Source organism: Rhinolophus sinicus, chromosome X, assembly GCF_036562045.2.
Source record: "Rhinolophus sinicus isolate RSC01 chromosome X, ASM3656204v1, whole genome shotgun sequence".
Taxonomy (NCBI): Eukaryota; Metazoa; Chordata; class Mammalia; order Chiroptera; family Rhinolophidae; genus Rhinolophus; species Rhinolophus sinicus.
In genome coordinates, this window is record NC_133768.1 from 106,016,626 (window position 1) to 106,160,804 (window position 144,179).

The 144,179-nt window shown below is 40.1% G+C and overlaps 1 pseudogene; it reads right to left on the bottom strand.

The window, feature by feature from the left end:
• Positions 1-67,704: 67,704 nt before the first annotated feature.
• Positions 67,705-69,708, bottom strand: LOC109461238 (endosome-associated-trafficking regulator 1; annotated as a pseudogene).
• Positions 69,709-144,179: the final 74,471 nt, after the last annotated feature.

The following is a 144,179-nucleotide window of genomic DNA, read 5'->3' on the forward strand; positions in this document are numbered from 1 at the left end:
TCCTTTAAAATTATACACAATTGTGAACATCTTTGTAAATATAACGGTGATTCCCCTTACAAATTTATTCTGAATTAAAAAGTCAATATATACCAAGTGCTAACACATTTCAAGAGTAGTGTAACCACTCTAAGAATTAGTCTAACAGATATTCATAAAGGAAAGTTTGAAGGTGTGGTGGGTAAAATGTGCCCCTAACCCCCCAAAGATGTCCACATCCTAACCCCTAAATTTTGTAAACATGTTATGTTGCCTGGTGTTATGGGTTGAATTGTGTCCCCCAAAAAGAGGAATGTTGAAGTCTTAACCCCCAGTTCCTCAGAATATGACCTTACTTGGAAATAGGGTTTTTACTGAGGTAACCAACTTAAAATGAGGTGTAGGCCCTAATGCATGACTAGTAACCCTATAAAAAGGGGAAATTTGGACAGACCCAGAAAAAAGATGAGGTGAAGACAACCATGTGACTAAAGTGAGGCAACTTCTACGAGCACAGACCACACAGGAACTGCTTTCAGCCAACAAACTAAATGAACTTGGAAGCAATTCATCCCTGGAGTCTCCAGAAAGGAGCGTAGCCCTGCTGACACCTTGATTTTGGCCTTTTGAGAGTCTAATCAGAAGACTCAGTAGAGCCATGCTGTAGTCTGACTTCTGACTTTCAGCAGAACTGCAAGGTGATAAATGTACACAGGATTTACCATTTTAACCATTTTTAAGTGTACAGTTCAGTGGCATTAAGTATATTCACATTGTTGTTCAACTCTCGCCTCTATTCATCTCCAGAACTTTTTCATTAAACAATAACTCCCCATTCTCGCCTCCCCTGACTCCTAGTATCTTTTCTTCTACTTTCTGTCTGTGTATTTGACTATTCTAGGCACCATATCTGTTCTTTTGTATCTGGTTTGTTTCACTTAGCGTACATAATGTCTTCAAGGTTAAATGGGTGTTTTTTTAAGCCACCCAAACAACTCAAGGTATTATTAGGAATTTGTTACAGCAGTCTTATTTCTCAAACAAAAGAGTCTCCTGTTTTCACTTGAAGCAGTAAACATCTCTAAGAGTATTGTTACTTTTAATTTATTTGCAAAATGCAATTGACTCTCTCTGCATCATTATCTTGCAACCTCTTTGTCTCACACCCTGTAAGCCTACCTTTTACTTTAACCTTCCTGTGAAAAGTGTCTTTTCAGCCACCTTTTTGTATCTCTGGCTCTAAGCCCCAGGGCTTTTAGATGTTATCAGTGCAGGGGGCATCGGTGGAAACCTGCTTGGCACTTGCACACACAGCATTTCTACGAAGTTAGCACCATATAAGGTGACCAGTGACCAATGGAGCAGTGGGAGCTGGTGGATAAATGCTCCCTTCATCCATGCTTCTAGAAGATAACTGCAATGCATTCTAAATGCTTCCTAAGTGGGCCCACAGGCACTCAGTCTCTGGTGAACACAGTGGTACCTCCTTCCTTGTTGCATTCTTCCCGTGTTCCCATCCTATTTTGAGACCACCTACCAAAAGACTTTATGTGAGCCCTTGGGTCAGGCTCTGAATTCTGGGGGAAACCCAGATGAAGAGAATTATAAAAACAATACTTGCTCATTGTGAACAATTTAGGAAAGACAGAAAAGTGAAAGAAACAAAACAATCCACAATGCCACCACCCAGAAACAATCAGTATTCAAATCTGAGTCCTTGGGCTTCTAGACTGTTTGATGAGTACTTAACAGATTTGCACAGTAACCTACCTATTTGGAGGCCCAGACCAGGTTGGTTGTCTTGCTGATTAACAGGAAATGCCAAGCTTGATTTCAAGATAGCCAAACATAAAGTGTAATTAGCACCCTTGGGCCAAAAGGACCTGGAAGGGATGATTTCACATTTAGAATTCAGGAAACGTTACAATCTTTTATCAAAAAGGTATAGAATCAGTTGGTCTTTCAGGAGAGAAGTTTCCACTTGCTATTATATTTCTTCCATACTTAGGTTTTAAGAATTTAGTCAGATGGTAAAAGACTTTTTCTGAAACACTGAACATGGTGTTCTGATAGCAATTTTCAGTATTTTCCTCTGATACACACACACACACACACACACACACACACGGTGCCAAAAAACATGTACACACATTTTAAGAAAGAAAACACTGTATTAAAATTGTAATACTCAATTTATACCAATAATAAAAAATGAATGCAAGTCATGTTTGATTTCTGCAATGACAAGAGGTGCTCAAAGTGGTTCCCATCAGTGTAATTTTAACAATTTTTTCCTTTCTTAAAATGTGTATACTTTTTTTGGCACCTTCTCTCTCTCTCTCTCTGTGTGTGTGTGTGTGTATGTGTGTGTGTGTGTGTGAAGCCCTAAAGGAACATTTGCCAAACACTGTACTCAAAAATGCACATGTAACTCCCATGATTGCATTGACGTGAGCATAATTTGAAAGAGTACATCCCTCAGGATAGTGTGAAATTAAACTCTCAACCATGATGCTGGCATAATCCTTTCGTTAAAGAACAGACAAGCTGGAATCATTAAGAAAAAAAGATGGAAAACATGGGGGCCAGCAAAGCATTTTTGAGGGCATAAAACAGCCAAACTTTACACATTTTGCCTTTCTGGAAATCTTCCAGGTTCTACAAAAAGATATTTTCAGAAGGAGATTTTCCCCGGAGGTGCTCACACAGCAATGCCAGGGAATACAAAAGCTGGAAGGTTCTGGCTATAAATGAGGATCCGCTGGAAAGTCAGTATTTCAACTCCCCAAATGCCCAGCCCCATTTCATTGAGTGCAGGAGTTTGCTGAACTTCTGTTGAAAAGGAAGTGGGAGAAATTCACAGTCCCCTTTGTGAGAAATCATGGCAGGAAAATGGAGCACCCTCCTGGGGGCAAGAGGGGAAAAATGGAGCTGCTGCCAGGAGACCATAGTTGCTTTCTCTTTCACACCAAAGCCACTCTCCCTTAAGTGAAAAATATGTCCATGATGTTGACATATAGCTAATAAATTGTATCATTAATAATTCAAAATAAAATAAAATAAAACTCATTCTAGAGTGAAAAACTGTCCACTTCATAGGATTTGTGCAAGAGAAATAGTAATGCTATGAAAGACCAGAACAAATGGACAATAATTTATTCATAAGGCACCTCTGTGCACTTTTTTTTTACCCTTTTAGTAGAAGTATTTTGTGTTGTGTATTTTACAATAAAGTTGCTATCAGAATAAAGGATACTTAGGTTTATTGGTTGTTATGCTTTCTGAAAGTTTTCAAAGGTTTTCCTTACATATTTTGTGTCCCCAAAGTAGTTTTGTTGTCTGTTATATTAATACACCATTTTCTAGTAAGAACAATTTCTGCCTTGGTTGTTTTTTTTTTCCACTTGTTATGTGGTCCATAAAAGCTGATGGTATCAGAGAAAGACAAATACCACACAATTTCACGTATTTGTGGAATCTAAAAATCAAAAGAAATGAAGAAACAAAACAGAAAGAGACTCATAAACACAGAAAGCAAACTGATGGTTGCCAGATGGAAGGGAGTTGGGGGTGGGGTGTTTGTTGAAAAAGGTAAAGGGATTAAGAAGTACAAATTGGCGGTTACAAAAGAGTCACTGGGATATCAAATACAGTATGGGGAATATAGCCAATAATATTGTAAAAGCTATGTATAATGTCAGGTGGGTAATAAACTTATCGGGGGGATCACTTCAAGGGTTGTTTTATAAAGTTAGCCACGTTTCCAACTAAAGACAGCTGCTTTAAAAATCTTAGGGGTGACTTTCCCTTGACCTCTGTAAATTGGCCTACTTCTTCCTTATATAACTGTCTATATAATTTTGTAACCAGATGCCCTAAAAAAAGGATGCATTTCTCTTCCATGCTATTCACACTAGCAGTTATTTTATTAACACAAAATTGGGTAGCCACCTGAATTTTACATGATTTATCAGCTTTCCTCAAATGGTGGTCTAGGCTCCCAGTTCCAAGTAAGTAAGTAAATAAATGCCACCATTAATTAATTAATTAAAAACAAGACATGACAAAAACCAAAAAGTAAATGTGAGCAAGAAAGATTTCCCAATTTCCCATCCCATCCCTCCTTCTGAATCAGCCTGGGCCTTGGACCCTAAACTCATTTCCTGGCTCCTGAACTAAACTCTGGCAAAAAGGCACTCTGTCTTTGGCAGCGATGACTTGGTTACATGGGCAAAGCAGCATGTGCCTTATAAAACCATCTACCACTGTATTTTTCCCTGACAAATTAGCACTAACTCACTCCACTGCATCCTCAGAAAGGATCAGTATATGTAGCAAGATGTGTGTTGAAGCCTCAGCTGTTAGCTGAGGGAACGCACAGTAACAAGAAACAGCTTTTCGTGGTAGAGACCTTTCAGTTGAGTCTTAAAAGGTAAGTGTTCAGCAGATGGAGCAGAATCGGAGTCTAGTTTCAGGAGGACATGAGGGGGCGTTTATTCTAGGTCACTGGACTCATGGCAGAGATGAGAACTAAGATGGTGTGTTCCAAAAGCAAGCAGAGCTGGAAAAGAACGTGCAAGGGAGGTGGGGAAAGGGTGGAGAGAGAGGCAGAGAGACATGGAGATGAAAGTGAAGGAGACTAGAGGAGAAGCGGTAAGATCATTCAGGAAGCTACTACAAAGATCCAGAGAAGCTGATGAAGGCCGAACTTAGGGCAGTGGCATTAAGAACGGACAGGGACTAATGGCTTAGTGATATCAAGTGCATAGTATGGACGTGACTTAGTGATGGAGAGGATGCCGAGAGGGAAGAGTCTAGTCTCTAGTATGCCTTTCAGATTTCTGGCTTGGGTGCCTGGCGGGACGGAAGAGCACTCACTGTTTTGTTCCTCACTCAGCAACAAGAAACTGGCAAAATGAACAGTTTAGGGTCAGGCTGCCAGATAAAATACAGGACCCTGAGTTCAACTTGAATTTTAGACAAGCAACATATAGATTTTTAGTATGCAATATGTGGGGTATACTTGAGTGAAAAGAAAGGATAGAGTAGAGGTGGCTTGTCATTAATAAGATACAAAAGGAGATAGAAAGGCAGGACTCGCCTTGAGCTGAGAGATTATTTTTCACAGGAACCGGAAACAGTGAACAGCCAACAAAAATCTTGCTCTTGAGCACTAACAGTGATATCTTTGCTTACTGTACCACGTACATGTTAAAATTTTTCCATTTCAATCTGATGCTGGGTAATTTACTTCACGTTGCCATAGTGAAATATTCAACTTGGGCTTAAGAAACAGTACCGTGGAAATGAGGAAAAAATAGAATCGTACTGACAGCACATTTATGTACCAATTTGTTTTTCGAGATATTCTGGTCATATTTAGACCTAGGAAACCATGATTTCCTAAAAATGTACTCAACTGGATTGATGTTCTTTACTACCCATCTAATTTTGAAAATGTTAATGCTCATATGGTTCATTTGATTTCCTTCACATTCAAGTGGCATTTGTCTTCTTAGCAGTTCTGATTTAAGTATGGACTGGGGAAATGAATTTTTATAGAAGCCGGAGGAAGTTGCTAGGCTGACAAGAAAAGAATGTTTTTTTTGTCACGATGTGCTCTGTTTTTCTAGAAAAATACTACCTGGTGATTATCACTAAAATATGTCCAAGTGAAAATAGACAGTTTTCTTCCATTTGTTTAGAGCAGTGACAGTAGACAGGATCATAGATTTTTTAAAATCAAGTTAAAACACATAGATATAAAGGAGAACAGGAGACTTTACCAACAAAAACTATTGACTGGCGTCTGTGAGGTTACTAGAAGCCATATGTGGTGAGAATGGTCCTCAGAATTGATCAATTATTGTATGCGGGTAGCTTAGAACAGGCATGCAGAAGTGAGATTCTGGAGTTAGATCTTAGGGAATGAGTACAATTTAGATATATATAGAGAAAGAAGGGCATTCTGAGAGGGAAAGCAGCTTAGGCAGATGCACAGAGGCAGGACCACCCCACAGTGTCTGTAGGGTACATTCAGATTACTAACCTACCTGAACAAGGAGACCGTGTTGGGGAATCAATTTCAATAAAGCTGTGATAACAAAGGGTCTTGAAAATCATACAGAGGAGTTCTGGCAAAAAAGGAATCAACAAAAGTAGTATTTTCCTGAGATTATTCTGGCAGTGTGATATGGATGAAGGATTGGAGGCAGGAAATAGGGGAGAGAAAAGGGGACTAGCTAGATGAAAGAGCTGTGTGGCTCCATTACGATGCCTTTCTGGAACAGTTACTGAATGATGGCAGTCTGCTCTTTCTACAGGGCAGGGCTTGGCAAACCGCATCTATAAACGGCCAGAGAGTAAACAGGTTAGGCTTTGTGAGCCATAAGGCCATCTTCGTTCCAATTACTCAACCCTGCCATTGTAGCAAGACAGCAGCCATAGATAATGCCATGAACAAATGGGTGTTTGGTCTTCCAATAACATTTTCTTTACAAAACCAGGCAATGGCGTAGATGTGGCCTGTGGTCCGTAGTGTGCCTACCCCTGCTCTAGGGCATTAGGTAACTCCAAGTTTATGAAGCTCACGAACAATTTGGATGGAAAGCACAACTATGTCATTTTCAAGTTGCCTATTTTCCTTCCTCTTCAGTTAAGCTCCTTAGACTATAAATAACATGTGGGAAGGGAATATTCGTTCTTGGATTGCTCTTCTCTGGAGTGGAATTAGTGCCATTATTATTGCTAATATACTGTTCCCTAGTCATTTGCCTCATTATTTTTATGACTCATGTCCCTGTGATGAAGGCAATAAATGGATGAATGATCTTCATTGAATGTGAGCATAATGGGGGGGGGGCAACTTGGCATGTGTGATGGAAATTATCCAAGTCTATCTTGAAATGTTAGGGCAATAAAAAATAGGACCACATATATTGTTGTGGTATCAGGCAAATATCTAAAGGTATATCTACCTGTCAAAGACATGGATGTTTTGATGAAGGGTCAGTATTTCCATTTTAGCAACTCCTAATCCAGGGAAAAAGCAAGTGGAGAATGCAGAGGTGGGTTAGGAGATAAGGATTAGGTAGAGAAGAAACAAAAAAGGAAGAGAGAGAATAAGGAAGATAAAGTGGATAAAAGGTAGAGAGATAGTGGGAGAGAGAGAAGGGGGGGCTCTAGTCTCTCAGGCTTTGCTCAAGGCTGTAATAGATCCATGTGTACGTAAGGAGGGCTCATAAAAGAAAGCTTGCAGAGGGATTGATTTGAATATGTATGATGCTAGGACTTTTCTTTCACTCATCTCAGTCTAACAGGTACTTGTCCGAGGCTCTATGCTAGGTCCTGGGTATGCAAAGATGGCTGCTATTATCTACCACCTTACAGTCCAGTATAAGGAGGTAAGCCAAGCTCCAAGCCGTTATGATATACAGTAAGGATTTGAGACCCATCAATTGTACTTCTTAGTTTCTAACCTAGAAGAATTCTAGCACACCTGCATACACCTGCATGATAGAAATATACAGCACCTGTATATTAGCTAAAAATTGTCAGTAACTTAAATATTCACCAAATAGAGGAATGGATAAATATACATATACCCCCCCAGATGAACAAAATGAAAAAACAGGTTCTAGAACATATAATGAATATAATACCATTTATGTGAAAATAATACACACAAAATAATACATTTTCTGAGAATCTCAGTGCACAAGAAAAGTTCTAGAAAGATTAACTTTAAACCTGTGACAATGATTACTTCTTTGGAAGGGGATTGAGAGTGGTGGTTTTATATATGTTTATTTCATAAGGAGAATTACTTATACAATTTAAAAAATAATTGAAAATAAGTGGAAAGAGCTCCAGGAGGGATACAGATCAATGAGAGGAGAGTTCTTCAAAAAAAGGCTTTAACCAGAGAGGCCAGTGCTGCCACCAAAAGTGCATAGAGTGTTGGTCAGACAGACCTGGTTTCAGAGGCTGACACCTCTTAAATATAACCCATGAATATTTAACTTTTCTGAGTCTCAGTTTCTTCATTTGTGGAAAATGAATACTAGTATCTACCCTTTGCATCCCATTTCATGTCATCTTATTTTATTTATAACATTTATTGTTATCGAAAATAAACTTGTTCATTTATTTGTGCTCTTGTTAATTTGCCTACTGTCCAATCTTCACATCACACCTTTTGAGAGTAGAGACCCGGCCTGCCATCTTTATCACAATGTCCACAGGTCCTAGAACAGTATTTAGCACAGAGAAGTTACCTGACCACTTCCAGCTTGTTTCAGCCTCAGGGTCTTTGCACACATTCGTCCCTTTGTCTGAAAAATACTTCCCTTTCTTCTCCTCAAGTCTGGTTCTTTCTTGTCACTCAAGTCTCAGTTATAAAGCCACCTCCACAAAGATATCTTCCCTGACAACCCAATCTAGCATTACTTTCTCATACCATCACTTTCAAACACATGCCACTGCTTCATTTTCATAGCACTTATAATTGGAAATTATTTCTTTTATTTACTTAATAATGTATTACTACTTCCTTTTATTTTGCATCTCTACCTACAAAAATGGAGGCTGCCATTAGCGCAAAGGCTCTATATGTCCTCTTTGACAAGTGTTGCCCCAATACTTAAAATGCTTGGGACAGAGTACGTGCTCAATAAATATGAACGATTGAATGAGTGAATGAATGAATGCCTACAAGCAAGCCAATACAGCAGTAAGAGAGATAACAAAGGAAAGTATAATAGAAGATGAGATACAAAAGATTTAGGACATGTGGGGCTTCGCAGATCATGTTAAATAGTATTTTTCTTTGATTTTGCTGGAAGCTCTATGTTCATCAACATATATATTTTACAGTCATCAGAATGGAGTAGTTATTCACTACCACTCACCTTCTACAAATCACCATCGTATCTGTTAGTTGGACTAATGCACTAGCCTTAAGATCACGGTTTGCTATTTTTTCTCTTTTTTACTAACTATCTAGCATGTGTCATGCCTTAAAATAGATACTAAGGATATAAAGAAAAACCGTATTATCATGCTTGCCCTCGAGGGTCTCATAACAATGGTGAAAGACAATGTGCCTATGGCAAACACAATTGTAAGCTATAAGGTCCAATAACAGAAATACCACATGAGAAGTATAAACAAAGTGGTATAAAAATGCGAAGGTTTTTTGAGTGAGGAGTCTGGGGAAGGCTTCATGAGGAAGGAAGTACTAAGGCTGGACCTTAAGGATTTACAGCTTTTGACAGAGATGATAAGGGTGACTAATGCAGGCTGAGGGAAGAGCAAGAGGGAAAGTGTGGAGATGGGAAAGCAGAGGGATAGTTTCAGAATTGGTGAACAGCAGTCTGATTGAAGCAAAAGTATAATAAGACAATTGTGAGATATGTGATTGTAAAAGTAGGTTAGGAGGCTTGAAAAGAGTGGAGGCGTAGAAGGGAAAGTGTGGTAGAACAGAGGGGGAGTCAACAAATAAAGACACAAAAGATAGTTCAGCTGGATGTTAGGCAATTGAGTCAATTGTGAAGTCAGTGTGGGGGTCTGTGTGTCAGGATAGAATCTCTCTGGGGTGAACTACAGAGGAAAACGTTGTAGCTAGAATTACAGGTCAAAGAGGCAAGGGATCCTGGAATGGCCTATTCAGGGGTCCAGGCTCCTTTAGGTGCCAAATGAAATCTCAACTAAGTGAAGGTCTGAGAGAACAGGAAAAGGACTAGATATCACTGGGAGTCCAAGGCCTTGTGGCTGTTCAGCAGGGGACCTGAGGAAACAGAAGGTTTGGATTTCAGAGTTTGAGAACTTGAAGATGGAGCAATTCCAAGTCATACTGAGATTTAGGGTGTGGGATTGCTTCTGCATTACTGAAATGTGATAGAAATCAAGCTTCTTAAAGTTGAAGATGCTGTAAATGTGACTTGGTTGAATAAATTTTAAAAGATAAGAGTGTTGCATAAATCATCAATTAAGCAAAAAAAAGAGTTAATGTAACTTCCCAAAGGGCAAATTCTTAGTAATTTGTGCAGGAGTGAACCTTGACTTAATTAATTTTATTCCTATTTTTGGGATCTATCAGATATAGAACTTTCAAAGACATAATTGTCAGCTCTGTCTTACTTTTGCAAAACGTAGCTCAGAATATTCTTTTAAAGTATAATAGAATGTAAATGACAGATTGCACATTAACTACCACTTTCTTAGAATTTCTAATCTAATTGATTTGGAGAGGGGTTAATCTGCTCCCAATGAACTAAAGAGTTTAATGAGATCATTTAATAAACGTCATCACTGAACCATCAAAGTCACTCACAATCATCAGGGAATTATTATTCATTTGCTTTGGTATTTGATGAGAGTAACATGTTATTTGCTATATATAAGAATAGCAAACATTTTAATTGATAATATTCTATTCCACCTATATAGAGTACAGGTATTTTTTATCCTGTAATAATCCCCAAATGACTAAAATGATTGAAGGACATTTTCTCAAATGATTGACAATTCTGGTGAGTTGTTTATCATTTGACATTACCAGGAGTTAAAAAAAAAAACACCTCTCAGTCTAACTTTTATAATTACATTAATTGAACATGACTCAATAGCATGGATTACTCACACTGTCATTACCCCAAAGTAAAGTTTCTGGTAGTATCCAAAAGATTGAGGCAAATGTGGACAAATAGCTCAAGTTTTAAAAGATTCCATGAAGTCATCAAATATCTACTGCAGGTTTCTCAGATATAGTGGTGTGACTTACAATAAATTGAAATAATTAAGGTCTCTTTGACCTTGGCAGCTTTTTAGTGGTGGTCTTTGCAAAAATACCAATTGTGTTTTAACAGTTTTCCTTTCCCATAGCGAAAAAGAAGTCTTTTTTTCACAAAATGTATCCATTTTTAGGGACTTCTAAGGTAGCTGAACCAAGGTCACTACATCTCTTATCTCCCCATGTTCCCCGCAAAATAAAAAAAGAACAAGAAGGAAAAAACAAGCCTACACAAAAACCGAGCAAAGAGAAAAGAGAGGAAATAACAACAGGGCCGAAGGTAGATCTAAAACCACTGTGAGAAAACATAAATCCATTCTGTCTGAAATTACTGAAAAAAAACAACAACAAAAAAACACCCCAACAAACAATTGTCTGAACATAGATGATAGGGGGAAGACTTTTTTTTATATATAAAAAGTGCATGTACCTTGAAGGAGCAGTCTTCAAAACTCATAGCTTCTATGGGAGAAAAATGATGAAAGGAAGAGAAAAGCATCCATTGGTAATCGGTTGTTGAAGTGTAAAAAAAGAGAAAATTTTAGGGTCACACAAGACAAGAGACACATAAAATCAGAGGAACTACAACCTCTCTCCACCAACCAAAACTAATAAACAAATCTACTACAGTGTGTGGACTTTGCAATACAGACAGAAGAGTGTGTCATTAAACTAGGAACACTGTAAAACAGGCAATACTAAAAACAATAATAATAATTTAAAAAATGAACAGGAAGATTAGCGAGACCATATAGTTTTGCAAAATATTAGAAAACTAAATTTAATACATATAGTTAAGGTAACCCCAACCCCAGAATAATAATCATGACATAAAAAAATTAACGTAAGATAATATTCCAAATGCAATTAAGTAGACATAAATAAACATTTAGTACTATTTTAAAAATCACCTTGAATCAGATATTCAAAACCTAAAAACAGACATGGACAAAACACAGGAAGAAATGAAGAGGTGACTGAATTTAAAAAATGAAAGAAAAAGGTTATTTTAGGAATAAAAAATAAATTACAAGGTGCCCAAGTGAGAACAGACCTTACTAAAATTTAATAGGGAGCACTGACGAATACGAAGGGGCAGCAGAATGAGAATGAGATTAGGAAAGTAAAAAGGGTAACAGAAAATAATGGAAATAAAAGACAAGAAAAGAAGGAACAACATATTATTGCAGTCCTTGTGAAAAGATAAAATGATTACTTAAAATTATAATCCAAGAAAACTTTCCGGAAATAAAAAAGACCTATGTCTACCTATACATTGAAAATATAAATAAACTCCAAGATACAATCTATTTCAACTACCAAATTTCCAAAGATATAGATAAAATCTTCAAAGCCTCCAGGCAAAAATATCAAATAACATATAATGGCAAAAGAATTGAATTGGTATCAAATATGCTAAAACAGTACATGAAGCAAGGCACAAATGGAACACCTTTTAAAAAATGGTCAATGAAAGAAAATATGAACCAACGATTTTATGTCTAACAAAACTGCCTTCAAGTATCAAGACTATTAAAAACTCACACACCCAGTTTTCAACATACAAAAGCATAAGGAATTCTGTACCCATGAACCTTTTCTAAGGAATCTTCTAGAACAAATGCTGGCAAACTACACCAACAGACCACATCCAGCCTGTCTCATTTTTGTATGGGGACTAAGCTAAGAATGGTTTTTGCATTTTTAAATAGTTGGAAAAAATTCAAAAGAATAACAATATTTTGTGACCTGTGAAAATTACGTGCAATTCAAATTTCAGTGTCTGCAGATAAAGTTTTATGGGACTACAGTTACACTCATTTGTTTATTGTCTATAGTTGCTATGGTGCTACAACAGCAGAGTAATTGTGTAATTGTGACAGATACTGCACAGCCTGCAAAGCCTAAAATATTTACTACCGGGCCTATCAGAAAAAAAGTTAGTCAACTTCTATACTAGAAGATAAGCTTCTTCCAACCAAGAGCTATCTGAAAAACTTCAGTGAAAGGATTAATTGTAAAGCGCTTTGGTAGGTAGGTAGGTAAGTGGATGGATGGATGATAATGTAGATGTAAAGAACAAAACAAATTTGGGAGGAATGAGAGTAAAAGACATGTATAAATGTTATACATTTTGACAAAGTAAAAGCAGTGCAACCAATAAATGGGAAAAGGGAAAGCAGAAGAGGAAAATAGAATAGGCAATAGGTGGAAGTTATGACACTAATATAAAATGATAAAGCAGACATCAATATGTTAAATAAGAAAACAAAAGACTACGTATTTATGCAGAGAGCCTACATAAGTTTTATGCAGGTTTTCGACTGGTGGGGGCCCGGCGCCCCTAATCCCCTCACTGTTCAAGGGTCTACTGTATGTGTATTTAAAAATATACAAATATAAAGTTAATCATTACAACAAAAATGCAAACTTTCCTAAATACCCAAAATGTTTGTGTGTGTGTGTGTGTGTGTGTGTGTGTGTGTGTATGTTAAGTTAAAGAGCAAAGGATACCCATAAACATAGCGAATATAATAAAATACACATAACTATAAAAGAATGTGACAAAATTGAGAATAAACATATAATTCATAAAATTAAATGGAAATGGGCTTTACCTGATTAGTAAAAGAAAACAATTTTCAATTTCACTCACAGGGCAAAACCCAACTCTCTTGTATACAAGAGACACACCTCAGTGATGCAAAAAGCTAAGCTAAATATAAAGGAGAAACACAGGCATACCAGACAAATGGAAACAGAAGAGTGGAAATAAAAAATAAAAAAAAGAATCAGAAAAAATGCAGGATATTCTGGTATCAGCAAAGTCAAATCCAAGTCCCAAAGCAAAAAGACATGACAAAAGGACAATTTTTAATATTAAAGGCCACAATGCAGAATGGTATAGCATTTAAGAATATTTATTACCAAATAATAAGCAAGAACCTTTATGAAGTAAAAATTACAGAAGTTGCAAGGAGGCAGAAACAGAAACACAGTAACAATAGGAGACTAATACTCCACCTTCAATACAAGGAAGAACAAGTGGACAAAAAAACAAGTAAGGAGAAAGTCCTAAACAATATAATCGATAAGGTAGAACCCATAAATATATGTCAAATTCTAAAGTCTGATCATAGAGAACATGCCTCTTTTTCAATAACCCCTGGAATATTTACAAAAATTGATCATATATTAAGTTACAAGAAAACATCAATAATTTGCACAAAGGAGAAATATTACAAACAACCCTCTCTGACCCCAAAGCAGATAAAACTAGTAATAACTAATAAAAACAAACTGCATTCTTTTATGCAGCAAAGAAAACTGGCATTTGTATTCCTTCAACCATTAGCCAAAATAATAATAATAATAATAATAATAATGATAAAATCAGAGGTACCTACCATGTGCCAGTCAGGCTTAAACATTCAGAGATAATCAGCCATGGTCCTTGCACTCAGGAGAAATAAAGCTAGCAGAAATAAACAATTACCATACAATACAACAAGGCTTGCAATAGCAGGTGTTAACTGCTGTGGCTTCTTGCTGTTCACTACGCCATGGTACTATGTAGATATCACCTCTATATGAATATCTCTATTTTTAGGAAATACACACTTCGTATTTAGCAGAAATGGGCCAGGATGCACATGACTGATTCTCAAGTAGCTCAGAAGGATTAAGAGTAGATGGTGAAGTAAACAGAGTAAAAGGTAAAACACAAAACTGAAATCTGGGTAATGGGTATATGGTTTTGCTCGTACTGTTCTTGCAACATTTTTAAAGTCTGAAATTGTTTCTAAAGAAAAAGCTTAGAAATGAAAGACGAAATGAGCTCAATAGTAAGGCACTGCTTCCTTTAAAATGGTATCTGTGATATTAAAGAAAGAAAAATACCTCAAGATTTTCAGTTTTTCAATTTTTTATACAGTTCACGTTAATTGCATCTTCCCTATGTTCATTTTTCCTTACAAGGTCGCATAAATTGCTAAAATACCTGCTTTTAGACCTTGTCTAAATAATTTCTTTCCATCACTTTCATATTCTCTATTGAACTTTTGTTACTGAAGCTAATATTCCACGATATGAAAACACATTTTAAAATGATGTATTTTGGGGAAAATCTTTGAAATTTATAAATTACATGGTTCACTCTCCTAACCAGGTAATGAGTTGTAGAAGGTTGTAGAGCTCTCATTTGAAGGACAAGCAGTCGAGGGAAGAAAAAAGGTAAAGAGGAAAGAAACAGCATTCGCTTGTAAAACAGTGGGCTTATAAAGAAAACAACTTTCCTCCTCATTTGTTGGACTTACCGGAGAGAAACTTCTTCCCATTCATGGCCGGAGCTGTTAGACCAGTGGTCTCCCCAGGAAGGTCAACGGTCTTCTTGAGAGGAGCAATGGAGGACCAACTGTTACTCGGCTTCTCTTCCTCCTGGGTTCACAGGAAGCAGAAACTATACCCGCCCTCTTCTGACCGCAGATGGGGTCACGTGACTGTGCCCTGGCCAATGAAATGTGGAGGCGTATGAACCTCTTTCACGGGAAGCTTCCCTCTTCCCCGTGTTTACAATCTAGGTTGGCTTACTATGTTTCAAAGTTAGGAACATGATGCACCCATTGTTTTGCCTTGCAGGCTTTTGCATTGAGGGCTTCTAAAATTCATGAGTTACTGTTTAAAGTTTTCTCTTCCCTCACTTGCAATCCAGATGCAAAGAATGCAGATTCTCTGGGCCCAAGAAGCTTGCAGAACTACGTGATGGAAGAGACTTGTCTCTGATGGACTTCATTGAACTGTGAAATGTGTGATAAATCAATCATTAGTTGTTAAACCTCTCCCCTCCACCCCACTAAACACTCTGCACCTTAGAGAAGTTTTGAAGATTAAGTAAGAACAGTGTCTGGTACACATTGTTACAGCAGTGGTTACTATTGTTCTTTGTTTTGAAGAGATAGGTTTTCAGCTACAAAAACATGTACTAGCTGTATAACCCAAGGACAGTTCTATTACTTCTTCAAGCTTCTTCCCTTATCTGAAAATGGAGAAACCCCATGTAACAAATGTCCCCCGATACATATGAAATACTTATATATTTGGACAGAAATATACCCTAATACATACCAGAGAGCCAGAAGACAGAAAATTGAAGAAGATCCATAAGGTCCCTGCTTTCATGGTGCCTGCATTCTAGTAAGGAGTGAGGTTATAAACATAAAAACAATCATGGAGAATCAAATAATACAAATGGTTATGAAGAATATGAACAAGGTGACTTGATAGTGAGAAACTGGGTATCGGGGCTCATTTAGATTAGGTGACTTGAAAAGTTACTACTGAGCAGGTGGCATTTGAGCTAAAACCTGAACAGCAAACATAATGGAGTCAGTTGTGGGTGCAAAGTTTAAGGAGAAGAATGCCCCAGGTATAGGAAACAACCAGGACACAGGCTCTGAGGAGGAAATAAGCTTAACGTGTTCACAAACAGGCCACTATGGCTAGCATGGCTGTTTTACAGAGTTGTTAAAGTAAGAGATGGGGGGGGGGAGAGAGAGAGAGAGAGAGAGCCTGTAGTGCACAATCATTAGATATGGCTTGGGTCCAGACAAGTATGTAAATGCTGCTTCTGGAAAGGTACGAGGTCCCTGTAGCAGGACACCGGTCATTGAGATCTGTTGTTCTAATGTGGAGGGTGCCCAAGTCTTTGGTCCAGTGGAGCTAAACCCAGGCAACAGCTAACGTAGGACTTCAGGGGAGAATATGGCCATCCTGTATTGCCTGGGAGCCTGGGTGTTCTGGAATTCCAGAGCAAATGAGTTTCCTCTGCTTCAAAGTGTTAAGCATTCAGAGATTTTATTTCCCAGGGGCCTTCTGGATCTGCTAAGACTGGGAGACATAGCAGCCCCACCTAATCATAGCAACAAACATAGGGAGGCAGCCAAAATGAGGAGACAAAGAAACACGTCTCAAACGAAAGAACAGAACAAAACTCTTGGAAAAGAACTAAACAAAATGGAAATAAGCCATCTACCAGAAGCAGAGTTCAAATACTGGTTGTAAGGATGCTCAATGATCTCAGGAAGAACTTGATCAAAGAGATAAGAAACATAAAAATGGAGACAGAAAACAAAAAAAAAGAACCAGTCAGAAATGAAGTATACAATAACTAAAATAAAGAATAGGTTAGAGGGAATCAACAGTAGATTAGATGAAGCAGAGGTTTGAATCAGGGATTTGGAAGATAAGGTAGCAGAAAACACCCAATCAGAACAGCAAAAAGAAAAAATATCCAAAAAGCTAAGAATAGCTTAAGGGGCCTCTGAGAAAATATCAAGTCTACCAACTTTTGTATCATTGGGGTACCAGAAGGAGAAGACAGACAGCAAGGAATTGAAAATCTATTTGAAGAAAAAATGACAGAAAACTTCCTTAAACCTGGTGAAGGAAACAGGAAGCACAGAGAGTCCCAAACAAGATGAAACCAAAGACTCCCACACCAACACACTTTATAATTAAAATGCCAAAGGTGAAAGACAATGAGAGAATCCTAAAAGCAGCAAGAGAAAAGCAGTTAGTTACCTACAGGGGAGCTCCCATATGACTGTCAGCTGATTTCTCCACAGAAACTTTGCAGGCCAGAAGGGATTGGCACAAAATATTAAAAGTGATGAAAAGCAAGGACCTACAACCATGATTACTCTACACAGCAAGGCTATCATGTAGAATTGAAGGAGAAATAAAGAGATTCCCAGACAAGAAAAAACTAAAGTTGTTCATCGCCACCAAAGCAGTATTACAGGAAATGTTAAGAGACTTCTGGAAGAAGAATAAGAAGAGGAAAAGGAGGAGGAGGAGGAGAAGAAGAAGAAAAAGAAAAGATCAAAATGTAAATAATAAAATGGCAGTAACTACATATCTATCAACAATTACTTTCAATGCAAATGGATTAAGTGTTCCAATCAAAAGACATAGGGTGGCTGAATGGATAAGAAAAGAAAACCTTACATATGCTGCCTACAAGAGACTCACTTCAGACTGAAAGACACACACAGACTGAAAGTAAAGGGATGGAAAAAGAAATTTCATGAAAATGGAAACAAAACGAAACAAAAAGCTGGGGTAGCAATACTTACACCAGACAAAATAGACTTTAAAACAAAAGCTAAAACAAGAGATAAAGAAGGACCCAGCAATTCTACTTCTGGGTGTCTATCAGAAGATACCCAAAACATTAATTCGAAAAGACATATGCGTCCATATGTTTATTACAGCATATTTGCAATAGCCAAGTTATGGAAACAACTTAAGTGTCCATCCATAGATGAATGGATTAAAAAAAAGTGGTACATACATAAAATGGAACATTAGGGCCGTAAAAAAGAATGAAATCTTGTCATCTGCAACAACATGGATAGACCTAGAAGGTATTGTGCTGAGTGGGGTAAGTTAGACAGAGAAAGATAAATACCATATGATTTTACTTATATATGGAATCTAAAAACAAAATAAACGAGCAAACAAAACAGAAATAAGCTCATAGACACAGAAAACAAACTGATGGTTGCCACGTGGGAGAGGGGTTGGGGCATGTGTGAAATACCTGAAGGGATTAAGAAGTGCAAATTGGTTGTTACAAAACAGTCACGGGATGTAAAGTACAGCATAGAGAATATAGTCAATAATATGGTAATAACTATGTATGGTGTCAGATTGGTACTAGATTTGTATGTTTAATAAATGTCTAATCACTGCGGTATACACTGAAACTAATATAATATTGTATGTCAACTGTAATTTTAAAGTATTTTTTAAAAGGGAGAGTATACTGGGTTGTCCTGACCTAATCAGGTGAGCCCTTTAAAAAGGGGTCTAAACCTTCCCTACAGTGAGAGCCTGGAAACAGCAGAGATGCTCTCTCACTAGCCTTGAAAAAACCCACCAGCAGGTGGTGAACTGCCTATGGAGAGGGGAAAACAGTAGGAGACAAAGTCCTCTCTCCTGTCACAGCAAGGAACTGAATTCTGTGAACAACTTAAATGAGTTTGGAAGAGAACCCCGAGTTCCAGATTCACACATAGCCTACCTGACACACGTGATTGCAGCCTTCTGAGACACTCAGCAGAAGATGCAGCTCAGACCGTTTCCCATGGAAACTGAGGTGATAAAAATGAGTTGTTTTAAGCTGCTAAGTATATACTAGTTTGTTATATCAGAATAGAAAACAAATATAGACAGGGTATTTTTCTTGTTTGCGGCACTCTAACATACAAAACATCACTCCACCTGCCCAAGTGCCTCACAGTTGTTGGTATTCTGGGTGGCTGTGTAAAGGAGGTGATGTCTAAACTGAGATATTAGATGAGAAGCAATGATCTAGGCCAACAGGAATATAAATGTGTCAGGAAGAGAGAAGCCTCATCCTCATTTGAAACATGACAAAATGCTTTTCAGAAATGCTTACACTTACCATATTTGCAAAGAAGGAAAAGAAAATCCCTCCTGCCATTACAGCTTCTTTGGCAGAACATCTGACTGAGAGTGTCCCAGAGTACATTTCGTTGACCCCACCAGCTTTTAGGCTTTTCGCAGAAGGCAGTGAAATAATTCATCATCACCGGAAGTTTGAAACAGTCCATTCAGTGGGGAGAGAAAAAAATTTCTGTCAACTGGCTTAGAGACCAAACAATTAGATGATTGAATTCCTTTCCTTAGGAAGGGACCAGTTGACACTTTGAGAGAAGCAGCATTTGCTCTTATCCCTAGAGAAGAAAAGTTTCATTTTTCCAGTTTATATATTCCCTCTGAATGGGGAGGCAATTCATCATTTCATTTCATGTTGTGATTTAATTTCATTTCTCTTAAACTGATTAAATACTGTCTCTCTTCTGCCACTCGCCTCAGTGGGGAGTGAGGGGAGATTCTAGCTTGGCCTCTGATGCTTGCGGTCACAGGACTAGAATCCAGAAGTGAGCTCTGTAGCTTCTTTGTCACATATTTAATTTATTATTGAGGAATAGCTCACATAACATTACATTTACCATTTCAACATGTACAGCACAGTGGTTTTCAGTATATTAACTATGTTGAGTAACCATCCCCAGAATCTAATTCTAGAACTTTTCCGTCACTACTTCCCCCCCAAACCCGTATCTATTAGCAGTCAATCCAAGTTCTAATCCCCCACTTTCTCCATCACCTGGCAACCATTAAACAGCTTTCTGTCTGTATGGATTTGCACATGCTGGACATTCCATAAAAGTGGAATCATACAAGATCTGGCTTTTTGTGTTTGACTTCTTTCACTTGGCATAATGTTTTCCAGGTTCATTCATGTTGTAGCATGTATCGGTAGTTCACTCTTTTTTGTGGCTGAATGATAGTCCATTATATAAAGATACCACTTTTTGTTTATCCATTCATCTATTGATGGACAGACACTTGTGGTGTTCCCACTTTTGTTGTCTATCATGGATAATGCTGCTATGAACACTTGTGAACATATTTTTGCGTGAAAATATGTTTTCAAATATTTGGGGTATATATCGAGGAGTCCCTTTGCTAGATCATATGGTAATTCTGTTTAACGTTTTTAGGAGCTCCCAAACTATTTTCCACAGAGGCTGCACCACTTTACATCCTCACCTGCAATGTACAAGGTTTCCAGTTTCTCTTCATCTTTGCCAACACTTATTTTTCAGTTTATTTTTTATTATAACTGTCCTAGTGGTGTGATGTGGTATCTCATTGTAGTTTTGACTTGCAACTCCCTAATAACTAATGCTGCTGAGCATGTTTTCATTGTTTTATTGGAAATTTGCATATCTTCTTTGGAGCAATGTCTATTCAAGTTCTTTGCTCATGTTTTTAATGGGGTTGCTTGTCTTTTTGTTGTTGAGTTATAGGAGTTCTTTATATATTCTGGCTATTAAACCCTTATCAGATACATGATTTGCAAATATTTCGCCCATTTCTGGGTTATCTTTTTACACTCTTGACAGTGTCCTTTGACGCACAAATGTTTTAAATTTTATCAGATCTAATGTATCTAGTTTTTTGTTGTTGTTGCCTATGATTTTGGTGTCATATTTAAGAAACCATTGCCAAATGCAACGTCATGCTTGTTTGACTTTATGTTTACTTCTAAGAGTTTTATAGTTTTAGCTCTTACATTTAGGTCTTTGTTGATTATGATGTGAAGGAAGGGTCCAAATTCATTCTCTCCCATATGGATATTCAATTGTTCCAATGTCATTTCTTGAAAAGACTATTCCTTCCCTGTCAGATAATCTTAGCACACATGTCAAAACTTAATCACACACAGATATATGGATTTATTTGTGTACTATTCCATTAGTCTATATATCTATCCTTATAAGCTATTACTACTTCCTTGATTGCTGTAGCTTTTTAAAAAAAGTAATAATTACATGTACATTAATTTTTTTCTTTTTATTGGGGAACAGTGTGTTTCTCCAGGGCCCATCAGTTCCAGGTCGTTGTCCTTCAATCTAGTAGTGGAGGGCGCAGCTCAGCTCCAAGTTCAGTCGCCGTTTTCAATCTTTAGTTGCAGGGAGCGCAGCCCACCATCCCATGTGGGCATTGAACTGGCAACCTTGTTGTTGAGAGCTCAAGGTCTAACCAACTGAGCCATCCAGCCACCCGATTACTGTAGCTATGTAGCAAGTTTTGAAATTGTGAAGTTTGAGTCTTCCAACTTTGTTCTTCTTTGGCTCTTCTGGGTCCCTTGCATTTCCATATGAATTTTAGGATCAACCTAACTGTAGCTTCTTGAAGTGAGCTGAGCTTACAGTCACAGCTCCAGCCCATTGTTAGTTAGAAGGTCTTTTCATTTTTGAAGGGATGAAAGTGAGGGATGGGGCAGGTGACGGGCTGCAAGTCCAGGGCTTTCTGGACTGTAGTGAGTCTGGGCAGCAGGGTTCACAAAGGGAGCAGCAAGGCTCTGAAGCAGTACTCCCCAAGCTTGAATGACTCCTGCACTGATCTGGCTGCAAAGCAGAATAGGTGAGGCCTGAAACTTTATTTCTAACAAGCTCTTAGGTGATGCTGATGCTGCAGGTTCTTGAAGCACACTTTGGGAAGCAAGGCATAATTGCCATTAGTATCTTTCCAGTAGTCCAAAATAGGAAGCTGGGACAGCACTTAAAATCATGCAGACTGCTCCTTATTAAAGGAAGGAAGGAAGGAAGGAAGGAAGGAAGGAAGGAAGGAAGGAAGGAAGGAAGGAAGGAAGGGAAGAGGAAGGACTTGGCAAAGTCCACAGGACTAGGTAGAGGCAGAGTCTAGAAATTCTGGTTTTGGACTCTTAGTTATTTCTCTAACCTGTGGTTGCCTCCTATATCAATCACCTTTCAGTCTGTCCGAAAGCATCTACCCTTACCACCATCTCCAGTCAACTTCTCCCTCTTTTGCAGCTTATTTTTAGCAGATTTCCTTAAAAGATAAACATCAGAATTAAAAGGGGCATTTGAGTGTGATGGGCATTCACAGAAGTTGCTATCTGTTTTTCCTTAGGACTATCTCTGGGCACAGAATGAGGGGACAAACTATATCTATATATGCAAAGTGGTTAAATTCCATATTTTCCAAAACGTACAACATTACACATGCTACGTGTGGTAGGCAGAACTCTAAGGTGGTCCCCAAGGCTCCCCGAACCCTGGTGTATACTTCCTGTATAACCCAGAGAGATTTAATTCCCATGATTTGATTATGTTATATGGCACAGTTAATTTTCAGAAAAGTAGATTCCCTGGGTGGTCCTGACCTAATCAAACAGCCATTCAAATCTAAGGTTATAGACAGAGAAGTTAGGTATTTGAAGCACAAGGCAGATTGATATACCACTGCTGGCTTAAAGATGGAGGAAGCCAAGTAGCATGGAAATTGTGACCTCAGTCCAACAACCACAAGGAACTAAATTCTTCCAGAAAAAGAGAATGAAATTGGCAGCAGACTTTTATTGAGACTCCAGATGAAAAGTCAATCCTGGCTGAAACTTCATTTCAGTCTATGATACACTGAACAAAGTACCCCACTGGACTTCTGACTACAGAACTGTGAGCTACTAAATGGGTGGTCTTTTAAACCACTGGATTTGTGGTAACTTGATATACAGTGATGGAAATTCTGCGTCTTCTTGATGACTGACTGAACTATGTTTCTGTCTTGCCTTCACTGTCCCAGTCAAATCTAAGGCAGAAATATTAAAAGTTGTAGAGGTCTTTACAGTCCGTACATCTATTTTCAATGTTTTTTCTGTTAGTCATGGCTTCCTGCATTTTGTGTATTTTGCCTAATTTTTCTATTCTTAATTATGTTTTAACATTCTATTCTTAATTATGTTTTAACATTCAATTTTATGTAATCTTTTTTGAGTCTCCTTATAAAAGCAATATGTGCTTATTGTGGAAAATGTGGAAAATTTTAGTTACGCACAAGAAGAAAAATTTAAGCATTAGAATTCTATCACTTCATTTGGAGAAAACAACTGTTAATGTTTTGGTGTATTCTTTCCAGTCTTTTTCCCTATGCCCGTATGCATATTTTTATACAATGAGATCATGCTATATTATTATTCATATCCTTGTCATAAGCTACCTCTAAACATTTGAGGAAAAAAACAAGATAACAATTAACACGTATTCAGTGGTTTGGAGGTATTTTTCTTTAAGCAGCTTATTGTTTAAGTTAGCAGATCTCATCTTTTTGTTTGTTTGTTTCCTTCTGTTGCTCTCGTGACACTTGGTGTTCACCTACGTAGAGGGTCCCCAAGACTGCTCCCAGATTCAATGATTTGGTAGGATTATTCACAGGACACAGCACAGAGTCTTGTTCACAGCTATGATTCATTACAGTAAAAGATACAAAGCAAAATGAGCAAAGGGAAAAGTAACATGGGGACCAAATCTGGAGGAAACCTGGCACAAATTTTCAAGAGTTCTAGCTCAGTGGAGTCACAGAGAATGCCCTTAATTCCTCCAGCATGAAATTGTGACACCTGTGACGTGTGGTCTACTAGGGAAGCTCTTTGCCTAGTATGTACCAGAATTTCAGACTGTCAGAAGGAAAGCGGGAGCTTGGCATAAGCCATATTGTTATACAAACAATTTAGGTACAGTGAGGCACTCTTTTCAATCAGGGATTGGTGGGGACCTCCCTCAAAATCCAAGTTCTAAGACTCTAACCAAACGCCAACATTGCAAGCAAGCTTGTCTAACGATAGTAGTCTCAGGCTTCCTGTGCTACGTCTTTCCTTTACATCACTTAAGTACAACATTCCCATGGCCCTAGTACAGTTATATGTAATCCTCAACACCCTAGTTAGACATTCCCTCTCACATAGAGTATATTAGAATATGGATAGTTTAGGTCCAGATGCTATAACGAACTACCGTAGAATGAGTGGCTTAAACAACAGACATTTATTTCTGATTTATCTGGAGGCTGGGAATTCCAAGATCAAGGTGCCCGCAGATTTAGTGTGTGGCAAAGGCCTGCTGCCTGGTTTGCAGATGGCCATTTTTTTGTTGTGTCCTCCAAGGGTGTAGAACAGAGAGTTCAGGAAGCAAGCTCTCTTATAAGGATTAAAGGATTAGTGAATCCTGTTGCAAAGGCTCTACCCTCAAGACCTAATTACTGCCCCAAAGCTCCACCTCTTAGCATTATCACGTTGGGAGTTAGGACTTAAATGTGAAATTTGGAGGGATACCAACACGAAGTCCATACCAATGGATGAGAATTACCTCTATATATTGTTAAAGTCCATCACAAGCAAATGTCTGTTAAAGCTATTGGTAGGACAGATAAGAGCTAATCATGAAAGACCAATACCATGCTGAAAACGGATACTTTGTTGTCCCTGCTAGAGAGCTGCATCTAGAATGCTGCCTTTATTTCCCCAAGGTTTCTTTCTGTCTTTCCCCACCCCACCAGAACCAGGACTCCTAAGCAAAGGGCAGGCCCAGAGTCTCATGATGTACTATTTGGGGAGGACCAAGAGCTGTCTCACAGAGCCTTCACAAAGAGGGGCAGGCCATCATCTCAGAGGACCTATCCCCTTTGATCTAGGCCCATGTTGAGTAGCTCCTTATGGAATGACCGGAAGCCAAAGACTGCCTTTGTTTCTGTAATTGGGTTTTCTATGCTTTTGCTGGCTCCAAAAACAAGTCACTTACATTATAAGTTTTATTTTCAGAACACCTGATAGTAATGGACTACACACAGGTGTTTCGTTTGTTTGCTCATTTGTTTTTCCCTGGACAGCAGTTGCTTTTACTCTGAGCTTAAGGCGTGGCTTTGAAAGAAGAGGGGAGCCATTAGTCAATAGGTGGGTGCCTTTTCAAGGGTGCCTTGAATCAGTAAAAATCACACCTCATGGGCTTATGCAGCCCGAGGGGCACAGGACTTGGTGAGTGTACCATGCCCTTGGGCAGATTGGCAGGAAAATGCTTCCTCTGCGAGGAAGTAGCTCCACGCCATTGTGCCAGGCTTGGTGAGCAGAACTATGGCTGTATTTCGGTCCTCACTCATTCCCTCTGCTGGGCACCTTTTATGCTAACACAATTGAGTACAACAGATATATGGGAAGGTTGGCGATTGTGCGGCATTGGCTTCCGTTATCCTCTTCTTTAAGAACTGTAACAGCTATATACGATGTCAGAGGGGTAGTAGATTGGGGGAAGAGGGTTATCACTTTGTGAGGGGGGTAAATGTCTAACTATTACATTGTTTTGTACACCTGAAACTAATAATAAAAAAAAGGTTCATAAAGCCCGTATCCTATTAACTTACCCTCTGAATCAGGTCAACAGGCTCTTTCATCCAAATAGAATATTTGGAGTTAACCCTCTCTCACGTCTGGAGTAACACAGAAGGGGTTGCTTGATGCAAGAGAATAGCATGGATCCTCGTTAGTGGATTTCATCATGGAATATACATAGCTCGTTATGGAATCATTATGCTCAAGGGTTCTCATAGTTTCCTTTGAAATATGATGATAAATTAGTTTGAAAGTTGAGACATGGAAACTAACATTTTTGTATGGAAAAGCTGTTTTTGTCTTATGATTGTTGATATAATTTCCTCATCTGTAAAATGGGAGAGTGGATGAAAGTAATATCTAGCTGCAGGATTATTCTGCCGGCTAACTGAGAAGTCATACAAGCCAACACATGTCAGTTCCCTCTTCAACCCTTCTCTCTTTTCCCTCATAATTCCTCACATTTACATGGGCATTGAGATTACAAAGCACTTTCATTTCCAAGGCCTCATCTGCTCCTCAAAACTGCCCTATAGGGCAAGCAGAATGAGGATGAATCAAAGGCCTCAGCTTGCAGCAGGACTGGATACACTTTCACATGCCTGAATATGACTTTCAGACCCACTCTCAAAGTCTCTTCTCTCCCCATTGTCCATATTACAAATAGGACACAGTGAGAGCCTGTTGGAGAAACTGAGCACCTATGACAATCTATGACAACTAGGTCTCATGTTTTTATGGGCAAACAACATGAGAAAAAAGACCCTTTAACTGGTTGAATCTAGCAGGTTCTGTTGAGTTTTATACACAAAGGAATCTTTAATATATGACTGATTCTTACGTGCCTCAATCTCTCCTTACCTATAATTGTTAAAATCAGCAATCCTGTAATAGAGGATCTAAAAATAGGGCATATAGTGCAGATAGAGAAACATTAAATCATCTTACCCCAAGCATTTTTCTTATTCTTTAATATTTTTACTATTCTGTGAAATAATTTTATTGTCTGCCAAATGTCACAACGTTAGAATGCACTGCTGCGAATGAAACAAAAGCTTCACTCAGCAACATGCTGGTACACTGAAAACTTATCCTCCTGAAAAATAATTGCCCAGATTCTTTTTTTATGTTTCAAGTAAGATTCTTTTGCTTGCAACTAACTGAAATTTCCACTTTAAAGTACCACAAGCCAAACCCCAGGAATTTTATTGGTAAGATACTGAGGCATCTCATGGAGTCCAAGGGTAGAGGACAGCTGAGCATGACAAACAGAAAGCAGGCCCTGGAAAGCACTCAGGAGACCCAGGCTTCAATTAGCTACTGTCGCTTCAATTCTACTTCACTCTAGGCATTTTTGACTCACTGCCTTGGCATCCACACGGCTGAAGGTGGGTCACATGACAGATCCTGGTCCAATCAGCTTTGGATAGGTGGATTGGGGTTGGAAATAGACCCAAACTGAGCCAATCAGATTCTCCTGCAGATCTACTACAAGTTACTTCTATGGATTGCTTGAACTGAGAGGATTTAAAGGTGAGCGAAAACTTGTCAACGCCCATTTAAACAGGCTGTCTTTCTCCTTTTCTTTTGCTTGCTCACCCCATCTCTTTCTTTATCTGTGTTTCTGTTTGTACATCATTTCATTCGTTCTCATTCTCTATGTGTCTCTGCCATTCTCAACCGGGCTTCACTGTGCACGTACCCTCACGTGGCTGATTCATACCTCTTGCACTTCCGTGTCTTCAGTCCAGGCCACTGACAGAGAATGCTTAGTGTCTCTCAATTCCAATTTCAACTTCTAGGGAAAGAGAGAATGGGTAGTTGTGAGGATCAAATGGGTTAATGTAGTCTAATGCCTGGCACATAAGAAGTACTCTAGGGGCTGGCCTGGTGGCTCAGGCGGTTAGAGCTCCATGCTCCTAACTCCGAAGGCTGCCGGTTCGATTCCCACATGGGCCAGTGGGCTCTCAACCACAAGGTTGCCGGTTCAACTCCTCGAGTCCCGCAAGGGATGGTGGGCTCTGCCCCCTGCAACTAAGATTGAACACGGCACCTTGAGCTGAGCTGCCGCTGAGCTCCCAGATGGCTCAGCTGGTGGGCGCGAGGGCTCTCAACCACAAGGTTGCCGGTTCGATGGTGGGCTGCGCCCCCTGCAACTAGCAATGGGAACTGGACCTGGAGCTGAGCTGCGCCCTCCACAACTAAGTTTGAAAGGACAACAACTTGACTTGGAAAAAAGTCCTGGAAGTACACACTGTTCCGCAATAAAGTCCTGTTCCCCTTCCCCAATAAAATCTTTTTTTTTTTTAAAGAAGTACTCTGTATATATTAGCTATTCTTTTTCTTCAAAACCTTACTTGGGTGTTCTCTGCACAGTCCATATGCCATTATCCTTGCTCGCTTGATCCCAGTTAGAATAAATCACTTCTTCCCCATCCCTTCTACGTATATGCTTCTGTTTCCATTGGCTCTGTTCCATATTACCTTGCATTTATTTACTGGCATGCCTGTTTCTTATGCTAGACTGTAAGCTCCTTGCGGGCATGGGCCGTGTCCTTCTCTCTTTGAACCCACTAGTGGAAAGGGGGTGTTGGGCAGTTCCTAATGCACGGTAAGTGCTCTGGAAGTGCTTGCTGAACTGCACAGAAGGCGTGTAACCGGAATGGGAAGTCAACATTATCTTCAGGGTCAAATTTCTCTGACTACCAGAAACTTGAGTCTAAGCTATTTTTCTTTGACCCCACTGCCATGCCTTGTTTACTTCCAACTAGCAAATTAAAAAGCAGATTTCCAAATCACAGCTTATCTTTGAGCAGTTTGATAATGTGGGTCAAATGTCTCCTGGGTCATTTTTGTGGTTCACCAGTGCATGAGGATTTTAATCAAGACGGACCTCATACAAAACAAGTGTCAATCTGAATTAAGCCTATTCTGGCCCTGAAAGATGACTTTGGAGTGACAATGCTGGGTGCCAATGCCTACGCTGCACACCTAGTGGCATCCATAGTATCGTCTCCACTGCTGATGTACAAAGAGCTCGCATTCTCAGCCCCAATCCTTGTTCCTGGCTTCTTTTCCTTACACTCTCTATCCCCTTTGCATGCCTCTGCCTCAGCCCTTATAATCCAGTCTCCTTTCCTTGCCATCTAGTCACCATTCCACGTACCCTCTCAGAAGCCTGTTTGGTATTGGGGTTTGTTTGTTGCTGGTGCATGTGTATCTAATTTCAGTGTTTTCAGTCCTGTGATGTATAGATCTTCAAGGTACACTGACACCTTTTTTCTGAGATTGATGTTGACACAAGTCTCCTTAAATTAATGTTCTCATCTCAACTAATTTACCTGAAGGGAGTAAATTCATATGCAAATGTGAAGAAACAAGGGGGTAGTGGGAACAGAAAGAAAGGGGAGCTAAGGAATAACGTTTACCATTTAACCTGCAAACAACCCAGGAATAAATATAAGGAGGGCAGTTTTGATTGTCACTTCCAGTGAAGAAATGAAAAAAGGAGGCTCAGAGAAGTCATTTGCTAATAAGGAGCACAGCTATGGTTGGAAACAGGCTCATCCCCCCTCCAAAGCTCTTCCTATCCCACCAGGCTTCTTTTTGAATATGTTGCCTTTAAAACAACATAAGATCATCGCTTCCATACCGTGCGACAACCAGGTCTTAAGTAATTTATTTTTTTCAGTGTTCATTTCATTTTTTTATTTTTATTTTTTTGATATTTAATATTATTTTATATTAATTTCAACTGTACAATATAGTGTTTAGATTTTATATAATTTAAGGAGTGATCCCCTTGTCTAGTCTAGAACCCACCTGGCACTACACATAGTTATTACCGTATCATTGACTATATATTCTCTATGCTTTATATTACATCCCCATGACCATTTTGTAACTACCAATTCATACTTTTTAATGCCTTCACCCTTTTCATCTTGCCCCCAACTCCTGCCATCTGTCACCCTGATAAATCTAGTACCCATCTGACACCATACATAGTTATTACAATATTACTGACTATATTCCTTATGCTATACACAACATCCCCATGACTACTTTGTAACAACCAATTTGTACTTCTTAATCCCTTCCCATTTTTTTCACCCACGCCCCCAACCCCGCTCACATCTGGTAACCATCCAAATGTTTTCTGTATCTATGAGTTTGTTTGTTAATTTTCTTCTTAGATTCCACATACAAGCGAAATCATATTGCATCTGTCTTTCTCTGATATACCCCACTCAGCAGTACACCCTCCAGGTCCATCCATGCCACTGCAGATGGCAAGAACCCATTCCCTTCCATGGCTGAGCAATATTCTATCGTATATATGTAACACCTCCTCTTTATCCATTCATCCATTGATGGACACCTAGGCTGCCTCCACATCTTGGCCATTGTAAAGAATGCTGCAATGAACATATAAATGCACACGTCCCCTTGAAGCATTGTTTTGGGTTTCTTCAGATAAATACCCTGAAGAGGGATTACTGTGTCCTTCTTTGTCTCTTGTTATAGCCTTTGTTTTAAAGTCTATTTTCTGTATTATAAGTATAACTATCCCAGCTTTTTTTTTAATTTCCATTTTCATGAAATTTCTTTTTCCATCCCTTTACTTTCTGTCTGTGTGTGTCTTTCAATCTGAAGTGAGTCTCTTGTAGGCAGCATATGTAAGGGTTTTGTTTTCTTATCCATTCATCCCTCCTATGTCTTTTGATTGGAGCATTTAATCCATTTACATTGAAAGTAATTGTTGATAGATATGTAATTATTGCCATTTTATTATTCATAATTTTTATCTTTTTTTTTTCATCTTAAAAAAGTCCCTCTAACATTCCTTGTAATAGTGGTTTGGTGGTGATGAACTCCTTTAGCTTTTTCTTGTCTGGGAAGCTCTTTATCTGTCCTTCTATTTTAAATGATAGCTTTGTTGGGTAGAGTAATCTTGTTTGTAGGTCCTTGCTTTTCATCACTTTGAATATTTCCTGCTAATCCCTTTGGCCTGCAAAGTTTCTGTGGAGAAATCAGCTGACAATTTTATGGAAGCTCCCCTATAAGTTACTAGTTGCCTGTCTCTTGCTGCTTTTAGGATTCTCCCTTTGTCTTTAACCTTTGCCATTTTAATTATGATGTGTCTTGGTGTGGGCCTGTTTGGGTTCATCTTGTTTGGGACTCTCTGTGCTTCCTGGACTTGTAGGTCTATTTCCTTCGCCAGGTTAGGAAAGTTTTCAGTCATTTTTCTTCAAATAGGTTCTCAATCCCTTGCTTTCTCTCTTCTCCTTCTGGCTCCCCTATGATGTGAATGTTGTTATGCTTGGTGTTGTCCTAGAGGTCTCTTAAACTATGTTCATTTTCTTTAATTCTTTTTTCTTTTGCTGTTCCTACTGGGTATTTTCTGCTACTTTGTCTTCCAAATCACTGATTTGATCCTCTGCTTCATGTAATCTATTGGTGATTCCTTCTAGTGCATTCTTCATTTCAGTTATTGGATTCTTCACTTCTCACTTCTAACTGGTTCTTTTTTATGGTTTCTATGTCCTTTCTTATGCCTGCTATCTCTTCGTCGAAGTTCTCACTAACTTCCTTGAGCATCCTTATAAGCATTGTTTTGAACTCTGTCTTAGGTTGCTCTCCATTTTGTTTAGTTCTTTTTCTGGATTTTTCTCCTGTTCTTTCACTTGGGAGGCATTTCTTTGTTTCCTCATTTTGGCTGCCTCTCTGTGTTTGTGTCTATGTATTAGGTAAATCTGCTATGTCTCCCAATCTTGGCCAGGTGGCCTCATGCAGTAGGTGCCCTGTGGGGTCCTGGCACAGTCTCCCTGGTCATCTGTGCTGGGTATTCCAGGAGTGTCTCTTGTGTGGGTTGTCTGTTTACTCCTGTTATAGTTGAGCCTTGATTACTATTGGCATGTCAGTAGGTAAGACTGACCCTCAGGCTGACTGGCTGTGGGATTGGCCATGTCCACATCTTATGGGCTGCTGTGTTGGAGGCTTACCCCATTGTGTGGTATTTGCCTGAGCGGGCTCTGCTGCCTGTTGAGACCACCCTTTGTGTGTGCCACTTGTGGGGGTGATTGGGCAGTGCTCTGCTGTGGTCCAAAGCCAACCTCCAGGCATGACGGTTTTGGGGCCTCTTGGGAGGGGCTCTGGTGCATGCCCAGGTCAGCCACTGCCTGTGGTCAGCCAAGGACTACCGGGTAGGAGCTATAAAGCAATCTACAGTTATGTGCTGAACCTGGAAGTGCATGGAAGAGGCCTCACTGTGAAGCGAGGATGGCTGATACTAGTACCAGACCTGGAGTAGCTCCACAATAAAGCCAGGACACCTGGAGGCCTGCTGCCACTTACCGGCTCCCTTAAGGTTCAGCCATAGATAAAGCCTGTGGTATGCAAGTTGGGTGAAACAAGGTCTCAACGAGTTACTAGAGTGGGAGGAATTGTGTTCACTAGGTTAATGTAAATTCTGGCTTGCTGCAAGTATTGAGCCTGGAGTGACTCAGCAAAAGTCTCAGAGCACAACGAGGCCAGTTGCTGCTCACCTGGGGCCTGCCAGAGTCCAGACTCTGATAGTTTTCCAAGAAAGCGTGCAATATGGGCGGGAATGGCTGCTCACGAGAAAGTGCCTCCAGCAGTGTGTGAGTTGGGTGGGGTGGGATCCCTTCTGAGTCAGCTGGGCAGAGCAGTGGAGCTCACCAGGCCAATCAGATTCAGATTTGGCCATGGGGTGCGGGCTCGACACACGAAAGATGGCGCCCACCTGCTGGCTACATGGAAGGAGGACACCTCACTGGGAAAATGCCAACTATCCTCCAGTCCTCCCCTGAAACCACACACCTCAGTCTGCCCCCCACCCCTGTCCAAGGACCCCTGAGTCACTGTTCCTCTGCTGGAGCCCAAGGTGAGTGCCTGAGAGCGAGTGAGTCTGTGCGCAGGCTGTTTAAGAGGATGTCTGGGTTTTCTGCAGCCTTCTGTCCCACCTGAATGGTTGGAATCCCCACTGTTTTTCACAGCCAGATGTTGTGGGGACTCCTCTTCCTGGCACCGGTACTCTGGGCTGGGGAGCCTTGTTTGGGGGCCTGGGGTCCCTCACTACTCTGGGGGGAACCTCCATGGCCAAAATATCCCTCTTGATTCTCACCTCCCACACAGAAGTTTGGGGACTGTTCTGCATCTCCGCCCTTCCTACCAGTTTTGTCATGGCTTCTTTTTACATTTTTAGTTATAGGACTTCTGTTTGACTAGACTTCAGATGGTTCTCCAGGTTGATTATTCTATAATTTGGTTGTAATTTTAATGTGTTCATGGAAGGATGCAGGCACAGTGTTTATCTACTCTGCCATCTTTTCAAGGTCTCCAGCCAGGTCTTAATTTAGAACAGGGGTCAGCAAACCATGGCCTAATGCAAACTGCCATCTTTCTGTGTCACCAGCCAGCTAAGAATGTTTTTAGTTTTTTTGTTTTGTTTGTTTTTTACATTTTTTAATTATTAAAAAATTCTAAAGAATAATTGTGGGAACAGAGCCAGGAGTGCAGTTTCCAGGCTCTCGGCCTCACATAGACAGGTTCTGGCTCAGGTAGTAAATGGCCATCAACTGTGATTGGATGGCTGTCAGCTGCGGCTAGTTGGCCATCAGTTGTAACCAGTGAGCCATTGGCCATTAATATAACTGCCATGGCTACGCTAGCAGAAAATGGGGGGCTAGCAAGAAGATGGTGGCTGAGCTAGCAAGCGGTGGAGTGTGGATTGCGGATTGCGGATTACAGAGAGGCGGATTGCAGTTAGCAAGTGAGGTTGGTTGGCAGAGAGAAGTGGACGGCAGGTTGCGGATAGTGTGGTTCCTGATTCCTGTGTCTCCAACCCAGCCGCCAGCGAGACTATAGTGGTATGACTGCCCTATCTGTGGCTCCGTGGATGTTCCTTTTTGGCCTCACCATGTCCTGTGTTTTTGTGCAGGGAGTGGGACCAGAGACCCCGCAGGCCGCCCCACACGACACATGGCGCAGGGTACGGTGCCGGCCAAAGCTCTCCGAAGGGCGGTAGAGCAGATTGTGTGTATAAACACTCAGTCTCAGGAAGACCAGGAGGAGCAGCTGCCGGAGAGCTGGACCCCCGTGGAAGGGTGGGAAGATGTGGACGGTTCCCCAACCAGCACAGGCCGGAGAAAGCAAAGGACATTGCAGCCCTGTGGGCTGGGAAGTTCTTGCTGAGATAGCCCGGATGTGGGACTTGTCCCAGGGGGAAAGCCTTGCTGAGTCCTCCGTGGGAGATGCAGGTAAGGTCAAGGTCATCCCTTACCCCCAGGTCAGCCCTGGCGAATGACTATGGACTATGGGGAATTGCCTTCCATCCCTAATTTAATGGACCGCTTGACTGTTTGCTTGGGAACGTACCACCATGTAGTGGAACTGGCAGATGTTTGTTTTTGTGTCTTGACCGGCCGCCATCAAGAATATGTAAGCACCTTGACTGTGAGCTGCTGTTGTTCCAGCACGGTACTCTGAGAGGCCCAGAGAGAGAGAGAGTGGCAGTACCCTGAGAGCCCTGGCTGAGTCCAGGAAATCTGGCTGTGCCCAGAGAGAGTGGCAGTGCCCTGAGAAGCCCTGGCTGTGTCCAGGAAATCTGGCTGTGTCGAGAGAGAGTAGCAGTGCCCTGAGAGCCCTGGCTGAGTCCAGGAAGTCTGGCTGTGCCCAGAGAGAGTGGCAGTGCCCTGAAAAACCCTGGCTGTGCCCGGGGAGACTGGTAGTACCCTAAGAAGCCCAGGAAGTCTCGCTATGCCCTGAAGAACTGGTGGTGCCCTGAGAAACCCTGGCTGTGCCCAGAGAGCCTGGCTGTGTCCAGGATATTGCATTCACCCCCAGGCTCCTCGCACAGGGACCCTCGCAGAAAACGCTTGTCGTGTAAATTGTGAGGTGAGACCCTGTAGGGGTGGAGTGTGGGGACAGTGTCCCAGAGAGCAGTTTCCAGGCTCTCGGCCTCACGTGGAAAGGTGCTGGTTCAGGTAGTAAATGACCATCAACTGTGATTGGATGGCCATCAGCTGTGGCTAGTTGGCCGTCAGCTGTAACCAGTGAGCCATTGGCCACTAATATAACTGCCGTGGCTACGCTAGCAGAAAATGGGGGGCTAGCAAGAAGATGGTGGTTGAGCTAGCAAGTGGTGGAGTGTGGATTGCAGATTGCAGAGAGGTGGATTGCAGTTAGCAAGTGATGTTGTTTGGAGGAGACAAGTGGATAGCGGGTTGTGGATCGTGTGGCTCCTGCTTCCTGTGTCTCCAACCCAGCCGCCAGCGAGAACATAGTGGTATGCACCCCCTATCTATGGCTCCGTGGGTGTTCCTTTTTGGCCTCACCATATCCTGCGTTCTTATGTGGGAAGAGGGAGCAGAAACCCCGCCTGCCGCCCTGCATGATGGGAAGAAGCCTTCAGAATAGATAGGTATGAATTTAAAATTCTGTTTACACTGCTGAGTGGCTTCAGCTTCCTCACCTATAAAATGAGAATAAGTGTGTGCTCCTCAGAAATTTGCTTTGCATTGGACGGAGTATTAGTTTCCTAGGGCTGCCCTAACAAATCACCACAAACTTGATGGCTTAAAAACAGAAATGTATTCTCTCACAGATCTGGAGGCCAGAAGTCCAAAGTCAAGGTGTCAGCAGGGCACGCTCCCTCTGAAGGCTCTAGGGGAGGATCCTTCCTTGCCATTTCCAGTTTCTGGTGGTCCCAGGTGTTCCTTGGCTTGTAGCCACATAACTTTAATTTCTGTCTTCATCTTCACATGGCCTCTGTGTGTCCTTTTGTAACTGTAGAACCAGCTCAGTATGGTCCTCTCCTGTTTAACAAGACAGTGAGTTACTTTTCAGAGACAACAGACCAACACTGCAAGTCATGCAGCCAAAGCATGTGCAGAGGAGAGAACTTTGACCTCCAGCTACATCCGAAACCAAAGTATCCACTGTCCACCCCCTCCATGGAACCAAAGGATTGGGACATGACTAGAACTTGAGTGCCAGAAGTCTTTCAGAAGTGAAGGGTCCGCTGTCCAGAAAGATCCAGTGCTGGCGTCCCTTACCATAAATGGCCAAATTCCAAGGTCCTCCAATTAAAATTTGCCCCACCAGTGCTTCCATATACCTGTTCCCATTAACCCCTTAAAGATCCTTAACGTAGTCCAATGAACAAGATGGATTTGAGGCATTGCTAAGTTTCCCATCTTCTCAGTTGGCTAATTCTTGATCAATAACCTCTTGTTACACCAAACTCAGATGTTTTGAGTTTTGGATTCTGAAAGCATCAAGCACACGCACCAAAGTTCAGAAGCACTCTCTTGTTCTTATAAGTACAGCACTCATTGAATCAAGGGATCACCCTAATTTTAGTATCATATCTCAAGACCCTTAACTGATTGCATCTGCAAAGACCTTATTTTGAAATCAGGTCACATTCTGAAGTTCAGGATGCACGTGAATTTGAGGTGGACAATTCAACCCACCACAGATTACATCGATATAGGTCCAATGCCTGGCACATGTGAGCATTTAACACGTTTCCTCTAACCTATTTCCCCCTTTTGTTCAAATGATTCAAGGGCCCAGAACAGACTGGAGAATCTCAAAGTGAATCTTCTTCATTTTGACAAAGGGGCATCTTCTTTAGTAGGACACACAGGAGATACTTTCATGACATACATCCTGGAGCTAAACCAGTTCATTTTTCCTCTCTACATTTTGGAGCAAAAGTTCCTTTCAAATGAAGAAACAGATAAATGAAAAAAGTAAGCCACAGATGAAAAGAAGCACACAGCGCAGTAGTTATACTTGAGGCTCTTATTCTCTCCTCTCCACTACTGTTGTGCCTGCCTCCAGAAGGGATTAATATTCTCAGCAAAATTCCTGTAGGCTCTGGCTTTCTGTTGTACCCCTGAAGAAGAGCGTCTCCTTTCCTGTGAAACCCATGTGTATCTCAAGAGAAAGTGAGACAGGTACCAAATTTCAGCTTTCTCATGAGCAAATCTTGCCAGATGTTGGCTTTGGGGTGAATCAAATTCAGGGTCTCCTAGCTGACGCCATTGTTGGCAATTTTCAGACTGACCAGGTAGTGTGACAAGCTATTCCACCAATTATACAACCCCGTTTCCCAATGCTTTTGTATGTATAATCAGCAATGTCTTCTTTCTGAAGTTCTGGTTCACACTGTATTCTTGTCTACTTCGGTTGTATAAGCCCAGTCTATTCCGTGTTCATTACCCATTTCACAACCAGTGGTGTGCATTACTGCTTTGTGTATTTCATGTCCACAGTCTCCCTGATAAGAGATATATGGAAATCTCTGTAGTACACAATAACCCAGTGCTGTAATTCTCAGCATAGCACCTGTCTTGGAGCTGAAACAAATCAATAGCTAAATGTGACTGCAGCTAGATTACTAACTCAATCTTCTATTCTCCAAGGGGGAAAGAGGTGCAACCTTTAATACTGAGGAGCCTGCTGAACGAGAGGGGGAGATTTATTACTTGTAAGATGAAATCTCCCAAGTGGGGGAGATCCTAGTCTTGGAGAGGGTTTTAATTTTTACATCTTCAAAGTTGTTTTATAAAAGAGTTGTTTGGTACTTATTTCCTGATCCTGCTTTAGAAATTGATAAAGGGTATTGAATCATACCCAACAAAACTCCTTTCTCTGCATGTAGCATCTTAAAGAGAATATACTTTTTTTCCTACAGATGAATTTGGAGGAGCAAGGTATATTGCCCCCAAAATAGAAAATTGAGGTTGCCTTTGAAGAATTAAACTTTGAACTCAACATATATTGGATGAAAGTCCCCTTAAAGCGCTGGTTCTCAGCCTTGGCTGCATATTAGAATTATCTGGGGAACTTTTAAGGAATACTGACGCCCCAGCCCAGACACAAGAGATTCTTATTTAATTGTGTCAGGGTGGGGGCCCAGGTGTTTTATTAAAAGCTCCCCTAGTGATTCTACAGTGCTGTCAGGGTTGAAAACCACTGCCTTAAAGAGACTGTAGCTTTGACGGCTTCAGGGTTTCACTCACATCACTGAATGCTACTAAAGAAAGAATGTGTCACTCTGAAGAGGGGGGGGCATGTGGTCAGCTACGGAAACTTTGGGAAAAGGCTTGTCTTTGAGCCCTTCTCCAATCACTGGTTTAAAACTCACTCCCCCCCCCCTCCAGTCACTGTCTCCTTTCCTTGTTTTAATGGTTTCCCTTTATGTTATTGTCTACCTAAAATATAAGTTCCATGAGAATAGTGTTTGTTTTATTTTTGGTCTGTTTTGTTCATACCTGAATTCCTAAGGCCTACTAGGGAAAGCCTAGCACATGGTAGACACTTATATATGGTCAGTGAATGAATGAGTAAATGAATGAATGAGTGGGTAAATAAATGAATGAATAAATGAAAGGGATGACAGAAGCAAGTTTTCTTTGGCAAGCAATCACTACCACAAAAATCATACAGAAGGTTATCTTTAGTTGAGTCCATAAAATATCACAAAGTAATCATTTGATCAAGGTTTGGATTGAGACATGTGGTTGCCAAAGGAGAGAAAGACTATGTTGTCCTTCAAATCATCTAGGTCCTGTGACAGTAGTGAGTCTCCCTATATATTAACAAATTGACATTCAGATTATACTTTGAACTATAGGTAGAAATACCTATAGGGAGAAAATGACCTAGTTGTACCAACTGTTTGATTCCTGTGACAGATTTCCCATTGTACATTAATAATTAGCATTTGAGTTTTATACACTGTTCTTGTGACTTTGATTAACATAAGTGTACTCTTGAGCAGTGAGTGGATTCACCTCTAGCCTCCATTTGTGACTCATTCAGGTTTCTGACTTTTCAGTGCTAAGTGTTAGATCTTGGACCAGAGAAAATTCACCAAGGTCATGAGGACAACCCTGTGAAGCCATTTCCACCTTTAGCTGAAAGAAACTTTCCACATTTTTGAATCCATACCACGTTTTAATAACAATCTCATAACGTTCTTGATTGTGATATAAAATTTCTAAACACCTTGGTGAAGGGCACTTCATAGTTTTCTTTCTCAGACTGCACAAACTGCCCCCTTATCCATCCTAATGCTCACCCCTGATGATTCTGGTTTGTCCACTTGGTTGAAAATCATTGCTCCCACAGAGCCCTCTACTAGCACACTTGTACAGTTGACAGTTCCTCTGGCTTTCAGCTGTGATGGGCAGGGCCTCCTTGTAGTAGGCCAACATCTGCTTCCTTATACTGTCTACACATTAGTCTTAGCCTCTGGAACAAGGAAGCTTTTTCAGAGTAGAATTACTTGAAGATGTCTCTCATTGCCTCCTTAGTCTTCCAATGTTTTGAACCCAGAATAAACAAAACAGATACAACAAAACAAAACAAACCAGGAGGCATTTCCATGAATTTAGTCTACAGAGTGATTGCTATTTATAGGGCTAGAAAAAGAGAAGGGAGTTTGAACCTGAGATGGAAGCCACTCCAACACCAAGAAACAGCTCCCTGGTCTGCCTTCAGCCCCTACATATGAGGTCTAACAATCAAGTTCGTGAACTTGCTGCAACGATGTTGCTAACCTTTTTTGGTGTCAGGGGAATTATTCATTATGAATTTGTACCAACTGGACAAACAGTGAACCGAGTTTGTTATTTGGAAGTGCTGAAAAGGCTGTGTGAAAAAGTTAGACGACCTGAACTTTTCGCCAACAATTCATGGCTCTTGCATCACGACAATGCACCAGCTCACACGGCACTGTCTGTGAGGGCGTTTTTAGCCAGGAAACAAATAACTGTATTGGAACACCCTCCCTACTCACCTGATCTGGCCCCCAATGACTTCTTTCTTTACCCAAAGAGAAAGGAAATATTGAAAGGAAGACATTTTGATGACATTCAGGACATCAAGGGTAATACGACGACAGCTCTGATGGCCATTCCAGAAAAAGAGTTCCAAAATTGCTTTGAAGGATGGACTAGGCGCTGGCATCAGTGCATAGCTTCCCAAGGGGAGTACTTCAAAGGTGACTGTAGTGATATTCAGCAATGAGGTATGTAGCACTTTGTCTAGGATGAGTTCGCGAACATAATTTTCCCACCTCGTATGCAGTTTCCCAGCTTGGGCATGTCTAGCATGGCCCATCTTTTTTTTTTGCCAGTCTTTCATTTTGTGCAGCTGTCTTCAGATCATAACAATGCCAGTAGCTTTAATATTAATAGCAATAATAACAGCAACAAGAACCCCAAATTTAGAGGACTCTGCCTTTCTGCTCGTCATTGGCCTGGATGCTGCCTTCAATTAGTGTTCCGTACAAGTTTCTGGGGCCTGCACACAAGAGGTGCCCAGGGAAGGGTGGTTTGGCAGCTAGTGGAGTCTCTGTCATGTGAGGGACTTTTCTGTATTTTACTCCCCTTAGGTGATGGCACTTTCCTCTCATTACTATGTCATTTGTTCCCCATCTATTTACCTCCTTCCTCATCTCGCTGAAGCCGGCTTCTCAATTATTAATGTGCATAGTAACCGCCTGGGGATCTTATTAAGCTATACATTCTGATTTAGTAGGGGTCCCACATCCTGCTTTTCAAGCTCCCCAGTAATGACAATGCCGCTGGTATATGGTCCACACTTTGACTACCAAGCCTTGCTTTTCAGTAGAACTTTCTGCAATGATGGAAATGGTCTGTCTTCTGCACTGTCGGTAGCCATTAGTCTCACATAGCTATTGAGCACTTGAAATGTGGTTAGTATGACTAAGGAACTGAATTTTCAATTGTATTTAATTTTGATGAATTTAAATTTAAATTTAAATTGTCTAATACAGTCACATGTAGCCAGTGGTTACTGTATTAGACAATGGGGAGACCATGCGGCTCTAGAGTAGAGACCAAGCAGCAAAGCTTTTCTGTAAAGGGCCAAATAGTAAAGGTTTTAGGCTTTATCGGCCATATGGACTCTGTCACAAGTACTCAACTCTGCCACTGCAACATGAAAAAACAAACAATCATGTAGACAAGACATAAATGAATGGGCATGGCTGTACTGTACTAAAACTTTATTGACAAAAGCAGGTGGTCGGATAGGATAGGCCGGATTTGGTCTGTAGGCTGTGGTTTGCAGACCTCTCTGCTTTCGAGTATAATTTGGTGATGTTAGAAGAAGGATTTTAAATATAACCTGAAGCATATTCTTGAGACTGAAATAAATGCTTTTCTTTAAATTTAAATCTGAACTGCATAAAACATTAATTTTGCTTTTAATCCATAAAAATTCCACAAGCAGATCATCTTAAAAATTGAAACCTAATGTTCTATGTTATTGTATAAAATTGTCGTTTGCCCATGAATGTTCATTGCTGTTAGTCTGTTTTACACACACACACACACATACACACACACACACACACACGCACAAATTTTGTACGCTTTTTTAGTCCTGTAATCTTTCCTGCAGTGCCCTTCATACAATGTAAGCAAGCTCTGTGTTAAATTATGCAGTTAAATACTTTTGAAATACTAACCTCTCAACTTGATGGTTTTGGCAGTGGGGTTACTTTCTCTTAGTACGTGTACTCTATCAACACAAGAAAAATGTGTATAGTCAGTCCCTGTATAACTACATTTCTTTTTTGTTGTTTTTTTGTAATAGCTGCCTGGACTAATATTTCATATATGTTTTATTAAGTTGGCAACATTTTTCCAGTTGTGCTATCCATCATTGAAATGATGAATGGCATGCTGGGGCATTGTTAGTTTACGTCATTAACCATTAGAAACAGTAAGGCGTTATAGAGTAATCTCTCATTGTGCTAAGCACAAAATGTTTTTCTCTACAATGAGCAATCTAAAGATAATCACATTTAATAGATGCAAACGATTTCACATTTCTTATGAGCACAATCTGTGTTCAAAAATCATTATTGTGCCAGTTTAATAAGCCATCACACTGAAATGGCTGTAAATGTGCTTGGTGAAGATGATAAATATTATTGGGACACTGATTGGAAGTTACGCCTGTGGTCTAATAAGGAACAGTTGAGAACTGTGGCACAACCAAAATGGCTTTGACCCAAAAGTGTGCTTGGACTTCAAGTGGTGAGATCCTTCAAAGGAACTGACATTATCTACCCATCAACCCAAAGGCAGTCAATGGACCAAATCACGGTTTTCAAGGAGGATGTAGTACATTGTGTTCAGTTGGGGCTGATGTTGATATCTGATGTATATGCATCTGGTGGAAATAACAAGGTGGCAGGCACCTGGGCAAAGGAGTCGGATGTGTTAATGTGTCCTGGTTTACCTGGGAGGGAAAGAGTGGGAAGTGCTGGAGCAGGAACCAAGTCAGTGATTGGATTTATGAGGATCAAGGGAAGGGGCCTGGGGTTTCACAGAGGCCAAGGTTGTATGCTAGGGTTCAGAATTATTCCAGTATAGAAGTTAGGTAGATCTCACTAGAGACTTGGCATGGTATGTGGGATACAAGGTAAAGACCACGTGGGTACTTGTGGCTCTATCCTAGGCAGCTTATATCCTAGCTTTAGGGCACGTGACTACTCTAGTCCCCAATTACTTGTAGAGATGAGGCTTCTAATATCTTACCAAGCAGGAGGTAAGGCAATAAGGCAAAAGAATGTATATTTCAAAACCAAGGACAAGACCAGTTGGGACCCTTTTATATTGAAAGCTATTGTACCCCCTTTAAAGCTGAAAACAAATATCTTCTCGCTGTTGGCATTCTCTATCCCTCCTTCTCTTTGCCTTCCTCTTTTCTCACTGTGCCATAGTACTTCCTATGCACATCTGTATCACATCACAGTACCAGTGCTGTCTTGCAATTCAGTTTATATATTTTTCTCCCCCATTCGACTGTGAACTTCTTGAGGGCAAGGACTATCAGGTCCATCTCTGTAGCCTGAGTGCCTAGCATGGCATCTGGCTAAGGAAGGTACCAAGAAAGAGAAAAAGAAGTTTAACTTGAATATCCAAAGCCAAATGATAATTATTCCAAAAGTTTTTATTATAAAAGTGACCCATTTGAAGAAGGTTTTCAAAATCCATTAAGTAAAAAGGAATCTAATATTTTTTACAAATCTGAAATTACATTCACCACAGAGCATTTAAGCTTGCCTTTTCACTTACATATCGTGAGCATTTCATTCTGTTATAAATCTACAAAAAACCTTTTAACTGCTATGATGGAGTATTGGTGCTTACTGAGCATTCCATTTGGCCATCTGCATTTTCCATCCCCTCTGCAGTTAGAATGGGCTACATTATTAATTCTGGCCAAAGGGCATAAGCAGAAAGGGCAAAAATCAGGAATAAACTTTGAGGCTGAAGCATGGAAGAGCTGGCATGTGCCATCAGCCAATTTATTTCTTTTTCTACTGAGTGATGGGGGACATCCTATGGTGGATTTTCCATCAGCCTTTATTGCGGAATGACACTTTCTACTCTATGTTGGACGGGAAGCACAAGTGAGAAATAGACTTTTATTTTGGTAAGCGACCGGGACTTGTAGGTTAATTTGTCAGGGCAGAATAACCTATCCTAGCCTCACTAATCTTGGTATATAGAATATTGTTGTATGCATATACCATAATTTGACAATTCCTTATTGTATGGTATTTCAATTGTTCCTGTTACTTTGCTAATTTAAACAGTGTTGTGATGAATATCATTATATGTAAGTGTTGAAATTCATGATAATTTCTTAAGATGAATTTCTAGAAGTGAAATTCCTGGCTAAAACAACTTGAAGATTTTTTAAATTAAATTTATTGGGTGACAATGGATAGTAAAGTTACACAGGTTTCAAGTGTACAATTCTATAATTCATCATCTATAAATCCCATTGTGTGTTCACCACCCAGAGTCAGTTCTCCTTCCATCACCATGTATTTAACCCCCTTTACTCTCATCTACCACCCCCCTTCCCCCTTTACCTTCTGGTAACTACTAAACTGTTGTCTGTGTCTATGAGTTTTTGTTTGTTTCTCTTGTTCCTTTGTTGCTTTCAGTTTTATATCCTACATGAGTGAAGTCATATGTTTCTTGACTTTTTCTGTCTCACTTATTTTGCTTAGCATGATAATCTCAAGATCCATTCACGTTGTCTCAAGAATTTGAAGACTTTTAAGGCTTGAGTATATCTTACAAAATCCCCCCCAAAGCTGATGTCAATTTATAGTCTCAGCAGCAGTATGTATGAGTGCTAGTTTCACCATGTCTCACCAAGTTGGGTATTATTCTTCTTTTGAATACTTGCAAATGTGATAGGTGAAAAGTTATATTGGCTTCAAATCTGGTTCATTTTAATAAAAAGATGACCTTAATATTGACAGATTTTCATTGGAGCTGTCTCTTAATGGGCCTTGGTTTCATGACCCTAAGTAACTTGACGATGGAGGTAGAACCTATTTAGTGCAATGACTTGGAAATATACTAATGGAGATGAATCTGCCAATATCAGCATCTCAGTGACTTATGTCAGAGCAATAATAACAAAATTGAATCATTACTTTTTTTCTATAATTTTTTTCTATTCAGGCACTTATTCCTGAACTATGAGGGAAAAATAATGTGGGATTTCCTGAAACACTTTACAGATTCTAGGACAGCTCATTGTTTAGCCTCTGCTCATGAAAAACTGAAAAAATTCCTGACTCCTCCACTGACACCCACCCCAATGATTTAAGAAACAATATACTTTGAAATAGTGGAAAGTCAAAAATAGATATATTCCCATCAAAAGAATGAGGTCACAACTGAACTGTATCTTGATTGCTAGGGGAGAGAGAGAGAGAGAGAGAGAGAGAGAGAGAGAGAGAGAGAGAGAGAGAGAGAGAGAGAACATGTTATACCATATCTGGAACAAGAAGGGAATGGAGACATCATCCTGTGTAATTCCTTCATTTTAAAGTGAACTGAAAGTAACAAAGTGAATTCTCCAAGGTCCCAAGCTCATAGCTAGGAAGTAGGTGGAGTGGGACCCAAGCCAAGGTCTTTTAGCTTGCATCCGGTTGTTATTTCTCTGCCACCTAAGTAAATTTGGATGAGAAGCATTTACTCCATAGTTATTGAACACCTATATACAGGACACTGTGGTAGGTGTTGTGAATTCACAGGGCTCTCCTCATCCATCAGGGAAGACAGGTGTGAAATCACACAAGAGCTGTGATGGAGACCCATGCAGGATGGTGTTGAAAAGGCCAGGCTAGAGAGGCACTCCAGCTGGGGCATTAGGGAAGACTTCTTTGAGGAGCTGGCCTTGTGTTGAGCTTTCAAACATAAGATTTCAATAGCAAGAGGAGGAGAGAAGAGAGATTTGAAACCAAGAAAATGCTAGATATAAACAAAACATTTGAAAATAATGCACATAGCAAACCAAATGTTCTGTTTTAGGGACGCAGTAAAGCTCAGTAGGTAAGAGCTGGTTTGAGTGCTTGCTGTGTTAGTTGTGTGACCTTGTAATCTGGCTGAATTAATCAGTTCAGTTCAAAGTAACAATTTTACTTTCACCCAATAAACCCAGGTGTGGTTTCGTCTTGTAGGAACAGAGTCTTATTTATTTAAGTCGATCTAAATATTAAAAACAAATTTTAAGGAAACTGTGACTATGCTAAAACAGTGATTTGTGGACAAAATTCCTCCCCCCCTTTTTTTGCTTCCCTTCTCATAGAAACTGGTAGTATCAAGATCTCTTCCATTTATTTATAAAACCCTTTCTAACACATAGTGGCTATGCATTAAATGAAAAAAAAAAGACAGAAAAAAATTCTAAAATCGATTCTGAGCAAATACATGTAATTTTCATTCAATGTTCTAGAAACAGTCTCTAGTACTACCAGATCATAAGAAGAGAAAATGTGCGTATTTATTTATTTATTTATTTATTTATTTTAGCTCTGCTTCCACAATTTAATAAACCTACTACATTTAAAAATCAGACATTTAAGCAGACATTGTATTTTAAATGTAAACTTTTAGAATTAAAAAAAAATTGTTTTCCATTGCAACTGTAAAGAGTTTTATTTTATTTTTTTACCATTTCTTTTTTTAAGAGTTTTATTAAAATATAGTTAACATATATTATTATATTAGTTTCAGATATACAACCTAGTTATTGTGTGTGTGTGTGTGTTTAAATTTTGGAAGCTGAATGTTAAATTGGAACTTAATTTCTTTAATGATGTTTTTCTTTATAATCATGCACGGATACTCGGGCAATATTATGATGGTTGATTTTATGTGTCAACTTCACTGGGCCACAGGGTGCCTAGATATTATTTTCTGGGTGTTTCTGTGAGGGTGTTTTTGAATAAGATTGACATTTAAGTCAGTAGACTGAATAAAGCAGATTGTTCTCCGTAAAGCAGATGAGCCTCATGCAGTCCATGGAAGGTCTGAATAGAACAATAAAAGATTGATTAAGAGAGAGGACACTAAGTAAGAGAGAATTCCTCCTGCTTGAATGCCTTAGAATTGGGACACTGTGTTTCTCCTGCCTTCAGATTCAGATTGAAACACGAACTCTTCTTTGGGTCTCTAGCCTGCTGGCCTTACTGGAACTACACCAATGGCTCTCCTAGGTCTTCAACTTGCCAACTCACCCTGCAGATCTTGGGACTTGTCAGTCTCTATAATCGTGTGAGCCAATCCTTATAATAAATCTCTTTCTATGTCTTTCTATGTATAAGGTGTGATTTAAAAAACACAGTGAATGTTTAAATTAAAAAAAATATTACAGTAAAAGACACATGGCCATTCATCTCCCTCAAAACACTCCTCCTCATTTTGAACACACTTATCCCATTGTTCTTGACACGTTCTGAAGCAGTTCTGGAAGTCCTCTTTCGTGAGTGTCTTTAGTTGCACTGTTGTAGCTGCCTCGATGTCCTGAATCGATTCAAAATGTTTACCTTTCATGGTCATTTTGACTTTGGGGAAGAGCCAGAAATCTCATGGTGCCGGATCCAGTGAATAAGGTGGATGAGGACACACTGTAATGTTTTTATTTGACAGAAATTGCCATATATCAGAAGCGATGTGTGACATGGAGCCTTTCTGTGTGATCACAAAATACAGTGAATGCTGCTGCCAAGTGTCATCCAACAGAAAGGCAGGGATCTCCAATACAGGAAGCGGTGCATCAAACATCAAACCTTAGTAACAGTGCATGACAAGTTTCAACTTGTTCAGTGCAGTTGGGTGTGAGCTATGGTTGATAGAAGATATGTTTCAAAGTGTCCCATAAATCATCCTCCATCGTGACAACGCTCTGTGTCACACATTGCTTCTGGTATGGCAATTTCTGTCAAATAAAAACATCATGGTATGTCTTCATCCACCTTAATCACATGATCTGGCCCCGTGCAACTTCTGGCTCTTCTCCAAAGTCAAAATGATTCAGGACATTGAGGCAGCCATGACAGTGCAATGAAAGACACTCGTGAAAGAGGACTTCCAGAACTGCTTCAGAAAGTGGCAAGAACGATGGGATAAGTGTGTTTGAAGTGAAGGAGAGTATTTTGAGGGGGATTAATGGCAATGTGTCTTTTACTATAATAACTTTTTTAAAATTTAAACATTCACTGTATTATTTGATCACACCTCATACATACACATCCTATTGGCTCTGGTTCTCCAGAGAACCCTGAATAATACACTAACTTTCCTCATTAACCATTAAGGTAAAAGGAAATATTTTGTCCCAAGCTCAGAGTTTTAACTAGAAAAAAATGTGCCATTAAAATGAGACATGTAAACATAATTATACCAAGCCCGGAGATCAAACGTGTCATGAACCATTGCTTCTTTGAAAGTGTTTTCTCCTACCGACTACACCTATTATAGACTTATTTACTTGTACTTCCTGGTAGGAATTACTGCTTAGAAGCCCTATCCATCTTGAGTCCAGAGACCTGGGTTTAACTCCAGCTCTGCTGATGATATGCTATGTAATCCTGGAGAAATCTCTTTGAATAGACTCACAGTAGTTGCCACATCTTTAAAATGGAAATTGTGCAAAAATGTACTTCTGCTGAGTTGTTTGGAGGATTACATTAATTAACATATATATAGTTTATACTGGTATACCTAGCCCACTTCAAGTTCTGCACACTTTGCACTTGGGCAGTGGAACTGCCTTGCCAGTCTCAAGAGCTAGAAGTGCCTAAGAGTTTTACCATCTCTGCTGGGGCTAGCCCGAAGGCAAGGGCTGACTGTTGTAGGAGGATAAAGGCCCAGCTTCTTTGCCCAGAGGTGGGATAAACTCTGAAATGTAATTTATTCTCCACTGTTTCCCTGGGGATCAGGATGAAGCTGGGACTTCGCTTGAAATTGCACCTTTTGTGGCTTCTTTCCCTCCACTGTCCTGCTTTCTCTACTCTCTTACTCTTTTCTGCTGGGAGCACTTCTTTAATAAATCACTCAAATCCTTGGCTCAGGGTCTGCTTCCGGGAGAACCTGACCTAGGACAGCATGTGAGTGAAAGTGCTTTGTGAACTATAAATAGGACACCTATATGTCCTGGGTTGCCTTTGACAGTCCTGCTATATGCTTGTTGTCCTGGTGTACTTATTAATAGCACCTCCTTTCACTTGCAAAACCATAAATTTTATGGTCACCTTTAGTATAAAGCACTCTAGAGATGCTTGGTAAAATAGAAAGTGGAAATAATGATAACAATAGAACTCAGTCAAGTAACTTTACCTAATCTTTCCTCAATCAATGGGTTGTTTGAATTGGCATCACATAGAAATGTCAAGATTATGAGGAGTGTGGTTTTTCTGAAGTAACATTCAGAGTGTGGTTTGCTTCTTATTACCTATAAGATGGATATAAAAATAAGAAAGTACTTTGAAAACTAATTGCTTTAAAAGTAGATATTGGCAAAATTAGTTATTAGTAAAATTGCTTATATATTTAAAAAATAGCACAGATTCCAATGTATCATCATTAAAACCATATATTGTGTGTAAAATGAAATCTATGTAAAAGAAAAAAGTAATCTGCAATCACATTAATAGCTATGGTAACATTTTTTATTCTCAACTTTCTCAGGTTTTACTTATAAATAGGTTTTACTATTTACTATTTTTAATATTAACTATTTACTAACAGATAAATAGGCATCAAATGAGATGCCTCAAAGCCTTGGGACAATTACACAAGAGAACAGAAAGTTCATTTGTGAGTTAGGGCAGTGCCTTGCATCTCTGTGTAGATGTTTGTTCGCTAGTTGGAGAGGCTGAATTAGCAGCTAATATATTAACATTGTTTCAAGGTAGCCTCTGATTAGTTGGGAAATGTTGCTAAAATTTTAAAAACTATCAAAGTGCAAAACAAAAGAATGCCTTTATACAATGGATATGGCCACATCAGGTCCAAAATGGCTTAACGGCTACCAGGAGTCTGCTTGTTTCCAAGAAATATGATGATTGGTGGTCCTCAAGCAAATGAGAAATGAGCCTAGAAACTTGGACTGTGCCCCAACTCAGCTAACTGAAAAGAAACACATGGAAGCCATGATGCTCTAAATTCCATTAAGGCAGATTGCCTAAGTCTCCTTATTGTAACATAGGAATTTGTGATAAGTATTTTTAAGGAAACCATTGCAATTAAGTATGAAAAAGAAACCTGATTATATCTTCTCTAGCAAATATTTGCCTCTTAATTATACTTAAAATTGTGACTTGCTGATGACGTACCTATTCATTCAAAAAAGCCCTTCAACATTTATGTAATAATGATCACTTATTATGGGCCAGGCACCATGCTGGGCCCATAGTAGTGAATAACAAAGACACAGTCTGATCTTGTACCCAGGACAAAGTTTTGAACATGGATGGAGGCCTAGTGGGCTATGGCTGCCTTGCCCAAACTGTATGCTAGGAGAACTATTTATTCAGAGGATCTTGGCAGACTACCTGGTTTCTCATTCCTTACTTCAATAAGCACTACTTGTGCCTGATTTATATTCCCCCCTATGGCAATTTCTTCTTAGGCATATAAAGCCAATAATTTATCCATTCATTTCACAAATATTTAATGAGCACCTGCTATGTACTGGACTCTGTGCTAAATATTGGGTTATGAACTCAGAGTATTTAAAAAACATTTTTCCAGTTTTATTGAGAAATAATTGACATACATCACTGTATACTTTAAGGCATACAACATTCGCATCCTAGGGGTACCAGAAGGAGAAGAGAGAGAGCAAGGAATTGAAAACCTATTTGAAGAAATAATAATGGAAAACTTCCCTAAGTTGGGGAAGAAATTAGACATACAAGCCCAGGAAGTGCAGAGAGTCCCAAACAGAATGACCCCAAAGAGGCCCACACCAAGACACATTATATTTAAAATGACAAAGCTTAAAGACAAAGAAAGAATATTACAAATGGCAAGAGAAAAGCAGTTAGCTACCTCCAAGGGAGCCCCCATATGACTGTCAGCTGATTTCTCAACAGAAACTTTGCAGGCCAGAAGGGACTGGCACAAAATATTCAAAGAGATGAAAAGTAAGGACATACAAGCAATATTACTCTACCCAGCAAAGCTATCATTTAAAATCGAAGGACAGATAAAGAGCTGCCCAGACAAGAAAAAGCTAAAGGAGTTCTCCACCAAACGACCATTACAAGGAAACTTAGAGGGACTTCTTTAAGATGAAAAAAAAAAAAAGATAAAAAATGTGAAAAATAAGATGGCAATAACTACATATCTATCAATTGCTTTCAACATAAATGGATTAAATGCTCCAAACAAAAGGTAGGGTAGCTGAATGAATAAGGAAACAAGACCCTTACATGTGCTGCCTACAAGAGACCCACTTCAGATCAAAAACATACATAGACTGAAAGTAATGGGATGGGAAAATATATTTTGTGAAAATGGAAACAAGCAAACAGAAGAGTTGGGGTAGCAATACTTATACCAGACAAAACAGACTTTAAAACAAAGGCTTTAACAAGAGACAAAGAAGGACCCAGTAATCCCACTTCCTGATATTTATCTGAAGAAACCCAAAACGCTACTTCGAGGGGCTGTGTGCATCCATATGTTCATTACAGCATTGTTTACAGTAGCCAAGATGTGGAGGCAGCCTGGGTGTCCTTCGAGGGAACATGGATAAAGAGGAGGCAGTACATACATACAATGGAATATTGCTCGGCCCTGCAAGGGAATGGGTTCTTGCCATCTGTGGAGACATGGATGGACCTGAAAGATACTGTGCTGAGTGTGGTATGTCAGACAAAGAAAGACAGATGAAATGTGATTTCGCTTATATGTGGAATCTAAAGAGCAGAATAAACAAACAAATAAAACAAACAAAACAAACTCATGTATCTATCTATCTATCTATCTATCTATCTATCTATCTATCTATCTATAATATTTTGATGATTGCCATATAGGAGGGGGATGGGAATGGGTGAAAAGGGGGAAGGGATTAAGAGGTACCAATTGGTTGTTACACAGTAGTGTAGGGGATGTAGGGATGTAGGGTATAGCATAAGGAATATAGTCAATAATACTGTAATAACTATATATGGTATCAGATGGGTACTAGATTTGTTAGTGTAATAAATGGGAGGGGTTTGGAGGTTGGAGTGAAACAAGTGAAGGGATCAAGAAGTACAAATTGATAGTTACAAAATAGTCATGGGGATGTGAAGTACAGCATAGGGAATATAGTCAGTAATATTGTAATAACTATGTATAGTGCCAGCTGGGTACTAGACTTGTCAGGGGATCACTTCTTAAATTATAAAAATCTCTAACCATATTCTGTACACCTGAAATTAATATAAAATCATGTTGAATGTCAACTATAATTTAAAAAGGGGGGAAAAGGTGAAGGGGAATAAGAGGTCCAAATCTCTAGGTATGAAACAAATAAGTCATGGGGATGTAATGTACAGCATGGGGAATATAGTAAATTATATTGTGACAGCATGGTACGGTGTCAGATGGTTGCTGGACTTATCATGGTGATCACTTCTTTAGGTATGTAAATGTTGAATGACTATGGTGTATACCTGACACTAATATAGTATTGTATGTTAGCTATGTGTCAATTAAAATCTTTAAAAAAGAAAGAAGAATGGATATTTGATAGGTAGTCAGCAGGCGCAGCCATATCTCTACACAGGATTGTTTTAAAGGTTACATGAGGTAATATTATGTAAGCAAAGTCCAGTTCCTAACAGATAGTATGTGCTTAATAAAAGGGTTGGAATGCATGTGCTGCCCAAGACACCATCCTCTAGAAACACGTAGAAGAATAAAGGTACCATGAATGTTGTGCTTCTTGCAGGAAGACACTACTCACCTCAAATGGTGTTACTTTTTCAGGGGAATTGGGCAGCCTTCATGATGGCTTGAATTGAAAATCTATGCAGTTTCTTCATCCTTAAGAAAATATCCCTGGCTTAATTATGATAATCTTTCTTTGTAAAAAGCCAGATCAACTTGTACATCTACTAGGCTGTACTACAATATTAGAGAAGATGGGAGAGCAGCACATTCTTACCCCTGAGTTTGACCTGAGCTTTAGAATTCCTCTGCTCAGCTTTAGATGGAGCTAGTAACAAATGAGGGAATGGACTGCTTTTCAATGAATGACCTTTGAAAAGAACAGGAAAATGAAAATAAGAAAGCAGAATTCTGGATTCCACCAGGCATTATGGGCTAATAAGAATATGCCACTTCTATTCATTTTGACAGAATTATCTTAATTGTTTCTAGAGCTCTGTCAAGAGCATTGTTCATTTTAAGCAGGCACCTCCATTAAAGGTGCCTTTCATATTGTAATTAAAAAGCAAGTTTTTGGAACTATAGTCTGATTAAATGATTTATCATAAAGCCATTCATTTTTTAATTTTATTAACACCAAAAGAGAAATAATTTCCCCAGACACCAATACAATGAGTTTTATATGACCTCGTAGGCACATACAAGTACCCAAATTTCTTGTTTCAATTTGAATACATTAGTGACAGACACCTTCATTTGAATAAATAGGAAAAAAGAAAAGAGAGTTTCATTTGTAAATTGAATCATGCCCTGTCACTAATCCTAATCCCGTTAATGGCTGGGTTGGTCTAATTCAAATTCCTTTTAAATATGCTGCATAACTTATCTCTCTTCTGAGTTATGAATTTACCTCTTGAGACTCCCCTTTCTACAATACACAGTTGTCAGGCTCAGGAGTGGGATATCATAAATAAGAAACTCTTTTTTTGTCAGATTTACTGGGGCAGAAATGCATCATAAACACATTTTGCATGGTTTTAAGCAGTAGAAGAAACATGATACAGCACAGAATTGATCATATTTTAAGTATCTTAAGCACTTAATTTAGATTTAATGAGACAGTTATTGTAAAGGATTACATATCATCTGGTTATTACATGAAAGTATATGGAAATTTGAACGAGGTGTTGTGAAGTGTCTAAGTATGCTGTACCTTCTAGCAAATGTAGGAACCATTGCAAGTCTTCACTTTTTATTCATTGTAGTGATTTCCTAGTGCTAAATGAATGCTCAATTAATTTTTTTAATTATAATTTATTGGGGTGATAATGGATGGTAAAGTTACATAGGTTTCATGTGTACAATTCTGTAATACATCATCTATATATCACATTGTGTGTTCACCACCCAGAGTCAGTTCTCCTTCCATCACCATATATTTGACCCCGTTCACCCTCATCTACCACCTCCCTCCCCCATTACCCTCTGGTAACCACTAAACTATTGTCTGTGTCTATGAGTTTTTGTTTCTTCATTTGTTTGTATTGTTCCTTTGTCGCTTTCAGTTGTATATCCCACATATTAGTGAAATCATGCGGTTGTCGACTTTTTCTGTCTGATTTATTTCACTTAGCATAATAATCTCAAGATCCATCCATGTTTTTGCAAATGGCACTATTTCATCTTTCTTGTTTTTTTCTTTTTGACCATGATCCATAGTAAGAAATCAATTTTATATCACTACCAAGGATACTTACATACATATATATAACTAAACCAAATGTATTACAAAGCAATATTGACTCTTTATGTAGGATGTTCTCTGTTGTTTTTATTTCATGTTATTGCCAAGTGCTAGTTTTTCCCATTAAATTGATCTCCCTAATGGGACTGCTGAATGGTGTGACCTACTGGGTGAGTCTCCCTGGTCAGGGGCTGGGTGTGGTGTCAGGCTGTCCTGTCTTCTAATCTCACCTCTGAGTCATGCTCTCAACACTGTGGGATCTTGGGTTGGGCTCCTGACTGCTTTGAGCCTCACTCTTTTTACTGGCAAAGGGGGAACTAGCTATCTAGAAGGTTGCCGTAAAGATGAGCGTGAGAAAGTCTCTGTAAAGTGCTATATACTCAGCACACAGCAATACTTTTATAAAAACAACAAAAATTACCGATGCCCTGGTCCCAGTTGCATATTAAATTAGTTTTTGGTCCTTCCAACCTGGGTGAATGAAAGACGCATCCCCCAAAGGAACTCTATTTCATCTTATGGCAGAATAGTATTCCAGTGTGTATATGTACCACATCTTCTTTACCAGGATTCTTTTTAACCTTCTCTGCTATCTCTTTCTTTCCACTCTTCCCCAGTCCTGGTCTCCATCACCTGTGAATTAATAGAGGTTTCCTTTGAGTCAAATAGTTAAAAATGTTCGTTAACTAAATTTCTGTAGAAAAGAACCTCAATGGTGATGTTTTACTTGCTTCAAGTCCCCTTCGAGTACAATAGAAACAAGAATTTGTAAATTTTAGTTGGTGTGTTAAAAACTGAATGTGAAAACTTACTGTAAAAAGTCTACTATGAGAACTTACCATGAAAAACCTACTGTAAAGCAGTAGTACTGGGTTTGCTGGGTTGGTAAGCGAGCTGAGTCTGGAGGGGAAACTTCCTGGCAGAGCCATGCTTGGCGGTTGGCATCCTCTGGCCCTCACTCACCTGTAGTTGTTCCTCTCTTGCCCTGCCTTGGTTCTGCCTCTCAAAGAAAAGAAAGGAAGAAATGCGAGCAACCAATTTTTGAACATGTACTACATGTCAGGATTTTTGTATCCTTTTCATCTCATTTATTTCCCAGAGTTGACTCTGGGAAGTAAGACTAATCTCCATTTTTTGAATGAAGAAACTAAGTGAGGTGACTTGCCCAAAGTCTCAGAGTAAGTAGAAAAATAGGGCTTTGAATTCAGACCTGTCTGGCTCTGGAACATGTATGTTTAACCCACTGAACTTTGTTACCTCCCCTGGGAGCCTGGCTCACCACCCATCCTGACCCTGCCCATTCTGTGCTTCACTTCAGTTTGTTGGTATGCTCTTCCAGCATTCCTGTTCTCATTTTCTCTCTGGTTGTCTCAGCTTCTCCTAGGATCTGGATCTCTATGTTTGTTGCTCTATTCTGGTAATGTGCCAATGTTCCCTATTGATCCGTTTTGCTACAAGACCATGGGTGACCCAATCCAGAAATGAATAAGCTTCTGCCACTGACACCTAGTCGCTCCGCATAGCCGTAGTCTAACAGAAAGTTTCCCATGGACCACAGCTGAAGGTAGGCGTGAGTCAGCCAGCCCCTGGCCCGGCACTGTGCTGTGGGAGGAACCAGGGAGAGGCGGCCTTACCCATTGGTTAGAGAGAAGAGGCCTCCCTAGGAGGCTGGAGTGAAAGCAAAGACAAGATATATAACTGGGAGGGACTTGTAACCAGTGACTCTTGAGGACCCAGTGCTTGGCCTGAGCTGGAAGAAAGGGTTCTTTCTGTCTGTGGTCTCACACACGGGGCAGTAGTATTTGAGAGTGCAGCAAAAAGAAGGAGAATTTTCCAAGGGATTAAGATGGGCAAATTGGCAGTTACAAAAATAGTCATGGGGATGTAGGGTACAGCATAGGGAACATAGACAATAATGCTGCAACAACTATGTATAGTGTCAGGTGGGTACTAGACTAATCACTGCATAAATTATATAGATGTCTAACTACTGTGCTGTATACCTGTAACTAATATAAAATAATATTGAATGTCAACTGTAACTGAAAAACTACCATATTTTGCCATGTATATAATGCACACTTTTTTGCCCAAATTTGTGAGGGAAAAATAAGGGTGTGCATTATACATGGGTAGTACTAATTCCATATCTATGTAAATGTTTTAATTCTTTTATTTATGCTTATGAGTTAAAAGTGTAACTCTGGAAATCAATAACGATATCCGTATGCAAAATAATACCCTGGAATGGGATCATTGGTTTTGTTGAATTTATGACGAACTTGCAATGACGAAGAGTTCTTGGCCTTCTATGATGCGTAAATATCCTAAATTTTTTACCGGTACATAGAATTTCTTGTATCTTGTATCTGTTCTTGCGTTTTGTAATTATTTGTTACATAAAATATCTTGAACCATAGTATGTTAAAAACTAAATGCTAAAATTCCTTTATAATACAAAACACAAGTACCTAAATGTAAACAAATAAAAATTTGAATTAGAAAATTAAAACAAAACATTTTCCCCCTGAAAGTTTGTGCCAAAAACGTGGGTGTGCATTATACACAGGAGCTCATTGTACATGCAAAATATAGTAATTAATCTTTCTCAACAAAACTGATATAAAGAATCCCCGAGTGTGCTAAACTAATATCAACTTCATCAAAATAGGAGTGAGGGAACAGATATATATACAGAGGGTGCCAAAAAAAGTATATACATTTTGAGAAAGGAAAATACTGTATTAAAATTCTGCTGATGGTAACCACTTTGAGCACCTCTTGTAATTGCAGAAGTCAAATGTGACTTGCATTCATCTTTTGTTATCAGTTTATATTGTTACAATTTTAATACAGTTTTTTCCTTTCTTAAAATATGTACACAGAGTGTGCTAAAAATGTATACACATTTTAAGAAAGGAAAAAAACTGTGTTAAAATTGTAATGCAATGAATGACGCTAGCATTCATTTGACTAACACCATCTTTTGGGCGAACATCATACTATGCATTGCTACCGTAATTCAACTTTGAAAAGTAATACATAGATAACATCTCTTAAAATGTGTACATTTGGGCGGCCGGATGGCTCAGTTGGTTAGAGCGTGAGCTCTTAACAACAGGGTTGCCAGTTCGATTCCCACATGGGCCAGTGAGCTGCGCCCTCCACAACTAGACTGAAGGACAATGACTTGGAGCTGATGGGCCCTGGAGAAACACACTGTTCACCAATATTCCCCAATAAAATTGAAAGAAAGAAAGAAAGAAGGAAGGAAGGAAGGAAAGAAAGAAAGAAAGAGAGAGAAAGAAGGAAGTATCTTGCTATTTTTGGCTTTAAAAAGAAAAAAAAGAAAAGGGAATCCTTGTGCACTATTGGTGGGATCGAAAATTTGTGCAAAAAAAAAGTGCACATTTTTTTGGTATATATCAATACTTGAAACACAGATGTTCACAAAGCGACTTTTTGGTCCCGCGCTTCACTGTTGCTATGTTAATTCCTTCAACACTGGAGGCAGTGGAGTAGTATGTGATTAAGAGCCTAGGGTTTAGACTTATAGTTGGATTTGTATCTGAGCTCTGGCATCTGCTATTTTGGCAGATAACATCATGTCTAAACTTTCAGTTTTCACATCTGTAAAATGGGTACAATAATAGTTCTCATATATTTGTCTTTGGCATCAAACAGTCTTGGTATTGAATCTCAGGTCTGCCACGTGGTAGTTATTTAAACTTGGGTAAGCTACTATTTAACCTTAGTCTGCTTCCTTATCTGTAAGATGGGGAACACAATAGAACAGTTGTCATACAATTGTTGTGCGGATCCGAAGAAATCATACATGTAAAGCCTTAGCACAGCGCCTGACAAGAAGTGAACACACAATGTGTGGAAACTTATTTTTCACTAATATTTAATGCTAAGCCACTATATTACCACTGATTAGGTATTTGTACATATATTAACTCATTTAGTACCCCTCCCAATAAAAGATCTATGAGAATGGTAGTGGGACTATAATCCCCATTCTATAGATGAGAAAACAGAGGTTAAGTGAGTCGCACTAAGTCCTGCTAGTGATTGCTAAGTGGCATAGTTGAAAATTTCATCTAAGTCTTTCACCATCATTGCCTCTCTGTTAGATGTAAAATGGTGCCAGGAGGCATGGAAAAAGAGAAAGAGAAGGCAGCTGTCACGGAACATCTTCTTTTAAATGAGTTTCAATTGCCTTTTATGTTTTTCAAAGAAAGACAGGGCCGTATTTAGAATTTCTCCCCAAGATGCTGGTAAATTATTCAATGAGTGGCTACCTCCTGTAGGTCCAAATCATAGCTGAAGTTGATATTGTGCATGACATTTTTTTTGTAGCTTCAGAGATATATGTATCTCATAGTATTTAAATATCTCTAGTTGAATTTCTAGAACCTCTGAGTGGTCTGTGCTCTTGGCTTCCTGGTTGATCTTTTCCACCACCTTTAGTTCTATACCTCCCAAAGAAGAGTCTCTAGTGGCAATAACTTTGTCTAAAAGTGGGACTAATATGGGGGACATTTCTGAATAACACTCCACGTGACTGGGTTGCATGTGGGTCCTGGATGCCTCTAATCTCTCTAATAGAAATGACCAAAATGTGCTTCAGATAGCCATGGTCAGTTGGGGTATAGCTGCTTAGAAAAGAATAGTCATTGGAATAAAGAAGATGGACACACAAACCCAGGCTCCATACCCTGCTGGCCAAATGTCCTTGAAAAGTTCCTTATCTTTTTAGAACCTCGGGTTTTTCCCCCATATGAAAAAATACAGTAATAATATCTGTCTCAAGTGTTGTTGTGAAGCTTAAAAGACAACCTGGGTCTAGCAAGGGCTTTCATGTTGAGGCATTTCTGGAGGCTTGGGCAGGGCTATAGGAAGTTTATTTGCAGGAAGGACTGAGGGTGGGGGCACCTACCCTGCGGAAGGAAGAGAGGGAGAAAGAATGAGACATATCACAATTTGGCTGAGCGCTACGAGCCTGTGTGAGAAGAAAGAGAAGGCATGAGAGAGGACGATTGTAAGTGCAGTGCGCTCGTGGCCTGCCACTTGCAGTTCACCAAACCCATGAACTCATGAACTCATATCTAAGGCCTAGACAGAGGGACTACCATCAATGAGTGCATAAACATTAAGAGAATAATTATTGGCTTTGCAATTTTATAGAGATTTTAGTATCAGTCGAGATGCTTGGCTATAAATAAAAGAAAAACTAGCTCAAAGTGCTTGGTTCTCAGATTCGAGCATGCATCAGCATTATCTGAGTTTCTTAAGACACAGAGTGCTAGCCTCCCACTCCAAGAGTTTCAAAGTCAGGGATTTGGGCTGATGCCTGAGAATTTGCATGTGTAACAAGGTAATGATGATACTTATTCTTTGAGAAACACTGGCTTAAGCAATAAATAGAATGGCTATCTTACACAGCAGGCAAACTCAAGGAAAGGAAACCCCCTTCTTCTTTAAGAATTCAACGATATCCTCTAGGGCACAGATTCTTTTTTTTCTTAATTAAAATTTATTGAGGTGACAATTATTAGTAAAATTATAGAGTTTTCAGGTGTACAATTCTGTAATACATCATCTATATATCATATCGTGTGTTCACCACCCAGAGTCAGTTCACCTTCTATCACCATGTATTTGACCCCCTTTACCCTCATCTCCCACCTCCCTCCCCCCTTACCCTCTGGTAACCACTAAACTATTGTCTGTGTCTATGAGTTTTTGTTTCTTCATTTGTTTGTCTTGTTCCTTTGTTGTTTTCAGTTTTATATACCACACATCAGTGAAATCATATGATTTTCAACTTTTCCTGTCTGACTTATTTCACTTAGCATAATAATCTCAAGATCCATCCATGTTGTCACAAATGGTACTATTTCATCTTTTCTTACGGCAGAACAGTATTCCATTGTATATATACATATATATAGTACATCTTCTTTATCCAATCATCTATCGAAGAACATTTTGGTTGTTTCCATGTTTTGGCCACTGTAAATAAAGCTGCAATGAACATCAGAGCACATAAGAGTCTTTCCATTTTTAACTCTGCCATTCTTAGTGGAGTGGCTTCTCATTAGTTTAGCTCCTCACAGTTACAAGATGGCCGCCACTATGTACGTACATATCTGGTTAGATTTCAGTGGAGGAAGAGGGACTGTCTCTTCCTTGGTATTTCCCTAGTAGAGGAACCTTTCCCAGAAATTCCTCAGCAGACTTCTGCTCCTTGGCAGAATTGTTTCATATCCTTAGTCCAAATCCAATTCCTAGCAAGAAGAATGGGTGATGGTTTAGATTCACAGGGGTGTCCAAACTTTTTTCAACATTTTTCACCAAGGGCCATATGCGGTAAAATACACAAACAGCTGGGCCACTCACTTGAGGTGAAGTACCTATTGCCTCACCTGGTTTATTTAAGTAACTAAATATATTTTTGGAATTTGCTGCAGGCCAATAAAAAATGGATTGTGGGCCGCAGTTGGCCCGCGGGCCACAGTTTGGACACCCCTGGTTTAGAATAATCAGGACTTTCTTCTGGGATTGAGAGAGGGTCTTCTCTTTCCTGAATCACATGGGGGAGGAATGGCTGCTTGGACAAAATCAGTCCTCTGCCCGCAAGGAAAAGAGTGACAAATGTTGTTGGGTAGGCAATCAGCAGTGTCTATTACAGAGATATGAGCAGTTTGGGGGCTGAGAGTAAGTCACTGGGGTCCATGACATCAAGCATTGGCAACATCTCCATTAGTCTTGGTACCTTCACTTTACAGGGCTAGCTATAGCAGTTCCCTTGGTGAGCTCTGGCAGCGCAGTTCCTACTTTGGACACTGATGGTCACAGGAGACATCATTACAGAGAGCCAGACCTACTTAAACTATAGTGTTTGTGGGGGTCATATGTCCCAGCTGTCTGTATTTGAGTCTGATGATCCGCCAGGTTTAAGACTGCTAATTTAGAGGTCACGAAATCCTGCTTCACAGAACCCTGGAGCTTCCTCAGAGGTCAGCGTTCTGCTCGAGCAGCAACTTTTGTGTTAATATTATAGGTCTTTCCCATAGAATTGCCTTTGAAAAAAGGATTACATGGATTAAAGAAAATGAAAAACCAAGCATTTCTGAGTGTCCCATCTAACCCTTGATCAATTGCTGTGTTCACTTTGCAGAGGAAGAAGAGGAAGCAGAGAGAGGGGTCTTTATCCACTTAGTGACGGGGGAAACAGTTAACGTCACCTGGACCGGGACAGGTCAATAACATTTATTGAATAGCCACAATCACAGCCTATTATGTGACGTATAGTTGTTAGTACGGTTCAGTAATGATAATAAAACTATTAGTAACAACCGCTAATAGTTTGTGAACACTAACTGCCAGGCCCTGCCCTAAAAACTATATAAATAGCATCTCATGTCATTTTTGTACCAAGCCTATGAAGCAGGATGTACTGTTAATCCATAGACACAAGAGGAGCTGTGAGTGAGTGTGAGAGCTGGGAATAAAATCCAGGGGTCTACATCTAGAGTTCACACTCATAACCACTCTGTTTTACTGCTTCTTGTGAGGGAGGTTTTGCTATTTCCAATTTAGACATATGGAAATGAGGACTCAGCTTAAACAATTTTGCTAAAGTCACACAATGTGTATGGGGCAGGACAGGATTGGAATTGAGGTTTGTCTGACTTCAGAACACCTCCCGTTTTCCCTCCCTCCCTTCATTCATTCATTCACTCATTCAAAGAGTATTGATTCAGTACCTACTATATGCTAGGCCCTATCCTAGGCATACTGGTTCCTTTTTTACTTTTAGACAAAGGTCTTAGGCCACCTTTCTAGAATTGTCACTGGTTAAGGGGAGGGTAGAGCCAAGGGCATTGTATGAGCAACTTCCTTCTTGAGTACATGTGCCTTTGACAGGAAATTCTGTCATGCAGTGGAAATAAAATGATTCTGAAACTGTACACCCAGGGGCTGAGGGAGAATTCGTGATGCCCCTCAAAAAGGTTTGACCTGTTTAGTGTTTTCTGATGGAAGAATGATTCTCACTTTTAAAATATAATCATAATTCTGTTTCATGCCTGTATATTGATATCAACATTTTGGAGGTAATTGCTCCTATATGCATAGCATGAGAGTTTTCCTATTGACTCCACGCCTGAAATAATTTAGGAAGCGTAACCTCTGGAAAGCCTACACATCTAAAAAGACTGTCTTTGAGCTCCACGTGCATGTGTAGTCTCACTAAGCATTTTTTCTTTGGAAAGTTCCAGCAATTACTGCTGGCTCTTCTCTGTTCCCATGGTCCCTCGTGCAATCAGGGCTGTGCAAACAGAAAAATGCTGTTCTTGCTCATTTCAGAAACACAAGCCAAGTTCAGCCTCTTCAAAAAGAACTCAGAGATTAAATGGCCATCTCCAGACCTCTCTTTATTCTTGTATTCATGAAGTTTTCAATTTATTGAGTCATTGCCATCGCTTCCTTTATTTTGTTGTTGTTATAATTCTTGGAGAGGGAGATTCAGCAAGGCATAATTTGGGGACCTACATGTGGAGAGCTGTAAGAGAAACGTGCACATTTGCTCAGTTTAGGGAAACTGAGTTTGTTGACACTTTGGCAACAGTGGGCCCCTGTGGAGCAGAAGTTTGTGGAATGACTGCTAGAATGCTGACTGGAGTTGAAGGAGAAACTTTTTTATAATGTCAATGGCCACTCTTAACTTACATTTAACTAGTGAACAGATTTGGCCTTAGACTAGGGATTTGGGGATTTGTCCGAATGGAAACCCAGCAAGGTAATTGAGTGCAGAAGCAAAACAGGTTATTGTTTTCATATAAAGTTAGTTTTGTTCCAATCTTTGATGTGTTTTTTAGGAGGTATCAAATATGCCCAAGAGCAGCACTTGGTGGGGTGAGGTGCCCCCTCAATGACCCCTGCTGCCTGCTGTTCATGACTTGAGTGTGGGCAAGACTTGTTACTTGCTTCTAGACAACAGAAGATGGCAAGGTGAAGGGATTTTTTTTTTTTAAGATTTTATTGGTGAAGGGGAACAGTACTTTATTGGGGAACAGTGTGTACTTCCAGGCCTTTTTTCCAAGTCAAGTTGTTATCTTTTCAATCTTAGTTGTGGAGGGTTCCGTTCAGCTTCAAGTTGTTGTCCTTTCAGTCTTAGTTGTGGAGGGCACAGCTCAGCTCCAGGTCCAGTTGCCATTTTCTAGTTGCAGGGGGCACAGCCCACCATCCCTTGCGGGAGTTAAACTGGCAACCTTGTGGTTGAGAGCCCACTGGCCCATGTGGGAATCAAACCGGCAGCCTTCAGAGTTAGGAGCACGGAGCTCTAACTGCCTGAGCCACAGTGCCGGCCCCCCTAATCAGTTGATTTTGAGTTAATCAAAGGAAGACTATCTTGGGTTGGCCTGAATTAATCAGGCAAAAGCCCTTACAAAAAGGGACTGGGCCTTCCGTGAGGTCAGAGAAACTCTCTCCAGTGCTAGCCTTGAAGAAACAAGCTGCCATGTTGTGAGAGGGCCCATGGTGAAGGCCGTGGGGCAATGGACTGCACATGGCCTTCAGGAGCTGAGTATTCCCCGGCCAATAGGCAACCTTAATCCTGCAATGACAAGGAGATGAATTCTGTCCCAAACCTGAGGGAGCTTGGAGGGACACCTTTCCCCAGTCGAGCCTCTGATGAGAACACAGCTCTGGCTGTCACCTGGATTGCAGCCTGGTGAGACCTGAAGCAGATGGCCCAGCTAAGCTGTGCCTGTAGGACTTCTGATCTATAGAAACTGTAAGATAATAAAGTTGTTTTAAGCCACTAAGGTGTGGCTATTTGTTAGGTAGCAATAGAAAATGAATACACTTGGCTTCCAGAAAGTTGATCCAGGCATTTCATGAGTATTACTTCTAGGAAGATGGTTTGCTATCATTGCAAGAAGAAACATCAGGATTGGATCATTATGCATCAGAGAGTCAGGATTTGATATTTACTGTATTTGGAATTAACTGTAAATTGAAGTCATCTGTATACTGTTTTATTCCTGGCTCAAAGGACCACTCATTCTATTACCCCACACAAGGGCTAGGTTGCAGTTTGGATTCAATTGGTTATAATTGAATTCGTTAACTGTTGAAACAAATTTTTTTTCTATATTGTCTCCCTAGCTAATCCAGATACCTCAGAACTTCTCCATCACTTCTAGATTGAAAGAAACTATTCTTTCACCTCTGCTCTCTACCCCTATTCACACCCAGCTCATCTAGGTTCTCATGACTTCCCCAGGACATTCTGACTTATTTTTCTGACTTCTTCTTCTCTGAGTTCTCCTTTCTCCTCCCATCCACACCACAGCTTTAGCTGCAAGCTGCTTCTCCATCCCTCCTTTTTCTTCAACAGCCTCCCTAGGGCCTTTAGCCACACGGAATTGCTCATTCTTCCTCACACAGACTCTGCCTTCTCATCATTCCACATATAGGTAGTTCCTTTTGCCCCAAATCCTCCCAGTACCCATCCCTCTCCTCCACCTGGCAAATCTGTGCGAATTCTTCTGGGCATGACTCAAATATGCTCTCTTGTCTCAGACTTACCTTTTCTCCTTTTCCTTCGAAGCTCCACCCCCACAGACAGGGTTAGTTATTACCTCCTCTCAGCTCCCACAGCAGTTTTCATTCCATTATGAACAATTACTATGTTAGTATTATCCTTTTTTCTGTTTCTATTTCAAAATCATCATGCCTCCCACCAACTGTGAACCCATCACGGTGTAAATCTTGTTTGTCCCTGGAGTCCACGTAACCCAGCACAGTGGTGAACACAAAAGCACGATTCTCAATGTGTCTCTGTGGCTGATTGAAGGAAAAGAGTGACATGTATCAATAGAACGATTAGCTCCAATGATTAGCAGGAAATTTGACTGAATCCTAATAACTTGCACTACGGACCCTGCCCTTTGACATTCTGCATAACTCAGACTCACTAGAAATAAGAAGGATAAACTCTGCCAGAAGCTTCCAGAAAGTGTCATCGTGTTATACCCTGTCTTCCACCCCTATTTTACCAATAAAAGATATGAAATGAGAGAAACTATGGCCATGAAGAAGGCTCAGTGCTTTTGATCATGACAGATTGATGGCAGCTCTCCAACTCATCCCATCTTCCTGAGACCTAAGATCCCATTAACATGGCTGCTTCTCTCTATTTTGTGGTTTCCTCTATGGAGTGCTGGGTAATTTTTATATGCAGAAATCACCCCAACAAATTCAGTTCTGTTGTTGAGAAATTCAGTGCTCCTTTATTACCCAGGGTAAAATACCATCTGAAACTGTGAGAAGCAAAAGGGACCTTACAGCTCATTATCTGGTACCAGTTATATGCCAAGCACCATGCTAGGCCCAGGGGATATAGAAAGAAATATGATATGGTTCATGACTTTAGGGAATCTACAGGGTGATGGGCAGAGAATGAACAATAAATGAACATGGACAACACTGAGTGCTAAGTGCTATGGTGAAGTGAAGCCTATGAGTCAGTTGTAGCCCAAATAAAGGGCCCTTTATCCACACTGGGCTGGGCATGGGAAGTTGCGATGCCAGGCAATTGAGGCCCAGAGAGGGAAAGTGATTTGTCCAAGGTCCCACAGTAGCGGTGGCACCAACTCTCTTGGTACCCATTCTAGGCTTCTTATTGATATTCTGCATTATTGCAGGAAGCCGCATACTGCGATTTTGTAGCTCCTAAGGGGAAAACTGGGGACTGTGACTAGGGAATTATATTCAAATAAGCTCATGACAACCATGGAATGCCTGGCACTTGGATGCTTTGTAATTCAAGCAGTATGTCAAGGATCTGACAGCTTTAAGACTTGACCAAGTGCTGGCATAAGCAACTAAGAAACCAAGCTCCAACCTTGAGCCTGAGTGGATGAAATCCCAGGTTGCAGGAAACTCAGCAACTCAAAAGTGGAGTCCCAAATGAAATCACAAAGAATCATTTGTGCAACTTTGCAGAGTGCAGTTCCACTAGCTCTGACGTTCCCGTCTGCATTGTTAGTCCTCAGATCACCGAGCACAGCGTGGGCTGGGAGTGGGGCCCCATGCAAACCACAGGCTTTGGGGTGGTCAGTCCTGGATTGACATCCTGGCTCTTTTACTTCCTAGCACTGTTGTCTTGGGTTAATTATTAGGTTGGTGCAAAAGTAATTGCAGTTTAAAAGGTTAAAAATAATTGCAAAAACCGCAATCACTTTTGTACCAACCTAATACTGAATCTCTTTGTGCCTCCATTTCTGCACTTACAAAATGGGAACAATAATAGTACCTATCTAAGAAACTTGTGAGGATTTAATGAGATTAGGTTTATAGGACCCCCTAATGTACATTAGGCACTCAAGTTGTAGCTGTTTTTTTCGTATCACTTTCCCTATTATTTAGCCCTGGCTCTGACACTTGTGACCTTGGATAGGTATGTGATCCTCATTCTCCTGGGCTCAGTTACTTCGTTTGTACAATGCGTTGGTTGAACTACATGATTCCCAAGTGGCCTTCTCATTGCCAGCATTCTAAGATTCTGGTGTTTAAACATGCTCCTTCGTTATCTGTGATTTTGTTTTCAGCCCTTACCCCCTCTGAGGCAGACTGAGTGGATGTTTCTCTGTAGGTAAGGAAACAAAAGCTCTGCCTTACGCAGTGCATGGGAGGTAGGGCCAAGATCCGAATGCAGCTCTTCTCGTTTCATTTCTCTTCGGGTTCCCACTGCAGCAATGATGAAGATCACCATCTGCTGACCTCACTTACCCGGGACAAAGCTGAGTGGTTGGAAGGAACAAGGAAAAGCCTCTCCACCTGAATAGCATTAAGGGCAATGACTGTCTCAGGGTGTGCTGCTCCCCAGAAGCCTGCACAGGGCTGCCGATCATTGTTTGTTGTATGAGTCATGAGAGTTAAGGTTCGCTGACTTCTCATTCCATATTAAGCCCTGTGCTCAGGGTTGTATATGTGTTATTTCACCAACTCCTTACAACAACCCTGTGGAGTATTGTTAGCTCCATTTCACAGGTGAAGAACGTTTGGCACAGAGAGGGTAAGTGACTTATTCAAGGTAGCACAGCACAGGAGTGGCAGAACGCAGATTTGAACCCAGGTCTGTAGCACTGAAAAGCCCAGGCTCCTCGTCACTATACTAAGCTACATACTGTGGCTGGTAGCCACAAGGAGACAGAAGAAGATTTTTTGTTGTTTTCAAGTTGAACAGGAGGGAAATTTTATTTTAAAAAAATAACATCTACAGGAAAACAGCCAAAAAGGCACAGAGTGCATGTTACGCCTCCCCATGTAGGAAAGCAATTGGAAAGGTGCCCTGGGAGACCCTGTGCTAACCCGGGAAGGCTCAGCACGTCCTCTAAATTCCCGAATTCTAAACTTTGTTGTACAGAAGGCCACTTGAAACGTGTATCAAAACCCTCCAATGAAAAGCAGCTTTTCAAATCTGAAGGTCCCTAAAGAGGTGCATTTAGGTGGCTTCAGAGTGCGGACTCTGTTACGACCTTGATCCCTGCGGAAGGAAGGCAGCGTCACCATATGGGGTTTCCACCCTTAGGCCACCTGTGAAGGTCACAGGAGTGGACTGTGAGCCAGAGAGGGCACTGAGAGATGGCAAAAAGGCCCACGTCCCTGTCCAAGGTAACCATTTGAGTTCCAGTTCATTTAGTGATTTTGTTTTGACTTGTGAAATGAAGGACGATGAACTGAACTTATCTTATAAGGATGGTTCTGGAAAGAGAAAGGAAACCACGCATCACAGAACGGTTGTTTCCATGTTCAGTAACTTAAAAAATCAGGGGATTTTATAAAAATGTCTTCCAGTAGATCATTAGTCTATAAAATAGGAGGGGTTCACCAGAAGGGCAGCGTGGATTTACAAGTGCGACTCTCACCTATAGAAGCAGCTCCTCCTCGCGGTTGGCTAATAATATTGTTCTAGATCATGAAATGACATCTCATAACAAATATTTTTACTCTGGGTGAGGTCTGCATATTTCAAGACACAATGGCATTTTTAAACCCAGTAAGTAGTGGTTTCAGGAGGTAAACAGAGCTGCGAGCTGAAGCTTCTCTGTGGTTCTCACTCCTCCTCGTCGTCTTTAATTTCAGTAATTCTGTCTATAGATTTAAGGATTTCAGCAACGAAATTCAGCGTTTCAGCTCCAGAAACCAGCTGCTTTCCTGAGGAATGCGTGTTGTTCTCAACCACGCCGAGGTTCTGCAAGGCCGCATGGGTGTTCTGCTTCGCCAGGTGCCCCAGCCCGAGCCCAGGGCTTCGTTCTTGCACTTGAAGTGAGAGACCTGTGCTTGGAAGAAGCTTAGTTCTTTAGTTTCATGATGTGATTTGCTGCCTTTACAGCCTGTGTGGTCATCAGCTCCAGGTTCTGCTCCACCTGCTGAACTACGGATTCCAGGTCGTGAGAGTCACTCCCCTCCTTTATCATTTTTGCTTCTAATTTCTGCTCAAGCGTCCTCACCACTTCTGTCTGCGTCTCAGAGAAGCTCTGTACCTCGGTCAGCTTTCTTCTTAGCATAGTAGTCCCATCTTTCAGTGCTTCGTAACTTACCTGCAGCGTCGGAAGGTGCCAGCCCAGAGACTCTCGGTGGGCTGCAAAGTCTGCGCTGGGGATCCCGGCCAGACAGAGGCGAGAGTCAGTCACTCAGCATCCACCGGGGCAGAGACTCGGGTCCCACCAGCTCTGATGGGCTGGAGGAGGAGATGCATGTGCTGCAGGGCGACGTGCTGGCAGCGACCCTCAATGAGTGGGTCTGCTCCACATCAGACCACGGACAGGCCCCGTCCCACCCGTCGTCCTTGTCCTTGACCTCGTCCAGGAGATCGCCAGCCCCGTGGCATCTTCCAAAAAACGGCTGCTGGTGTTCCAGGCCAAACTCCATGGTTTGGGAGGCTGGGGAGTTGCCCCTGCTGAGGGCCTCCTGGCTTCCTGTGAATACAGTCAGCTGTTGGCTGTGTCCTTTTTCAACAGGCTGAGGTTCTTGGTTTTCAGAAACTCTTTAAAGGAGAACGGATTTGCCTCTTCAAGTTCTTCAAGTCTATCATCGTCCTGATTGATGAGGCTGCGGGCCAGGGACAGAGGGCTGACGCCCTGGCGGCGTGCGTAGCTCCCCCATTGCCACAGGCCCGGTGGCGCTGGCCCTCCTTGCACCAAAGCGGTGGCTCCATCGCCCCGGCACGCCTCGCCGCCCCAGTCCGAGGCCCCATCCGCTGGGACTCAGCTGCAGCTCCTAACCTCTCGCCCGCGGCTTCCTGCTCTGAGCACCGCACCGAAGCAACCCCAGAAGGACTTTTAAAACAATGCAGTCAAACGTGGATGGGGACCTTGAATCATTAGGCAAAGTTCCATTGGCTTCAGAGTTTTCATTTGCCAAGATAAGGTAATTTGTAATATGTTCTAGAATAATTCCCTTTTCTAATAATCAAATGCTATTTTTATTTTTAAAAAAGGTTGGAAACAAAAAGGATAAAAAGAATGAATTTTAGAAAGCTAGAAAACATGGTACCTGAGGTCTGGTACAAACTGTCCTAGTGGCCTTAAGTAGGTCCTTTCCCCTCTCTGGGTCTCAGTTTCCCCATCTGAACCAAGAAAGGAATAGACTTGCTAAGTTCTTCTCTCACTTTATTTTGCGTATGAATCACCTGAGGATGTTGTTAAAAATGCAGATTCTGATTCAGCGGGTCTGGAGAGTGGGGTCTGGGATTGAGCATTTCTGCCAACCTCTCAAGTGATGACAACCCTGCTGGTCTAGGGACTAGGCTCTGAGTAATGAGGAGCTCGATCGCCTCAGATTTAACTTGAAAACCAAGGCAGTAGAGTACATTCCCAATCACTGGGTAAACAAGGAGCGTTCATTTCCTTTCTATGGGACAGTGACATTTCTTAGCTGTAGCTTGAAAAGCTGTTCCTCCCACTTACACGTTTTTGGTCTCAAACTCATTTGAAGTGCCCTGAGCATAGAGCTTACAGGCCTTGGCATTGCCCATGTGAAGCTGTTCTGGGAGACCCACAGCTGTGTATGTGGTATGAACTGTGTCCTCTCCTCCGCCCTCCAGTTCAAAACCCATCTTTTCCCGTGTCACCATAAGGCACTGCTGGATGTGCTGTCGGCTGTGCCTCACCTACTGCTGACAGGGAGGGCTTTTAAAAGAAGTCAGTTCCTGCTTTCCCTGCAGAAATCAAGCACGTCATTTCTGCTACTCATTCAGTTGGCTGGGTCAGAGAGCACGTTCGGGCTCCATTTTCCCAACACACTTGCAGTGCAGTGGGCCGTGCAGCCCTGTTCTCACCTCCTCGGAGTGAGGGTTTTCTTCCCCTGATAAAGACCTTTTTTGGGTAGGTGGAATATCTGGTAGGAAAATAGGATTCGTGTCAATGTGAACCTCAATTATTCTGGAAACCTGAGGTCTTTCAAAGCTTTCCAGTAGCCAGTGTGTTTTCACTTCCATTTTTCAAGTTGACCGTGCCAACTGAAGAAATGGAGCTTCTGTTAGATACGTATTCAAAGTTATTTACCACTTATAATTAATAAGTGGTGAAGGTGGAACTTATGCTTGGATCCTCTAACTCTAACGCTTTCTACTATATTGCCTGCCTTGAGCACCACAAAATTGGTGTGAAAAGGTCAAAATTGCATTTGCCATTGGTATGGGGATACAATCAGGAGGGAGGGTCCAAATGGACAGTGTACTTGTGACCATCTTTGACGTACTATTGACCTAGGGGGTCTGTTCTCTTTCTCGTATTGTGGGCTATTGTCCTGCCTCTGGCCCGAAAAGGAATCTTGAGATATTTGGTCTAGCTTTGCCCAGATATCATTAGCTATCATTTAGGTGTAGAGTCCTGACATTAAGTGAGCTCCTAATGAGTATTAGATATTATGTTACACACATGCATCTATTATTTCATTTAATCTTTGTAACTTATCTATTATATTGTTGTTATTATTATTATTATTATTATTATTCCTGCTCAAAGATGAGCAAAACAGGGCTCAGAGAGTTTAATCCCTTTCTTAAGCCAAGATTCAAGACCAGGCAGTGTGGCTATGGAGCCTGCTTTCTTTACAATAGCTAAGCATGACCACAGAACACTGACCATTATTTCCTTAGCATTTATCTCACAGGGGTAATAACACTATATCTGAATTTTAAAACAGTTGTACTCCTTTTCACTTGTCATAATCCATTTCCTGTTTGCTTTTCTAAATGACATAAGCCGTCTCCCATGACCAAGATCATCTTGCTTTTCTATTGACAAAATTTGCTTCAAGGTCATTTGCCCATCACTTAGAGTCACCCTTGTATTAACTGTACACTGCATCTTCTTAATCTGTATTTACCACCTGACTTTTTGGAAATCCTTTGTTTGGGAGAGAGCAATTTACACAAGACAGCCCACTTTGGCTTCGCCCTTTCATTCTATTTATCTTATCCCAATGACCTTCTCAAGTGTTGACCTCATCAGGACTTATTATTGACATAACTGATGTGAAATTGAGATAATAAGTGCTCCAGTTCTGAGATGCAAGCCCCACTCCACTCAGGGAAGGAGACTGGGGCTGTTGAGGTCAGCCACCTCCCTAGTCAGCACAATCCTGGTGCTGCAGGATGGCCAGTTCTTAGGACTCTTTGTCTGGGGCATCTGCCTGAGCCTCAATTGGGCCATCTATAATAAAGTCTAGCTTGAAAAAGATAATCTCTGAACTCCTTTCCAGCACTAAAATCCTTTAATCCTCATATTTCTTGACTATTAGACAGTTTAATTCTTTGATCTTATAACTAAAGAGTAGGGCACCAGGCATGTGTGAAAGAAGAAGGGATTTGGAACCTGATAGGGGATTTGTCTTTTACAATCAGACAGAAGTTGGGGGAATGACCTGGTATAGATAACAGTTGTGAATGGATGCCGCAGGTGTGAAGCCTGGATGCCACAGGTGTGAAGCCTGGATGCCACAGGCGTGAAGCTCTGTCTCCGATGTTTGGCACTAGAGAGTTAAAGAGGAGGTGGCTTGGGTTTCTTCACATAGGAGGAACGTAGCAGAGGGAAACCTAGGAGGTTTAAGACATCCATCTGTGGACTCCCACCCAGGAAAACTTAGCTTGATTGTAGAGAGAGGCCTGACAAAAGCCCAGCAGGAGAGCTAGCAGCCTACACTCTGCTCACCACCCTTGGGCAGGAGTTAGGGGTATGGCTGTAGTTTCTGCAGTAGCAGTTCAGTAAGACCAGAGAGAGCACCAGGGAGCAGGGAGAAAACCCAGTCCTGGGAACTGGAGCTCATTGGGTGGGAAGATCTGTGTTCACATATGGGGGCAGAGGAGCAGAAAGCAGTAACTCAGGGGCTCAGCAGTCAACACTGGGAATGACAACAAAGTCTTCCCTGGAAGGGGCTGGAGAAAGGAGCAGGTATGTTGTCTTTCCTCCATCATGAAGACCAGCCCAGAAACTGGACAGGACTAAACTTTCAGCTCCGGGTACAAATGGGCCCAGCTTAGAGGAACCTGGGATGGCAGAGCAAAGTAAGAAGTCATGGGACTGCATCGGCCACAATGAAAGTGGCTTTTTCCATTCTCAGTGTCTTCTTATCTTTACATCATTGTATCAATCACAGAACACCTTCCAATCCATGGTCTAGTAATATTATGGCTCCCTATCACATACCATGACCATCTTTGAACTGGTTTTGCTCACTGGATTCTTGAATTCTATTGATTTTGGTTTTGAAAATATAAACAGCAAACTTTCTCATTAAAAGACCATGAAGCATACTGGTTAAGAGGCTCTGGAATCAGACAGACCTAGATTTGAATTGCACCTCTGCCACTTAGCTGCTATGTGACTTTGGGCGAGTCACTTCACCTTAATGGGCCTCCGATTCTTCATGCATAAAATTGAGATACTAATACTAGCATCCCAAAGTTGTTGTGACGATTAATTAAGAAAATGTTTCTGGCACATGGGAAGCACTAGATAAATGGTAGCTAATGTTATTATTGCTTTGTCTAAACTGTCTCCCACCCTAGCATCTGGTCATATGTTCCTTGTATAGGCTTTCCAAATCAATTCAGTCTGTGTGCTGACTTCTCATTGATGCTACATGAGTGAATCAAGAGTTTACCTTATTAGAAGATGACATACTTCATGTGTTTTCTGAGCTCATATTGTGGTTGAAGAGCCAACCCTTAATTAAGGGTGCTTAGAAAGCCCCCAAAAATATACTAGAACTGAGGGAATGTAACCGTCTAGGAAGGTACCTCATGTCTAGATTATATTTCTCTAGTGCCTCCTAGCCTTCCACTGAGACTTCCAAGTCAGGTTTAATTTTAAGATAAAAATAGAAACAAATTCCTCATGTTGAGTGTAGAGAACCGGGAAAATTTGTTGTATCCTAATAGTTTAATGACATGAACAAAATTGATGGGCCTGGCAGGGGCCCTATTCTGCATACCACAAATCTGTACCAATAAACACTGTCCATAGCTCCTGAAATTCCATGTGGTTTTGGAGAGTCTCTCTCAACTTTTGGAAATGCTGCAAACCTGCAGCAAACCTGGACTGTGTACAGTAGTACCTTGGTTTTCAGACGTCTCCGTTGATGAACATTTCGGTTTAAGAATGCCATAAATCTGAAAGTAAATGCTTAGGTTTTTTAACATGCCTTGGAAGTCGAACATGTCACGTGGCTTCCGCTGAATGCAAGACCCTGAGGCCTAGCTGTTGGCTGTTTTCGAACGTTTCAGAACTCCAATGGTCTTCCGAATCGGTTTACGTTAAAAAACTGAGGTACCACTGTACTCTAAAGGAAGGTCAGAGGCCTTAAAGTGTGTCCAAGGAAAGCAGTGTCTCTTGGCTGCTGGAAAAGGCACACAAAGTGCTCAGATGTTTCTATAGCAGAGAGCTCTGAGGGAGAAATATTGTTCCAGAGACCCAGCTCATCTAGATGGAGTAAGGATCCCAGAGCATGTTCGTACCTGATCAATATTTTATGAGACTATTTCTGTGAACTTGCTTTGATGTCAGGGTTCCCTTAATTTTTCTGCAGTGTCTCATCTTATAGCCTGAGCTGTGATGTCAAAAATAGAGGATTGTAGATGTGTAATAAGGCTTGGTCAGAAAGCTTGTTGAGAACTTAGTGGCAGATACATGGGAAATGGCAGAAGTCAGAAATGGGATCAGTGCGAGCAGGGGACTGAGAATCTCTCAGCACGGGGAGTGAGCTGTATTATTCTTTGCACTTCCAACCCAACCACACACAACAACAATGAACAGATTGACACTGCAAATTTATTTGTTGAGTGGATGGATGAACAAATGGATAGATGGGTGAATAAGAACTACCTTCACTTGCACCAGACCTTGTCAGTTTATATATCTACCTCTGCCCAACAGCCTGGAAGCTTCCTGAGGGCATCTTTGTATAACCAGCATGGAGCGCAGGAGGGCTAGATCCAAACTGAGTGGCATTGAGACGGGGCAGTCCTGGGAACCTGGCATGTACTCTTAATTTGGGAGATGTGAATGTTAGGATCTGACATTCTGGGTATGGGGGGAAGGGTCAGAGAAGATAGAGTTGAAACAAAACAGTGAACCAATAACAAAGACAAGTGCCAGACAGCTGGTTCGTCATTAAAATTTTTTAATTGAACGGACGCTTGGCCTGTGCATGTGTAGTGTAAGGAGTTGCCAGTCAAATGAAAAGGTTAGCACCCACCCATGTTATTCGAGCCAGAAATGTAGTCTCCGTGGTTCCACCTCCTAAATATCACTGGAATCCAGCTTCCTGTCCCCACCACCACTCCCTGTCCGGTGTTTCCCCATAAGCATCTTTTCGACAGACATCTTTGCTGCAAGTATTTTTACCACAAACATTTTCACCACATCATTAATTGGCCATGAAGCAGTTTTACCATGAAAAAGATAAAATCATGAAAAATAAAAGAGGCATCTTAAAAAGAACAGAACAAAAGTAAAAAGACCATTGCAAAGTACCACATATTTCAATACGTTTAAAATGTGTGTAGATTCATAGCAATATGGTGCAAATAACTGATTTTATTTTGTGGTTTTTATTTTGCCTTTGTCCCATGGGAAATGTGGGTTCAACTCTGTGCCCTCAGAGAGGACCCTTGACTTCTCTTTCTTCTCCCAATGTAGTGTGTTTCAAAATAGAAACCAACCATGGGGGCAAATCATCATCATCTGAAAGAAATGCTATTCTAAGACCACCACCATCATGTCTGCTCCTTACTCGTGTAGACTGTCATGAGGGCTAGCTAAGCTTTATATAGAATATAAAAATGGGAGTAACGACAAGAACTTTGTCAATGGAGGAATGAAACCAAGCTGACAACTCACTTTAAGTACTTTCAGTCTGCTAGAGGCTGTTGATTCGTCAATGGAGAAATGAAACCAAATAAACAAAACCAAACTAACAACCAGTTACTTTATCTTTTTTTTAGAGCAAAATTGCTTTACGGCCAATTAGTTATCCAGCAAAAATCCTTGCAGCAAAGATGTCTACCGCAGAGGTGCTATGGGGAAAATACCAAGAACCAATTAAGACCCTCAACACCTGCTACCTGTGTCCATATTGCTTCTCCATAATTCACAGTAAGCAGGAGGTAAGTGAGCTTTTAAACAGAAATCAGATCACTTCACTTCCCTGTTTCAGAAGACTTCAGTGGATCCCCATTTGCTACCCGATCAAGCCGAAATGTGACTTACTGTTCTGGTCCTTGAGTACCTCCATGTTGTCCACGTCCTCTCTCTTCTCTGCCTCCACCTTTGCCCTGTATTCTAGGCAGAAGGAACTACTTGCTATTGTCTGACACTCTGCTGTGTCACATTGCTTTTTTGCAAAGGCTGAGATTTTAGACATGAGTTTAGACTGGAGCCTCAGTCTCATCTTGAGCTCATGTCCAGATGTGACCCCCAGACATGTCCTTTGCTCTAGTCACACTCGACTACCCGCTGTTCACTGACTGGACCAAGGGTTTCCAAGATCTCACAATCTAGCAGAGGAGGTCAAGGTTTGAACAAATAATTAGACAATAATAAGGAAAATGTTTCAGTGGAGGTAGGATGCAGTTGCTGAGGTATATAGACAAGATAGCTGTCAGTTATGTCTGGTGGGTCAGTGAAAGCCGCAGGAAATAGGCAGCATTTGAACCCAGCCTTGAAGGATGACCAGGGTTTGTCAGGCATTTCTAACATGCTGTGTGTTATTTGAAACCTGCTTTTTAAAAAAGGCATTACAAACATACTGCCTTTGTGTTTCTACTGCTAATTTGCCCAATCTTTGAAGAAAGAGTTTGCTAAGTAGTAACTTCAGTTGACGGACTATCTAAATTATCATCAGTTTCCAATTCATGGAAATTGAATGAATGAGCCTTTACCAGTGTACATGGAATTGAGCAAGACAAACGTGACCCAGGGAATGAATATATGCTAAGACGGAAACGTGCTGCCATCTTGCCTTGTTTTGGGTCACAGCAGCAACAGCAGTGCTTTTTACATTTTATGTCTCATGGGTTCTAATGTAGTTTCTGCTGGTGGATTCATTTTCACTCCTGTTCCTGCCATCCCCTTACTCTGAGGCACACTCCCTCCATGGAAGCCAATTCCTTCATCTGAATAGGGAAGCGGACTAATTGAAGCTGTTGTATTCACCCAGTGTATCCTGGATACGGGAGCCCAGACAAGGCCTCTGTTGCAGTTAGAGCATGTCGTTTTCTCTGCTGTGCTCACTCAGGCTTCCTTGGCAGATGACTATGACTCGCTGGGTTTTAAACTTCTGGTATAATCAGTAAATGGTAAAGTCCATAAATAGCAAATGGTAAAGTCAAGTGCATAGTGCAATGGATTTTTACAAAATGTACACACCCCGGTGACTACTACCCAGATCAAGGTACAGAACATTTCAATCTCCTCAGAGGTACCCTGTGTCTCTTCCTGGTCAAGCTCCAATACCACCCCCACCTCCTAGCTACCACCCTCAAGGTAGTTACTGTTCCCACTGAAATTACCATAGCTTTGGGAGGCCTGTTCTTGAGTTTAATATAATGAAATCGATCAGCATATACTCATTTGTGTTTGACTTCTTCTGCTCAACATAACATCTGTGAGATTCATCCAAGTCATTTCCTGTGGCGGTAGTTCATTTTTTTTCATTGCTGAGTACTATTTCAGTATTTTGTTGTATGAATACCTCACTGTTTATTTAGTCACTTTATTGTTGATGGATATCTGGGTTGTTTACAATGTGTGGCTATAATGCATAAAGTTTCTCTGCACATTCTTGTACGTGTCTTTTCATGCACATATGAGGTCTGATAATTAAGTTCACGAACTCATCCTAGAAAAAGTGCTACATCCCTCATTGCTGAATATCACTACAGTCACCTTCCAAGTACTCCCCTTGGGAAGCTATACACTGACACCAGCGCCTAGTCCACCCTTCAAAGCAATTTGGAACTCTTTTTCTGGAATGGCCATGAGAGCTGCCGTCGTATTACCCTTGATGTCCTGAATGTCATCAAAATGTCTTCCTTTCAATATCTCCTTTATCTTTGGGTAAAGAAAGAAGTCATTGGGGGCCAAATCAGGTGAGTAGGGAGGGTGTTCCAATACAGTTCTTTGTTTCCTGGCTAAAAGCTCCCTCACAGACAGGGCCGTGTGAGCTGGTGCATTGTCGTAATGCAAGAGCCATGAGTTGTTGGCAAAAAGTTCAGGTCGTCTCACTTTTTCACACAACATTCTCAGCTCTTCCAAATAGTAAACTTGGTTCACTGTTTGTCCAGTCGGTACAAATTCTCAATGAGTAATCCCTCTGATATCAAAAAAGGTTAACTACATTGTTGCAACAAGTTCATGAACTTAATTGTCAGACCTCATACTGTCTGGAAAGTAATGTAGGTAATAAACCTTTTCATATCCTCTTGGTGTGTAAACAATTTCATCAGTCTCAAATTCAATCCAAATTTTGTGGTGGGGTCCATTCTACTTCTGGAACTGGCCACAGCATCTGTACTTCCTGGGATAAATTCATGTGGGTACACTAGGGAGCTTTTATAGGAGGGCTTGAGAAGCTCGCTGGGAAAGAAGTCCCATTTGGAGAAGAAAGATTGGAGGGGAGGGAGTTGATTCAAAGACAATAGGCTAGTGACTCCAGAGGACAGTGGTTTCAAGAACAGTGTGGTGTCTGCCGCTCCAATTGTCCTCTGGCACAGCTCCTATGAATTCATACCTAATTCTTCTGGGAGGATAGGGCAGCCAAGAATCTAATGAGTTAAAAAGAGCTCTTTGAACAAAGAGGTTTTTTGCCTTAATGAGGGATATTGGAAGGGCTTCATCCAGCATGGTGACAGTGATGACAGCAGTGGTGTGTCACTACAGATGTTGAATGACCCAGACAGTGACACCAACAATGGTACTCATGACCTTTAGCCCATAACATTCAGCATCAGGGCTCGTGGCACAAACATTAGCACCAGCGACCTTTGCTATCATCAGCCTCTGTGTAGTAACAGCAGCACCTACAGACAGCGGAATGTTTGCTCTGGATTTTGCTTATGTGGGTTAGACTCTTGGCTCTACCACTTCCTGTTGGGGGCAAGATTATTTCTCAGAGCCTGTGTTTCTTTATATGGAAAAAGGAGAAAATCATACTGTATTTCAGAGGATGGTTGTAAGGATTAAATAAGCTCTGAATTTATAATCAATTGTGAATTACTTAGCACATATGTGTCTGGCACATAGTATACCCTTCTTAAATGTTGCTTATTGTCATTAATGTCACCACCACTTTTGGTCTTGTCAGAGACCAGAGGCACAGCTATTACAAGCTGGAGAACTGAAAAGAAAAAATGGCATGGCTTTCAGCAGTCAGAGTCTGTGTAGGAGAATGAGGCTCTTCCTGAGGATTCCTGTAATTATTTGGAAGAAATGAGACGTTGTCTGGAACCAGACACAGACTATTTTGAGGCCACCATTCAGCCCGTTCGCAGGGGAGGCCCGAGAAGCCCTGGTTACAGTAAATGGGCTGCTGAGGTGAAGGGCCTTGGGACACTTTCCTTTGGTGACTTGAAAGGTGCAGTGTTATCCTTTTTCTGTTTCTCTCAGGGTTGTTTTATTTAGCTGATCTCAATTGAAACTTATTAGACCTAATGGTTTCAAGCAGCATTGATTTGATTCTTTATTAAATTGAAGTGTTCATTTTCAGAGCTTTGACACTTGGCGTGTGCCTCCCCGTTTTTCCACCTTCCCTGACACTATGGCCCTGCCTTCCACCCTTGCTAGGAAGCCTGCTCCTTCATTGGCTGGACCCTGCTTTATTGCTCTTCGTACCTTCAGAAGCTAGCCCATACCAGCCACCTGTTTGGTCCTTAATTAACTGTTTGTTCGATGAGTGAATCAATTACATGGTGCACCAGGTTCAGATCAATGAGCAATGCCATGGAAAATAAGGAAAACTGAAAGGAGTCATTTAATGTGTGGCTGCTTACCAACACTGTACACTTCTCAGTGTTCAGTGGCAGGTGCGTACAGGGCCACCCACGTATTGATTGCTATGTTATTCCCATAAAATGAGTCATTTGAGATGACAACATTAACTCCCTGGAGTGGCGCTTTTTCAACATAATTCTGAAGCAACAAAAAGAAGGCGTCAGAATACTCTCCTGACTTGTAGGATAGTCACTAGATCTGTGAATGTGGGCGGGCCCACCTGGCCATTCATTGGCTCCAAATGTTGTATTGCTCCCACATGCTATAGAAAATGCATTTTTGGAAAAGGAATGAGAAACATTTCCTTACCTGTGTGGACTTCTCATTTCAACCTCTGGTAGCAGTCGAATTCCCAGTTTGGACATGGATGTGTCCCCTCATCATTCTTGCAAACACGGTCGGGGAAATGCTAGGCCTCTTTCATTTCCTTTCCCTTTCTAGGTGTGTAACTGGAATTGGGGGAGGTACTGTTTTCCCTTGGATTACTCTTCTTGAGTCCCGAGGAAGTCCACTGTGGGCTGGCTCCACTGCTGTGTCAGCAGGTGTTAGAAGTTAGAAGAAGCATCTAGAGCAGTGCTTCTCTCTGGTCTCTTTCTCCCTGGGGACTGGACAGTTATCTGAATTTCCTACTAAGGCTCAAACGGGAGTGGGAGAGAGAAGACCCAAGCAGCTCCATCGTAAGGGGTCGGCCAGAAACAAGCAGAGGAGGGAAATAGGTCCTCTGAGCAACACTGATCTAGAGAATCCCTGTGTCTGAGACCCCAGTTAATTCTGCATTAACAACGGTTTAAAGGCCTCCTGCTTCTGTTTAAGTAAAGCATTGTGAGTGATCTGCTTTTCAAATTACTTTGGAAACAAACTCAAGTAGAAAGCATCCTCCTAGCTCCGGTCTGGTGTAGAGTGCATTCGCTTTGCCACTGCCCTGCTGATTTAATTGGCCCAGTAAGCACGCTTGAGGTGGTTGGGATTGTAATTAAAGTTGTGGTGCCTGGAAAACCCTCCGTCTGTTATTATAATTTTTTTTTCTAAAATAAACTATCCTAGCTCACCAAACTTGTGGGGCTAATTAGAGCCTAATTAAAGTTAGTTGTTTCTATTTTAAAATCTGCCCACTGAGAGAGCCGCAAGGCAGGAGGGAGCATATTTTTAAAGTGACAGTTCTAAAAATGCTTCCCACCCTGGTCCCTGAGCTGCATTGCTCTGATTCATGCATTGATTTATTTCCAATGAAAATGATGGCCTGTCTCCTTCTTCATCGCAGCTCTGCTCCCAGGGCCTCCTCCCATTTAGCTGTGTGAAAGGATTTATTTAATGAACAAAGGACCCTTCTTTGTCATTCATCTTCCAGCTGGAGAAGCTGACCACAGCATTCAGAGGGGGAAGTCATCTAGAAAAGGGCACATGACAAAATCTGGAGCAGAGGCCAGGAGTCAGTACAGTATTGAATGTAAAGACTAAAGGAGAATAGGGTTTGCTGAGAACTTACTATATCTTACATGGGGTTCAGGATGGTTTCTACCCACTTTCCAATGTGACGCTCACCACAACCCAACAAGCTATGCATTTTGTATCATAGATTTTACTGAAAAGGAAAGGAAAGCAAAGAAGGGTGAAATCAGTCTCCGGATGCCGCAGAGCTAATATTGGTGGGTCTGGGCTCCAAAGCAATAGCGAACTTCTTCAGGACAAAATCTTCCCATTTTGCTATGATCACTCCTGCAAAGTTGTTACTGAGGCAGTAACTCTGTCTCTGCTTCAGACTTTTGTAAAATGGAAATAATAGTACCTAGGTTGCTACTTGTCTGAGCTGTAATGGACAGATAAGGTGAGTGAAGGCTCTTTATAAAATGTAAGGCAATACTCATTAGATTAGTCTTAGGAGAACTGTGAACTGTTTATTAGGCCGGTGCAAAAGTAATTGCGGTTTAAAAGGTTAAAAATAAAGGCAAAAACCGCAATTACTTTTGCACTAACCTAATGCATTTATACCAGGGGCGCCAAAAAATTGTATACACATGACTTGTATTCATCTTTTGTTATTGGTATATTTTGAGTATCACAATTTGAATGCAGATTTTTTTCCCTTTCTTAAAATGTGTATGCAATTTTTTGGTATCCTCTGCATTATTCATCTCTGCAGAGGTATTGATTTTATACTCTTTGTAAAGGTAACTAATAAAATACAGGTCTTAGACCATTTCCCTGGGCTCACGTGCTTCTGCCAAATGGCAGAAAAGCTTCCTTTGAATAGCCGACCGTTTTTTTTTCTTTTTTTTAACCTAGGACCACTATTATGCACGAGTTAAAGATGTTGCAAAAGCAGTGACCCAACTCTATTTCTAGTCGACCTCTTCCATAATTGTCCCCTAGCACCTCCTTTTCATGTGACCCCAGAGCACTAGTAACCTAGGCCAGGGTGTTCTCTTGGTGGCTGGTCTGATTCTCCTTATGCCATTCCACCCCACACTCTCTGCTATCCCCTCCGAAATGGCAGTCAAACAGGGCCTGGCCTAGGCTGAGGCAAGTGAAGTGTCCAGGGCATAACATTTAAAGAAGCACCCACTCTCAACATCATGCGAGTAGAGGGTCGGCACCTGAAAGTGAGTGCCTCCTTAAATTTTGCATCCTAGGTGCCTCACTTTCCTTACCCTAGTCCAGGGTCTGAAGAAGTCATATATCTTCCAGTCACTGGTGCCACCTGCATCTCAGACATGTTTGTAAATGTTTTCTGGAGGTCTGATCCGCCTCACAGACTCTGGTTATGGCTTTAATTAAGTTTGGATATTTGTTCCTTGTCCAGACTCTGCCAGTTTTCCATAGTGTTTACCACCCCAGTAGAAATCTTAGCTTATAAGCGAAATAAAAATAGTTACAATTTATTGATTGCCTCCTGAAAGCCAGGTCTGCAATTAGCTACTTTGTAGCATACATTATTTCCAATCATCACAACAACCCTTTCCTGCTTAAGGGAACTGGTGCTCAGAGAAGTTCAGTTCGGCAAACTCCCTGTTTGTTGTAAAACTAGAAACAGTAGTCTGTAATAGGAAGGAGGTTGGCTAAATTCCCATCATCCTCTCTGGCTTATTGTCTGTGGCCATTTGAATCATTTAGGGATGCTCTAAGCACAGAGGAGGATGAAGGACAGGAAAATTTCCCTGATCACTTGATAAGAAATGATACTGAAGTTCTTGGGTAAGTTTACACTTAAGCAGAAGTATGTTAAGCAACTATGTTAGGAGCGTGCTATAAAATATATTGTTAGAACTGACCAACCCATCCATCTGTCCTAATGAGACTAAATCGTCACTATGGAACGGTGTCTTGCTTGAGTTACAACACTCTGTAGACAGCCCAAGGTATCAACTTCTGTAATTCACCCATTACTACCTATTATTCCCCAGCGATAACTGGGACTAAGAAAAATGTGACAAGGTTTTCATGGGCAAGGCAGATGTTGAAATGTATAATTTCGAGATGCTAGCCAGACAACATGGAAGAAGTATAAGGGGACGGGTCCTTGACTGTGGCGAAGCTCTGGCTTTTGTCAGCAATTCACTCGTGCTTTTTTTTTGCTTTCTCTGTTGCCATAGCACAGGAAATTCAGTACTCATACAATGGTCATGCATAGAGTTTTTAGAGGTCCTGAGCAAGCTGTGACGTGCTGGATTGCAGTGTTAGCAGGATGACTGGACATGACATTCCAAAAAGCATTTCTCGAGAGTGATGGACATACAAATATTTTCTCTGCCAGCATAGGCGCAAACCTAGAAATCACATAATACTTGATTGTTTTATTAGGAAAATAATATCATGACATCATGAAATACATTTTAGAAAAAGGAAAAGAACAAGCTATCATCCTACGACTGAATATACTCCATATTTTCAGTATTTTCCAGGCTTTGGTCATAGGCATACTCTTGTTGCTTCCTTCAGGCAGAGATTATATTCCAATGAGAGAAATAAAGGACAATGTTGGGTGTGGAACAATACCCAATATAGGCTTTCGTTTTCTATGCAGGCAGAAGTTTGCAGGCAATTTCTATGGACATTTCCTAGCATGAAGTGAACAAGACTCATCCTTAACTACCTGTGACTGTGAAAGTGGGCAGCTCTGGACTGGGGACTCTGTCTGGTTTCATCTAGTTTCTCAAATCTTGTTGTCACAGCAACTGAGAGCATCACTGGCAGGTGTGACTTCTTCTCCCCTCACCTTCTGTCCCAGTCAGTGCACAGATTGTATTTAATTACCTATTTGAATAGCCTTCCAAAGCCTGACTGCAAGACCTGCTCATAATGCAGCATCAGAGAAAAGTCTGGATTCCCTACAAATCTCCAAGAACCATGTTGCTATCTATTGTCATTGTACCCAAGGTTACCACCTTGGTGGCATTTATTAGAAGACATGCTTTCTTTTCTTATTTCGGGTTGCCTATTTAATAGTAATAAGATTATGATAGCTACACAGCCTTTACAGAAATAGAGGCCTCACAAAATACAAGATACAATTTCGTTTATTTTCCCCATTTTACAGGTATGTGTATTCAGGTTTTACCCATGTACACGCATTGTCTGAGGGTGAGCCAGCTACAATATTATCCTGGGATCAGAGAGGAGAGTTCCCATTCTCTTTTTATTCTCATAATCTACAGTAGAAAAGGAGTTATGTTAGCTTGGGATACACACACACACACACACACACACACACACACACACGCATACAGACACATATATATTCCCTTAGAGGATGGCAAGTAAGTAAGTATAATTGATACCAAAACTACTGTAGAATTGAGGTATTTTATTGTCTCCTTCCTACTTCTTCCTGCTTCTTGATGTGAGCAAACAGACTTAGGCATAAATAGATTACATATTGGTACAGCTCAGGGAGAATATGTTTGCTATTCTTAAGTATGCTCCACGTAGTATGGGAAATGCAGGATGATAGAAATACATGCGGTAAGATTTGGATTGCCAGAGGTAAGGGGGTTGCCCACATCCTGGCATCTGTGGGCACCTTAAAGAGCTGCCTAAGATGACACATATGTGTCATCTTTAATGAGGATAAGACTAAGCACTCATCTAGGGTTTAGGGACAACAACGGTAGGAAATCCTGCAGAGAATTTATTAGGGTTATTAGAACTGCTCAAAGGATCGAGCCCTTTGCTTTTTTGGACATCTCCAGCAATGTTTCCTTTAGCACCCGTTTACTGAGCACCTACTATGTATCAGGCACTGTATCAGGCACCAAATATATGATGATGCACAAAACAGAGAGTCCCAGCCTTCCCTGAGTTTATGGCCTAGGAGTGGGCCTAGACATCACTCAAACATTTTCACAGCTAGATTTATAAACCATGAAGATGTGCTACTGAGAAAATATACTTGGAGCCTCCGAAAGTGCTGTCAGGCAGATAGGATCTTGTTCAGGAGCTCAGTGAAGGCCTTTCTGAGGCAGTGGCATTTAGGCTGAGATATAATACATGATCAGGAGAGAGACAGCTTAAGAGTGAGGTGGAGAAGATTTCTCACAGAGACTACAGCCCAAGACCAGGAACTTGAAATATTCCAGGAAGCAAGGGAATTCCAGTGTGGCTGCAGTGGAGGGAGCTAAGGGAAGAATGGCAGAGTGAGTCCAGAGTAGTCGCCAGGGGCCACACCATGCAGGGTCTTACAGGCTTTGACAGTTTTTCCTAGGTGCAGCAGGAAGCCTCCCAAAAGTTTTAAGCGGGGAAGTGACATCAGGTTTCCATATGAGAAGATTCACTCTGGCTGCTAAGTGGAGAACGGAGGGAGAACATGAGTGAAGCGAGGATAGTGGTGGTATAGATGGACAGGCTAGAGATATGCTTTCTGGAATAATCTACAACACCTGGTGAGTGACTTAAGGTGGGAATTGGAGGAGACAGAAGTCAAGAATGATTCCAAGGTGTCTGGCTTCAGCAATTGTGTGAGTAGAGGTGCTTGTGACGGAAATAGGAGCAACTTTGAGGGAGATTACAATTTCTATTTTGAACACTAATTTTCAGATATGTATGAGACATCCAAATGGAGCTATCAAGAAGACAGTTGGGTGGGGGGCGGCCAGTTGGCTCAGCGGTTAGAGCACAGTGCTCATGACACCAAGGTCGCAGGTTCGATTCCCACATGGGCCAGTGAGCTGCACCCTCCACAACTGGATTGGAAAAAAAAAAAAGAATGATTTGACCTGAAGCTGATGGAGCCCAGAAAAACACACTGTTTCCAAATATTGCCCAATTAAAAAAAATAAAATAAAAGACAGCTGTAGTATGGGATTCAGTGGCAAGGTTCGGTCTTAAAGTTATGAAAATGGAAGAATCACCTAGAAAGAGAGTTTAGTTGGAGAAAAGGGCCTAGGAAAAGCCACAGAACATTGAGCCAGTATTGGAGTAATTTGAAAACAACAAAAAGCAAGCAAGTGGTTGGTGAGGTAGGGGGATAACCAGAAGAGTGCCACGTCACAGAAGCAAAACAGAAGAATGTTCCACAAAAAATAAAGTGGGTTAACTTTACTGAATGCTACTGAGAGGTCAAATAAAATGATCAGCCTACAACATAAAGGTCACTGATATCCTTAGTGAAAGCAGTTTTGATGGAGTCATAGGAGCAGAAAAAAGTGGAGTATTTTGAGGGGAAAATGTGAGGTGAGAAAATAGACATAGCGTGAGCAGCAATTTTGAGAAATTTGACTATGGAAGGAAGCAAAGATATTAGATAGGAGCGGGGGGCAGAAATGGGGTCAAGAAGGGTATTTTTTTAGCATGGAAGGAATAATTTGAGCATGTTTGTATATTGATGAGAATATTCCTTAAAAAAGGGAGACATTGGTGATATAGATGAGGGAAGGTATATTTGTCTAACAAGTCTTCCCTTGATTTCTCTTTTTCCTCTTAAATTTTACTATAAGCAGCACGAAGACGCTGGGCTGCACCTTCAACACTTTGCTTGGAAATCTCCTTAGCTAAATATCTAAGTTTATCATTTACAAGTTCTGCTTTCCACAAAGCTACAGGACACGATTCAGCTAAGCTTTATGCGACTGTAGAACAAAGATACCCACTTGTCCAGTTTCCAATAACATCTTCCTTACTTCCTTCTGAGCTCTCACCAGCAGCGTCCCAAAAGTCCAGATTTCGCACAGTCTGTTCAAGGTGATTTAGACTTTCTCCATCATGCTTTTCAACATTCTTCCAGACACTTCCCACTGCCCAATTCCAAAGTTGATCCCACATTTTAGGTATTTGGTAGAGCAGCACTCCACTTCCAGGTACCAAAATCTGTATTCATTTTCTATTAATACTCAATAAAATGATCACAAACTTAGAAGTTTAAAAAAAGCACAAATTTATTATCTTACAGTTTCTGCGGGTCAGGAGTCCAGGCCCTAGTTGGCTGACTTCTCTGCTTCTGGTCTCAACAGGCTGAAATCAAAGTGTCGGCCAGGGGCTGAAATCTCATCTGCTTCCACGCTCCCTCAGATTCTTGGCAGAATTCGATTCCTAGCGGTTGTAGGACTGAGATTCTTATTTTCTTCCTGGCTGTTAGCCAGGGTTAACTCTTTGCTCCTAGAGGCTACTCTTAGATCTTAGCCATGTGGACCTTACACATCATGGCAGATAATTTCTTCAAAGCCAACAGGAGAATTTCTCCCTAGTCTGCTATGAAGGAGTCTTGCATAATATAAGATAATCACAGTAGTGACAATTCTATCACCATTTGCTATATTAACAAGTCCCATTCACATTCAAGGGATGGGGATTATATAGAGCATGTATACCAGGGAAGCAAGAATCTTGGAATTTTTCCTATCGCAGAAAGGAAACAGTAAAAGAGGAAGTCCTTGAAAAGGAGAAATGAGATGTGCAGAAGGATTGATTGATGATAAAAGTGCAGCTACTTCTTCCTTTGCAATAAGAAGGAAGGGAGGATTTGTAGTTATGCGTGTAATGACAATATTAGGTTAGGTGATGATGTTGGGAAGATGTGGGAGTTTCATTTGTGGTTTGTATTTTCTCTATAAAGTAAGAGAACTAGTGCCTTCTTAGGGAGCAGGCCTTGTCTGCCTGGGCTCAGTACATGGGAGCTTCCAGCTTAGCCAGAGGACAGATAACCTCTCCCCTGGGAACGGAGTCTTGTAATCCTTGCTGGCTTGTGCAGACCTGTCAGCTTAAATTGGATATTGAAAATTTGATTTTGGTTTCCTAATGTGCCAGTTCTCTACCCATGAAGGTATTCCCCCAAATGAGGCCCAGATGCCAAATTCTGCTTGCGTTTTGAGTTCTGCCTCTGCCTAAGGTTTCTTGTCTGTTCTGGCTTTCTGTAATCCAACCCTGTCTCACCAATGTGGACTTGATACCTTGCCTATTACTTCGGCTCTGGCCCCTGGATTTAAGTACCTGAATCTTCTGGCTTAATTCAACCAGCACCTAGGACCTCATACCATTCACTTCACTATTTCATTTGCCAAATTATTTCTTATATGGCCTCCTCAGTGCTTTGCTTTATAATGCTATTTTCTTTCTTTCACCCTGTGACCTCTGCCTTAATTTCTGGTCTTGATTTGATTCTTATTGATTCTATGAGGACATTTCCAAATAACATGCCTTCAAGCTTGGCCCAATCTGTGAGACCTCTCAAATACATCTGCTCTGGTAGTACAACTATGGCTTAGTCATTTTTGATTTTTCATCTTAATCCAGGATCTGTAGTTCAGTCTCATTATGTTTCTTTAATATAAATCCCAGGTGTTTCCTCAAATCTGTAAACAATATCTCTTCATTCACTTATAAATTCATTAATTCAGCAAAGATTTGGTATCTCTTATGTTCTAAGCTTTTGAAATATAGCAGTGAGAAAATCTCTGTCCTCATGGAGCTTATATTCTACTAGGGGAAATATAAATGAACAAGTAAATGATATACCAGATAATGGTAAGTACTTTGAAAAAATAATAAAATGGAAAAGTGGATAGGGAGTATTGGAGCAGTGTTGCTTTTTTATATAGGCTAGTCAGGGAAAGCCTCACTGATAAGGTGCCAACTGACCTGACAGCTGAAGTAAGTGAGGGAATGGACCCTATAGATACGTGACTCCCAAATTGGCCATCTGCAGCGGACAAAAAGATCTGTGTTTCCACCCTGAAGCCAGGCAATAGATGAAAGCTTTGAGACTGTCACCACATAAGTCAGACATGACCCAGAAGAGACAGACCAAGCTCTCGCCACAGAGCAATTTGGCATGGAGACTCAGTGGATAAGCAGATATAACTTCAGCCATTGTTGGGCTTTGGGGGAAGGTTAAAAATCTAAATATGAGCTTTTTGTTGGTCAACTTAGTAGATGGAGTGGACTATTGTTTCTCTAACGAAATAAGTTGACCTACATAGTCTTATTTTGACCAAAGAATCTAGACTCTGGAAAGCTCGATAGGCAGTTTATCTGGGTTATTTTGATTCAGTGCTTTTATCTGTTGCCAACAAAACTATGGGGAACCTTTTTTTCCTTCAAAAGTATGAAACTTGTTACTAAAATCCCCCTTTGATGTTTAAATTACTATATGTCAAAAGTGGAGATCAAACTGTAGCTCTTTCATTTTTTAGGGGGAGAGTGTGAAATGGGGAAATTTTGAGATCTTACTATTGATTACCAAGTCCATTTACATACCCTCCACCAAGCTCTGACTTGCCCTCAGGAACGGCTGTGGGAAGAATTTACGAGTCCACAGCAGCTTTTCAACCCATTTCTTCTTTGCTCCTTTGAGCCTATCTGTTCCTGGGAATCAAACAATAAAATACATATTTTTTCAAGAGATAACTGATTAAGAATAATATCGAAACACGCATTTTAGGAAATACAAAATATATATGGTTCTAAAAACAAAAGGTATGAGAATTGAAGATATTCATGTTTTACATTGATGTGTTTGTCTATTCTTTGTTCAAATCCCACACTTTCTTGATTACTGTAGCCTTATAGTAAGTAAGTAATGGAGTCAGGTAGCATCAGTCTTCCAACTTTGTTTTCCTCTTTCAATATTGTGTTAGCTATTCTGGTGTTTGTTTTTATAATGTGTATCAGTTGCTAAATATTGACATGACAGGGAAAGCTTTAAGCGGCTATTTGGAAGCATTTCTCTGCAAATGGCACTTTCTGGATGGGCTTAGTTTTTACTGCTAATTAATGAATAGACAAATTGTATATTCATTACTTTATTGTCTCTCTCTTTTTTAATTTTATTGGGGAATATTGGGGGACAGTGTGTTTCTCCAGGACCCATCAGCTCCACATTGTTGTCCTTCAATCTAGTTGTGGAGGGCGCAGCTCAGGTCCAAGTCCAGTAGCCGTTTTCAATCTTTAGTTGCAGGGGGCACAGCCCACCAGCCCATGCGGGAATTGAACCGGCAACCTTATTGTGGAGAGCTTGGGCTCTAACCAACTGAGCCTTCCGGCCACCCTTTATTGTCTCTTTTAAAGCTGGCTTTTGAAGTCCTAGAGACAGTGCCATGTTTTATATGAGAAGACTGATAAGTCAGAAGTCATAGATCATCAGAAGGCAAATTGGCAGCATTATTATCATTCTTAGACTCCTCAGTCCCATACTGTGTATCAGCGTCAGTGTTCCCTATGTTTTCCGTCTCTACCCTGGTCTAGCAAGGGTGACAATTAAACATGTATGATAAAGATAAAAACAGTTTTCACTATGTGCCAATCAAAACCATGAAATCAGCTGGTGGTGATAGAGATGCAGCATAAACAAGCTCATCTATCAATCAACCACCACGTGCCCACATGATATATATTTGAAATGGAAATCTAACATTAAAATACTTATTTTAGAGTCGACTGATTTTTAAAAATAGCAGTTGAAATAGGCAGAATGACCACCACTAGCACCGGAACCCTCAGGATGTGTTTGCAGATCTCTGAGTGTTTACAAGAAACCCTGGGGTGAATCATCTCTCAGGGTCTTCCAGCTTAAATGTTTTATGCGTCTGTGGATTAAACTGCTAATGGGCTCCATGAACTGGAGAGATGCAAATTACTCTACCATGTCGGAATTCTGGCAGTTGTGGTGGTGATGAGGATAAAGACTCAATGTTTTTGAATCCTTAATTTCAGTTATCTTGAGAAATATTATGCATTTTCCATAATGCAGTGGTTTCCTTCCTCTCTCACATTCTCTCAATTTTTTAGTTATTACACTGTGTTGAGAAATTCTAGGAGGGAGAGAGAGTAGTCCTTTCCAAAGAAAGTAAGGAGGACATGCTGAATAAAGGTGAAAAAATTATTTGACATTTCTAAAGGTAAATTAAGTGTTATGAAATGTCAACAGGAAGTAATATTTTACCTCATGGTTATTTGATTTCTGCCTTCGATGCAAGATTGCTGTTTTTCTCATCTTGGAATTGTCAAAAGACAACATTATATTGAACATTTCACAAGAAATGTCAATTTAGTGGTTATTCTCATATGTTTTAACACAGATAGCTTGTGGAAAGGGTAAGAAAATGTTGGCTATTTAACTAGTCTGAAAACAAACTAGGTCAGACTGAAACAGCTAGCAAATAAATAAGCAAAGATAAAAACAATTTTGCCTTCTGTACTTCCTCACCAACTTTTCTGTCTTTGTTCTAACTGAATTTTCTTAGATTCTGTATTTGTCTATTGGGCATCCATTAATCGCAGGGCCAAACTAATGGCCAGAGTGGTTGACATCTCCCTTGCGATCCAGCTTTGGCCAACACACGGACGTCAAACCAATTCAGAGTCCATACGCCCAATCACCTCCTTTATCTGATTCTCACACACTAAGCCAATATGTTCCTTGCCCTACATCACTCAGGGCCACGTACCAGACAACTAGAGATCATCCTTGTAGCCCAGAGCTCGCTGACATTATTCAAACTAGTCAAGCCTAAGCTATTTCCCCCGCCCTGCCTTGCCTTTCCTGAAGGAAACGTAACAATGTTTCTAGGTCCTGTTTTCCCATCCCTTCTCTTTCTGCCTCCTGTCCAAGTCTGGTACTTCTCCAGGTGGTCCTGCATGGCGTGGGATGCTCCCTACTCTTAGGAAATGTAAGTAATAAAAATCTTCTTTCGATGGCATTAGTCTCTCCTTCTTGTCACATAGTCACCTCCATAAATTAAAATCCTGCAGGTACATGTTTAACAATCTTCAGTCTACTCTAGTCAGGCTTTGACCCTCAATACTTCCCGGAAGCTGTTGTTGTCAAGGTAACCAGTGACTCCCGTGCTGCTAAGCCCAATGGCCCATTTTCCATCCCTAGCTTATTTGACTATCCGAGCAACATCTGGCCCAAAAGATGGCTGTCTCTTCCATGCCATGCTTTCTTCACCTGCAGAGCTGGGGTTAGTGGGCGACAACGGAATGTTTCACTCACCACAGGCACAAAGTGTAAGGGCTGCATTAAAAACTCAGTAATCAATGTAAATAATATTCCAAAGCAATATTTCAGAAAGTCAAAATCAATTCAGAATTGTACACCTGAAATCTATGTAACTTTACTAACAATTGTTACCCCAATAAACTTTAAAATATATATATATACATATATATATTTCCTCTTAAAAAAATCTATTCAATAAAATCAATGATAAACATCAAAATTTTAAATGAAGATGGGACCTGACAGTTGTGATGCCAAGCCGTAATGGAGCCTGAGGCCTGTTACATGTACCCCTGTATAGATGCATATATTTTAGTGTATTTTCCAAAATATTAAAAATAAGTATAATAAAACTCATAATATTATTTTAAGAATAATATTTTATTTATACCCCCAATTTTTAAGTAATTTCATTTTTTTGGCTCTTATGGAAGCAAATGCATAAATAACATTTTTAAACTTTAGTTTTTCTTTTACTTTAATATTCTGCAAAAAGCCCCAGTGATTTAAAACGTATATCCAAAGCGTGTATATAATTGCTTTTGCCTCAGTCTCGGTCTCCTCCTATGCCACTGGTAACTGCTTCTCAGTTCTACTTTATTGGCTTCTCCATCTCCCTGTCACCTCTGACGGTTCTAGTGTCCCCAATGGAATCTAAATACCTAACAATACAATAGCTGGGTGACCTTTGCCACCATATACTGCAAGAACTATACACGGAAGGTGCGAGTGCCACAGTGTGGTACTACTGTGTTTCCCCCAAAATAAGACCTAGCTGGACAATCAGCTCTAATGCATCTTTTGGAGTAAAAATTAATATAAGACCTGGTCTTTTTTTTACTATAATATAAGACTGGGTCTTTATAATATAATATAATATAATTTATATTATTAATTATATTATTAATTATATTATTAATTATATAATTATATAATTGATATATATTAATTATGTTAATTTTTGCTCCAAAAGATGCATTAGAGCTGATTATCTGGCTAGGTCTTATTTTTGGGGAAACACAGTATATACACTCACTCCTTGCCATGTTTATGGATTGAAATACTGTCTATATTTGTGTCCTCAGCCATGACTTCTCTTACTTACAGATTTCAGTCTAAGAGAGAATATACTTTTCCTCTTTCCCTGTTACTCTGGGGTTTAGAATATTTGCCTGCAGAGAACACCAGTACTAAGACAAACTAGTTTAATGAATATGGGAACCAGGTTCTGGAATTACTTGTGGAGAAGGTTAGAGGATTTGTGTGAACACATAATGGTAATGATTCTTGCCATTCTTGTATTAGAGTGAATCAAGAGAATACATTTTGGGTATCCCCTAGTCTCTAAACTTCCCAGAGTCGGTTCCCTTTAAGAGTCATCCCAAAATACCCCCATTTCCCATACAAGAAACAAAGACAAGAAATAAGTGCTGGCGAGGATGGGGAGAAAAGGGAACCCTTGTGCACTGCTGGTGGGATTGTAAATTGGTACAGCCACTAGAAAAACAATATGGAGTTTTCTCAAAAAATAAAAAATTGAACTACCGTATGATCCAGCAGTCCTACTACTGGGTATATATCCAAAGGAAATAAAATCACTATCTCAAAGTGGTGTCTGCACACCCATCTTTACTGCAGCATTATTCACAATAGGCAAGGCATGGAACAACTTAAGTATACATGAACAGATGAGTGGATAAAGAAAAAGTAATACACACACACGCACACACACTCATACACACAGTGGAATATTATTCAATTCTAAACAAAGAAGGAAATCCTGCCAATGTCACAACATGGATGGATCTTGAGACATTATGCTAAGTGAAATAAGTCAGACATAGAATGACAACTACTGTATGGTCTCACTTATATGCAGAGCCTAAAAATATTTAACCCATAGAAAAAAAGAGTAGATTGGTGGATGTCAGTGGCTCGGGATGAGAGAAGCAGAGGATTTACTGTATTGTATATTTGAAATTTGCTAAGAGGGTAAATCTTAACTGTTCTCACCACACAAACAAAAAAGAAAATGGTAATTATATGAGGTGATAGGTATGTTAATTAGCTTGATTTGGGTGATTATTTCACAATGTATGTGTATATCAAAACATCAACTTGTACATCTTAAATATATGCAACATTTATCACTTATACTTCAGTAAAGTTGGGGGTGGGGGAAGAGAGAAAACCAAAACAAAACAAATTGCAGAATTTTTCCGCAGACTGTCACTTCAGTCACCCCAATGGAATCTAAATACTCAACAATACAATAGCTGGATGACCTTTGCCACTGTGCACTGCAAGAACTATCCACGGAAGGTGCGAGTGCCACAGAAGCTGGGTGCTGGGGAACCTGTCCGTGTTGCAGGAGATTGGCATTAGGGAATCTGGATGCCCAGCAGAACCTGGGCTCTGGGGAAGATGCCCACACTGCAGGAGCTAGGCAGTGAGGAAGCTACAGGTGTGGATGCTACCAGTGCTGATTCTCCCAGGGCTGCAGGAACCTAGCAAAAGTGCACACAGGAACCAGGAAGCAAAATTCCTTTCTCCAGCAATGTCTCCCCAGCGCCCTCTATTGACCAAATTTAATATCATGCTGGCTGAGAGGAAACCTATTTAAAGTGCTCAGACCCATTTCACAGAGCAGGCAATAATGGTCAATTTTGAAAAAAATGTATACTATAATATAGTATATAATGTTATATATGCATTTAGTAATGTGTATGTAAAATGTATATATAGTAGGTTAGATGGTAATAAGCGGTGTGGATAAAAATAAAACAAGAGAACAGTGATTGAGTCCTATTTTAGACTGGCTAAAGAAATGATATTGGAGCTGAAGTGAGGAAGACACAAAGAAGCGAGCTGTAACCAGATAGAGGACAAATGTCCCAAAGCAGAAGAACCAGCAAATGCAAAAGCCCTGAGATAGGAAGGAGTCTCGACTTAGTAAAGAACATGAGAGGGGTCTTCAGAATTGGTAGCATGTTATATTCCCAGAGCTAGGGAAAACGGAAGTCACCAGACCAGATCCAGGAGATTTCAATAACTTCTACCAGCCCCATGATGTGGAGTTGTTCCCTGTCCCTTGTGCAGGGAATAAGGCAGTCTTTCTGAAACTGTCGGTTCTAGGTACCGCATAGAGTTTAAGTCCATCGCTGTTCCTTAAAAGATGGAACATGGAGTTATATGACCCAGCAGTGCCACTCCTAGGATTAAGTTCGGTTTTGAACATAATCCATGAGTTCTGAAACGTTCAAAAACAGCCGACAGCGAGGCCTCAGGATCTTGCACTCAGTGGAAGCCGTGTGACGTGTTCGACTTCTGAGGCGTGTTCGAAAAACTAAGCATTTACTTCCTGGTTTACAGCGTTCATGAACCAAAATGTTCGTCAACGGAGACGTTCGAAAACCGAGGTACTACTGTATATTCCCAAGAGAAATTAAAACATATTTTCACACAAAATCTTACACATGAATGTTCATAGCCACATTATCCATAATAGCCAAAAAGTGGAAGCAACCGAATGTCTAACAACTGAGGAATGAATAAACAAAATATGGTGCGCCAATACAATGGAATATCATTTGGCCATAAAAATGAGTGAAATACTGCTGTCACAGGAAGGACACACTACAAAATGGATGAAACTCGAAAATATTCTGCTAAGTGAAAGAAGCCAGATACACTGGAGAATGGGGTATGACTCCTGATAGATAAAAAGTTTCTTTGGGGATGATGAAAATAATTGCGATGAAAATTGATTATGGTGACGGTGGCACAAGTCTGTGAATATACTAAAAAACGTCGAATTGTACATTTGAAATAGGAGGGTGGTATGGTATGTGAATTACATCACAATACAGTAGAGCTGTGACAGTCAAATTCTATTGCTGACTCATTGAACGCAGGTCCAAGAATCCTTTGGAGTCTTCAGTACAGATTGAAACGACACATCTGTTGTCATGTATCTTTTTGGTGAGCCAAGTGCTATGTAATAGGATCTCAGAGTAATCTCAGCCTATAGTGTTATTGACATGTACATCTGAAAATATCTGAAAGTCCCTTACAAATCCCAAGTCAGTTGTTATGCATTGATTTTTGCCTCATTCTGCCACTAGCTGTATTTTTATTAAGAGACATGGTAAAATCATAGGAAAAACACTGAATTTGGAATCAGGAGATGTCAATTTGAAACATTGTCCTGCCACTTACTAGCTCTGCAACCTTGAGCTAGTTACTTAACCTCTCTGAATCTTAGTTTTCTCCTTTTGAAAAGGGGACAGTAAAATATAGGTCTACAATGTTGTGATGAGCAAATGAATGCATGTAAAAGTGATTTGGAAGTTGTACAATTATAAAGATTTAATTAGCCATTTTTGATTAAACATGTGCACACACACACACACACACACACTCCAAATGACTTCTGAATGTATGTCATCTTTTTGGTGGGCAAAGTGTTATCTAAATTGTGATTTTCAGGAAGCCTACTCTGCATACAAACTCCTACTTTGCCACAGCAAAACCAATCAACCAGTAAGGCAGGTTGGTTTATTTAATCACTATGATTGGTAAATCTTGTTTCCTCCATTTGCATAAGTAGAAGTGCAGTAAGATTCACTGACTTCTATTGTGTGCTGCTCAGATTTTTCAAGAGAACTGAGTACAGTCAGTTGAAAACCTCCAGATGTAGTGCCTTTGGTCTCCATTGCAGCATTCAAGCCTGGGACAGGCTCTCCTTGGGCAGCAATAGTTAATGACTGAGCACAACAGGGCATTAGGGTCTGGATATTTCTCCCTAGCACTCCGGAGTCCCCTCTGGGCTGGATGGGACATCTAACACCTGCACCACAGTCTGAGGCTCTTTTGAGCCAATCGTTTCTTCTTCTCTCCTTCCATACAAGTTATACCTGCGTTGTCCTCTGAAAGCTGTCCCTTCCTACTCCTGCCCTCTCTATCACAGTAGTGACTCCCAATGAATCATTGGCACTTCTAACTCTGTCTTCATATCTCCTTTCTGCAGGACCTAAACTGACACACGTTGGTGGAGCCAAGACTTAAATGCAAGTCATTCCATAGAGTTGTCTATAGCTATTGTGTATAGCTCACCTGGACTAACTAGAAAAGACTAACTAGATTTAACTAACTATTGCCTGGGTTTACAAAACCCAAGTTCTTGTGTAGTTCTGTATGGATAAAGCCAATTTTATAGAAAGAGCAGGGTTTTGTAACTGAATCCAATATGCTCAAGAGCATTCATTCATTTAGCAACAGGAGAGGAATGAACCAAAAGTCAACGTGCTGGTGAGTACAACTCAATGTCATGTATGGCTTCACATGACATATTTCCTGGGAGGTTTCAGTAGATATACTCAAGGGTCTGTCCCACCACTGATACCCCTACAGGTACTACCTGAAACTAACTGCTTTCTTCCTTAATTCCCAACTGAGATCAGCTACACTGAGAGAATGGAGGTGTGGAATCCATTGAGGGCAGCAGGAAAGAGGTAATTTTTGGAGTACACAGAGCACATTAGGAGATGCCAGATCTGCTAGCATGAGGGTATTGGATCTCAGAGGTGTGGAAATATGCAGAACAGAAAGGCAATAGAGTCCTATATTGGCTGCTTTGCATTTTTGCCTGGCGTCTCAACAGTAAGATCGTTTTTGCCCTCTCCCTCACCTATTTCCTCAATTAGAAGCAAACAAATAGACTTTATTGAGCACTCATTGTATGCTGAGCTCCATGCTAGGAATCTTGGGAGTTCCCAAACTTACAATCAAGTGGAGAGACACACTATGTGAAGATGACCTCTAAATGCAAGGCAGGATGTAACCAAGACTCTAATAATGGTGCTAAGAGTGAGAGCGAAAGGAGCGATTGGTTCTGAAAAGGACTCTAGGAATGTTTAATGAAGTTAGGGATTAAAGGGCTGGGTATACAAAGAGGAGTGAAAGTTGAGCAAAGCCAGCATTCCACACGGCAGTGACAGCGTGAAGGAAGGCGCAAAGGTGAGTGATGACATTGCATTTATGGAATAAACAAAAATCATTAAGTTGTTGCAGAGTCAAATCCAGGACAGGGAGGAACAGGGGTGAGTGCTGTCACAGAGGTAGGAGAGACCAAGTCACACATGGTCTTGTGTGCCAAGCTAAGGAGCAAGTGCGAGATCGGACAATTAAGTTCACGAACTCATCCTAGAAAAAGTGCTACCTACCTCATTGCTGAATATCAGTATGGTCACCTTCGAAGTACTCCCCTTGGGAAGCTATGCACTGACGCCAGCACCTAGTCAACCCTTCAAAGCAATTTTGGAACTCTTTTTCTGGAATGGCCATCAGAGTTGTCATCATATTACCCTTGATGTCCTGAATGTCATCAAAATGTCTTCCTTTCAATAGTTCCTTTACCTTTGGGTAAAGAAAGAAGTCACTGGGGGCCAGATCAGGGGAGTAGGGAGGGTGTTCCAATACAGTTATTTGTTTCCTGGCTAAAAACTCTCTCACAGACAGTGCCGTGTGAGCTGGTGCATTGTCGTGATGCAAGAGCCACGAATTGTTGGGGAAAAGTTCAGGTTATCTAACTTTTTCATGCAGCCTTTTCAGCACTTCCAAATGGTAAACTCGGTTCACTATTTGTCCAGTTGGTACAAATTCACAATGAATAATCCCTCTGATATCAAAAAAGGTTAGCAACATCATTGCAACAAGTTCGCGAACTTAATTGTCAGGCCTCATATTTTATCCTACAGACAACCAGGAGTTACTGACAGGTTAAGAGTGTGTGGGGTGGAGGGGTGTTTCCATGATTTTTTACGCTAATAAATCTAACTCAGAAGTCTGCAATGTCCTGAATACATCTTCAGAAATGCACACATACGTGCCATAATGCATTTACGTACTAGAAAGAACACCAGACCGTGGTAGACCAGCTCAGCCTCGTTAGATTTCCGTTTTCTCATCTGTAAAATGAATATGACCTCTGAGGTTCCTCCTAGCCTACACTTCTATGATTATGTTCTTAATAGCTTGTCTAGACACAACTTAGATGATGAGAGCTCTGCGTGCAGATCTACTTGAATTGGGTCTACACCATTAATGTGAAGTAGTTAAGCAATTAGCAATTTAATTTGACAGTGTAGTTGAGGTTTTAAAGGAGATTTATTTCAGCTATCTGGATAAGACACTTCTTCTGTTTGAAAGGCACACTTCTCACTTCTGTTTTTTTCAAACCAGTGCTTTGGTTCTACATTTGAAATCTGACACCTACTTTGCATTGGTCCCAATGTCTCAAAAAGCAGTGGCCTGTCAGTCTTGTTGATATTTAGACATGCAGGAAATGCCCCCGCTCACCCTAGTCATTAAATCTGAAGGCTTATTGGGTCCAGGAAGGCGGGCCAGGCAGGCAGCTGCATAATCAACTGCTGTACTGGGGTGTTTTTTTTTTAAAGTATATATTCAACCCAACCCTTTCCAGTCAACCATCTTGGTGAGGATGAGGAGTTGATTTCTTCAGCAGATCATAATTGCAAAATGATAAACCTGGGGCTGGAGACGTGGGTATTGTCTTGCCTATCTGGTGAATCATACTTCGGGCTTTGGAAGACTCTTAGAAGTCATTTCACCTAAATTTTTCATTTTACAAATAAGGGAGCCATTGCATTTTTTTTCATTCACAGGTATTTGTAGTCAGTTCTTCTTTGGCCCCAGGCCTCCTAATCATCGGCCAGAATCATGGACTTTTCTTTTCGTAAAAATGTGATTTCCTACCTGTTTGAAACTCGGGATGATAGCTATGTGGTTTAGCCAGAGAATGGGATCTTGTATGAGTATACTGGCAACTTAGTCATTTCGTTATTCCTAAGGGGTCTCGTTGCTCTTTAATACTGATCTTCTTGAACAGTTATGTAAATTCATCCAGCATTCATTCAGCAGCTTTTATTGAGCTGGTATTGTTCTCCTCTCAAAGATGAGTAATACATGTTCTCTACTTTGAAAAGCTCATTCTTTGCGGGGGGGTGGACACTCTAAAAAGCAACTGCAATTTAATGTGACAGGTGCTATGAAAGGGTAATCTATGTAGGACAAAAATGAGGGAGCAATTATTTCCATCGAAGGTATGAGAGATCAAAACAGAGTGACGCTTGAGTTGGCCCTGGGAGAGGGAGAAAAGGTGTGGCAGGTAGTTAAGGAGCAGGGGGTTGATGTGGGTGGGGGAGGACATTCTAGATAGGGTGCTGACTCAAAGTCATATAAGACTATGGCATATTCAGGAAATACAAGTGATACAGCTGAGTTTAGGGTGTCTAGGTACAAAGAGGCCTGGGTGGCTGCCCCAAATTTCAAGTTGGAGCAGGATTGTGGAGAATTTGGTAAAGCAGCGTAAGACATATGGGGTTTGTTCTATAGCTATTGTCCTATAGGTGGTAGCCCATGCCAATTTGTGAGTGTGACATCGCTTAGAAAGACACCCCTGCTACTTGAGTGTGCAAGAGGGACTGGATACATGGAGATCAATGAGAAAACCTCTTTACATGCATAGCTATCCCTGACCACAGGAGTTCGGTTTCATTTTTCTCTCTGTGTTGGGCTTTACTTGGCAACAAGCCTTATCTACAAGACTCTGGGTGGTTGTATTAGTCTGTGCTGGCTTCCATAACAGAATACCACAGACTGGGTGACCCAAACAACAGAAATTGATTTTCTCACAGTTCTGGAGGCTGGAAGTCCCAGATCCAGGTGCTGGCATATTGTCTTTCTGGTAAGAATACTCTTGCTGGTTTATAGATGACCATTTGGTTGCTATGTCCTCACCTGGCTTTTTCTCTGTGCACGTGCAGAGAGAGAGCTCTTGTGTGTCTCCCTCTTCTTATAAAGACACCAGTTCTATTGGATTAGGACCCCACTCTTATGACCTCATTTAACCTTAATTACCTCCATAAAGGCCCTATCTCCAAATAAAGCCACATTGGGGTTGGAGGCTCCAACATGTGAATTTGGAAGAGGGACACAATTCAGCTCCTAACAGCAGCCGACCTTCCTTCCTGTCCTGTGTAGCAAGCATTCACGCAAAGTTATAGAGAGAACTGTAATGAACAGAAACTATGAAACAGTTGTCATTTCTGCAGATCACGAATGAAAGCCCAATTCGCCATATGAAGCTCCCAGTTTTGTCCATTGTCTCCAATATTGTCCTCTCTGATTTTTTTTCTGGTGGAGGAGATGTCAGAGACTCTTCCTTCTCCCAAGAGCCCAGAGCACGAGCATCACATTCGATGCTAATGTCTGCTCCTACATTTGAGAAATGTATCACTCAGCCCCAGATAACCATGACCTGGTCTTCTGAACAGCCCGCCCTTCTCCAATTCTAGCATTGCCCTCCGTGTTTTTTTTTTCTCTCACTTCTCCCTACAACAGCCCCCAACATCTCCATTTCCCCAATCCATAATCCTTTTTTCCCCCCTCTCCTATCTCCAGACCCTCCTGAAAGTGGCAAGCTGACTTCTTTTGTCCACATTGTAGACACGGAGATGGACGCTTTTGTCTCAGCTCCCTTTTCTGCAACTTGATAAGGCATGTGAACTGTGAATGCCACAGCGCTTCCCAAAGTTCACACCTGAATGACTAATTGATTAAATGCCTGCTGAATGAATGCCATGAAACGAGGTTAATGTCAGCAATGAATGGAGCTAGAAATAGGAGTTGTTTATAAACTTAGCACGCAAAGCTGCACATAAAATAAAAGTACAATAAATGTTTCAGCAGAATTGTAGAACCCTGGTTTTGCTTTTTGAAGTGTTGGCTTATATTTAATACAAAATTATTCATTAGGTACTATTTATATATATAGGGGGGTAATATATATTGGAAGGATAGTGTTATTTTCACTTGGAAAATAGGATAACAATGCATAGTTGTGATAACATATCGGATAATAATGATGCCCTGACTATGTGCTGTATCCCTAGCCCTTATAACAGTGGCTTGGCATTGATAACGGGTGTGGACATTTGTAGAATACGTGAATGAATACAAAATTGGGATAGTACAGAGAGTGCCAAAAAAATGTACATGCATTTTAAGAAAGGAAACAATCTATTAAAATTGTAATACTCAATATATACCGATAACAAAAGATGAATACATGTCACGTGTGACTTCTGCAATGACAAGAGGTGCTCAAAGTGGTTACCATCAGCATCCAGACACTTCTGATTACGGCAAACTACTGCTTGAGCAGCGTTGACCAAAGTGTCCACTTGTACACATTTTGTTGGCACCGTTGGTATTTAATACAGATTAATTCAACAAGAATGTATCGTGTGCCACCTAAATATTAAGCATTTTTCTAGGGTCTGAGGGATCTAGCAAGGGTTACAGCTGCTTCTGTGTTCATGATCAGAGAATGCCCTCATCTATGCCAGGTGGCCATGGACTATAAAGGGCCAGAAAGTAAATATTTTAGGCATTGTGTGCCATACAGTCTCCATAGACAATGTGCAAACAAATGGGCTTGGCTGTGTTGCAATAAAGCTTTATTTACAAAAATAGGCCAGATTTGGCTCATGGGCCATATTTTGCCGACCCTTGGAATCAATATGGGAGCCACTGGGGTGAAAGATCATCTTTAGACACCTAAAATTGTAGAATTTTGGAACTGAATGGACTATACAGACAGTGCTCTCTGTTTGACTCAAATGACAAAATCGCAACTCTGGTAAATCCAACTCTCCACTTATGGCGGTAGGTTAACATAAACCGAGAAAAGCACAGGATCATGCTGACAGGTTTCCGTTTAAATCCATGACTACTCATGTCAAGTATGTTTTTAGTGCTACCCAGAAATCCTACTCTATTTAACCTAATACACTCCTGTTATCCCTCACTCCTAGAAGACATTTTTTAATGCCAAATCGTTCTCACTTGACCTCCAGCCCCTCTGTGGCAGCCATGAATGTGTGTGCCTGGATCTCCCTACAACAAAGAACTTGCTTTTCAACTGCAAGGAGTACAGCTCGCTAACAGCTTCAAACTGTGAGCCCCTCCAGGAAACATCTCAGCTTTCCAGGCAAGGCCACATTCTTTCCAGGTAAGCCCTTGACAATGACTGAAAATGGCAGAGGTACAAGGGCCTGGCCATTTCGGCCAAAGTAGAACTCTCTGACTCTTCTTCTTTGCCCCTGGGCTCTGCTTTGAGTTGGCCACTAATTTTTCAATCTCATCACTGTCTGAGGTTCCCCTCTCCCGATTCTGTTTCCTCCACCCTTTCTCATCACAGGTGTTCAAACCTACAGTCTCGTTTATTTTAAACAGAAAGATCATATGCCACGTGCACAAACATTTAAAGCTAGCTTTCATTTTTTTCGGGTCTTAGCATTTAAAATGTTTGTTATAGCAAAAGATTTTTTTAAATGTATGTTCTGTCTAGTTAAAGGAAAGCATTGAATCATCATGCCGCCAACAGTTACTATTGCTTAAGCTCTATTCTCTGCAAACCTCCCACTGCACCAGACGCATTGAGCCCTTCTCCCAGGAGACTAAAGCAGCAGTTCCAACACCAAAGAGCATCACTGACCAAAAGATAACATGGTGTAACAAGAACTGACAGCTGTTTCCACACCATTCAGAACAGTAAGGGAGCCTGTACTCCCCTATGGGGCTTTGTCTCCCCAGTGACTGTGCCTTGGAAATGCATTTATTGCATTTTATTCTTGTGACTTAACTCTATGGTACAAGAAAAAAGTATTTGAAAGAGAAACACAGGGCTTAAATATTTTGGCATTCTGATGATTATATCGGTCCCACATCAGCTAGCAGATTTTCATCTAATAGTCACCACCTCTTGTGTGCATACTGCTTTGTAGTTGAGAGATTTTGCCTTCCAATATTTCATGTGAATCTTCTTGCAATATTGTGAGGGGACAAGAACAAGTATTATCTGTAAGGAAAATGAGGTTCATAGAAGTTATGTGTGTTTTTTCCAATGTCACATAGCAGGAAAATGCAAACAAGCTGTCGTTAGATCCTGAGTCATTTGAGTCTGACCAAGACCTAATCTATGATACAAAATGGCTTGAGAGATTTTATTCTGACAAGATACAAGAAGACATCTGTTATTTTAGTCCACGCTTTTTATCAAATACGGCTTAGTGCATAATAACAAGTGAGGAACATTTGTTTCTTTATTCCATTTGCATGAGATGCAAAAGAAAATGAAATATTCATTAATGAAAACTCCCTTGAAGTATAATACTTGCATGTCCTGCTTCAGTATTAAAAGCTGCCAGTTGTTCATATTTGTTAAGGCTCTATTTTTGTGCAAAAACTAATTTGATTGTGACTCATAATGAGGGTTTAGTGGATACAGTGACTCAGGAATGGAAGAAACAGTGAATTATCTACCACTGGCATTTGGCTACTGGATTAGACTCATCAACAAGCCGTTGGCTGTGATATGACTGTTGAAAATATGTCCAGTGAATTTTTAGCCCAGGGAAACTAATGAAATTGGGCAGTTAGGCAAGGTTTTCTTGTGTTTTTTTTTTCTTTTATAGCTCTCCAACTTAGCAGAATAAATTCATTAGGGTTAAAAAGTTGAATGTAGAATAATGAAGCCAGTGAAACTTTTAAATGTGGAATTGCACTTATCATATTAAAGGGAAATATGAAAAGATACAATAAAGCTTACAGAAATATGATTTATTTAGAAGAAGGAATTAGGAAAGAAAGTAGAGATATTTTAATTTCATGTTATGTAATCAATGTGTAGATGCCATCTTATAGTGGAAAATGATTTAAAACATGCCAAATATAGTATAAAAATGGAAAGTGTGCCTTTAATTTCCCTTCTTTCCCAGAGACAACAACTGCGGACAGTTTAGTGTCTGTTTCTAGCTGTGTATATGTACAAATAAACATTCTTAGATTAATTGGACTTTGTTCTATGCATTAGCCCACCGCTCTTATTTTCACTAAATGACATATATTACAGATCTTTCTATGTCGGAGCGTACATTATCGTGTTTAAATGTAGCATATGAATCTATAGTATAGATGATACTGCAATTTATTTAGCCACTCCCCAATTCATAGCCATTTAGGTTGTCACCCAACAATGATCTCGTGAGCAACATTAGCACGTAACGATAAATACCCAGAAACCAAATCATGGGTTAGAAGCATCTGTGCATCTAAAATGTATCTGGACCCTGCCAAATTGTCCTCCAGAAACACTAACCATTTACCTTATCATCAATAACATATGAAACTAAATGTTCACTGACAAAAGTGTGTAGTATTACAATTTAAAAAATTTGTTTTGTAATTTTATTTATTTGGGTCCTTCCTCTATTTTTATCTTCATTAGTGTATCTAAAGTTTCGTCAATTTTGTTTGTTTTTTCAAAGAATCAAACTCGGTTTTGTCAATCTTTTCCATTGTTTATTAATTCTCTATTTCATTTATTCCTGCTCTAACCTTTTTTTGAAAACTTATTTTTAATTATAGTTTACATACAATATTATATTAGTTTCAAGTGTACAACATAGCAATTAGACATTTATGTACCTTCCTCAGTGGTCACCACAATAAGTCTAGTACTCACCTGACACCCTACATAGTTATTACAATATTATTGACTGTATTCTCTATGCTGTACTTCACATCCCTGTGACTATTTTGTAACAACCAATTTGTACTTCTTAATCCTTTCACCTTTTTCACCCTGCCCCCAACACCTCTCCCATCTGGCAACCATCAGTTTGTTCTCTGTGTCTATGAGTTTCTTCCTTTTGTGTTTTGTTTGTTCATTTGTTTTGCTTTTAAGATTCCACATACAAGTGAGGTCATATGGTATTTATCTTTCTTTGTCTGACTTGTTTCACTTAGCATAATACCCTCTAGGTCAGTCCATGTTGTCACAGATGACAAGATTTTCTTCTTTTTTATGGCTGAGTAGGAAACAACCTGGGTATCCATCGATAGATGAATGGATAAAGAAGATGTGGCATATATATTTCAGCTCTAATCTTTATTTCCTTTCTTCTGCTGACTTTGGACTTTGTTGCTAGGCTCAGAAAGATTTCTCAATGCTATCTCTTTTAGGCAGGTTGAACATTTTCTCAATATTAAAAATTGTCCTATAACCCAGTTTGTACAATTTAATCTTTTTGGATGTGAATTTTCCTTTGTATTAATATCAACACACCTGCTTTTCCCCTCTACATCTTTGACTGATATATCCATTTTTTCTTTCTGTTCTTTAATTTTCAATCATTCTCTGTCCTGTTGGTATAGATCTACCTTATATCAATAAATCATACCTGGATTTTTAAAATCGACTCTGGAAGCACCTATTTTGTAATAGTGGAATTTAATACACATACATCTGCTGTTATTAACAATTCATTTGATCTTCTTACTGCCACCAAATTTTATGTTGTCTGTTTACCATGCTTTTATTATTTTGTTTCCTCCTTTCTCAACCCTTGCCATTTGTTAGATTGATCAAAATTTCTTTGTTCCATTTTTTTCTACTGTTTCTATTTTCTAATACTTAAAAATTTTTACACATATTTAAACTTCTGTTTTTTATGAACATTTAAAACTAATCAATATTTTTATGCTCCCTCTGAAACAGAAGAAAGTCTATTACTTTCTTCCATTCCCTGAGGTCCCTTGTATAGCAATAGACTTTCCTTCCTCCCATCCTCCCTCCCTCTCTGCCTCATTTTCTTTCTTTTCTTCTCTTCTTCTTTTCTTCTCTCTCTCTTCCTTTCTTCTTTGTTTCTCTCATTTTTCATTCTGTTAAAATACATTGTCAAATATTTCTTTCAGAGAGGGTCTTTAGATAGTAAACTTTTTGATTTCTTGTTTGTCCAAAAATATCTTTAGCGTATCCTTACATTTGAATGGTAGCTTGCCTAGATATCGATTTTTAGGTTCAAAGTCATAGTCATGCAGAATTACTGACGATAAACCTGATGCTGGTCTGATTTTTGTTTTCCTCCTTTGGCAGCTTCTCAGATTTAGAGTTCTGAAATATCACCAGAATGTGTCTAGATGTGGGGGAGGGTCCTTTCTTCATTTACCCTGTGTGATACTCAGTGGGTCCTTTCACATTCAAATATTCTGTGTTTCCTCCACTCAGATTATTTCCTCTTTCCATTCACTTGGTTCTTGCTCTCTTGACTCCTGTTAGTGGTTGTTGGAATGTATATCTGTGAACCTTCCCCTGCCCCCTCCCCCCATTCTATATCTTGTCATTTTTGTCTACATTCTGAGAGATTCCCTCAACTTTATCTTCCAGATCATGAATTTAGTCTCTCACTATTTCTGTTTTGTTATTCAGCCCTTCTCTTAAATGCCATATTTTGCTGGTCATAGTTTTAGTTTTTAAATATATGTTATTTATGTATTTATTTTTTGCTGTTGGATTGCTTTTCTTCATAGAAGTCTTTTCTTGTTTAATGACTGAATCGCCTTTCACATTCTTCTAAGTATGTGCATCTCCTTTGTTCCTTAAGTTATCTATTTCCTATAGAGTCTGTTGTGGACTTTTATTCAGTTTACATGTCTTGGTCCTTTTCTTTCATTTTCCTTGTTTTCCCCACATCTGATGATCCACTTTATTATGAATGAAGATTTGCATTGATGAGTCTAGGTCTGAGGGGAGCAGGTCTGTTGGCTCAACAATACTGTCCTCCAAGTTACAAGAGGACAGGCTTCTTTATGGGGTGGGTGGGCTTACAGGCCTCCCTAATCCACTTCCAATAAGCAGGACTCTGGGCTGCTGGTGGTATATTTTCGTGTACAAGTTTGGACAATTAGGTTCGCGAACCCATCCTAGAGAAAGTGCTACATACCTCATTGCTGAATATCACTAGGGTCACCTTCGAAGTACTCCCCTTGGGAAGCTTTGCACCGATGCCAGTGCCTAGTCCACCCTTCAAAGCAATTTTGGAACTCTTTTTCTGGAATGGCCATCAGAGCTGTTGTCGTATTACCCTTGATGTCCTGAATGTCATCAAAATGTCTTCCTTTCAGTATTTCCTTTATCTTCAGGTAGAGAAAGAAGTCATTAGGGGCCAGATCAGGTGAGTAGGGAGGGTGTTCCAATGCAGTTATTTGTTGACTGGCTAAAATCTCCCTCATAGACAGTGCCATGTGAGCTGGTGCATTGTCATGATGCAAGAGCCATGCATTGTGGGCGAAAAGTTCAGGTCCTATAACTTTTTCATGCAGCCTTTTCAGCACTTCCAAATAGTAAACTTGGTGAACTATTTTCCAGTTGGTACAAATTCATAATGAATAATCCCTCTGGTATCAAAAAAGGTTAGCAACATCGTTGCAACAAGTTCGTGAACTGAATTGTCAGACCTCGTATTTGGATTTCCTTGTCACCTCTCTAGTTTATTGTAGCCAGAAGGAACTCAGAGTCTTTCAGATGAATTTCATTCCTCATTTAGCCAACAATAATTGAATATAGTCATTCATTCGTCATTTACTAGGAGACTACAATGTGACAGACACTCTGTTAAGTGCTGAGGTGTATTATTTGAAAAGCTAATTTCTCTAAGAAACAGCCCTAAAGTCTGGGCAGCTTAACCCTATAAAAGTTTAACTTGTACTCCACTCGCAGTCCCTATATGGGTCAGTGGAAGAGACTTTTCTTCATGCAGCCATTCGGTGAACTGGGACCCTTTCAACTTGAGTCACCCTCTTCTTGGTCCTTGGAGGCATTTCACATTCAATGGACAGATAGAGAATGAGAGAGACATGAGCCAGGCCCAGAAGTGGCACATATCACTTCTACTCATATGCCTTTGGCTAAACTCAGTCATATGGTGGCTGCTCCTAAATCTAAGGGAAACTGGGAGATACAGTCTTCCTGTGAATTTTGGAAGAAGAGGGGCACACAAATACTGGTGATCACTAGCAGTGTCCATGTATGGGGCTTAGAGAGATTTAGCTTTATAGTAACATGCAAAGAACTTGAAATCTTAAAATACCAGGGTGCCAAAAAAATTATACACATGACTTGTATTCATCTTTTGTTATCGGTATATATTGAGTATTACAATTTTAATACAGTTTTTTCCTTTCTTAAAATGTGTATACATTGTTTTTGGCACCCTCTGTGTGACTGCCAGGGAATATAATGGAAAAATGCAGGGTGAGTGCAAGACAAGCATAGTTAAAGAACTACTGAGGAAGCACCATTTTTTTTTGAGAGATAGAGAAAAGTAGGGTCAAATGTATGTGTCATTCAAGTCCTTGGATTTTAAAATAGCTAGAAAAAAAAATAGCTAGAAAAGAGAGCCTGCCCTTCATACTTTCCAAATCCCACTCAGCTAACCTAAAATTAAGAAACCTAAATGAAACAAGTCTCTTCCGCATTGGCTGAGCAGCACTCTTTGCCAGATCCTGAGCTCTGCAGGCACCGAAGATGCAAAGATGAATGAAACCATTCCCTCCCTCACATAGTTCTCAGCTCAGTGAAGAAGGACTTACATAGGCAGCTAACAATGTACAATTGGAAGCGTGCTGTGCACTTCTTATCCGGGGACATGCTGTCATGTGGGAGGGCAAGCGAGGAAGCCATTCATGTCCGCTTGGGATGGGGAACCACTGGTAGCAAAGAGCATGTTGTTGGAGCCTTGGTGGATGTGCGGGGCTATGACAGGAAAAGGTTGGTTCTACAGACAATTGAAATAGAGAGAAAAGCAAGAGCAAACACAGAGGGAGATGGGAGTATGTAGCATCTGTAAGGCATTTCTCAGGAGCTTGTGGCTTATTTCTTAAAGAACCCTCAGTGGTTCTGAGAAAGACTCCATAAGACAACTCTCCTAATAGCACATGGTTTCAAATAGCAACATTTGTATCTATGATTACAGAGGACTATTCTATATGAAATTGTGGTGGTCATTTTAGATCTTTTTTTGTTTCCTATTGGGCAAGAATTGTTTTCTCATGTAAATATTAGAACAACAGAAATATTGCAACCATATTTATGCTATTTCACATTTATTTAACCTTATGTAACATTTACAATCTGGCAGGCACTACTCTAAGCACTTTACAAATATTCACCTATTTCATTCACATAACAACCGTGTGAGGTAAATACTATTATTATCTGCATTTTGCATATGAGGAAACAAAGGCACATAGACAGCAGGTGGCATCAGACGGGTTTCAGACCCAAGCAAACCCAGGCTCCACAGTCTGAGCTCTTAATTAGTGGGTAATTTTCAGTCACTTAACATCAAGCAACACATACGAGATTTATTTTGTGATATTAATCATCTTGGAGTTCACAGAAAGATGATACACGTCCAGGAATGAGCAGAGTGAAGTGGTCAAAATATCAAATACAAGAAACGTGACTTCAGCAGTGGAGTGGGACTGGACCAGGGAGAGAGATCTGTGAGGAGAATGTGGTCGTCTCCTGCTGAGCTGCTGGGGGAATGGCAGAGAGAGAGAGAGAGAGAGAGGGAGGGAGGGAGGGAGGGAGGGAGGGAGGGAGGGAGGGAGGGAGAGAGAGAGAGAGAGAGAGAGAGAGAGAGAGAGAGAGAGAGAGAGAGAGAGAGAAAGGCAGAACTACAAACCAGACTGTGCAGAGAAAAAGCAGCAGGTTCTGACAGCAGGTGGAAAGGAGGATTGAGAGAGAGGCATGACTTTCCGGCAGCGTCCATCTGTTGTCCTGTCGCTTGTCTGCCATTCGAATTTAGCCGGGTGACTTCTGAAAGCCAACTGCCCTTCACCTCAGAGTGTACTGGTGACAAACAATAATAGGACTCACAAGTGAAGAAACGAAGAGCTGGCTTGATCAATTAGGGATTCTTGGAGGAAATAGGGCAGAAAATTTCCCATTCATAAACTCTCAAAACGTAGACCAGCCATTATCTTCACTGAAGGACCCCACTGGGCCCAAAGCCTCTTGTACTAATGATAAATCCCACCCTGCTGTGGCTTCTCAATTCAAACATGATCAGAGGAGACAGGAGAGGGCAGAAACATTGCCTGGCAAGCCCCCACTAAGAACAACCCCAGCGATCCCCAGGTTTGGTCATGGGCACTCCTATAGCCCTGCACATGCGCTGGGTGCTGAAATGAACTGTAACTGTTTTAAAATCAGCTGTTTGCATTGGTGCAACCCACTGGACTCTGTTTTCAATGGTAGTGGGTTTTGTTTGTTTGTTTTTAACTCTTTCATTTAGTCTTCCTTTAACCACAGTGCCTTTTCTGCTGTTCCAAGAAAAGCATGCTTTGTTGAGCAAATCTTGGGCTGGTGGTTAGGACCAAAAGGTTGATTTCCCTCCTCCCTGGCATTGTCAAAGCCAGGCTGACTAGCCTTGGGCAAGTCGTTTCAACTTTCTAGGCCTCTCTGCTCTCCTGTCTGCTTCCTGAAAGCCTGCTGGGTTTCCTCAGTGGAAGACCCACTCAAGTACAAAGAGTCAAGATGTGAAATCCTCCAGGCCTGCTGTACCCGGTGCTTTCTGCACGCCCTCAACTGTGCCCTTAAATTATTAGATCAGAAGGGTGTGCAAACTTATAGTCAGGAGCTCTTTTAGCCTTCAGGAGAAGGACAAGTCCTTCCACCCCAAATCTGCACGCTCTCTTGTTCACACACCTTGACATGGAGGTGGGGAACTGTGCATTCACTATTGCTGCAGGTGCATATAGCCGGGAACTTTCCCTTCCTTTTGTTTCACACCCATGACACAACTTGTCACATTACTTATCTGATCTATCTCAGTGGCTTGCTATTTTATTTTTTTCTCAAGGACTATACCCTGCTTGACAGGAACTGCATTTGCGATTCAGATGGGAAGCTGTTTTCTCAGCTCAGTTATTTCACCCTATCTCTCATTCCATTGAGCTATAATTGACATATAACACGATGTAATTTTAAGGTGTACAGCATGTCGATTTGATACATTTATACATTACAACATGATTATCACCGTAGTGTGGGCTGACACCTCCGTCACATAACATAATTATCATTTCATTTTGTTTTACCCCATCTTAAAACGGTGAAGAATTTGTTTGCAGATAGGAATTCATGGGAATGTGAAAGCTGGCTACAGCATAAGCACCAGCCATGAAGTGTTGACAGGTACATGGGTTAATTGATTTTGGTCAATTTTAAAGGTCATCACATCTTCCTTCCTGCTTCCAATCCCCAGGTGGAAGCTCCTGTAAACTAATGGGCAATTTTGGTTTTACCAGGTTTCCTTAATCCTCAGGCCAGATGTGTTAAATCTCCCCCAGGTTTCTCTTAACAAAGTGACAGCAGGTTTTAATCTTCCTGTACACACAGCAGCAGCTGTGCAAACATTTCATTAACAAAAGAAAAGTGGGAAGCATTAAACCTGTGGATAACTTGTGCCTAGCATTTGATATTCGTAGACTTTAAGATGCCCCAAAGTAAGGATAAATCCAGGCGCCTTAAATTCTACTTTATTTCAAAGAGCTTGAGTAGTCATAGCAAAGAAATTAAACTCCATCTAGGGAATTAAAAAATGTAAAAAGAATTTCTGTATTAGTATTCAGCTACACAAATTCTCTAAAAGCATATGTGGCAGAAATACTAAAACAAAGCAACTTCCAGGCAAAAATTCACATTCTGAATGGGGAAGCTGTAAAAATTGAGGCAGGCAAGTCTTTTACATGAAAAACTGTTTAATATAACATTTACATGTTGTTCTTCATAAGTTTTTGGAATTATGTCGACATTTGTTCTCGACATACAAAATTGTTCAAAGATAGCTGGAAAGTCAACTCTGGGACTTTGATTTGTCTTGGTTTCATCACCATTAAGGTGATTTATTATGTTTATTTCATAATTCTCCTCCCTGAGAATTTTTAATACATTGCTGATGTTTTATTAGTTAGAGAATTTTTTTTTATATCAGAGTCTGCCTATGGAATCTGTACTTACTGGTATAAAAAGTAAGGACAAATGTCTACTGCCTTCCTAGCTCATTTTTATTTGAACATAATTCATACTATGTACAAACAGAAGTATTTATTACCTACTTTCTTTCTTAAAGGATACAGGCTACTGTATTTTTAGATGTATGCCTCTTCATCCATGCACTTCTACTAAATCCAATAGTAGAAAATAATTTCCCTCAATCCTCCAACAGGGCTTTTTTATACCTGCCTCATCGTATTCATCATATAGTTCACTATATTATAATTCTTTGTGTATGTGTTAATTTTTCTGCTCCATAGTGACCTCCTTGAGGCCAGGTACTACAACTGATCCAATACTTGGCCACAAACTGTTGAAAGAAGCCCTTGGGTGGAATGCAATGCTTGTGGTAGGAATCTTTCTTTCTGTTCAGCTATTTGTTTCCGTGAGTATATATTTTTATCCCCAGTTGTGTGTTGGGTCTGGATAGGGTTGTGGGCTTGGGTGGGAGAGGTAAAAGAAACCATCTCTACCTCTAAAAAGCCCACATTTCAGGAAGGAAATTTGTAAATTGACAATAAATATGTTTGACAGGTTTAATAAAAATAATCTTGTAGGGCCGGCCCGGTGGCTCAGGCGGTTAGAGCTCCATGCTCCTAACTCCGAAGGCTGATGGTTCGATTCCCACATGGGCCAGTGGGCTCTCAACCACAAGGTTGCCGGTTCAACTCCTCGAGTCCCGCAAGGGATGGTGGGCTCCGCCCCCTGCAACTAAGATTGAACAGGGCACCTTGAGCTGAGCTGCCGCTGAGCTCCCGGATGGCTCAGTTGGTTGGAGCGCGTCCTCTCAACCATAAGGTTGCTGGTTTGACAACTAAGACTGAAAGGATAACAACTTGAAGCTGAACAGCGCCCTCCACAACTAAGATTGAAAGGACAACAACTTGACTTGGAAAAAAAAAGTCTTGTAGTTATTTTGCATTATATTTATTTATATTACGTTTAAAGAGATTCCATCAAAGAAAGTTGCCTTAAATCTAATTCCAAAGGCTCAATCTCAGCCATTCTTTTTTCCTCTTCCTGTAGGTGATAATTGATTTTTATTTAGAAGGAGTTGAATTCCACCTAGTCACCACGCCTGTGTCTGGGGACCTTGTCACCAGGGAAACTGTAGGTCTAATGTTTGCAAAGATTCTCAGACCTTTGTATCTTTAGGAATGACCTGGGGTGCTTGCTATTCCAGGGATTTAGGACTAGAGACTTTGTTTCTGTAGGTCTGTAATGGGACCCAGTTAAGAAGTTTCTTCCTTCTGCCCCTCCATACACACATACTCAGCACCAGCATCCAAGTGACTCTGATCCAATAGTAGAAAATCATTTCCCAGGTGATCCACAGACTACAGAGAGAAACCTCTTCGTAGGCCCTCCTACCCTACTGCCTACCTACCTACTAGTTCTTTTTCAGTGTAAATGTAAGGACTTAGTACTGAAGACTAACTACCAATTCCTGCAGATGGGGTGGGGATACACTGTCTCAAAGGAAGCGATATTGGAGCTAGGCCCTGAGGGGTGAGAACAGAAGATCCAGAAAGACTTTCCAAACAGAAGGAAAAGAGAACAAAAATCTTTGAGGATCAAAAGGAGCATGTGTAGCAAGAGAATGGCAAGCAGGGTAGTGCAATCCAAGTCAAGGGCACAGAGAGAGCAGTTAGAATCCCAACTCTACCAGCTGCTAGCTGAATGATCTTGGAAAGATGCATAAACTCTCTGAATCTCAATTCTCTCACCTGTGAGATGAAGATAACACCTACCAAGCTGTAAGAATTAAATAAGATACATGTGAAGCACATAGCATTCACCTGGCTCAAAGTAGGCCTTTAAGAAATGGTATTTGTTATGATGAATACTATCCATATGGTTGGAATTTTCTATCAGTAAAATGAGTGCATAGACACAAGATTAAAAGAGAGAGAGACAGAGACTATCAAATTAAACAAAGAAACCCACATCCATTTATTCATGAATTATCAAGAGAACTGAGGCACAACTGAGCTAAACTTTAATCCTCCTATTCACTGAACTGCATCTATAGACAACTTAAAATGTGTCCAAACGCTGGATGATTCTCTCAGTTCCCTTTTCCCTCTTCAATATGTAGACACAGCCAGGACGCAACTTTGTTCTATTGCATCCAAGAATAAAACATCTTAATCCTGAAATTCCAGCCCCGTCATAACCCCTTACTCCCTCTTCACAAACAGGATCCTGTTTCTCCAATAATGGAAACTCCCCATTGTCTGGGGGATGAAATCTGGGTTCATTAGTACAACTGTGTCCTTTCCAGAGAGAGTGCAGTTGTTAACTCCTCTCACCAGCAATTTCAAGTAACATCTGCTCATTCCGGAGAATGCATCTCACTGGTACATACCTACAACTCAAACACATTTGCCCCCCCCCCCCCGAAACATAAACCTGTTAGAGAAAACCTACATTTTAAATATTCTATCACATGAGTTAGATTTTGTAAGTACTTCGAACAGTGCCTGGCTCTTGGTAATTGCTATCTACGTATTAAATAGAGAAAATATTTCAACCTTGTAAGCAAGGGGACCAAGCTAAATGCTCACTATCTCCCCCTTTCTTAAGATTGGCCAAGTACGACCTGTTTTTTGTGAGTTCCTGTACTTGATTGATTCATTATTCCAAAACAGATGTCTTAGAGAAGTGTTTTTCTAGCCCCATGATGGGAGCAGTGTGCACTTGGTTGAATTGTTGGAGCCAAGAAGGGAAAAAAAGTGCACAAGCAGATACTAAAGAGTAAACATTTGATTCCTAGTTTGCAGACAAATGCTTAAGAGTCCAAGTTGTAGGATTCTTAGAAATGTGCTTTACATAGAGGCTGCATGATGCAAATCTAAGTGCATTACCTTTCTCACCTGTTATCAAAGTCTGTGAAGGGTAGAATTATACTCTTGTTCTTCACAGTACTCTTTGTCCCTACTTTGACTATTGGGAAGTATCTCAGATGCATATATTATTTGAGCATCAAATATATGCATATTTGAGTCCCACCCATTATACAAGTAAAGCCTAGCATGTTGGCAATTCACACATGTTCACTGACGCAGGAAGAGGGTGTTAAAATGTATTCATGTCAGTCTGGCACTTTCAGTAAATTCAAGAGTCCCTTTGGGGTTGTCCTAATTTCTCTTCTCCCTGTACAAGGTGCATGGAGTTTTCCCATTGGAAGATTATTTTCCTCTCCTCTTCAGAAACTTCTGCAGTTTCGATTCCACTTACTTTTGTGACCCCATAATTTTGTGTTTTCACTTATGCCTGTGAGTATTTTAATTTGTACTTTCAATAGGTTATAATTCGCATCACTGGGGCTTGTTGAGTAGGCAGAACTCAACATCCATGAAATCCCTGATTCCTGCAATTGACACACTCATAGCCTAGTGAGAGAGACAAGACATTAAAGATTAACTAACGTACTCGTTTCAAATACGGTACTCATGAATTCTCATTTTGTGCCAGGTACTGCACTGAGTACTTTTTAAGTAGAGATTAGTATTATTCCCATTTTATAGATGACAAAATTGGGAGATGGGAGGGAACTGTGAGCACATCAGAACAAAGCTTAGTATGTGGTCCATTTGAGTCACCCTGGTTTTGCCTCAGTGGGGATGTGAAGTAGAAATACCCTTGAGATATCAAGACAACTCTCTGAATGAACCAGATTCAGTCATGGGAATATTGCTCAGAATTCTTTTTAGTGACTGGATGAACATAAAGTCTTCTAGGACCAGAGAGTCCCTCCACCCCTTCAGAGTCAGAGGGACAATGCCCTCAGACTAGAAGGCTTGTTTGCCATCATGGGAGGCCATCATAGTCGTCTTTTCTAATTTCATACTCAGAGCTCTGGATGCACCATGGATTTTTCTAATTCATATAACACAGTAGTTGACTTCACAGACTCTGGAGACAAAGTTCATGAGTTTGCATCCAAGCTCTTCCTTTTTCTTGCTGAGCATGTTTGACATTCCTTAGCAAAGTTATCTACCTTCTCTGTGCCTCAGTTTCTTCATTTGTAAAATAGGATTTATAATGGTCCCTGGCTGGGAGGAGGCACTCAATAAATGTTACCTGTTATTATACATTTTCTTAATAAGGAATTGTTCTTACTTTTCCTTGAACTTCTTTCAATCTTCAGCCTCTACCATTTTGAGGTGGTCACGAAGCTCCACGTGTTACCCCAACATATGTCTTCTCTGCAGACCACAGAAGCAGCCATACTTGGTTGATGCAGTCTTCCCACTTCCTTTACATTTTGCCACGCTCATATTTGATTTGGATTCACTTGCAATCTGCCATTAAATAGTCTCTTTGTCTGGTATGCAAATTGACACTCATTTGGAAAGAATGCCGAGCTCGCGTTGAAAGAACACCCATTTGAATCCTATACTCCACTCCTGTTCCATAATTGAGAGTCACTGAAGACTCTTTCATAGCTGATGCTGCAGAATGTGGGAGGAGAAAGTGTCCGTTAATGAGTCACAGGAATCATGTAAACATTCTGTTTAAACAACAAACACTATGGAGAACCTACTATACGCCAGACTCTCTGATAGCCACTGGGGGTATAGGAATGAAAAAAAAAAAAGTTCTTGCCCTTTAGAAGCTTGTAGTCTAGTGGGAAAAGCATAAGTAAGCAGATGCTTAGAACAGTGTGGCAAGTCCTATAATGAAAATTAGCAAAGGCGCTGTGAGAAGCCTGGCTGGATCTAGCTCAGCCTCCTGTTCAAAGCTGTTCAGCTTAGAGAATGAGCAAAGCCCCTCACAGAGCTGGGATGCAGGCCCACCTCACCTTACACTCCCAATATTGTAGCAACCTCCCAACTATTCTTCATGGCTCCACCCACTCCAATCCATTTTTGCCAGAATTGCCGGTGAATTTGTCAAAAAGATACTGGTAAAGAAAAGAAATTGATAAAAATCAAGCCAGTGTGCGATGTCAGAGGGATAGTGGATGGGGGACGGGGGGTTGACACAGTGCGAGGGATATAAATGATCAATGTCTAACTATTACATTGTTTTGTGCACCGGAAACTAATACTACTAATAAAAAAACAACAACAAAAAGATAAACATAGCAAAGAAAATTGAGGATGAAACAAATTAATCAATCTAGAGAACTGTGAGGTGTTAGTGAAAATAGAAGATACCTGACATTCATCCTCTCTAAAGTCAAAATCTTTAATAAGGGTAAATAAAGCAAGGTGAAGTTTGCAATGTCAACTACTTACGCTTTGTCACTCAAAGCTTAAGGTCTTATTCAATTGAATTTCAACATGAAAATCGATTAATTTTATATTAGCCCTCTTCTTAGTTGTTCTGAAAACAAAATCTGGGTATCTTAAGTTCTTTGAATAAATTTGATTATATTTTTCAAAAAAAAAATCAAGCCAGACAAAACAGCATGTGTCAAAATTGAATTTGTCTTGTAACTGTACAACTGTATGCACACATACACACATACCCAGACATGCACACACACACACACAAAACACACAGTTAAGTTTTCTTTACCCTCAGGCAATTTTGAAATGTGTTTACTTTTTTTAATGCATTTCTGGCCATTTTTCCTTCTTATGAAAATAGTTTTTGATAATTTTTATAAATGCTGGGAAAATTTTGCGGTTGCCAAGTGGGTTTCCTTGTTAATAAATTTTGTTCTTTTTTTTTGAATTAAAAAGGTATAATTTTCCAATTATACCAGCTCTGCATGTTTTTCAACGTTGCTTGAATTTTACATTTTTGCCCTTGGCTGTAAATGAATTGTCAGGAAGTAGAGTTGTCAGAAGCAACATAACCAGCCAATAGTTCACGTAACAGTGACTTTAGTTCATCTCAAGGTGACTCTAGAGCAATGTTTGACATTCCCAAAATATTTTTTCTACTTTCTAGGTAATTTTTCTTGGTAAATTTTAATTCATTTTTAAGAGGGGAAGCTTGTTTTACTCATTTAGTATTTTTAAATCTTTGTGAATTGATTTTTATTTGGTTTTTACGCAATATTAATAGTCTTCATAAGCAAAGAAAAACAAAAAGAAATCTTCTAGTTGGAATAAGAGGATGAGTGGTTTGGTTTTCGGATAGTTTTGAAATACTAGGCATTATATTTTTAAACGTTGATTTAGCATTTACATGAAAATGTGAAATAAAGAGATGAGCAATCTCTTCCGTGGATCACTTATTTGTTAATTCTTACAATAGTAGTAGGCCTTTTATATCTCTCACTACACTTAATTAGATACTCTACTCCCTTAGATCAGCCAATCATAGTTAATAAAGATAACGTAGATAAGACCTGCTAAACACTGACCCAACTGCTACGTGGAAACATTTATTTCCTAGCAATTCATCGTGTCAGCTCATCTGCCATTTCAACCAATTGTTTTCAAACAAAATCTATTTCTTTTCTACTGTCCCGCTAGTTCACTGCTTAAAACCTGCCTGTCCCCTTCTATCCCCAATCCCTGGTAACCTCTACTATACTTTCTGTGTCTGTAAATTTGCTTATTCTAGGTACCTCCTGTAAGTGGAGTCATATAATATGTGTTCTTATATGTCTGCCATATTTCACATAGCATAATGTCCCCAAGGTTCATCCATGTTGTAGCATATACCAGAATTCCCTGCCTTTTTAAGGCTGAATCATATTCCATTGTATGTATAGACCACATTTGTTTATTCATTCATCTATTGATTTGGATTGTTTCTACCTTTGGTTATTATTAATAATGCTGCTATGAACACTGGTATACAAGTGTCTGTTTGAGTCCCTGCTTTTAATTCCTTTGGATATATAATTCAGAGCGGAAATGTTGGTTTATGTGGTAATCCCATTTTTAATTTTTTGAGGAATGGTCATTATGTTTTCCACAGCAGCTGCCCCATTTTCCATTCCCACCAGCAATGCACAAGATTTCTAGTTTTTCCACATCTTCTCCAACATTTGTCATTTTCTGTTTTTTATTTATTTATTTATTTTTTAAATAACAACCATCCTAGTGGGTGTGAAGTGGTATTTCATGGTGGTTTTGATTTCATGGTGGTTTTGATTTGCATTTCCACAATTACTAGAGATGTCGAGCCTATTTACATGTGCTTCTTGGCCATTTGTACAATTCCTTTGAAGAAACTTTGCCCGTGTACCCACTTTTAAAATGACCTGTGTGGTTTTTTTGTTGGGTTTTAAAATGTTTAATTAAAATGTTTAAGGAGCATGAAACCCATATAGGGCATTGCGTTTGACACTATAAGGGATCAAAAATAAGACGGTTCTGACCCTTCAGGAGTAGGAGCAGGAGGGCGCCTGAGACAAATATTCAAAGAATGAGTAGATGAGGACGAGACATGCTCAAGGAGGCACTGACACGGGGGAGAAGGAGACATGACATCTCTTTGAAGTGTTTTGAGAAGTAATCAAATAAGCCCCCATGAAATCTCTAGGACTGGAGATGAGTTTTAAGGGATGGATTGGATTTCAACAGGCACAGACAGGGGAAGGAGGACATTTAGGTAGAAGATGCGGCATGATAAGGCAGTGGTGGGAAAGCTCGGGTTAAGTTTGTGCACCAGCACCTAGTCCAGTTTGTTCACAAAGGTTGGGTAAGTCTTTACTGCGGAGGCCGTTGAATGTCATCATAACAGATTTCTAACTATTTTAATAAGCAGTAGGGAGCTTGTGGGAATTTTTGAGCAAGAAAGAGATCTGAAGAGGGCTGGGTCTTGAATATTTCCTCCATTTTCATGCTTTTGTTTAGCTGGATGTCATGTAGCCTCTAGTAGGTACTTCATGCATATCCAGCACCCAATAAATGATTGATTGATAGCACAGGACCCTTAGACATCAGTCCATTTTCTGATGTGTTATTTATCTGAATATGTAGAAAATCAATGGAATTTTTAACAGTCTGACACTCTATACAATTATTTTGTCAAAGCTACAAATGCTTTTCCAGAATAATTAATGGGTTACCTGAGTGTCTCTTTTATTTCAATGGATTTCATGGGAACTGCAGCTGTTTTATGAGAGTATGTCTTTGCTGGGACAATTAAGAAAAAAAATAGAGCTATTACAAATAGCACACAGGACGCCAAGCCAGCCCTCAATCACTTTCTGGCAGCAGATATGAAATCCTAGTTGGTTCCAGCCTACGTTCTGTGATTTAGTCCTGTGATGGTAAATGTGAATAGTGTTTTGTTTTGCTTTGTTTTGTTTTGTTTTGTTTCAAAATGCACACTATTCACACTGAAATCAACACAGAGAAGGAAAAGGTTTTCTTACAGTCACCAGCTTGAATGGCATATTTTTCTTACCCCACATAAGAATGTTGTTTGTGGTTTCTGAGATCAGCCACAAATGAGGCTTTGGTGAGCTTGTTTAGTGCTTAACAATAGCTTCAGTTTTACATCATTCAAGAATAAAGCACAAGGCCATTTACACGCACCTGTTTAAAACAACTCAGACTCACTCTAAAAGGTCAATATTTCTACCACATAAAGATGGTATTGTCAAAAAGCAAAACAGGAAAAATCTTCAGAAGTTGATTTGAATAGCAAGGGTGAGGCTCACTACATTTATTGAATACTTACAGTGGGCCAGATACTGTGTGAAACATTTGATACGTTCACTTCTCCTACATCCCTGTAGGGTAGATTGCATTCTCCTCCAACTGTAGATGAGGCCACATTTAGGAGGAGTTATGCAGTAGCTTGGCTAATGGCTGACTTCAGAATGTATGAATGCATGGCTTAACACAACAAAGTGTAATTTCTTATTCCTGTCAGCTGAGGTCTGACAATCAAGTTCACGAACTTGTTGCAGCGCTGTTGCTAACCTCTTTTGCTATCAGAGGGATTATTCATTATGAATTTGTACCAACTGGACAAACAGTGAACCAAGTTTACTACTTGGAGGTGCTGAAAAGGTTGTGTGAGAAAGTGAGATGACCTGAACTTTTCGTCAACAATTCATGGCTCTTGCATCACGACAATGCACCAGCTCACACGGCACTGTCTGTGAGGGAGTTTTTAGCCAGTAAACACATCACTGTATTGGAACACCCTCTCTACTCACCTGATCTGGCCCCCAATGACTTCTTTCTCTACCATAAGATGAAGGAAATATTGAAAGGAAGACATTTGGATGACATTCAGGACATCAAGGATAATACGATGACAGCTCTGATGGCCATTCCAGAAAAAGAGTTCCACAATTGCTCTGAAGGGTGGACTAGGTGCTGGAGTCAGTGCATAGCTTCCCAAGGGGAGTACTTCGAAGGTGACCATAGTGATATTTAACAAAGAGGTATGTAGCAGTTTTTGTAAGATGAGTTCTCAAACTAAATTGTCAGACCTCATAGTCTAACTGGGTCAACAGGAGCACTCTTCTCCATGTGGTCATTGAGCGACTCGGGACCCTTCCATCAAGAGCTTTCACCCTCTTAGAGGGCCTTGGAGTTCACTGGATTTGTTGCATCCCACTGGCAGGTGGTGGAAGGACAAACCATGGAGGATGGCTTGAGAGGCGCTAGAAACCCATCTACTTCAGTGCACAGTGCAGTGGAAGTCTCAGCCACGTGGACTCACCTAATTGCAAGTGGGCCAGGAAATGTGGTCTAATGGTGTGTCAAGGAGGAATGGGAGAAAACAGATGCTAGTGATTATAGGAATGCTTTGCTATAACCCATTCTTCTGATTACCAAGTTTCCTTTCACTTTTCTTCCCACACATACAACATATTAACTATCTATCCCACCCATAGGTAGATAGTAGCTGAAAGTCCCATCTGGTTATTACATCCATCTTAGGTGAAGTGAAATGGTCCTTTCCATCAGGTCCAGGTATGTCTCCACTTGGCTCTGTGCTTTATGAAATAACACGACAACCCACCCAGCCCCCACACCAGTGCCCTTCAGGATACAATGGCAGCATCTAGCAGTCCAATCTCTTTTTATTTATAAACAAGTAAACAGATATTTGGAGAAGGCATACAACTTCCTTTGAGGTAAAGCTGGATCAAGAATCCAGGTCTCCTGTGAGTATAATGTTGAAGGTTGTATTACGTTCCCCTGTATTTGGAGCCAGTTGTTAAAATATGTGCCATTAATATGAGTCATTGAAAGGGACGAGAGCTTTAAGATCTAATTCAGTCCCCCCATTCAATGTGCAGTCTCCTGCTACTTGCCTGATGTGTCTCTGTCTGCTAAGAGTCCAGCTTGAAATCAGAGGGATCTCCTTGAGGATGGCAGACAAGTACTTGAGGCCCATTAAAATGAGAGTGTTGGCCATAAAAGACTTGGCTGATTCTGTCAGGACCTCAGTCTGCTTGTGACAATGGGCACTGAGACTCACTGTGTACGTAGCATTGTAGAAGCACATTAGGTCAATTATTTTAGTAAATCTTCATGAATCTCCATGAAAGTCGTACTGTTATTATTCCCATTTTACAGACATGGAAACTGAGACTCAGTGGAAAGCTTCTTGCCCAAGGTACTCAGCTAGGAAATAGCAGAGCCAGATTTCAGCATAGGCCTATCTTTCACTGAAGCTTGGGCTTCCAAGTACCCATGACAGTTGTGAGTTTCATTGGAGCTTTGCATCTGCCTTAGAGAAAATGGAGCAGCTCTGGCTAGGGGTGTGGCATGCCACTGGCCTGACATTTCCACAGGACAGAGGGGAAGAAGTGAGGGGCAAGGCACTGCTGCTGAGTGCCGACTCCTTAAAAGGACAGAACAGGTCATGTTCATCTTTGTGTCACAATTCCTAATGACCAATGTAGGGTCAGGCTTTTGGAAACTTTCAGTGTAGAGTACTGGAGTTTAAATTCGAATTTGCCCAACATACCTTGGAGAGGAATTCCATTCCCTTGTGAGTCGTAGAATGTTTGGTCCTTTCTCGTGTTTTATGCTGGAATGGTGAAAGATGGGGTAGAGTGGAAGCAAGATGGTTCAAAATAGCATCTTTCCTGGTACAGAAGCTTCAACGTTCTGACATCAGAGAAAAGAACACATTATCCAAAAGTTGGATAATGGCAAGTGATGTAAATTCATGCACATGTATTGCCTTCAAATCATGTGCTATCAGTAAACATAATTCTTAGGTTGTATATAGTCAGAGATTTTCGTTTGATCTAACGAAACACAATTAACACAAATAGAGTAGAATATTCTAAACACAACACTCTCTATTCCTGAAAGTTCCTGGAGCTCCCACATGAATGAAAATTAGAGTCATCCCCATTTCTGAAAAATCTGAATTTGTCAGGAAACATTTTAAAAGAGGAAGGATGGGGAGCATGTGGGGAACAGGGATGAAAGCTTTTGCATGCCACTCTTCTGTCAGACCCTGTCACTCACTGTGTCCCAGTCACACCTACCTCAGTTGTTCTCACCTCAGGGCCTTTCCACTTTCTGTTCCTTCTGCCTGGAGCACTCACCCTCCAGATCCTTCCACGGTGGGCTCCTCCTTATTCTGTTCTGGTGGAAGAACCCTCGAGGACTGGCAAGTGACCAAGACCTCGATGGATTTCCTGACAACACTATTAAAAGCAGGGTTTGACCCCCAGGAAACATTTGGCAATGCATGGAGACATTTTTGTTTGTCACAGTTCTGCTTAATGTCTGTGCTACTGGCATCTAGTGACTGGGGGTCGAGAATGTTGTTTAGCCTCCTGCAACGCACAGGACTGCCCACCACTAGAAATCATGAATCGTCGGGCCCCAATCTCAACAGTGCCTGAGTTGAGAGACCCTGGTGTAGACTGTCAGGTTTATGAGGGTTTGGGATGGTGCCTACTGTATTCACCATTATATTTCAAGCTCCTAGAACAGTGCCTGGCATAATAAATACACATATGTGTTGACTGAATAAATTGATGGATAGGTGAAGATGACGGAAGGTGGGAAAGGACACCTGAGTCCAGATACTGACTGTTGTGTTAGCGAGGTGCCACGACAGGCTGTTCTGTGATGTGCTGCTGTGCTCTGTGATGACAAGTAAGTTCAAGGCTGCCTATCCCCATGGGATGGGGAGCAGGCCAAACTGAGTGCACAAGGGCAGACAGCCACAGTCAGGAAAAACCAAGCAAGTAAAACAAATAGTTTCCAAACTGTTTTTCATCGTGCAAATCCTTGTTATTCAGCATTTCTGTGACATAGTTTTAGAAACATGAATGGAGATAAGAGAGTTGATGAAATGATGAGATAAATCCAAGTATGTAATTAGTCTGTGTGGATTCTCACATGGCATTTGTGCACACACCTGTACATGCATGCTGTTTCGTTTCCATCAATTGCAGTCATGCAATATGGTCAATTTTATGAACTATACAATTCACTTAACAATATTACATGGTGACCTTTTCGTGTCAGTGTGTATATCAATGGATCTACTTTAGTCTTTTTGATGGTTACGTAATATTCCTGGGATGCATGTTTCAGAATTTATTTTAACAATCCCTTAGTGAACATTTAGGTTGTTCTCTGTTTTTCGTTTTGTAAAAAGGTTTTTTTGCTGACTCTTGGTCCCTAGCCTTCTAGAATACTTCATTTAGTACATTGCATGCATTTCCTCAGTCTAATCCAATAATTTTTTGGTTAATGCAGGTTTTATACTTCAGCCTCTCTTGGCTGAAGTATAAATAATTAAAGAGGCTCCTCCGTCTTCTTTTCCTTCCTCTCCAGTCCCCCCCCCCCGGGTGATATGCATGGCAGTGGGTGGGAAGCTTATCGTTCTGACATCAGAGAAAGAACACATATCATCTGCTTGCTTTTACTTTGATATTGTAGATTCATGTCTATTCTATGGTTTGTAGTCAATTCTCATTATTCTTTTAGTTATATTCTATAAAGTAATGAACACCGAATTAGTGAATACCGAACCACAGCTCCTATGGGGGAAATAGACACACACACATACACACACACGTGCGCTCGTGCACATAAATAGGTGGATATGTATGTATATACATATCTCACATAGATTATAATCTTAAACTGTAAGATCAACTTACCTTGGTAGTTTCCACTTTCTTTACCATTTTTTAAAAATGACTCATCAACGTTCAAAAGTGTTAAGTCACTTTCTGGAAGCTGCTCCCCACCCCACGAAGGGTTGGAGTTGGGATTCAAACCTTGTCCAACTGGCCCCAGAGCTGGGGCCCTACACTGCACTGCCCCCTACTGTCTTCGTGTCCCCGGTCATCTCTGGATGAGAGCTGAAATAAGGAAGCAGAGCTCTAGCTCCTTGTTCTACTTCCACTGAGAGCAGTGGATAAGGCAACTCAAAATTTTGACTGCTCTGCACATGTCTGCTAATGACCAGGAAAGCGCTGCAAGTATTGATTTTGAGGTTAAAAATAAATATTAGCAAGTAAGCAAAGCCACAGATACAGAATCCATGGATAATAAGGATGAACTGTATCGTCATTGCTCTGTCTTCCCTGGTTATTTTGAAACTCAAAGCTGAGAATTCAATTCATTGTTCTTTTTTGGGTTGTGTGGGGACCTCCCCTTAGGGCTAGAAACTTCAGACTCTGGGTCTAGTTGGTGAAGATGAACTAATATGACTCAGAAAGGTTATCACATAAAGCCTTTTCTTATTCAAGAACATGAACAACTCTTTCCTTACTTTCCTATATGTTAAATGTGAGGGTTAAATGTGAGATGACATATAAGATCATTTCTATATATAATTTTATTAGTTTCCTGTGCTTGCTTTACCAAATTATCACAAACTTGTTGGCTTAAAACAGACTTTTATTCTTTCATAATCCTAGAGGCCAGAAGTCCAAACTCAGTATCACTGGGCTGAAATCAAGGTGTTTGCCCGGCCATGCTACCTCCTTAAGCTCTAGGGAAGAATTCATTCCTTATCTCTTCCAGCTACTGGTGGCTGCCAACAGTCATTGGTTTGTGGCCACATCACCCCCATCTTCAAGGTTAGCCCCTTCAAATCTCTCTCTGCTCTGTCTTCACATCTTTCTTTCTCCTTTACGTATCTGACAATTTTCTCTATGCTTCTTTCTTATGATATATGTGATACAACATAGGGCCCACCTAGATAATCGAGGATTACCTGCCCATCTCAAGATTTTTGACTTAACCACATCTACAAAGAACCCTTTTCTTTATAAGGAAATATTTACAGGTTCCAGAGATTGGGGCCTGATGTTTTTGGATGACCATTATTCAGCCAACTCCAGTAAGCATCCATGAATCTTATGTCTTTCCACAAAGTCAAAGATGAGGACATAGAAGGCAACATAAAGCACACGATCCATGGTGTTTGTATACATATTTCTATTCATGTGAGCTATCAGACCTGGTCTTTACCTAAAGTTATGGAGTTTTACCTAGGTGGGTGATAGTCATTATAACTGAGATCAGAGTATGTTTGAGATAAGATCTAGTGCACAGTTGGGCTGTGCTCTTGTCAACAAGCCAATGAACATACAAGGCATCCTTATAGGAAGACCTGACAACAGCAATTCCTCCAGAGCCATCCGACAACGAGTTTGTACCAGCTAAGGATTCCCCTGGGCAAATGTCACAGGGAAGTGGTAAAATTACTCTGGCTCCCACAACTGCTAAAGTGAAATCTGTTGTGGTATATTATCAGTTAATTGGGAAGAAACCTAAGATGCTATACTGGTCTAACATTAATCATATAGAGATGTACTGTTCACACAGAACTGAAATAAACATAAATGGACAGAATATTTTTGGATACCCACCCCTCAAGCCATTCTCCCATTTCCCTCTTAAAATTTGGAATTATCAGGCAGAGTGGTCTCTTTAAATGGCCAGATATTTACAAAAAGCCTTGCTTGTCTTCCGTAGAATTTCTACACCTACATGGGAGATGGGCTTCTTCTTTGCTGATCAACAATCTGTTATTTATGTGGAGGTGATATTTGCTGCACGAGGGGGTGTGGCTTTGGTTGCTAGAAATTTGTTGGCTTCTTTTGATCTCTTTGAATTCTTGTGTTAGATGATTTGTGGCCCAGTTGGGAGAGATGGAATTATAAGGCTGAATGAGAGTAATTTTGCCCCAGTGGAGGCTTGATTTAATGGTTGCTTTCTTCTGCACATCGAAACAAGACTCTGGTTGTCTGCCTATCTGTTTCAGCTACAAAACTGGAAATTAAGTGACTGAGTAAATAAGATGAACTCTTTGGTCCTAGCTGTTATGGATATACACCCTTTTCATGGGTGTACTTGAATCTATAGGAGTCCCCATTTCTATTTCTGATGGTAGAATTATCTTCACTTGAATTTTCACATCAAGGAGACTAAGTAGCATTGATTATAGACTCTGAAAGTTATCAACAGCATGGCGTCTGGTTTGCACATATTTAGACCACTTAAAAATGCACTACAGCTTAATAGGTTCCTGCTCCTTCCATCAGCTATCACCACCTTTCTGATGACTATCCTAGTACCCCCTCCCAACCATCCCCAACTGTTATTCCTCTGAATTGATACAACTAGATTATAGTGTAGGCCTAGTTATTACTGAGAGCCAAGGCTCTCAAGGGAATTTTGTGCCTAGTTAAATGATAAATAAGATGACTTTTCTGACTTTTCTCTGTGTTTTCCAGATCAGCTTTCAGAACAACTGTCTCTGTTGATAAACTAGATATTTGGGAGCATCCAGCCCTGACCAAATGCAGTGAGTGAGGATTTGGAGGCAGCCTCTTCCAATATCCTATTTTATCTCCATTAATGATGGTGATGAGATGCTTTGTTATACCTATCCCGCTCGCTTACCAAGATGGTTTGAGGTGGCTTACAATAAAAATACGTTTATGGTAATACTTTAAAAAAAAAACAAAAAACAACCCACGGAGCTTGAGAAGGAAGTAATCACATGGAGGGGGACTTCACTGATAAAATAACAAGGGCCGGATGCTCAGGCTCAGTGTGAGCTTCTTGGCCACCAGGATAGAAAAGAAAACACAGTGTGTTCCACAATTCCTACATAGCAGCTGGTACAAAGACAATGTACATTTTCTTTATGGGAGAAAAACTACATCTTGCTTACTAAATTCTTCGGAGGTTGTTGATTGGGAGGGGAGTGGTTGAGGTAGATATTGCATTCTAAAAAGAATTTATCACATGGATCCAAGTGCATGAAACAACAAAATGGAAAGCCTCTTCAATAGCTGCTTATCATAAAGTGCAGAGAAGCATCGTTCATTGTCAGGAAAGGCACTCAGTGGGGAACTAAAGAGTTAGGCCCCAGCTTTTTTCGTTTGTTGTTTTATTTTTATTTGTTAGATGTTTGGGTTTTTTTTTTTTTTTTTTTTTTTTGTTGTTGTTGTTGTTGTTTTAATATCCTGCTTTGGGTAAAAGTCACACATTTTGAAATTTATGGGCAAGTCAGACAAAAGTGAAATATGGGGCTTGGATGAGCTGACTTGTGAATTTCTGCTTGACTTAGGCTGTGTTTTCTTGGGATTTGTAAAAGTGGAAGAGTAATTTTCTTAGGAACATCCAGCAATATACTTCCGATTCTTAATAGTATTATTCATTGCACTGTAAGTCAGCAATATTGCTGTAGAGGTCTGAGAGGCCATATTCAGGCTTTTTCATCTAATAGGGTTTCACTGCAAGAGCAGAATGAATCAACAAGTTCTTTGGATACAAGAAATTGCCTGCTACCTAATAGCTCGAGAGAACACTGTCATCAACTTGACAGCAGACATGCCTTCAAAAGCCAATTGAGCACAATAAATAAGAGTGTATTTTGTCCTATGTCTGAGGAAAACATATGTACAACAAAGCTAAAAATCCCAGTGACTCCAGATCAAAGCTCTGTGAGGTTTGGGTTAGAAGTCAATAGATCCTGTCCCTCTTCTGCTACTCACTTGCCCAAGTTTCTTATTCTTTGGGTCCTGGTTTGTCTTTACACAGAATAGTAGCATTGGAGTAGATGTTATTTATGTCCTTTAATTTAAAAAGCTGTTTTTTGTGAAATCCAAAAAAAAAAAAAAAAAGATTGCAGCAAGCCATAGTAGGAGACTAATAATTATCTGAGTGAAATGTAAAAATGGATAACACTCTGGTTTTGTTCTTGGGTCCAAAAAGTAAACTACACACATAGCTTCACATTAATTAGTGGGGTTGATGGGCAGACATTTTAGGACTGTAAAATTCACAAGAGGTCATTTTATTGTGGAGCCACTAAAGCAGTTCTTCAGCTATGCCACTTCGGAAGTATGTTACCTAGACTGATAGAGATGGTAGTCTCAGACTCCTTGCACTGGTATGACCATGTTGGGTCAAGAATGGTAGAAGAAGATAAAGGGGGTCAAATATACGGTGATGGAAGGAGAACTGTGTCTGAGTGGTGAACACACAATGCAATATATAGATGATTTGTCATAGAACTGTACACTTGAAACCTCTGTAGTTTTGTGACTCATTGTCACTCCACTAAATTTTAATTAAAAAAAAAAAAAAAGAATAGGCATCTATGATGGAGAATGTATGGTTGGCTGGAGAAGACTCAGGGAGAATATGAGTTCTGCCTTTCAATATGTTAAGTGTTACTTGGCCTTCAAGATCCCTTTCCCACCCTTCTCTACTCCCTTGTTCTCTGGCTTCTGATAGGATTCAGCCAATTAGAGGCATCAGCAAGAGATTGCTAGGAAGGAGGAAAGGAAAGTCAGGGTATTTATTTGCCCATGTCCTACCTACTGAGTTTTGACGTGGCAGTGCCTGCGCTCCTCTTCTGAAGGTCATGGTTCCTGTTGGGCTTCCTTCTCTTAGAGGTACATCTCTCTCTGGACTCCTTCTTATCCCCTCAGCAACTTGCTAGCCCCAGGGTTAACACGTTGTGTATGTCGGGATTTAAATCCCTCATACCCCTCTGTTCCGGCAGGTTTTTAAAAGAAACTACTTTAAAATGCACTCTTCTCTTTAAAGTGTAAATGCTTCTATGTCATTTATTATTTTTCTATAAATAATAGATTCTACAAATAAATTATTCTATAAATAATTATTCTACAAATAATTCAATAAAATATGCGAAGTAAAAAGAGTCAACAGTAGAAACGAGAATTCTCGTTATCCGTCCTTAACACATGGCTCAGAAAAAAACGAAGATTCTCGTGATCCGTACACAACGCGTTAACTCCCTTTTCATCTACCATCTTACAAATACATGTAGTCTCATTGTTAAACTCTTTCATTATAACGTCTAATGTGCCATCTGTCTCCTGCCAGTATCCTGATAGATATGTGTCTTCATGTAGAAGACAGACTAAACTATGGTATGAGAGAAAAGTGCTACCATTAAAAGTTGTAAAGAGAAATATTTGGGTCAACATTTTTTTTACCACTAGAGCTCTCTTAAAATGGAGTCGGTTGCCTCAGAAAGCAGAGAACCTGTATCAATGGAGTGCTCCAGCAAAATATCAGGATTTTTGTGGGAAGAGATTGAGCATAGAAAGGAGTTTAAAATAGATAACTTTTATTCTGTTCTTTAGATTCCACATATAAGTGAGATCATATGGTATTCACCTTTTTCAGTCTGACTTATTTCACTTGGCATAATACCCTCTAGGTCCTTCCATGTTGTTGCAAATGGTAGGATTTCATTCTTTTTTATGGCAGAGTAATACTGCATTGTATAAATGTACCACAGTTTCTTTATCCAATCATCTATTGTAGGGCATTTCAGTTTCCATACCTTGGCTATTGTGAATAGTGCTACAGTGAACATAGAGGAGCATATATCTTTTCAAATTAGTGTTTTGTATTTTTTTTAAACAAATACCCAGCAGTGGAATTGCTGAGTCATAAGGTAGTTCTATTTTTAAGTTTTTGAGGAACTTCCATACTGATTTCCGTAGTGGCTGCACCAATTTGCAATCCCACCAACAGTGCACGAGGGTTCCCTTTTCTCCACAATTTCACCAGCACTTGTTTGTTGATTTATTGATGATGGCCGTTCTGACAGGAGTGAGGTGGTATCTCATTGTGGGTTTTATTTTCATTTCTCTGATGATTAGTGACGTTGAGCATCTTTTCTTATGTCTCTTGGTCATCTGTATGTCCCCTTTGGAGAAATGTCTGTTAAGGTCCTCTGCCCATTTTTTCATTGGAATGTTTGTTTTTCTGGTGTTGAGTTGTATGAGTTTTTTAATAAATTTTGGATATTAGCCCCTTATCAGATGTATCATTGGTGAATATCTTCTCCCATTCAGTACGATGTCCTATCATTTTGTTGATGGTTTCCTTTGCTGTGAAAAAAATTTTTAGTTTGATGTAGTCCCATTTGTTAATTTTTTCTTTTGTTTCCCTCACCTGAGGAGATATATTACCATAATATATCTTAGTAAAAACATTACTAAGGTTAGTGTCTGAGAGTTTACTTCACATATTTTCTTCTAGGAGTTTTATGGTTTCAGGTCTTACATTTAAGTCTTTAATCCATTTTGAGTTTATTCTTGTATGTGACATAAGAAGGTGGTCCAGTTTCATTTTTTTGCATGTATCTGTCCAGTTTTCCCAGCACCTTTTATTGAATAGACTGTCTTTACCACAGTGTAAATTCTTGGTTCCTTTGTTCATAGATTAAATAACCATATAGGCATGAGTTTATTTCTGGACTCTCTATTCTGTTCCATTGATCTAGGTATCTATTTTTATGCCAGTGCCATTCTGTTTTGATTACTATAGCTTTGTAGTATAATTTGATATCAGGTAGTACGATACCTGCGACTCTGTTCTTTGTCAAAATTTCTTTGGCTCTTCGGGGTATTTTGTGGTTTCATATAAATTTTAGGATTATTCTAGTTCTGTGAAAAATGCCATTGGTATTTTGATAGGGATTGAACTAATTAAAAAGGAGACAACTTTAAAAATGTCATTTAACCTGGTGTTGTCAGAAACAGTAAATTGTGTTGAAATATTTTCTCTGTTTTTGGTCACTGCATCTATTTTTTTTTCCAACTTTTTTGAGGTGTAATTGACAAATAAAATTATAATATATTTAAAGAGCACAATGGGATGATATATATATATTATATATAATATAATATATATTAATTCAAGTTAATATATTATAAATGTATTATATTATATTATATATTAATTCAAGTTAATACAGTTATGGAAATCACACACACACACACACACACACACACACACACACACACACACAGAGGGTGCCAAAAAATGTATACACATTTTAAGAAAGGAAAAAAATTGTATTCAAATTACGCAGATGGTAACCACTTTGAGCACCTGTTGTAATTGCAGAAGTCAAACGTGACTAGTATTCATCTTTTGTTATTGGTATATATTGAGTATTACAATTTTAATATAGTTTTTTCCTTTCTTAAAATGTGTATGCATTTTTTTGGCATCCTGTGTGTGTGTGTGTGTGTGTGTGTGTGTGTGTGTGTGTATGGGATTTCCATAATTGAATTAATTAACACATTAATTACCTCACATAGTTACTTTTTTTGGTAAGAATGCTTAATATCTACTCTCTTAGCAAATTTCAATAATTTGATATGGTATTATCAACTATAGTCACCAGGCTATGCATTAGATGGAAATGTTTTCTTTCTTCTGATTTGTATCTGAGTTCGACATTGCAAGGTAAGCAGAACTCATAAATGGAGCCACACAACTGGGCTTTCCTCTCCATTCTGAGCACCCTGTGTGTATGTGGCATGCTAAGAGGCACTCCAGGGGAAGGGTTAACGATAGGAAGCTGCTGATCTCTCCCTTTCAGACAGTATCAAAGCATCAGATGTTTGCCTCGAGGGGTGATCTTTGTGGTTTCTTCCAGCCCTCCCCTCTCCTTCCTTCCTTCCTTCCTTCCTTCCTTCCTTCCTTCCTTCCTTCCTTCCTTCCTACCTTCCAGTTATTCATTTCGTTGTCCCACATTTCCTCAATAATACAGGTGTCAACAAGCATGCAAGCTATTGCTTTGGAGGGTTGAGGAAGGCCAGCAGTACATTATAAAAGTAAAGAAGACACTGCCCATGCAGCTCATGTCTAGTAGGAGAGACCAACAGGCAGATGCTGACAAAATAGTTTGTTTTGTCTCAAACTCTTTTGTTTACTATGTTGGAGATTCTCCCCTTACGTGCTCACGCATTAAGTTTTCTTCTAGCCCTTCCTCTCCCTTCATTAATCCATTCTCCATCATGCCCTGTACTTTTTCATATTCTGAAATGCCACTCTTTGCAGCTTACTCCCAACCCCTCTCAGTCATCTCTTGACTCTCCTTATCAATGCTACCAGGATGACACTCACTGCTTGAGCAAAGGAAGTGCTTACATATTGCTGTCTACTTCCAATCAGTATAATGAAAGGTTTCTGTCCTCTATTTTTACATTGAGAAACCAAAAGAAAGAGAGTCATGAAAAAAACCTGTAGTTAGGATAAAACTAGGGAACAGGACATATAAATGCAACAGAGGAAACCCAGCTCTTTACAAATGGAGAAGGAATACATATTAACAGTGCTGAGAAGCTTGATAAAGAAGTATGCATGAGGAATCATTGTAGCTTCACCAGCTGTATCAGAATGCCTTTCCTTTAAAGATTCTTCAAAGGGATGTTCAAGTTCCTATACTGAATACCAAAAATTCCTTCATTGTATTGGCTGCATTGAGATGTTGCTGTTGATTTTTTTCCAAGGCCACAGACAACCATTATACCCAACTTGCTGGGCTGGCTTTTGAAGCTTCAAATACTGCACTATTCCTTTAGAGGTCATTCCATTTAGAGATATTGGATTATGGATTTAGAATGTAATAACCTCTGCCAGTCAGGTTAGGTAAGTGCATATTGCAGGAAGAAAGAAGGAAATAAAATGATAACTGTTATACAGAGATCGTGATGAGCCAGGCTAAAGAGAAGGCTTTCTGCCAAGGAAGTGGTCTTTTCTTGACTTAAGCTGGTGCTGTGAGGATAAGCGTGTGCTTTGTATTGTGCACACTTCAAAAGCTATTGATGTTCCACACTCCTCACCACCACCAACATGATATTTAGAATGCATGGCACTGCCAGGACCAGCACTTCACCTGTATCATAGGTCTGACAATGAAGTTCGTGAACTCATCCTAGAAAAAGTGCTACATACGTCATTGCTGAATATCACTACGGTCACCTTCAAAGTGCTCCCCTTGGGAAGCTATGCACCGACGCCAGTGCCTAGTCCACCCTTCAAAGCAATTTTGGAACTCTTTTTCTGGAATAGCCATCAGAGCTGTCGTCATATTACCCTTGATGTCCTGAATGTCATCCAAATGGCTTCCTTTTAATATTTCCTTTATCTTCCGGTAAAGAAAGAAGTCACTGGGGCCAGATCAGGTGAGTAGGGAGGGTGCTCCAATACAGTTATTTGTTTACTGGCTAAAAACTCCCTCACAGACAGTGCCGTGTGAGCTGGTGCATTGTCGTGATGCAAGAGCCATGAATTTTTGGTAAAAAGTTCAGGTCGTCTAACTTTTTCATGTAGCCCTTTCAGCACTTCCAAATAGTAAACTTGGTTCACTGTTTGTCCAGTTGGTACAAATTCATAATGAATAATCCGTCTGATATCAAAAAAGGCTAGCAACAGCGTTGCCACAAAGTTCTCGAACTTGTCAGACTTCACAGTCTCTTATTTGAATAGCTAACACTGAGTCAAGTGCCCTCTTTAGTTGTAGCCTCTGTGTGATGTACTGATGAATATAGAATATAAGTTGGCAGGGGTATGGGTATGGCATATGGTCTTATTTCCAAATGTGTGGTTTGAAATTTGGTTAACTTTTGCCATTTTACAGAATATGAGAAATGCATGTCTCCCACATCCTAGAGCACTAAAGGGGAAATTTCCTCCCAGCTTTGTGTAGCAAGCTTTTACTGTTGAAAGGAGAGAATCTAAGTAGATGTCACATGCTATGCAGTTGTCTTTCTTTCTTTCTTTCTTTCTTTCTTTCTTTCTTTCTTTCTTTCTTTCTTTCTTTCTTTCTTTCTTTCTTTCTTTCTTTCTTTCTTTCGGTGCTCATATTTTACCATGATGTAGATAGTTGTCTTAAATATTATTGGTGTAGACCTGCAATGTTTAGTACGGTATCCACTAATATGTGGCTATTTAAATTTAAATTCATTAAAATGAAATAAAATTAAAATTTCAGACCCCCGTCATGCTAATGTACTTTCAGTTTCTCAACAGCCATATGTGGCCGGTAGCTACCTACTGTCCAATCACAGTGTAGATATGGAACATCTCCATCATAACCGAAAGTTATGTTGGACAGCATGGACGTAGACAACTTGCTGATTTAGCTTAAGTTGTTGTAGGATTTCATTGGAAATTCTTATGTCCCAAAGTTATGGAGAATAATAGAGATCTAATATATGTGCTAATTATAAAGTTATAGGTATTTACAGGTATTCAGATGACTAAAGCGAATGGTTACGGCAATGGTTAGGAAGGGTGTGCTACTCTCAAATATGTTTTAATATTTGTATGCTATTTAATTTGAAGAATTAATAATACATCAAAAGCAAAACACCAAAGAGTATTGCAAAGTTTGACATTTGCTGCATAGCTTCTTTTTATGGCTAAAAACCCTGATATATAATAATAACAAATAAATAGCTTTTGGAAGTCTCCAAACTTAAGTGCTGTGGTCTTTTGCCTTTAAGACTTACCAACTGGTTTCCTGAAATGGCTCTTAAATATTGCTCTAGCTAGAAGCAAAGCCTGGGGGGGACTGGGCTTGCCTAAGTGTAACATGACATGTCATACCGCATTAGCATCATGTAGGACTAGAATATGGCAATTTCAATTACAGATGTGAGAACATATGAACGTCCTCTGCAACTAATGAAGTGATGTGTATCGTACTTCACCAGAAGGTCCATTGAAATAATTGCCCATTATATCTTAAGGAACTTTCCAAAACTATGCATTAGGAAAGGAATACTACCCAGAAGAATTGAAGCCTATCCAGGTTTCACACACATTTTCATAGTTCCGCCTAGAGGAAAAGGATTTTTGAAAGCCTGGAGGATGTTGTGAACAGATGCATCCAGGTGCCCTTGTACAAGCATACACACACACACACACATACACACACACACCTCTGAGGATGTATTACTTGAGATCATTAGAATAGAAGATACCTAAATCGGTGACTGCTGAATGGCAAGTAAATATAAATGCTTAACACATTCCTTAGGTTTTGTGATAAATAATAACATGGGGAAAGGCTGAGATGTGTAATTTTCCTTTTTGTCCACAGCCTTGACTAATGGATAAAATGTGGAGTGGGAGGGGTCTGAATAGGTTCCCTCAACTGCCTTTCCTATCCTCCCAAAAAGACTCATGCAGGCCTTTGCTCTAGGACACTGTTTATGATTGACAACCTTTGGTTCTCCCAAGGCTAGGCTCTTTGCTGACTGCTAATCTGAGTATTTAACACTTCCTCTGAATTTTTCAGAACAACCTATCCATGGAGAGATATCAGGTGGTGCACGTACCGCACCAGGGATGACTGGCCCTGGGTAACCCAGAATCAAAGCCTCATTTTCCATTAGGGTTATTATAATGATTAAGTAAGATGATAGATGTAAAGCACCTGGCACGATGCTTGGCATTTTGTTGCTCAAAAGTTGTTGGCTGGTAGCGTCTTGCTTCCAGATGTTATATTATCTCCCATCCCCAGGTCTTCCTCTGACTGTCATGCCATCCAAGCAAACCTCTGACTTCCATGCCTTTGATATAGCCAAGACATATGTTCTTTAAAACTAGAAAATCAAAGATGGGAAAGATTGGCTAAATAGAGTTCATCTCCTGTGAGTGCTCTTAGTGAGAAAGATGAAAGACATAATCCTGGAGTCTCATCAAGTGTAATTCACTTGTCTGTTGCTTCTTGTTCATATGTTCCGCTGTTCACATTGAATGATGAAGCAACTGTAAATGACTTATTTCATGATGTCAAATGCTCTAGTATCAAGCAAAGCACTTATGTTCATGGGGTATTTTATTCAAGTTGGCAAATCATGAGTACAGAAATTTCGAAAATAACACTTAAACATATCAAATAAATGAAGGAACTATGAAGATGTATTTTCCCCTAAAATTTGCTATAGAAATGCAATCTGGTTTTGCTATTGGGTCATAGATGTCATTTCACTCTCATCTGTTATCAGGGAGTGTTTCTTAGTACCCACGCAGGGTCAATTTGTCTTGGCCACAGAAAAAAATAGACCAAGTACAAGGTAGGTAGGCAGATTGTAACTATAGTGTACATTTCTGAGTGGTACCCACTGGTCAAGGGCTCCTGTAACTTGTTATTTCTGAAACTTGCCTGATGTTGTTAATCATTTGGGGGAAATTTCTAAAACAAAAACAAATTTCCAGTCCCACCCCAATCTGAAGCATATTCTCCAAGACAAGCTTGGCAAGGTATATTGTTAACAAGCTCTCCAACTGACTATTATTATCAGGAATTTTGGGAAACACTGCCTAGCTTATCTTCCAAACTGAAGATAGATATGGGGATCGTTTTAGGGATGTTTGGTTGTGTTTGACCTAACCATTAAGGAACTACCATAGAATTCTAGAAAAATGTTCAAAAAGTTTGTTGGTTCTGAAATTCTTTTCTAGATGTGATGATTTTGGGAGGAGCTTTGGGACTGAGAAATAATCTGCCTTACTGGAATCCTCCTGATAGGGAAATAATTCATATGCAACAGGGAAAATCCCATAGTGGTGTTTTCTTATTTATGTGGGTACTGTATGGATATTTTGGCTTACGTTGTGACACCACAAAGGTCAGATAAATGGCCTGGAAAGGAAGATTATGATCTTTAGCTTAGAAGTCATGATAATGACTGAGTTTCTTTTCCTGTCACTTGTCTTAAAATTAGTGTTCTGTATACAGTTGGAAGTTAATACATGGTGATTATTGAAATAATTATGCCACCTTGGTGATTTCATGGAAATATCAGGGTATGATGATTTACAATTTACAGAATTCTCTATATAAAAACATATCCTAATAGGATCCAGATTTACCCTCCCACCTGAAACACCACCTGGACAAAACAGGCGCACACACTTTATGAAACAATGGTTTTCAAGACAATGTATAATACCACATGACAGTAAATAGGGTTGCCTTAAAAATGAAAAATAAGCAAAGTGAGCCTTACAAGTGTTCCAGTTTTTCCTTAAAAGAGGTTACAGGCTGCACCACAGAGAGAGAGAGAATCAAGGTAGAGCCAGGTGAATTCTGACTTGAGGAGACTGAGCTGAGTCTGGTGGCTGGAGTCCATAGGACAGTACTGGAGAAGAAAGACATGAACAGAAATAGAAGCCTTGACACCTACAGTGGTTCTCATCCACATATTCATTAGAGGACATACATATGAGGGAATTATCCCAGGGCAGAGAAAGAACCATCTGAGTGGTGTAGAGGCTACAGTACTCAGTGTTGATAAAGGGCTGGAAAGAGTGCCAGTTTCCACCAGCCAGATAGGAGAAACTCATAATCCATGGGGCATAAGATAGCGTACTCAGAAGGGACTCTCCTCAGTAGTGGAGAATAATTAGCCCTAGACTAAACACTTCTGGTCCCACTGAACAAATCATAAAAGTAAAGCCAAAAAAAGGATCAAAATGTTTCCAAATAAGTTAACTGCATCCCAGAACAAAGCTTGAGGATGTTTAGATATTTATAGAAAGACAAAACTATCCAACAACCAATAAAATAAAATTTACAAGGTCTGATAGCTATGAAAAGTTCTCAGGCATGCAAAGAAGCAGGAAAATAAATTCCATAGTGAAGATACAAATTAATCAAGACCAACCCAGAACTAACACAGATGTTTTGAATTAATATACAAAGACATTAAAAGAGTTATCATATCTGCATTACATATGTTCAAAAAGTTCAATAGAAATATGGGTGGTATAAAAAAGACTCAGATCACACTTCTAGACATGAAAGCTATCTCTGAAATAGAAATGTGCAGCATGGAATTAAAGACAGATTAGACATTGAAGAAGATGAAATTAATAAATTTGATGTCATAGTACTAGAAGCCATTCAAAATGCAATACAGAGGAACAAAAAGAAATTGAGAAAAAGCATCTGTGAGTTGTGGAAAACTGTAAGCACTCTAAGATATGTGCAATTTGAGCCTCTGAACGGGGGAGCAGAAAAATGTTTGAAGAAATATGGCTCCAAATGTTCCAAATTTGATGAAAACTATTAACTCACAGATCCATGCAGCTCAACAAATCCCAGCAAAAAAAAAAAAAAACAAAACGTGAACTACACCAAGACACAACATAAGCAGCTGCTAAAAATCAATGATAAAGAAAACAATCTTTAAAGCAGAAAGAGAAAAATGCATGCACAGGAACAAAGATAAGGATATCAGATTTCTCATAAGGAAGAGTACAAAGGAAAAGAAAGCGTAGCAACATCTTTAGAGTACTAAAGGGAAAAAAAACTGGCAACCTAGAGTTCTATACTTTGCGAGGCTATTTTTTAATATAGAAAGATGAATTAAAGATGTTTCAGACATACAAGAGGTGAAAGAGTTCATCACTAGTAGCAGTCTCATGCTACAAGAAGTGGTAAAGAGTGTCCTTCAGGCAGAATAAAAATATCAGATGGAATTATGGATATACACAAAGGAATGAAGATCACTGGAAATGATAACTACATGCAAAAATATATAAGATTTTCTTTCTTGCTATTTTAATTTATTTTAAACAAACTATAATCGACTGTTTAAATGAAAATAATGAAAAGATTGTATGATCTACAATTTATGTGTAAGTAAAATATACAACAGTGTAACACAAGGACCTGGAGGAGAGAAATGGATGTATTTTATTTCATGGGTATTTTATACTGTATATTAAATGGTATCATAACACTTGAAGGGAAATTGTGACAAATTAAAAACTGTATACTATAAACCCTAAAGCAACCACTACAACAAAAAACAAAGTTATAGAATATAATTCAACAAGGAACATAAAAATAACAAAGCATAATCAATAAAAATAAGTTTAAAAAGAAAAAAGGGACTAAAGGTAAAATAGAACAAATAGAAAACAAATAGATGATAGATTTAAGATTAACCGTATCAAAAATCATGTTAAGTATAAACTGTCTAAAATCCAGAGATTGTCAGCTTGGGTAAAAGAGCAAAACACTATTCTCCCTACAAGAAAAATCCTTTAACTATAAAGACAAAAATAGGTTTTAAAAAAATGCCTGGAAAAAGATCTGTCATTCTGATACTAACAAAACAAAAACAAAAACAAAACAAAACAAAACTGGAGTGGCTGGATTAATATCAGACAAAGTCAATTTCAGAGAAACAATATTCCAGAAATAAAGTCGGCCACGTCATAATGATAACAGTGTCAATTAATCCTAAGCATTTATGCACCTAATAAAAGTACTTCAAAACACATCACATAAAAACTGAAAGAACTACAATTAGAAAGAAAAATCCAAAATTGTAATCAGATATTTTAATACCTCTCTCTCAATATTGATAGAACAAGTAGAAAATTAGTAAGTATACAGAAGATATAAACAACACTTCAAACAACATAACATGTTTATTTATACAGCACTCCCTTCAACCATGGCAGAATACACATTCTTTTCAAAAGCACATGGAACGTTTTTATCAGGACAGACTATGTTGCCAATATAGACCATCATTCACTAAGGTAGACAATACAGAAGGTGCCAAAAGAATGTATACACATTTTAAGAAAGGAAAACTGTGTTAAAATTGTAATACTCAGTATATACCAATAACAAAAGATGAATACAAGTCATGTTTGACTTCTGCAATTACAAGAGGTGCTCAAAGTGGTTACCATCAGCGTCCAGACACTTCTGATTACGGTGAACTACTGCTTGAACCACGTTGACGAAAGTGTCCACTTGTATACATTTTTTGGCACACCTGGTATTTGACACCGAAAGTCTCAATTTAAAAAATTCAAATACTACAATGTATGTTCTTTAGCCATAGTAGAATGAAATTGAAAAGTAATATGAAAAAGAGCCATGCCCCCAGTGCAGCTCAGGGCTGCACTGGGGACAGGGTCGGGGGGCTCAGCAGTGGGTACAGCCCGGCTCTGCCCTCAATTCCAGTGGCTCTGTTTCCCTACAGCAAAGCCAACCCAGTCTTCTGCCTCCCTCCCACCTTTCAGGCAGCAGCTGGGGTGAGGCGGCAGCAGCGTTCCTTTATTAGAAGTGTGGGGGCAAAAGGGACAGGGTGTCAGTGGAAGAGGGCAGGTCTGCACCCACTGTCAGAGGCTCCGAAGAACTTGGTGTGTGGGTACAGTGTGCATGCGCAGAGGTAGCCACTGGTGCAGGGAGGCCCAGTCCTTGGGAGAGAGGCACCTGTAGCACAGCTGCAGCTCCTGCAGCAACGCAGCAATATTGTCCCACAGGCCCAGGCCCAGTGGTTCCTGGACAGCACAGCCTGCAGAGGGAAGGCAGGCTTCAGGGAGCTGCTCCCAGCATGATAAAGCTAGAGCAACCCTGCAGGTGGCGGTGGTGTTGGCAGCAGGCCCAAGGACACTCCCAAGCCCCTGCCTTTTCTCTTTACCAATGTGGCTCCCGGGAAAACTTCCTCTGAGGCCCCAAGGGGTGCAGGTAGGTGCACATGCAGAAGTCCAGGAGAGGCACGATAACACTCTAGGAGGGGGTGTGCTCTCTCAGAGTGGCTGCCTGGGAATGTGGGCCCTTTCACAGCCAGTGGTCAGGAAGGAGGGAGGTTGCCTAAAATAAACACTGCAGAAAGAGAGAGGAGGGGAGGGGAGGGGAGGGGAGGGGAGGGGAGGGGAGGTAAAATTAAAGGGAAGTAAATTAAAGACTTACACATTTAACTTGAAACTCCTAGAAGAACACATAGGAAAAACACTCCTTGACATTGGTCTTGGCAATTGACTTTTTGGATAAGCCACCAACAGCTCAAGCAACAAAAGCAAAAATAAACAAGTGGAGAGGCATCAAACTCAAAAGCTTCTGAACAGCAAAAGAAACAATTAACAAAGTAAAAAGGCAGTCTACAGAATGGGAGGCAATATTTTCAAACCATATATTGGATAAGGGATGTATATCCAGCATTATATGAGTATAAGCATACAACAATATCCAACGTACAACTCAATAGCAAAACAACAAATAATCTGATTAGGGCAAAGCACCTAAACAGACATTTTTCCAAAGAAGACATACCAATGGCCAATAAGAAATGCAGAGATGCTCAACATTACTCGTCAGGGAAATGCAATTCTAATGAGATATCACCTCATACCTGTTTGGATAGCTATTACCATGTTTCCCCCAAAATAAGACCTAGCCATACAATCAGCTCTAATGCGTGTTTTGGAGCAAAAATTTATATAAGACCCAGTCTTATTTTACTATATATTATATTATAGACCCAGTCTTATAGTAAAATAAGACTGGGTCTATAATATAATATAATATAATATAATATAATATAATATAATATAATATAATTAATATAATATAATGTATAATACCGGGTCTTCTATTAACTTTTGCTCCAAAAGACGCATAAAAGCTGATTGTCCTGCTAGGTCTTATTTTCAGGGAAACGGTAGCAAAAAGATATGAGATAAGTGCTAGCAAGGATGCACAAAAAAGTGAACTCTTGTGCACTGTTGGTGGGAATGTAAATTACTACATCCATTATGAAAAACGTTATGGATGTTCCTCAAAAAAATAAAAATAAAACTATTAAATGATCCAGCAATCTCACATCTGGGTATTTATCTGAAAGAAATGACATCACTATCTCGAAGAGATATCTGCACCCCCATGTTCACTGCAGCATTATTTGCAAGAGCCAAGATATGGAAACAACCCGTGTCCATTGACCGATGAATAGATAAAGATGATTTTGTGTATATATATATATATATATATATATATATATATATACAATATCATATTTCATATATATGTGAAATATGATATTTAGTCAACCATGAGAAAGAATGAAATCCTGCCGTTTGTGACTACATGGATGAACTTGGAGGATATTATGCTAAGTGAAATAAGCCACTAAGCCTGACAGAGAAAGACAAATACACTATGTGTGGAAACTAAAGGAAAAAGAAAAGAAAAAAAAGGTAAAGTTGAATTCATAAAAATAGAGAGTAGTACGGAGGTTACCAGTGTCAAGGGTGGAGGGAATGGGGAGATGCAGGTAGCAGTTTTCAGTTACGAGATGAACAAATTCTGGGGATCTAATGTACAGCATGGTGACTCTAGTTCACACTGTATTGCATACGTGAAAGTTGCTAAAATAGTAGATCTTAAGTGTTCTCACCATAAAAAAGAAAGGTTATTCTGGGAGGTGTCCTATGTGTCAATTAACCTGTATTGTGGTAATCATTTCACAATATATACATACATCAAATCATGATGTTGTGCATTTTGAATATATACAATTTTATTTGTCAATTACACCTTAATAAGGCCTGGAGGGCTGAGAAATAGAAATACATACGTTTGAGTTGTATAGTCTAACACTCAAGGTGTTCCCCTTCATATTTCTGATAGGTGTC